We start from the raw sequence: 144,179 nt of genomic DNA, 5'->3' as shown, positions 1-144,179 counted from the left end.
GTGCATGTGTGTGTGTATATGTGTGTGTATATATATGCGTGTGTGTGTATAGATATATGTATATGTATGTGTGTGTGTGTGTGTGTGTGTGTGTGTGTATATATATATATATTGAGATGGAGTCTTGCTCTTGTCGCCCAGGCTGGAGTGTAGTGGCATGATCTCGGCTCAGTGCAACCTCTACCTCCCGGATTCAAGTGATTCTGCTGCCTCAGCCTCCTGAGTAGCTGGGATTACAGGCATCCGCCACCACGCCTAGCTAATGTTTGTACTTTTAGTGGAGATGGGGTTTCGCCATGTTGGCCAGGCTGGTCTCAAACTCCTGACCTCAGGTGATCTGCTCACCTCGGCCTCCCAAAGTGCTGGGACTGCAGGCATGAGCCACTACACCTGGCCTAAAGTTTCTCCAGTTCTAAAGTCATTACTTAATGTTAGCTGAATCCTTGAATTATCAAACATAATTTTTATTGACTTCCACGAATGCCATTAACATTTGGCTTGTTCCTCCCCAGTGCTTCCACACCTAAAAAGAAAAAGAAAATAAGACCGGCAGATATATTAGGATAACAACCCTCCTCGACTCCCAAAATCTCAGTGGCTTGAGAGATAAAAGTACATCTGAAGGAAATTAAAATATTTTACCCCATCTGGATATGATGGCTCCTGCCTGTAATCCCAGCAATTTGGGAGGCTGAGGTAGGAGGATCACTTGAGCCCAGGAGTTCAAGACCAGACTGGGCAACACAGTGAGACCCCTGTCTCTATGAAAATATGTATATATAAGAAAAAATATTTTATGCTCAATTATATTTCTTTTTTTTCTTTTGAGACGAAGTCTCGCTCTTGTCCCCCAGGCTGGAGTGCAATGGCGCGATTTTGGCTCACTGCAACCTCTGCCTCCTGGGTTCAAGCGATTCTCCTGCCTCGGCTCCCCCAAATAGCTGGGATTACAGGCACCTGCCACCACGCCTGGCTAATTTTTGTATTTTTAGTAGAGACGGGGTTTCACCATGTTGGCCAGGCTGGTCTAGAACTCCTGACCTGCGGTGATCCACCTGCCTCGGCCTCCCAAAGTGCTGGTATTACAGGCGTGAGCCACCGTGCCCAGCCGCGCGATTATAGTTCTATGACATATTTTGAAATGGCTGTGGCTTGGCCATCCTGTCAGAAGTGGCCTTGAAAAGCTGTCTTAAGTGGGGACATTTTAAATCTGTATGGAGTCTCCAAGAACGCAGCCAGTCCTCCCCTTCCTATCCCTTTCCCCAGATCCAGAAGAGATTGAGAGTCTGACACCTTTAAAAGTCTAAAAAGAAATCTTTCCCATCTATTCTCTCTGAGGGAGGCTTCATTTACATAACAAGGCCACCTTCACTAGCCAAGCCTCTACTCCCCCTCCTATAAACTTTTTATCAGAACCTAAGCCCTTATTATTTCTGTAATCTCAAAATGGTATATATATTTATGTAACTCATTGCAAACTTGGGTCTTCATTCTGAAGGCTCCTGTGTATACACATTACATACATTTGTATGCCTCTTCTCCTATTAACCAATCCACCTCATATCAGTGATTTTTACCAAACCTTTAGAAGGCCAAGAACCTATGGCCCCACACTTCTCATTTCATCGAAGTCCAAGTGGGATGCCATCACTCAGGTGCTTGTATCCTTCCAGCAGATTCTCTATGCGGAACCAGCCAATAAGGAAGAAAGAGTGAGCATAAAGAAGGCTCTCCTGTACTTAACCAGATGTGACTCAACATTGAAACCACCTGCATAAAAATTATACCAGTGAGAGAATTATGGAAGTGGGGGGGTGCTCTCATTTAGCCAAGCCCCCTCTTGCCTTTAGCCTTCAAGCTGCCCTTAATTATTCCTGGACTTAAGCCAAGCTGACTTTGGGAGACATTTTGTTTATAGTTTAAATGATAATCGCCCTTCCCCAAAACTCAACTTCCTTTGTAAAGCTAATGAGAGACTACCAGGCTAGGAGGATAGAGGAGCTTGAATTCTGCTAAGCTGTAAACATAAATGATTGCTGCTATTATTCCAGAGGTGAAAAGATATGTAACTTCCCCAATTACTCCTGCAAATAACATCATTATTGTAGAGCCTAAGATTGACCTTTTGAGATGTCTTTCCCGGTCCTGGTGCAGTGGCTTACTCCTGTAATCCCAGCACTTTGGGAGGTCGAGGCAGGCGGTTCACAAGGTCTAGAGTTTGAGACTCAGCCTGGCCAACATGGTGGATCCCCCTCTCTACTAAAAATACAAAAATTAGCTGGGTGTGGTGGCATACTTCCGTAGTCCCAGCCACTTGGGAGGCTGAGACAGGAGGCAGAGGTTGCAGTGAGCTGAGACCACACCATTGCACTCCAATCTGGGTGTGAGACTCCGTCTCAAAAAAAGGAAAAAAAAAACAAAACAAATGTATTTTCCGGTTTTTTACATGTCTGACATCGATGGCTCCATCTGGACCTGCCAACCACTCCTGTGGCCCCACCCAGAAGCAACTCAGCACATAGGAGGACAATTTTCCACACCCCAATGATTGGATCCCCAACCAGTCAGCAGCAAGCCCCAGTTGTCTAGCCATCTCCACCCCTTTCCCCAAACCATCTTTGAAAAACCTCTAACCTGGCAGAGAGCCGTGCCTCACACCTGTAATCCCAACACTTTGGGAGGCCGAGGAGGGTGGATCACCTGAGGTAAGGAGTTGAAGACCAGCCTGGCCAACATGGTGAAACCCCGTCTCTACTAAAAATACAAAAATTAGCCGGGCATGATGGCCAGTGCTTGTAATACCAGCTAGTCGGGTGGCTGAGGCGGGAGAATCACTTGAACCTGGGAGGCAGAGGTTGCAGTGAGACGAGATTGCGCCACTGCACTCCAGCCTGGGCAACTGAGCAAAACTCTGTCTCCAAAAAAAAAGAAAAGAAAAACCCCTAACTTCCAAACATTCTAGGAGATTGATTTGAATAATAATAAGACCTTGGTCTCTTGTTCAGCCAGCTCTGCATGAATTAAACTCTTTGTCCATTGCAATTTCCCTGCCTTGATAAATCAGCTCCATCTGGGCAGCGGGCAAGAAGAACCCATTGAGCTGTTACATCATCATTGCAGCTTACATTACACTGTGGGTAGCTACTCTGTGGTCCAAACTTAATGCAAAGGGGCTGGAAAAACATAATCCAGCTGTGTGCTGAAAATGGATTGGTGAAAAGAAAATGGATTGGCAAGCACCTGGTATCTCCCACAGCAAGTGACATTAACTTTGGCAGCTAGTCAGTTTCACATTTGGTTTTTCTCTTCATTTGCACAATATATAATGCAGACATAGCTGGACTGAGCAAGATTGATGTTCGCAGGAGCCAGATAAATCGTCTTCCTCTAGATTGGCAGATATTTGGCAGTTTGCTGTCACTTCTTATTTCCTGACCGTAGCAGTTACAGCTAATTAATCCTGACACTCCTTCCCTATAACTGCAGTCACAGTCACATAATCCTTCTCAGTATAGAGCTATGGACAGTCAGAACCAATGGATCAAAGTCAGCATACAATACAAACCTATTGGCATCTCGATTCTCTTTATCCCTTACATTTTATAGGTGAGGAAACTGAAATCTAAGGAAGTAGAATAATTTGATTATTGACAAAGTTATAGTGAGTTCCTATAAGGGAAGAGACCACCCCTCATATCGTCTTATGCCCAATTTCTGCCTCCAAAGAAAGAAGTAAAAACTAAAAGGCAGAAATGAAATCCACAGGCAGACAGCCCGGTGCCGCACCCTGGGCCTGGTAGTTAAAGATCGACCCCTGACCTAATCGGTTATGTTATCTATAGATTACAGACATTGTATAGAAATGCACTGTGAAAATCCCTATCCTGTTTTGTTCCGATCTAATTACCGGTGCATGCAGCCCCCAGTCACGTACCCCCTGCTTGCTCAATCAATCACGACCCTCTCACACGCACCCCCTTAGAGTTGTGAGCCTTTAAAAGGGACAGGAATTGCTCACTCAGGGAGCTTGGCTCTTGAGACAGGAGTCTTGCCGATGCCCCTGGCTGAATAAACCCCTTCTTTCTTTAACTCGGTGTCTGAGGAGTATTGTCTGTGGCTTATCCTGCTACACCTACTGTACACTAGACACTCTGCTACGCTCAGGCAATGTTACTTTAAACAAGATACACGCTTTCCTTCAGGAAGTTAAGGGAGAAAAGGAAGTCAGATTGTTAGAGTAGGCAGTTAGGCAGATATGAGCAGGGCAGGAGAGTGCCCAGCCCATCAACCTTCACCATCAGATGATGGTGAGGCAGTTGTTAAACTGTTTCTCTAATGTAATAATTAGCTGCAGCCGGTGGCAGGGAACAGCAGTCTCGCAATACATAGAAAACACCTGAAGCTGGTGATCAGCCGCTTCCCCGATAAGATCTCAGGAGCTGGGCGAGTGGGCTCAACTATGTGCACTAAGAGGCAAAAGGGTGGAATTTAACTGGTATATAGCCTTCCTCTAGGAACACTCAACTAGTTAGGAAGAATGCCTCAAGTGAGGAAGTGCACAGCTTCAGTAAATACACTGAGCATGCGGCCCTTCCCAAGTGCTGGCAGGCCACTGTGTATGCAGACAGCCTACCCCCGGGGAAGAATCAGAGAAGAGACACGAGAACCCAGAAGCATGCCAGTATATGAAACCCCAAGTCAAAGGTCAAACCATGGACTTGAATCTCTCAAGTCGCTCACTTGGCCCTCTTCCACATGTACTTCACTTTCTTGTGTTCCTGCTCTAAAATTTTTTAATAAGCTTTCACTCCTGCTCTAAAACTTGCCTCGGTTTCTCCCTCTGCCTTGTGCCCCTCGGTCAAATTTTATCTTCTGAGGTATGGATTTGCCGCTGCTGACAAGATGAGTGGACAGGAAATTACAATACAGCATAACAAGTGGAAAGAAGAGACGAAGGCAAGATGCTATGAGAGAACATTAAAAACGCCTTTGCGAAAATTGTAACGGTGAGAATATTATGACAGTCACAGAGATCTGACCTAATTGACTCCATCTTGCCTCTAGTCTCCAAGCTAGCCTTGTTCATTCCTGGGCATAGGCCAAACTAACTTTGGGAGGAACTTAGTTTATAGTTTAACTCTGAAACAAAGATAACACCCCTTTTCTGAAACAAACCCCCTTCTTGCCTGGGGACCAGACTGCCTTTGCAGGACTAACAAATTAGCCACAAGATTAGAAATTATGGTTTAGGAATTATGCAGCCAGAGGCCACAACATTCCAAACCTCCCTAATTGCTCCCAGGGATAACAGCACTATTGTAAAACCTAAGATCAGTGCTCTAGATACTTTTCAGACCCTGCATTTTGATGCAGCAGATGGCGCCACCCAGACCAGTAAACCGACTCATCTGGCCTTGTGGCCTCTACTCAAAAACTGACTCAGCACAAGAGGACAGCCTCAACTTCCTATGATTTTGTCTCCCACCCAACCAATCAGCACTCCCCACTCCCTGGCTCCCTACCCCCCAAATTATCCTTTAAAATCCCCAGTCTCTGAATTGTCAGGGAGACTGATTTGAGTAATAATAAAACTCTGGTCTCCCATTCAACCAGCTCTGTGTGAATTAAAGTCTTTCTATATTGCAATTCCCGTCTTGATAAATTGTCTGTATCTGGCCGGTGGCAAATTAACCTGTTGGGTGGGTACATGACAGTGGTAAATAAAAAGAATTATTTTGATCCTGATAAGGAACACTTCATTCAAAAGACTACTGTAATGGGGTTTTGTAATAGGGGAGGGAGATTGGGCACAACTCCAAATACGACAAAAAAAAAAAGGGGGGGGGGGGATTTTGGCCAAGAAGCAGGGCAGAGGCATGAATGGATGGGAAATCACTAGGAGGGTAGGCTAATTCTTGCTAAATTAGCCTAACAGGATTCTTGCTAAAGGCAGGCCAGGGTGATCAGATATCAAGGGTGAGGATTCTCTATAAACTTACTGTCTTAGTTGATTTTGTGTTGCTATAACAGAATACCACAGACTGGGTAAGTTATAAAGAAAAGAAATAGCTGGGTGCAGTGGCTCACACTTGTAATCCCAGCACTTTGGGAGGTTGAGGCAGGAGGATTGCTTGAGCCTAAGAGTTCAAGACTAGCCCGGGCAACATAGCAAGACCTTGTCTCTACTAAAAATAAAAAATTAGCCAGGCATTGTGGCACACACCTGTGGTCCCAGCTACTCAGGGGGCTGAGGTAGGAGGAGTGCTTGAGCCCAGGAGGTCAAGGCTGCAGTGAGCCATGATTATCCCACTGTGCTCCAGCCTAGGTGACAGAGCAAGACTCTGTCTCAAAAAAATTTTAAAAAAGGAAAGAAAAGCAATATTTCTTACAGTACTGGAGGCTGGGAAGTCCAAGGTCAAGGGGCCCACATCTGGAAAGGGCCTTGTTGCAGCATCATCCCACGGCAGAAGGTGAAAAGGCAAGAGAAGAGGCTGAGCTCACTTTTTTATTTTTATTTTTTGGAGACGGAGTCTCACTCTGTCACCCAGGCTGGAGTGCAGTGGCGCGATCTCGGCTCACTGCAACCTCCTCCTTCCAGGCTCAAGAAATTAACCTGCTTCAGCCTCCCGAGTAACTGAGACTACAGGCGCACGCTACCATGCCTGGCTAATTTTTGTGTGTGTGTGTATTTTAGTAGAGACCAGGTTTCACCATGTTGCCCAGCTGGGTCTTGAACTCCTGAGCTCAGGCAATCCACCCACCTCAGCCTCCCAAAGTGCTAGGATTACAGGCGTGAGCCACTGCACCCAGCCTGAGCTCACTTTTTAAATACATTCTCATGATAACAAAAGCACTCCTGTGATAACAGCATTAATCCATTCATGAGGGTGGAGCCCTCATGACAAAATCACCTCTTATTAGGCCCCATCTCCCAACACTGCTGCATTGGGGATTAAGTTTCCAACACACGAACTTTTGGGGACACTTTCAAACCACTACACTGACTTAACAAGATTCTTGCCAAAACTGAGTGATGTCAGTCCAACAAGGACGGACGCTGAAGCTCAAGGCCTACAGGATTTAGAGGAGCCTGACTAGAGTTAGGTCCAGAGGGGATCTTTTGCCAGCAGTGACAGCTAACCTAGTCATGATGAGACAGAAGCAAAACTTGCTGGGAGAAGACACATCTATGCCAAATCATGAAACATGAATACACTTTAGCCAAGCAGAGTGTAAAATTGGAAGATAAGAGCATCTCAGCCAGAGGAACCCACCTGTTCAAAGCCCAAAAGGTAAAAATAAGGATGGTACACACAGAAAACAGCAAGAGATGTAGCCTGGCTAGAGCCCAGTGTACAGAGATGGAATTAAGGGAGTACCAATTAGCTATTGCTATATAACAAACCATGGCAAAACTCAGTGGCTTGAAATAATAACAGCATTATTGTTGCTCATGAGTCTATGGGTCAATTGAGCAGTTCTTGTTTCAGTTAGGCTCATTCATGTATTGGCAGTCAGCTGAGAGCTGGGCAGGCTGCTCTCTCTTACATGCCTAGGCATCAGCTAGCTGTAGACTGGTCTAGGATAGCCTTGGCTGTGACGACTGGGCTGTCTTCCAAATCAGCTCCCATTCTCCAGCAGCCTGGCCTGTCCACATGGTGGTGGCAGGGTTCCAAGAGAGAGCAGAAGTACTCCAGACCTCTTGAGACCTAGGCCTAGCATTGACACAGGACCACTTCCAGTGTATTTAAAAAGCCAAAGCAAGTCACATAGCCAGCCTAGAGTCAAGGGGCAGGGAAATAGACTCCACCCCTTGATGAGAGAAGCTGCACAACATTTTTGCAAATCATGTGAACACAAGGAGGGAGATTTTGGTCTTTTTTTTTTTTTTTTTTTTGGCCTCCAAATCAATCTACTGTAGAGAGAGAGGAGTGGCAAGATGTCAACCAAGAGAGAAGGACAGGCCCAAATCATGAAAAGTCTTGTGTGCCAAACTCAGGAGTTGGAGAGGAAATGGGGAGCCGTGGAAGAGTGACATGATCGGATATGAACTCTAGACAGGCGTTGCTTTAACCCAAAAGGTAGTTGACCAGCTTGAACAACATAGTAAGATACCATCTCAACAAAAAATATAAATTTAAAAAAATAGCCAGATGTGGTGGTGTGTACTAGTAATCCCAGCTACTCAGGATGCCAAAGCAAGGTAGGAGGATTGCTTGAGCCCAGGAGTTTGAGGTTGTAGCAAGCTAGACAGTGCCACTGCACTTCAGTTTGGGTGACAGAACAAGACCTTGTCTCTAAAATAAAAAATAAAGACAGTTGATAAAGCCCTGGATAATGGCAGGAGAGATGGAAATCAGTCATTACATTCAAGAGAACCACGGACATACTACCTGCTGCGGGGGTGAAAGGGGGGAAACACCTAAGGTTGCATAGCTGGTGAGTAGCAGAGGGAGAGTAAAGCAAAGCTTAGCCAGGTGTGGTGGCACGTGCCTATAATCCCAGCTACTTGGGAGGCTGAGGCAGGAGAATCGCTTGAACCCGGGAGGTGGAGGTTGCAGTGAGCCAAGATTGTGCCATTGTACTGCAACCTGGGCAACAAGAGTGAAACTCTGTCTCTAAAATAAAATAAAATAAAAAAATAAAGCAAAGTCTTCTATATCCCAATCTGATATCACTGCCATTCCTCTTCTGGGTGCAGTATTTTAAGTTCAGGGATTTTTCCATCCCTCTCCTATCAGTTGCAGTGTTCCCTTGGCCATTTTCTGAGTCTATCACCCGGAAACAGACACACCAAGGCCATTCGAAGACACAAACCTCCTGGAGACATAAAGTCCAGTTTATCACAGCTAACAGTCAGAGACTTAACACCTTTAGAGATAAGGAAATAACAATAAACACTAATAATTGGCATGTCTACCTGGTGTGGCTGGGAGAATCATTAACCATTGTTAGATAAACAAATCTTGGCTGTTACCCACCTAGGTCTATGCTTCTCAGGGTTGTTTATGTGAGAAGCAGCTCAGCTGCAAATCAACACCTGTCCTTAGGAGCATCCATTTTTTGACTTTCAATTTGGGCCTCGTATTTGAAGCCAGTTTGTTCACTCTGCCCACAGCATCTTAATCCTTTGGCACCTCCTCCCAGCCAGCCGGCTGTGCGCCTGGGTTCAATTTCAACTGCTCTATTGAATGACTTCTCCAGAATTCTTCGCAGTGAATCGCATGTATGCCAAATAAATATTGCCTGTATTCTATCTGATCATCGCAAACATACCTTCCAAATCAGATTAAATTCACCTAATTGATTTTACACATCATGACGACAAACAAAAACTATTTGTTTATAGTAGAAATTTGCACCTCCACCTTAATTGCACAGCACTTTTCTGTAAAGTGGCTCAAAACACTCTGTGAATGTTATTTCATTTAATATTACACCTTTGGCGCTAGGCACAAGCCAGATTTCATTACTCTTTTTTATTCAGGTCCAGTGTGTTAACTGATTTGCAAAGCTAGCCTCAATAATTCCACCCAGCCCTAGTATATACACAGGCAGAATCTGTTTCCCCACTTCGTGAATCTGGCTTGGCCTCATCACCTGCTTGAAGCAATAGAATATGGCATAAGTGACACTGGGCAACTCAATAGGCCTTGCAGCTTCTGGTGTGGCTCCTCTGGAGCTGCTGCTGTGTTAATTAATGAGAACCTGCCAGACATCAATAACAGCCTGTCAAGCCGGCCTTCTGGAGGATTAAGTAAGAGTGTGCATGCTAAGCTCCCAGCACATAGTAGGTGTTAGTTTCTTGCCTCACTTTCTATAGCAATCATTTTTATCTAGAGAAGGCCCGAATTAAATTAATAACTTTTGTATATTTTTTTAAAGAGTAAGAGAATAGTTTTTTCCTTTTCTTTGCTCAGAAATGTATTTAGAACCTGGTGTGATGATGGCCAGTTGAAGTGTGTCAAATATGATTACCATCTGAAGGACAGCAGCAGGGTTCTTCAAAAACCCGCTGCCCCTTACTGGGAGAAAGGGTTCACTTTGTAATACATTCGCAAGCAATGAGAACAGAGAGTACTTTGAGTTCTGAATACTAAGTATAGTTCAAAAATCCAACTCATTGGAAAGGAGAAAGGAAAATCACAGGTTTTACAACAAAGTCACTTTTCAGGTTCTCAGAATCACTTGAAAAGACCTATTTTACTGTTTGCCTGCCAAACTCGAGTTTTTTGTCCTATGGCTGCTAACCACATAGGTCTCCATGGGTCACCAGGGCCTCAGAAGCAGAAGGACTGCGTTGCCTTAGCAGGAAAAACCAGTCAAGCTGGTGGAGGGCAGTGCAGCAGGTGGAAACTTGCTCCCTCCTTGGAGTTTTTTGAGGCTTACAAGGAGAAACGGGTGTCATAGGTGGATGGGGTCGTGCAAAGGGTGCGGTGACATTCTCTTGCAAAGACCAGGTGTGTGACAGTAGCAGCAGCAGAGTTGATAGTAGCCAAAAATCTGGATAGCCATTAATAGAAAAAGATATAGTGCCTACTAAAACATCCGGACCACCATCAGCAAATGCAATCATCCAGGCTCGGCAGCCTTTCAAAGGCACCCATCCGAGAGTCTCCTTTGTGTCCTTCCATTCTCTGGGACCCTGCCAGTACATAGGGTACTCTCGGTACTAGAGGCTGGGCGTACAGAGAGAAGGAAGTGAGAAAGTCAGTAACACCCACAATCAGGTGTTTCAGCTAGGGCAGTGGGGTGGGGAAGGTTACTCCTATGCCAGTTTTAGTTGGCATATGACTAGGAGCTTGCTAATACTTGCATTAAAATTTATAAATTGAAGTCTATATGAAAGTTACTTTAATGAGTAGGTGACTCAAGACTTCAGGTTTGAGCAAGGTCATATGCTTTTATTTATTTATTTATTTATTTGAGACAGAGTTTCACTCTTGTCACCCAGGCTGGAGTGCAGTGGCACCATCTCGGCTCACTGCAACCTCCACCTCCCAGGTTCAAGCGATTCTCCTGTCTCTGCCTCCCGAGTAGCTGGGATTATAGGCACAAGCCACCATGCTCAGGTAATTTTTTGTGTTTTTTAGTAGAGACGGGGTTTCACCATGTTGGCCAGGCTGGTCTTGAACTCCTGACCTCAGGTGATCCACCCGCCTTGGCCTCCCAAAGTGCTGGAATGACAGGCATGAGCCACCACGCCCGGCTCTTTTTTTTTTTTTTTTTTTTGAGATGGAGTTTCCCTCTTGTGGCCCAGGCTGGAGTGCAATGGCAGGATCTCGGCTCACCACAACCTCTGCTTCCCAGTTTCAAGCAATTCTCTTGCCTCAGCCTCCCGAATAGCTGGGATTGCAGGCTCCCACCACCATGCCCAGCTAATTTTTGTATTTTTAGTAGAGACGGGGTTTCACCACGTTGGCCAGGCTGGTCACAAACTCCTGACCTCAAGCGATCCACCCACTTCGGCCTCCCAAAGTGCTGGGATTACAGGTGTGAGCCACCATGCCCGGCCCATGTTTTTATTTTTCTAAATCCACCTTATAGCCCCCCACACTGAGGTCAGTGAGAATTGCTAGCATGTCTGTGGCTTCCTCTCAGCATGGGTGCTGATGCAGTCCAGGAGAAATGGAAGCAAGAGTTCTAGTCATCAGTCCCTCACTGTCATTACTATCACCACTGCTCCTTCTTCTTTTTTTTTTTTTTTTTTTTGAGATGGAGTTTCGCTCTTGTCACACAGGCAGGAGTGCAGTGGCGCGATCTCGGCTCACTACAACGTCCATCTCCCTGGTTCAAGCGATTCTTATCACTCAGCCTCCCAAGTAGCTGGGATTACAGGCACCCGCGACCACGCCCGGCTGATATTTGTATTTTTAGTAGAGACAGGGTTTCCCCATGTTGGCCAGGCTGGTCTCGAACTCCCTACCTCAGGTGATCCACCCGCCTCGGCCTCCCAAAGTGCTGGGATTACAGGCTTCAGCCACTGCGCCCGGCCACCACTGCTCCTTCTAACACTCGCACCGCGGTTGAGAGCTGCTCCCTCCATGTCTTGGTGCTGGCTGCTCTGTGTTCTCCTTCAGCCTTCCTCTCCCTAGTTCCTAGGCCGCAGGAGCCGAGACACTTTTCCCAAGTGTGCCATCCACACCACTGCCCTCTAGCCAAGGGCCTGAAATGCTCTGTACAAGAAGCAGCCTATATTTCAGATACCCTACAAAGAAATCCACGATGCCTATCCCTTCCCAGTATCTAGGAAGGGACTTCAACACAACCTTCCTCCTCTCATCTGCAAAATGAAGAAAATTGTTGGCCAAGTGCAGTGGCTCATGTCTGTAATCCCAACACTTTAGGTGGACAAATCACTTGAAGCCAGGAGATGGAGACCAACTTGGCCAATGGTGAAACCCTCTACTAAAAATATAAAAATTAGTCACAGGCATGGTGGCATGCACCTATAATCCCAGCTACTCCGGAGGCTGAGGCACAAGAATCGCTTGAACCCAGGAGGCAGAGGTTGCAATGAGCTGAGATTGTGGCACTGCACTTCAGCCTGGGTGACAGAGCAAAACTCTGTTTCAAAAAATAAAAGAAAAATAAAAGAAAGTCTCACGCCTGTAATCTCAGCACTTTGGGAGGCTGAGGCAGGTGGATCACGAGGTCGGGAGTTCAAGACCAGCCTAACTAACCTGACCATCTCTACTAAAAATACAAAAATTAGCCAGACATGGTGGCATGCGCCTGTTATCCCAGCTACTCGGGAGGCTGAGGCAGGCGAATCGCTTGAACCCGGGAGGCGGAAGTTGCAGTGAGCCAAGATCACACCACTGCACTCCAGCCTGGGTGACAGAGCAAGACTCTGTCTCCAAAAAAAAAAAAAAAAAAACGAAAAGAAAAAGAAAGTTGTCGGCCGGGCGTGGTGGTGGCTCACACCTATAATCCCAGCACTCTGGGAAGCTGAGGCAGGCAGATCACCTGAGGTCAGGAGTTCGAGACCAGCCTGACCAACATGGTGAAACCCCATCTCTACTAAAAATACAAAAATCAGCCGGGCGTGATGGCACATGCCTGTAATCCCAGCTACTCTGGAGGCTGAGGCAGGAGAATCACTTGAACCTGGGATGCAGAGGTTGCACTGCGCTAAGATCGCGCCATTGCACTCCAGCCTGGGCAATAGAGTGAGACTTTGTCTCAAAAAAAAAAAAAACTCAAAACAGTTGTCAATGTGTCATGCACCTATGGAGCAGGGGAACCCAAAACTCAAGGTTGCCTGCCTTTCCTTAGAAATGGAAAATTTACCTATTCATGCCTTGGTCCTGATTCTACCATAATGAGTAAAGCAAAGCATAGGTTAAATAATTATTAATGACAGTCTGCCAGATACAGAAACATGACTGTCTCTCCCTCCTTCCATATATTTGTCTGTTCTCACACCCCTATAACGACATACCCAAGACTGGGTAATTTATAAAGAAGAGAGACTTAATTGGCTCGCAGTTCTGTATGGCTGGGAGGCCTCAGGAAACTTACAGTCAGTACAGAAGGCAAAAGAGAAGCAGGCATCTTCTTCACAAGGCAGCAGGAGGGAGAATGAATGCAGGAGGAACTATTAATACCAAAGTTATAAAACCATCAGATCTCATGAGAATTCACTTGGTATCAGGAGAACAGCATGGGGGAAACTGCCCCCCATGATTCAATTTCCTCCACCTGGTCTCTCCCTAGACACGTGGGGATTATGGAGCTTACAATTCAAGATGAGATTTTAGGTAGGGACACAGCTAAACCATATCATCCCACTTTTGGTAAATAACAGTAAATCTTTGTTGATAGGCATAGAAATGCAAAGTCGCTTACACAAGTTGTTCATGCTTTCTTTGCCCATGCCAATGTGGTCTCTAAAACAGTAAATTCTCAAGGAGTCACCATCAAGTTTACTTTTTCGTATAATTACAATATGATACAAAGCTAGTAACGAGTAACTATCATCATCATCATATTACCATTTATTAAGAGCTTATTTTGTGGTAAGCATTGTATCAAGAGCTGTGCACGTGTTACCTTATTTATTCTCAACAACCCATCGAAGTAGGCATTTTTATCCCTGTTTCCCAGTTGTAGAAATAAAAGTCAGAGAGATTAAATTGCCCAAGATCATTAGCTAATATGTAAAAGAACTGGGGTCAAGAGCATGTTGTCCAGCCAGCACAGTGGCTCACGCCTGTAATCCAAGCACTTTGGGAGGCCAAGGCAGGTGGATCACCTGAGGTCAGGAGTTCGAGACCAGCCTGGCCAACGTGGTGAAACCCCTGTCTCTACTAATAATTACAAAAATTAACCAGGTGTGGTGGCAAAAATTACTAGTAATTACAAAAATCAGCTGAGCATGGTGGCACACACCTGTAATCCCAGCTACTCTGGAGGCTGAGGCAGGAGAATCGCTTGATCCCGGGAGGGGGAGGTGGCAGTGAACCAAGATTGTGCCATTGCACTCCAGCCTGGGTGACAAGAGCGAAATTCCATCTCCAAAAAAAAAAGTCCGATTCCAAATCCCAAGCTTGGAACTTCTATGATACATAACATAGTCTTCCTGCCATATACAGGAGGTATCCAAATGTTCCTTACTAGGACCTCTGGGATCTAGCCCCTCCCTACCTCTCCAGACTATGTACTGTCACACATCATAGTTCAGGTCCATCAAAAAACTTACAATGCCCTGAACATACCCTGCTGTTTTACACCGCAAGAGGCTTAGCATGTAGAGTCCCTCCACCATGATCACCTGCTCCCTACTCCTTTTGCTATGCAAATTATTCCTGTCACATAAATCAGCTGAGCCATGAGCTTCCCTAGGAAAGCTCCCCAATCCTTTCCTCAGGCTGGGTTTGTGTCCTCACTCTGTGGCCCCCTTGCGTTCTTCAGTCATTGTCCTTACGACATTTTACCGTAGCATTATATTTCTTGTTTATTTATCTGTCCTCCTAGACTTTGAGAGCCTTCAAAAACAAAATCTCACACACACACACACATATATATACATATATATATAAAATCTCCAGCCTTTAATACATCAAGTGCATCACTATTACGTGTTGTCTACTCAATAAATACTTGCTAAGTTTCATTACTGATGATGTGAAATACATTTCCAATGCTTATGCTTATCTAAAAATATTATCCACTGCTTTCAAACCATAGGTAAAAATGGTCACCATTTAATTCAACCAATATTTACCATGAAGTCTCTAAAAGAGCAAGAAAGAAACTTAGAGAAAATTTAGTTGAAGTATATGGATGAAAAAATTTGGATTAGGAAGCAAGGATTGGAGTTCAAGTCCCTCTTGGCTACTTTCCAGCTCAGGCAAACCTCTTGGTCTCTCCATGCTTTCTTTGTTTGGTTCATCTGTGAAACAGGGTTAATCATGTCTTTTCCACTACAAATGTTTAGTGTGAAGCTTGATTGAGATGATGTTTATGGATATTCTTTGCATACTGAAAACGCTATAAAATGTTTTTTTTTTCTTTTTGCTTTTCATAGAGCCTGGGATATAGTAAATGTTCAATAATTGCCATTAAAATAAATTTATGATTATACTCTTCATTTCCTGGTTGAGCTATTGGAGAGCTGATTAAGTAACTTGCCTAAGATTCCTTATAACCATAAGACCCTAATTAGCAAGAATTAAAAATTTTTTTTTTTTTAGAGATGGGGGTCTCACTATGTTGGCCAGTTTGGTCTTGAACTCCTGGCCTCAACCCATCATCCCGTCTTGGCCTCCCAAAGTGCTAGGATTACAGGCATGAGCCACCATGCCCAGCCTTAAGCAAAAGCTTTTAATCCCCAGCACCAAACACAATGCCTGGCCCATGGTAGGTGCCCCATGAATGTTCGTGGAAGGAAGAAAGGGATGGAGGGAAGAAAGAATATCATACAGCTGGGAGTGATCGAAAGCCCAGGGTGCTGATTTCCTTGTCACAGGTTTTTCTTATGATCTCTGCACTTGGTGCTATAGGTCAGTCGTTCTCAAAGTATGGTCCTGAACCAGCAGCAGCAGCATCACTTGGAAACTTGTTAGAGATGCAAATTCTAAGGCCTCACTCCAGATCTACTGAATCAGGATCTCTGGGGTGGAGCCCAGCAAGCAATATGTATTTTAATCAGACCCCAGTTGATTCTGATGAATGCAAAAGTTTGACAATTTTGCAGGAGGAGAAACTCTTCATTCTCTGCTTATATTTGATAATAAATGGACAGAAAAAAATGTGAACTTATTAATAGCTTTTAAATAATTTATTACAAAAACCTAAAGTATGTTAATTTTATTGTCATTTCCTGCTAACCCAAAATGTTTATGATACAAGGGGGATACATTTCTGTAAAGATTGCATCAATAATGCAGTATGTTTTTGGTTAAAAAATAATATTTACTGAATTGTTTTGTTTTTTGTTTTGAGACGGAGTCTCGCTCTGTCACCGAGGCTGGAGTGCAGTGGAGCGATCTCGGCTCACTGCAAGCTCCGCCTCCTAGATTCATGCCATTGTCCTGCCTCAGCCTCCTGAGTAGCTGGGCTACTCAGGGCATCCGCCACCACGCCCGGCTAATTTTTTGTATTTTTAGTAGAGACGGGGTTTCCCCATGTTAGCCAGGATGGTCTCCATCTCCTGACCTCGTGATCCGCCCGCCTCAGCCTCCCAAAATGCTGGGATTACAGGTGTGAGCCACTGCACCTGGCCTACTGAATTGTTTTCTAGGGATAGAAGACTACATGTTCATTGCTAATAATATGGATAATACTAGAAATTATAACAACACTTATATTGTGTGTACTATGTGCCAGGCACTATTTTAGCACGTTTCTTGTTTGTTTGTTTGTTTTTAGACTGAGTCTCACTCTATCCTCCAGGCTGGAGTGATGTGGCACAATCTCAGCTCACTGAAACCTCTGCCTCCTGGGTTCAAGCAATTCTTGTGTCTCAGCCTCCCAAGTAGCTGGGATTACAGGTGCCCACCACCTGTCTAATTTTTGTATTTTTAGTAAAGATGGGGTTTCAGCATGTTGCCCAGGCTGGTCTCAAACTCCTTGACCTCAGGTGATCTGCCCGCCTCGGCCTCCCAAAGCACTGGGATTACAGGTATGAGCCACCACACCTGGCCACTTTTTCTGTTTTAACTAACTTATTACTCAAAACAATTCCAGAAGTTACGTACAATTTTTTTTTTTTTTTAAGACAGAATTTCCCTCTTGTTGCCTGGGCTGGAGTGCCATGGCGCTATCTTGGCTCACTGCAACCTCTGCTCCCAAGTTCAAGAGATTCTCCTGCCCCAGCCTCCTGAGTAGCTGGGATTACAGTCATGCACCATCACGCCTGGCTAATTTTGTATTTGCAGTTGAGATGGGATTTCTCCATGTTGGTCAGGCTGGTCTCGAACTCCTGACCTCAGGTGATCTGCCTGCCTCGGCCTCCCAAAGTGCTGGATTACAGGCGAAAACCACTGTGACTGGCCACGGTAGGTACGATTTTTATCATCCCTATTGTGCAGTGAGGAAATTGAGGTATGTAGAGGTTATGAAATTTGAAAAACGTCACAGAGCCAGCAAATGGTAGAACCAAGATTTGTATCCATGCAGGCCAGCTCCAGAGTCCTAAAGATAAACACTGATTACTAATATTTATGGAAAATTTATATTTTCTTTCATGTTGGTAAATATATACATATATAAACTATATACTGGTAAATATATTTATTTATCTGCAATTTATTTATTTTAGGATGGGCGTGGTGCCTCACACCTATAATCCCAGCACTTTGGGAGGTTAAGGCAGGGGGATTGCTTGAGCCCAGGAGTTCAAAACCAGCCTAGGCAACATAGCGAGACCCCCATCTCTAGCCAGCCCCTCAAAAAACACACACACACAATTTATTTATTTTAGTGACAGGGTCTCATTCTGTCACCCAGGCTGGAGTGCAATCGCATGATCATAGCTCACTGCAGCCTCAACTCCTGGGCTTAAACGGTGGTCCTACCTCAGCCTCATGAGTAGCTGGGACTACACCGTCCTGGCCAATATGGTGAAACCGCGTCTCTACTAAAAATACAAAAATTAGCCAGGCATGGTGGCACTCACCTGTAGTCCCAGCTACTCGGGAGGCTGAGGCAGAAGAATTGCTTGAACTCGGGAGGCGTAGGTTGCAGTGAGCCGAGATCGTGCCACCACGCTCCAGCCTGGGTGACAGAGGGAGACTCTGTCTCAAAAAATAAATAAATAAATAAATAAATTGTTAGAAATATGTAAAAATGTAAAACCCATATAAAAATTATTTACATGTGGACCAGGTACTGTGGCTCACGCCTGTAATCATAACGTTCTGGGAGGCTGAGGCTGGAGGATCACTTGAGCCCAGGAGTTTGAAACCAGTTTAGGAAACATAGTGAGACCTCGTTTCTACAAAACATTTAAAAAATTAGCTGGGTCTTGAACTCCTGACCTCATGATCCACCCGTCTGGGCCTCCCAGAGTGCTGGGATTATAGGCGTGAGCCACCACGCCCAGCTATTTATAATTTTAAAAAGGAAATTGAAATCATATGCTGCTGTAAACTAATTCTTCTATTTAATAATATAAGCACCTTCCAATATTATTGCAACTCTAAAATAATTGTAATAGCTGTACTGAATTCTCTTCTAATTTATTTAATCAATTCTCTATTGTATAATCAGATAATCAGATTATATTTAGTGTTTTGCTTGGCAAATGCCACTGTAATGAACATCTCTAAACTTAAAGTGTGATTATTATGCCCTTCATTTTTTTTTTAAATTTTACTTTAAGTTCTAGGATACACGTGCAGAACACGCAGGTTTGGTACATAGGTATACATGTGCCATGATGGTTTGCTGTACCTATCAAGCCGTCATCTAGTTTTCAAGCCCCGCATGCATTAGGTATTTGTCGTAATGCTCTCCCTCCCTTTGCCCCTCACCCACTATGCGCTTCATTTTTTGTTTTTGTTTTTGTTTCTGTTTTCAGACGGAGTTTTGCTCTTCTCACCCAGGCTGGAGTGCAATGGCTCGATCTCGGCTCACTGCAACCTTCACCTCTGGGGTTCAAGCAATTGTCCTGCCTCAGTCTCCGGAGTAGCTGGGATTACAGGCGCCCACCACCATGCCCAGCTAATTTTTTTTGTATATTTAGTAGAGACAGGGTTTCACCATGTTGGCCAGGCTGGTCTCCAAATCCTGACCTCAGGTGATCCACCCACCTCAGCCTCCCAAAGTGCTGGGATTACAGGCCACCACACCCGGCTTCACTTTTTAAACTCTGCATCATTTCTTAATATGGGCCAGCCAGACCCGATGGCTCATGCCTGTAATCCCAGCACTTTAGGAGGCCGAGGCAGGAGGATCACTTGAGGCCAGGAGTTTGAGAACAGCCTGGGCAACACAGGGAGACCCCATCTCTAAAAAAAAGAAATTAAAAATTAGCTGGGTCTGCTGGCATGCACCTGTAGTCCTAGCTACTTCAGAGGCTGAGGCGGGAGGATTGCTCGAGCCTGGAAGGTCAAGACATCAGTGAGCCGTGATTGTGCCCTGAACTCTAGCCTGGGCAACAGAACAAAACCTCATCTAGAAAAAAAATAAAAAAAATAAAAGCCCACACAAGTATTGAAAAATAATTCTTTCCAGATACGACATGCAGGATATAAACTTTCTCACTTTAATACTTTAAGACAACGAAACCAAATTATACCACACCGCCCAAAAGCAGTGCTATCTTGTAATTACACAGGTCATTTAAAAATGCTTTGACAATTTTATTAGCTTCATATTAAGGAAACCACTGGCACTATATTCTCAGAGATTCAGAGATGTAGCAATGGAAGAACTGACTGGCAATAAAATGTCAAAATATTTATGAAGAAAAACAAAAGCTCTCCTTGAATGTAGATTCATCTCATGGGTTAGACAGTATCTAGAACATCGCAAATGTCCTGTGAGCGAATGACTATCCAGGCCCAGATAAACAGATAAAAGATAAACAGGTAAATGACTATTCAGGCCCAGATAAACAGATAAAAATGTGAGGGAAACCAGGGAAAGGGAGAAAAAGGCTCTTTTCTAACTTTGTTGAAAAAGGCTATTCATTCCATTGTGGCAAATAACTTGAATATGATTCACATATTAACTATAGAGAGAAGAAATAGCAGAGCAATTTATTTATATGCTACCACATTCCTGAAGCAGCCTTCCAGGTGCCTTAGCATGTTTGGATCTGGCCTGTGTGTCTCCTAAATACATCTCCTGGAGAACTTAGTGGAAACCAAAATGTTTACACCAACTGGAGGGGCCCATGATGTCCGCAGCAAACTAAAAAGAATAGGATCTTTGTGTCCATACCCATTACACTGGGAAGCAGAGGTGTGACTCTAATACTCCAGACCCAAACAGAGTGTCAGTGCCGGGAAAAATGTTTGAGGGAGGAGATGGGTTGGTGGTGCCAAAAATTTCAAGCAACGCCCTCTTTCTCTGTGTGCTGTGTATATGGGGAATCTGGAAAATGACCCACCCAACAGCTCCCAAAGCCAAAAGACACTACAGTACATAAATGGGGTCTTATATTCTGCATCAATGTTATACATGAAATTGGAGAAGAAAAAAATAATTGTTAAAATAGATGTATACTCCTGGGAGTAAGCAGGTCCTTTTAATGTCAGGATCTAAGGAGAACACTTGCCATAATTATCTCATTGCCTTTCTTGCCAAAAGAAGATTTCGTATTGCAGAGACAGGTTCTTCTGGCGTAACTAATCTTTCTGGATTCTGTAACTAAACTGAAAGGCATTTAAGTTGACTTAAATGCTTGAGAAGCCTAAGGTGCTGAAGCTGAAAGGACTTTATGGCTTAAAAAATTTCATTCTAGTATTTCTCAGTAGAGGAGATTAAGGCCCAAAGAGATGAAGTGATTTTCCAGAATCTCAGAGCAAGTTAGTGGCAAAGCCAGGACAGGGGCCACAGTCTCGGATTCTCACTCCTGTGCCATAAGACCACCCCTCCAGCCATCCCTGTCTAGTGAACGGCACTGCCTAGACCTGCTGTCCCATTTCTGTAGCCTCATCTGCAGTAAAATTGTCTCCTTCAGATATTAGACAACAAATATTATTTTACTTAAATGCTATTTAATTCTTTAATTTAATTTAATTTATTTAGTTTTTATAAAGACGAGGTCTCACTCTATTGCCCAGGTATTGCTGGTATTGCGGGTATATTGCTGGTCTCCAATTCCTGGGCTCAAGGGATGCTCCTGCTCGGCCTCTGAAAGTGCTGAGATTACACGTTTGAGCTACCATGCCCAGCTTTAATTGCTTTCCATTCCTTTACTCAACATGTATTTTACTGGGCACTCTCTACCTGTCAATGTTCTAAACACAGGTAAGAAAGTAATTAGCAAGATAGGTGCTTGCCTTCAGGGAGGAGAGGGTGGAGGTTAGGGGGAGAACAGCCATAAAGCAAGAAACACACATACAAGATAATTTCAAGCAGTACTGGATGCTATGAAGACAATATAACGGCATGATGTAGCCAGGGGTATGTGGGTTTAAGAAGGCCACTTTAAGGAGGGCGGTCAAGAAAGGATTCTCCGGGCAGGTGACATTTGAGGTAAAACTTGAAATATGAGTAGGAGTTTGACAATCAACGATCTATGTGAAAATTATTTCAAGCAGGGAAGAAAATAAGTACAAAATCCCTGAGGCAGCAGTTCCGGTTCCAGGTAAGACCATGTAAGCACATTCCATCCTGTCTCTCCCCGTGAATGTAGATATAAAACCTAGGCAGAAGTCATGGAGCTTTCTTAATTTAAGCACTAGAAGCAGATTGGAGAAGACCATAATCTGAAATACCACTGAACCAGCTGTGAATTTCCCTTTTTGTTGTTGTTCTGATTTCAAGACATCCTGATGCCCAAAGTTGGGCACTGGACACAGAGAAGGCGTGAGGCAGGAGAATCCCTCCAGTTTCGGCTTCAGGAGAGAGAAAGGGAATGCCTAATGCTAAGTAGAATTAAGATTTTTCTTTTCATGGCTGGGCACAGTGGCTGACATCTGTAATCCCAGCACTTTCAAGGCCAAGGCAGGTGGATCACGAAGGCAGGAGTTCAAGACCAGCCTGGCTAACATGGTGAAACCCTGTCTCTACTAAAAATACAAAAATTAGCCAGGCGAGGTGGCACGCACTTGTAATCCCAGCTACTCGGGAGGTTGAGGCAGGAGGATCACTTGAGCCCAGGAGGCATAGGTTGCAGTGAGCTGAGATCATTCCACTGCACTCCAGCCCGGACAATGCAGTGAGACTCTGACTCAAAAAAAAAAAAAAAATTTGTCTTTTCTTTTCTCTGTTCTCTCACATGCCAGCCCAAAGCAATCCAATGGTCACAACAGTTGCAATGATAGCCATGGTAACAGCAGTGGAGGTGCCCAGGGCCTAACCTTCTGAGGAGGTGAACCATCCTCTCCAATCAGAGGTGCTGTAGTCCCAACAACGTGGGGAGAACACCTGCTGTTTTTGTTTCTCTTGCTGTGCTCCCACCACCTGGCCTGCGAGGACAAAAGCACAGTTGCAGGAAGTGCACAGCTGAGTGTTGTTCTAAAGGCCTAAGGACTGAACAGGATGGCAGCAGGGACCTGAGAGGCCTGGAGACCACAGAAAGGAGCAGCCAGGAAAGGCGTCCAACACAGTTGTTAATGATGGACCCCAGTTTGCTGATCATTCACAAAGAAAGAGCTAAATATAGAGAAAAGACCAACTCTATAGCAAAATAGATGAGAGACATGAACACAGGTCATAAAAAAGAGAAATGTGAATGACTTTTAAACACATGAAAAAATCAATCTTGCTCATAAGGAGAGAAATGTGGCGTAAGGCCATGATAAGATACCATTTCTCATCTATTGGATGGGCAAAAAAATCCAAAAGATTGACAACGTATTCTGTGATGGTATTCTGAAAGAGATCTTTTCATTTGTCGATGGCAGGAAGGCAAAAGGGTACAATTCCTATAGAAGAGAATTGGGAAGATGTATAAAAGTTTCCTTTGCGGCTGGGCATGGTGGTTCACACCTGTAACCCAGCACTTTGGGAGGGCAAGGTGGGCAGATCAATTGTGGCCAGGAGTTTGAGACCAGCTTGGCCAACATGATGAAACCCCATTTCTACTAAAAATACAAAAATTAGCTGGACACGGTAAAACCCCATCTCTACTAAAAATAAAATATTTAGCTGGGCATGGTGGCACACGCCTGTAGTCCCAGCTACTCAGGAGGCTGAGGCACAAGAATCTCTTGAACCTGGGAGAGACTCCAGCCTGGAGGACAGAGTGAGACTTTGTCTCAAAAAAAAAAAAAAAAAAAGTTTTTTCCTTCGCATTTTCTTTTTGACCCAGAAACCCGTGTCTGTCCCAAAAATACACTTACAGAAATATGAAAAGCTGCACATATACTATGCCAAGTATAACTGGGCATTAATAAGAATAGCAAACGACTGGAAACTGAATAAACTTGGCTGAATAAATAATAGTACATGCCTGCAATGGAGTTGTAAAAATGCTGTGAAGTGATAGCTAAGGTATAATAATGAATGAGAAAGCAAAGCCGAGAAAAATATTTTTAGTAAGCTACTGTTTAGATGCATATGCACTTGGCCGGGCATGGTGGCTCATGCCCGTAATCCCAGCACTTTGAAAGGCCGAGGTGGGCAGATCACCTGAGGTCTGGAGCTCAAGACTAGCCTGGCCAGCATGGTGAAACCCCATCTCTACTAAAAATACAAAAATTAGGTGAGTATGATGGCATACGTCTGTAATCCCAGTTACTTCAGAGGCTGAGACAGGAGAATCGCTTGAATCCGGAAGGCGGAATTTGCAGTGAGCCAAGATCACATCATTGCACTCTAGCCTGGGCAACAAGAGTGAAACTCTGTCTCAAAAAAAAAAAAAAAAAAAAGACATGTATGCAGATATGTATGCACTTGTATGTATATTACACAAACCTACACACACATATGTATAATATGCTTATATATACTTGAAACAGAGTTTTACTCATTGAGGAAGGGGGAACGGGTAGAGGGGATAAGGTGAGAAACTAGTCTTCTTAATAAAACTTATTTCATAGATTTGACTTTCAACCATATTGTTTAAGTGATTAGCTAATAAAAATAGAAGTACTCCCTTTTATTTCACAAAACTATTAGTTTACAAAAACTAACAGTACTTTGAAAGGAATTATTTCACATGGCTTTAGTAATCTGAATACATATCCCCAGTGGAATATCTCGAAGGAAAGAAAGAACTACAAAAATAATCTTAAACTATTTTCAGTAATTATATTGTTAGTAATAATTTTGCTATTATTATTCTGAAGCTAAATACCACAATCTGGGTATTAGCAGTGCTCATTTCTCATTGTAGGATATGTTATGCTCATTGTAGGATAAAGCAAGTATGTCATTTTTGTTTGTTTGTTTTCTGGGGTTTAAAAAATTTTTTTTGTTCTGTCGTCTAGGCTGGAGTTCAGTGGCTTGATCATAGCTCACTGCAACCTCCACCTCTCAGGCTCAAATGACTTTCCCATCTCAGCCACCCAAGTAGCTGCCACTACAGGTGTGCAACACCATGCCCAGCTAATTTTTGTATTTTTTGTAGAGATGGAGTCTTGTCACGTTGCCCAGGCTGGTCTCGAACTCCTGAGCTCAAGCGATCCTCCCCGTTCAGGCTCCCAAATTGCTGAGATTACAGGTGTGAGCCACTGTGCCCAGCCGTAAGCCATTGTTAATGTTAAGACCCAAGATTTTCAGAATAGGAGAAAAAAATACAAATAAAAAATCGAAGAATTAATACCCCGTAATGATAAATTTTGAATTATTACAAACTCTTGCCTTTCCTTTTAAAAATAAAAAGTATTTCTAAGCTCTGTCAATGAAAAAGTCCTAGAAGTAATACTAAACCCAATAGAAATGAGCACTGCTAGTACCCAGATTGTGGTATTTAGATACCATTTCCTTAGAGAAATGATTGACTCGGCCAGGTGTGGTGGCTCACGCCTGTAATTCCAACACTTTGGGAGGCTGAGGTGGGCGGATCACCTGAGGTCAGTAGTTTGAGATCAGCCTGGTCAACATGGTGAAACCCCCACCAAAAATACAAAAATTAAGGCTGGGCGCGGTGGCTCACGCCTGTAATCCCAGCACTTTGGGAGGCCGAGGCCGGAGGATTACCTGAGGTCAGGAGTTCGAGACCAGCCTGGGCAGCATGGTGAAATACTGTCTCTACTAAAAATGCAAAACTTAGCTAGGCGTGGTGGCAAGTGCCTGTAATCCCAGCTACTTGGGAGGCTGAGGTAAGAGAATTGCTTGAACCTGAGAGGCAGAAGTTGCAGTGAGCAGAGGTTGCAGTGAGCCAAGATGGTGCCACTGCACTCCAGCCCGGGCAACACAGTGAGATTCCATCTCAAAAAAAACAAAAACAAGAACAAAAATTAGCCAGGTGTGGTGATATGCACCTGTAGTCCCAGCTACTCAGGAGGCTGAGGCAGAAGAATCCCTTGAACCCGGGAGGTGGAGATTGCAGTGAGCCGAGATTGCACCATTGCACCATTGCACTCCAGCCTGCACGAAAGAGCAAGAATCTGTCTCAAGAAAAAAAAAAAAGACATGATTGACTAATGTTGGGGTCTGCCAAAATGAAGATGCGCCTGGATATCATGTTGTAATAAAAAGCAAGGAACCCACATATGTATATATATATATATATATATTTTTTTTTTTTTTTTGAGACAGAGTTTCACTCTTGTTGCCCAGGCTGGAGTGCAATGATGAGATCTTGGCTCACTGAAACCTCCGCCTCCCAGGTTCAAGCGATTCTCCCGCTTCAGCCTCCCAAGTAGCTGGGATTATAGGCATGTGCCACCAAGCCCGGCTAATTTTGTATTTTTACTAGAGATGGGGTTTCTCCATGTTGGTCAGGCTGGTCTCGAACTCCCGACCTCAGGTGATCCGCCCGCCTCAGCCTCTCAAAGTGCTGGGATTACAGGCGTGAGCCACCCACACGGCCTAAGGAAGCAATATTAAAGAAGACTGTGTTGTATCAGAAGGACTCAGCAGCTATGGTGGAAAAGCTCCCATGGCCAAAACTGGGATAATGTGAATATCCAAAACAGCAATAACTAATTAATCGAAACAGGTCAAATGTATTAAATGTCATGAGTTCATTAAAAAAAAAAAAACAACAACTACTCACTTTTGAAAGATACTAGGGAACCAACTCATTATTCTGAATACCTGTAAATAAAGAGACAGAATCAAGTATTTATCCTTGTTCTCAGAATTTCTAAATAATTGATGAGGGAAAAAAATCATCTTTAGAAACGAATTCCAGTTAAAAGAAATGAAAAGGAATGACAGAATTAGAGCATGACCGGCCAGGCATAGTGGCTGATGCCTGTGGTCCCAGGAATTTGGGAGGCTGAGGCAGGCCAATCTCTTGAGCCCAGGAGTTTGAGACCAGCCTGGCCAACATGGCAAAACCTCATCTCTATCAAAAATACAAAAAATTAGCCAGGCACCATGGCATGTGCCTGTAGTCCCAGCTACTCTAGAGGCTTAGGTGGAAGAATCGCTTGAGCCCAGAAGGTGGAGGTTGCAGTGAGCCAGGATCACGCCACTGCACTCCAGCTGGGTGACAGAGTGAGACCCGGTCTCAAAAAATGTAAATAATAATAATAACAGAATTAGAACCTGACTACTTTTGCAAACTCCAAATGAGATAATGGATCTAAGAAACAATGATCAATGGCAGCAAATATTACCATAGAAAGAGACATCCCACACTATGTGCCTCCTAATGGACATTTCCATCACCACCTGTACTAGTTTCTAGGGCTGCTGTAACACAGTGCCACAGACTGGGTGGCTTAAACAACAGAAATTCATTTTCTCCAGTTCTGGAGGCTAAAAGTCCAAGATCAAGGCATTGCCAGGGTGGATTTCTTCTGAGGCCTCTGCCCTTGGCTTACACATGGTCATCTTCTCTCTGTGTCTTCATGTGGCCTTCCCTTTGTAACTGTCTGTGTCCAGATTTCCTCTTCTGAAAAGGACACCAGTCATATGGGAGTAGGGCCTATCCTAATGACTACATTTTAATAAAATTACCTCTTAAAAAACCTCATCTTCAAATACAGTCACAGTCCAAGGTACTGGGGGATAGAACATCAACATTTGAATTTTGCAGGGGTACAATTCAGCCCATAACACCACCCACAAAATAGTCTTGTCAAAAACCAGAATGTGAGGCCAGGTGTAGTGGATCATGCCTGTAATCCCAGCACTTTGGGAGGCCGAGGTGGATGGATCAGGAGGTCAGGAGTTTGAGACCAGCCTGGCCAACATGGCGAAACCCCGTCTCTACTAAAAATACAAAAGTTAGCCGAGTGTGGTGGTGGGTACCTGTAATACCAGCTACTCAGGTGGCTGAGGCAGGAGGATCACTTGAACCCGGGAGGTGGAGGTTGCAATGAGCCAAGATCGTGCCATCGCACTCCAGCCTGGACGACAAGAGCAAGCCTCTGTCTCAAAAAAAATAAATAAAATAAAAAACTAGAATGTGAGGCCGGGCACGGTGGCTCATGCCTGTGATCCCAGCACTTTGGGAAGCTGAGGTGGGCAGATCGCCTGAGGTCAGGAGTTCGAGACCAGTATGGCCAACATGGTGAAACCCTGCCTCTACTAAAAATACAAAAATTAGCTGGACTTGGTCATGAATGCATGTAATCCCAGCTACGCTGGAGGCTGAGACAAGAGAATCGCTTGAACCCAGGAGGTGGAGGTTGCAGTGAGCCAAGATGGCACCACTGCACTCCAGCCTAGGTGATGAGGTGAAACTGTAACAACAACAAAAAAAGATAGAAAGAAAAAAGAAAAGAAAAGAGAGAACGGAGGGTGCCTGCAGATCTCCAGAGACTTAAGAACTATGTAAACCAAATGCTAGATGTGGGCCTTGTATGAATCCCAATTAAAACAAATACCTTTTTTTTTTTTTTTGACAGAGTTTCACTCTTGTTGCCCAGGCTGGAGTGCAATGGCGTGATCTCGGCTCACCACAACCTCCTCCTCCCAGGTTCAAGCGTTTCTTCTGCCTCAGCCTCCCAAGTAGCTGGGATTACAGGCATGCGCCACTACACCCAGCTAAGTGTTTTGTTTGTTTGTTTTGTTTGTTTTTTTTTTGAGACGGAGTTTTGCTCTTGTTGCCCAGGCTGAAGTGCAATGGTGCAATCTCGGCTCACTGCAACCTCCGCCTCCTGGGTTCAGGTGATTCTCCTGCCTCAGCCTCCCAAGTAGCTGGGATTACAGGCATGCGCCACCACGCCCGGATAATTCTTTTTTTGTATTTTTAGTAGAGATGGGGTTTCTCCATATTGGTTAGGCTGGTCTCAAACTCCCAACCTCAGGTGATCCGCCTGCCTCGGCCCCCCAAAGTGCTAGGATTACAGGCGTGAGCAACCGCACCTGGCAAAACAAATACTTTTTAAAAAGATACACTATGAGGCAATTGGGAAATCTGAGCATTAACTGATTCTGGATTGTTTTACAATACTAAGGAATTATTGTTATTTTTAGATTGATAATGGCATTGCAGTTATGTTTTTTAAACCAGTCGTCATCTTTTAGAGATATATATTGATACATTTATGTGGATGATTCGATGTCAGGAACATATTTCAAAGTAATCCAGTAGGGAAGGAGATGGCGTATAGGTGAAATAAAAGCAGCAATGAGTTAGTGGTTGTGTCTGGGTGATGGGTACCTCGGGGTCTGTTATACCACTCTCTACTTTTATGTTTATGTAAGGTTTTCCATAATAAAATGTTTATAAGTGAATGAATGAATAAATGAACAGACGGATAGATGGGTGATTATGTCATGCATCCCTTTGGGCAAAGGCAAAACCACTGAGATGAAAATAGGGAAGACTAATGTACTAAAGGAGCAAAATTAGAAATAAAGCATGGCTAACAAGTAATAGAAGTTACCCTTTGTAGAGAACCAGCGAGGTTCCAGGGCAGGCCCTAGGCAACATTATCCATCTATATTTATAGTTAAAAATCTCTATTGCATTTCATTTTTATAACATTCCTGGAGCAGGGGAAAATGGGTCATCCACATTTTACATATAGGGAATCTAAGACTCAGATGCCTAAAACCACAAGCTGGTGAGGACCTGAGATAGACCAGCACCCAGGATTTTGGTCTATAACATGTATGTCCTTCCCTTACCCCTTTCTGCATCTGGAGCCCAAAAAAGAATGAAATAATGGCAGATCCTTGAGTCAAGAGAGAGCCTCAATCTGGAAAAAACCCTTTAGTTTTCTTTCTTTGTTTTAGGAGCTTACTTTGCCTGTCTTCTATTATTGCTTTATTTATTTATTTATTTATTTATTTATTTGAGGCAGGGGTCTCATTCTATCACCCAGGTTGGAGTGGAGTAGTCTGATCTCCACTCACTGCAACCTCTGCCTCCCAGGCTCAAGCGATCCTCCCACCTCAGCCTCCCAACGAGTAGCTGGGTCCACAGGTGTGAGCCTCTCGACTCACTGCAACCTCCACCTCCCAGATTCAAGTGATTCTCGTGCCTCAGCCTCCCAAATAGCTGGGATAATAGGCATGCACCACTGCAACTGGCTAATCTTTTTGGGTATATTTTGTAGAGACCGGGTTTTGTCATGTTGCCCAGGCTTGTCTTGAACTCCTGAGTTCAAGCTATCTGCCCACCTCAACCTCCCAAAGTCCTGGGATTACAGGTGTGAGCCTCGGCCAGTGCTCTTTATTTTTGAAAGACAAAAAACAAAAACAAAAAACAAACAAACAATAAAACCCCACTTAAGAATGGCCCTCAACCAACAGAAGCGCTTATAGTCACATTTATTCTGCAGGTTTGTTTTTATAGCAATGAATACCAAACCTTCTCTATCCTCATGATGACAAATTTTGAGTTATGACACTGACGTGAAAATGTGAAGGAAGCACAGAGCGGGAAAATATGTGTGCATCCTTATCTTCCGCTGTGAGTTTCTAGATGCTTCTCTACGTAAAATGAAACTACTCAGACATGATTCACGTGCACATGGTATCTCAAATAGAATATCAATCGTTTTCATTTGGAGAGTATGCTTTGGTTCTGTTTTTTATTTTCACTATGCTCTTTTTAATAATACAGGGAAGTAGCTCCATTTTAGAAAGATTTCCATCAAAACAGATAAAAATGAAAGGTTAAGCCCAGGAAACTCAAGCTCAGCTCTCCTGCAATATTCTACAACCAGGCATTACTGAAACTACTAGCATGTTAGCATTTCTATCCCTCCAGATTTTTACCTTCCTCATGAATATTAGGAAAAGAGTTTGCCCCTTCCAGAATCATCTTGACACTGCCCCTTAAGCTGCTTATTCTCTGGCCACTCCTCCCTCTGCAAAAGTAGTGTGGACGGGTCTGAGGAGTGGGGCCTCTGATTTCCCTTTATCAATCTGTGTGGAGGGGTACAAAAGAGTTTCGGCCAGAAGCAGTGGCTCATGCCTATAATCCCAGCACTTTGGGAGGTCGAGGTGGGTGGCATGCACATGTAGTCCCAGCTACTCAGGAGGCTGAGGTGGGAGGATCCCTTAAGCCCAGGAGTTCTAGGCTGTGGTGAGCTGTGACTGCACCCCTGAAATCCAGCCTGGGCAACAGAGTGAGACCTTGTCTCAAAAAAAAAAAAAAAAAAAAAAAGAAAGATCTGGCATCTCATTCTTGAAAAGACTAAAAAGTTCCCTTTAAAGTTATTTCCAAACTGGGTGCAGTGGCTCATGCCTGTAATCCCAACACTTTGGGAGGCCGAGAAGGCAAATCACTTGAGGTCAGGAGTTCAAGACCAGCCTGGCTAATATGATGAAACCTCGTCTCTACTAAAAATATGAGAATTAGCTGGGCATGGTGGCGCATACCTGTAACCCCAGCTACTCCGGAGGCTGAGACAGGAGAATTGCTTGAACCCAGGAGGCGGATGTTGTACTGAGCTGAGATTGCGCCACTGCACTCCAGCCTGGGTGACAGAGTGAGACTCCATCTCAAAAATAATAATAATAATAATAATAAATTAAAAATAAATAAATGAATAAAAAATAAAGTTATTTCCAAAAGAGGTTATATACAAAGATAGAAAGGCTGACAGAACTGGAAGATGTTGATGTTTAGCTTTAAGGCTGTATCTAATCCCTGAGCTACAGTGTTCAGAGTAAGCAATTTGTACTGTGTAAATACCCTGCAAATAGCACAGTTTTATTTATTGCTTGTATCTTTTTGTGTTGCAAAGTATTAATTTTCTATATGTATTTTTTTTTTTTTTTTTTTTGAGAGAGAGTCTTGCTCTGTCACCAGGCTGTAGTGCAGTGGTGTGATCTCGGCTTACTGCAACCTCTGCCTCCCAGGTTCAAGCAATTCTCCTGCCTCAGCCTCCTGAGTACCTGGGACTACAGGCACGCGCCACCACGCCCAGATAATTTTTGTATTTTTAGTAGAAACGGGGTTTCCCCATGTTGGCCAGGATGGTCTCAATCTCTTGACCTCGTGATCTGCCCACCTTGGCCTTCCAAAGTGCTGGGATTACAGGCGTGAGCCACTGAGCCTGGCCTATGTAAATGTTTTTAAAGCATACCACAATATTTGAAGTCTTATTTTGTAATTTCCTTATTTTTTCTTACAAGTAGCCTCAAAAAGTGGAAGTGGCCCTGGCTTCTCTCAATATTGGAAAGGCCTTGAGGAAGATACCTGAAGATAGCTCAATATCTGAAAGACCTTCCTGAAGAGGAAGAAGAGGAGAAGGTGGTGTGGTTAACAGCTGCAACAACAGTTAGCACACACTGAGCACTTTTCTGTGCCAGGCACTGGCAAGTGTCCTAACTTAACTCACATTTATTAGCACATTTAACATGCAGTAATTCATTAAATCCTGAAGACAACCCTATTTAGGCAGGAGAATAGGGTCTGGAGGCAGGGAACCTAAGGCCCATTCGAGCTGACTTCCTAGAACTGAATCAAAAGGAAAACTCCACCTTTCTAGTCTCAAGTAACAAAAGGATCAGAGGCTACTCCTTTTGCACTGCCTTGCAGATGAAAAATGGAAAGTACCTCTGACTGGTCCCCTCCTGCAACCAATCAGACTGGTTGCAGGCCTAGTCTTCATTTGCATAGGGGTGTAACTTTGTAACTTCAATTCAGCCTCTGATTGGTCACCTTCCACAAATAATCAGACTGCTCACAGGCCAGTACTTCATTTACATTGGTGTAAACCAAGTAACCAGTGGGAAACCTCTAGAGGGTATTTAAACCCCAGAAAATTCTGTAACCAGTGCTCTTGTACTTTCATTTCAATAAATCTGTGTTTCCATTGCTTCATTCTTTCATTGTATTGTTTGTGCATTTTGTTCAATTCTTTGTTCAAAATGTCAAGAACCTGGATGACAATTTGTAGTCAAGACCCTCCACTGTTAACACTGTGAAGAAGGTATTATCTCCAATTTACAGATAAGGAAGCTAGAAACTGAGGCACAGCTAGTAAGTAGCTGTGTATCACATTTTACTGAGAGGTTGTTGGAGGAAGCTAAGGGGAATTGCAGACTATGGGGAAATACTTTAAAACTATATAGAAAGTATAACTTTACAGGGAAAGCACCTAAAAGTTTAAACCTTTCATAAGGGGAGTTTCCTTTTGGGAGCCCTAACATCTTAACCTTATTTCTTGATCCTCATATTCTTTTATTTATTTATTTATCTTTTCTTTTCTTTCTTTTTTTTTTTTTTTTTTTTTGAGACAGAGTTTCACTCTTATTGCCTAGGCTGAAGTGTAATGGTGTGATCTTGGCTCACTGCAACCTCCGCCTCCCAGGTTCAAGTGATTCTCCTGCCTCAGCCTCCCGAGTAGCTGGGATTAGAGGCATGTGCCACTGACACCCAGCTAATTTTATATTTTTAGTAGAGACAGGGTTTCTTCATGTTGGTCAGGCTGGTCTCGAACTCCCGACCTCAAGTGATTCACCCACCTCAGCCTCCCAAAGTGCTGGGATTACAGGCATGATCCACTGCACCCAGCAATCCTCATATTCTTATATGAGAGCACTGCCTTCCTCTCTGCAAAATTCCACCCGTCTTCACAAGGGATTTTCTTGCCCCAGGCCAGCCCTCTTCCTCCACCAGGTGAAATGTGTTCCCCACAGGGGAAAAATATCCAAGTGTGAGTTAGTCCAGAATAACACTGAGAAAACTGGCGGGGGAATTGTTGGTACTCCAGGTGTCTGGTCGTCTTTGGTGTCTCTCTAACACAGTAGATGACAGTTAAAGATCTTTATTCTATCATGGCCTGTCAATATTTGTTGGGTCATATTTGCATCTCCTAAATATTAACATTAATTGTCAGAGGCAGTTTCATCTTAATCAATCCTCAAGGATGTCAAGAAAGGTCTTTAAATACTTCATAATTTGCAAATGTATCTTCTTCAACAATGGAGTAGGTGCTATGGACTACTACGGTTAGTTTATTTGATTCACTGTCCTCTTCCCCTCAAATTAGGATTCCGTTGGGCAGACCATCTTCCTCCCCATGACTGCCTGGGATGGGAGGAGAGGTGGTCTTCCAGCTCCACCACAATGTGAATAAGGTCATCTGAGATTTTTTTTTTAAAACATACTTTCTCTACATTGTAACTGACCAATAAAAGAAAGACTATGGTTAATATTCTTCCTGGTCACATTGTATCCCAGCACCAAAACTATTTATAGAGAGCTCCCTGAGGGCCTGGTTGTTATTAAATCCTGTATAAATACTTTCTTTGAGCCAAGTATCAGGCTCTGGTCCTTACCCGGGTAAGAGGTGAAAAATCTCATGTTAATGTTTTATTGTGGTAAACATTACTCGGGGCTAGTCCCAGTAAAAGGAATCAATCTGGCATTATAAACAATTCAAAGGCAATTTTTAGAACGAAAGCAAGCAATTCTCTATGAATCCTTTACAATGCCCAGAATAACAAGTTAAGTGTTCCAAACCACTTTTACACCTACTACATTGCTTCAATCTCACAATAACCCACAAAGGTCATTAGACTTGGCATCATTACCTACATTAAATAGACCAGGAAATTGAGACTGGGAGAGTTTCAGTGATTACACAAGGTTACCCAGCTAATTAATCACACAGCAAAGCTTGCTTTTGACATCCTAGTCCAACTCTTGCCAAAGCATTGATGTTTGCCTTCTTTATATCTGTAAAGCATTTTACAATTATTCCCTCTAATGCATAGTTCTATTGACAACTTTTTAAATTCCTTTAATCCCCACAACCACCCTATGGGCAAGTATTATTATTATTTTTTTTTTTTTTTTTTTTTTTTGAGAGGGAGTCTCACTCTTGTTGCCCAGGCTGGAGTGCAACGGCACGATCTCGGCTCACTGCAACCTCTGCCTCCCAGGTTCAAGCAATTCTCCTGTCTCAGCCTCCCAAGTAGCTGAGATTACAGGTGCATGCCACCACGCCCGGCTAATTTTTGTATTTTTAGTAGAGACAGGGTTTTATCATATTGGTCAGGCTGGTCTTGAACTCCCGACCTCAGGTGATCCTCCCACCTCGGCCTCCCAAAGTGCTGGGATTACAGGTGTGAGCCACTGTGCCCAGCCAAGTCTTCTTATTATCCCCATGTTATAAATTAGGAAAGTTTACAAAGTTATTTACCCACACACACTTATCTAATCACACTGGGAGCGCCCTTCCGGCCCCTTAGGGTGTTCATTGTTGTGTTAATCAAGATTACAAATTTGAGATCCTGGAATGATCTCTGAAACAAATGTGCTCAAAGGGAAAGGAGCAAAGGTTCTTGATATAAACCAGGAGCCAGCAAATTTCTAGTCATTATTAACATTAGGAATAACTTCTAAGAGTTACCATCAATTAATTTTTAACCAAGTACCAAAATAATTCATTGGAAAAAGAATAGTCTACTCAACAAATGGTGCAGGAACAACTGGTTATCTACATGCAAAAGAATGGAGTTGGGTCTCTACTTCATAGCATATACAAATATTAGTTCAAAATGGATCAAAGAACTGAATATAAGAACTAAAACTACAAAACTCTTAAAAGAAATGTAGGCCTGGGTGCAGAGGTTCACGCCTGTAATCCTAGTGTGTCCAGAATTGGTGGGTTCTTGGTCTCACTGACTTCAAGAATGAAGCCGTGGGCCCTCGCGGTGAGTGTTACAGCTCTTAAGGCAGTGCGTCTAGAGTTGTTCGTTCCTCCCGTTCGGAGTTGTTCATTCCTCCCTGTGGATTCGTGGTCTCGCTGGCCTCAGGAGTGAAGCTACAGACCTTTGCGGTGAGTGTTACAGCTCACAAAGGCGGTGCGGACCCAAAGAGTGAGCAGCAGCAAGATTTATTACAAAGAGCAAAAGAACAAGGCTCCCATGGTGTGGAAGGGGACCCTGGCAGGTTGCTGCTGCTGGCTTAGGCACCCTGCTTTTATTCCTTTATCTGGCCCCATCCACATCCTGCTGATTGGTCCATTTTACAGAGAGCTGATTGGTCCATTTTATAGAGAGCTGATTGGACAGTTTTACAGAGAGCTGATTGGTCCGTTTTGACAGGGTGCTGATTGGTGCATTTACAATCCCTGAGCTAGACACAGAGAGCTGATTGGTGCATTTACAATCCTCTAGCTAGACATAAAAGTTCTCCAAGTCCCCAGTAGATTAGCTAGACACAGAGCACTGATTGGTGCATTTACAAACCTTGAGCTAGACACAGAGTGCTGATTGGTGCATTTACAATTCTCCAGCTAGACATAAACGTTCTCCAAGACCCCACCCAACTCAGGAGCCCAGCTGGCTTCTCCTAGTGGATCCTGCGCTGGGGCCATGGGCGGAGCTGCCCGCCAGTCCCGTGCCACGCGCCTGCCCTCCTTAGCCTTTGGGTGGTCGATGGTACCGGCCGCTGTGGAGCAGGGGGCAGCACCCATCAGGGAGGCTCAGGCTGCACAGGAGCCCACCGCGGGGCAGCTCAGGCATGGTGAGCTGCAGGTCCCAAGCCCTGCTCTGCGGGGAGGTGGCTGAGGCCCAGCAAGAATTTGAGCGCGGCGCAGGTGGGCTGGTAGTGCTGGGGGACCTGGTGCCCCCTCCACATCTGCTGGCCTGGTTGCTAAGCGCCTCACTGCCCAGGGCTGGCCGGCCGCTCCGAGTGCGGGGCCTGCCAAGCCCACGCCCACCTGGAACTTTTGCTGGCCTGCAACCACCATGCGCAGCCCTGGTTCCCGCCCACGCCTCTCCCTCCACACCTTCCCGCAAGCAGAGGAAGCCAGTTCCGGCCTCAGCCAGCCCAGAGAGGGGCTCCCACAGTGCAGTGGTGGGCTGAAGGGCTCCTTGAGCATGGCTGCCAAGGCCCAGGAGGTGCTGAGAGTGAGTGAGGGCTGCTAACACGTTGTCACCTCTCAATCCCCCCCTGTAAACAGGACACCCCAACTGCTCTTGGGAATTTGGCCGATGACCACTCTAGCTACTGCCTACTGCATAGGGGTGAAGAAGGGGCCCTGCAGTTGTAGTGTCCTCCAGAGGGGAACTCTTTAGGCCAGTGGAAGGGCCAGTGGATCAGTCCAGGAGTCCTTGGTAAAATTGTTAGTTGAACTCATTTGAGGTTCCATTTGTAAGACCATCTGTAGCTTGATGGCCTCAATTCTAGAGGAAACAAATTTAATAAGGAGGTTAAAAATACAGGGTCCAAAGGTGAGTAACAGCAAGATGGCTGCTGCAGGACCTAGAAAGGGGAGAAGACATTTTGCCCAACTCCAGAGGTTGGTGTAAGAATTTGAAAGGTGTTGTCTGATTTCAGAAGCCTTTTCCTGTAAACGCTGGGCAGCATCTTGCATTATCCCTGACTGGTTAGTGTAAAAACAACACTCTTCTCCTAAGAAGGTGCAGAGTCCTCCTTTCTCAGCAGTGAGGAGGTCTAGGCCTTGGCGGTTTTGGAGAGTCACTGCTGCCAACAAGTCTATTTGGGATTGTAGAGTAAGGATAGATTTTGCTACTTCTTGCAAACTGTCTAAAAAATCATTTGAGAGTGTGTGGTAGTAGGATAATGAAGTAGATAAACTGGCTATTCTGGTTCCTGTAACAGTAGCCATTCCTAACCCTATAAGTAGGGGTGTTAGTTGTATGGCTCTGTGCTGACAGACTCAAGCTTTGAGGGGTACTGATAAGGTCTGATTTCCTGGGGCAATGTTAATGTTGGGACTTAGAAATACTAAGGTACAGGTGCCTGTCCAGTTAGTGGGGAGGCAGATATAGGTCGATGTTCCACATAAGAAGAATATGCCTTGGCTGGGTAGACAGAAATTTACCCTGGCTTTTAAAGGAATAGGGTACACTGTTTTTTTCTTTACTACTTCCATCTCTCTTTCGTTCTCTTTGACTTCTTCTTTGTCTCTTCCTCTCTTTCTGACCCTCTCTTTGACTTTCTGTGTCTCTCTCTTTCTCTCTGACTCCATCTTTGTCTCTCTCTTTCTGACTCCCTCTTTGTCTGTCTCTTCCTCTCTTTCTCTTCTTTCTTTGACTTTTTGCCTCTCTGTTTCTGTCTCTCTTCCTCTCTGTCTCCTTCTTTGACTTCCTGTCTCTTTCTCTCTTTCCTTTCTGCTGCCTCTGCCAGCTGCTTATGCTGCTGTTCTCCCATCTCCTTCCCATTTTGATGGCTTTGGCAGTGTAAGACTGCCACCTCCTTGGGTTTTTGCATTGCATGCAATAACTCCATAATTTCCTTGTGGTATTTAATGAGGGTTCCCCCCAGAGGTTAGGAACTCCCTTTCTTTCCATATTGCAGCATGGGCATGTAGGATTGGATAAGCATACTTGCTATCTGTATATGCATTTATTCTTTTTCCCTTTCCCAGTTCTAAGGCTCAGGTAAGTGCCACTAGTTCTGCTAACTGGGCATTGGTCCCTGGGGGAAGAGGCTTACTTTCAAGTACAGTTACATCACTAACTATGGCATAACCTGCCCTTTGTATCCCATTCTCCACAAATGAGCTTTCATCAGTATATAGGTTAAGGTCAGGATTAGCTAAGGGGAGTTCTAACAGATCATCTTGGCAGCATAAGTCTGGACTATAATTTGTTGGCAGTCATGCTTGATTGGTTCCCCATCCTCTGGGAGAAAAGTGGCAGGGTTGAGGGCCACACACGTACATATTTGAAGCACTGGTCCCTCAAGGAGTAGTGCCTGGTATCTAAGTAGGTGGTTTTCTGATTGCCATAAACTTCCTTTGGCACCTAGTATGCCATTTACATCATGAGTAGTCCAGACAATGAGTTCCTTTCCTTGTATTATCTTGATAGCCTCTGACACTAAGACAGCCACCACCACAACTACCCATAAACAGTGAGGCCAGCCTTTTGCTACTACATCACTTTCCTTACTTAGACATGCCACTGGTTGTGGGGTTGTCCCACGAGTCTGAGTAAGGACTCCAACAGCTATCCCTGCTCTCTCTGTGATGTATAAAGAGAATTTTTCTCCTGTGGGAAGGCTTAAATCTGGAGCTAGTACTAGGGCCTGCTTTAAGGTTTTGAAGGCTCTTTCTGCCCCTGGTTCCCATTCTACTAGATGAGTATTTGCACTCTGGGTTTCCTTGATTAGAGTATAGAGGTGCCTGGCTATCTCGCTGTATCCAGGGATCCATAGTCAGCAAAAGCCAGTGATTCCAAGGAACCCCCGCAACTGTGTTAATGTCTTAGGGCAAGGACAAGCCAGTATAGGCTGTGTTCATTCCTTGCTGAGGGCCCTGGTCCCTATGGCTAAGATTAGGCCTAGATATTTGACCTGCTGTAGGCAAAGCTGGGCCTTTGACCTAGACACCTTGTACCCTTGATTAGGAAGAAAATTCAAGAGATCTAGAGTAGCCTGCTGGCATGAGGCTTCCAAACTGGTAGCCAAAAGTAAATCATCCACATACTGAAGGACCAGAGTGCCTGGACTTGAGAAGTGGCCTAGATCTTGGGTCAATGCCTGACCAAACAGGTGAGGGCTATCCCTAAACCCTTGGGGCAAGACCATCCATGTAACTTGGGATGTGTTTTCTGTGGGATCCTCAAAGGCAAAGAGAAACTGGGAGTCAGAGTGCAGGGGAATACAGAAGAAGGCATCCTTGAGTTCCAGAACTGTGAACCATTCTGCTTCCTCTGGTATTTGAGAGAGCAGGGTATAGGGGTTTGGTACAACTGGATATGGAGAAATTACTGCCTCATTGATGAGTCTAAGATCTTGCACTAGTCTCCACTGACTGTTCGGTTTTTGTACTCCTAGAATTGGGGAGTTGCAGGGACTGCTGCATTTCCTTACTAAGCCTTGAGCTTTTAAATGTTTAAAAATATCCTGTAGTCCTTTATGAGCTTCAGGTCTTAAAGGATATTGACTTTGATAAGGAAAAGTGGTGGAATCTTTTAGCCTGATTTGGACTGGGTGGCAATTTTGCCCTTCCAAATTGTCTTTCCAATGCCCAGACTTCAGGGTTGATTCCCTCTTCAAGCAGGGGACAACAAATGAGTAACTTGTTCTCCATATTCGTGTAGATAATAGCTCCAGCCTTGGCTAATATATCCCTCCCTAATAAAGGTGTGGGACTTTCAAGCATAACAAGTAAGGCATGTGAAAAGAGCAAAGTCTCCCAATTACAACTGAGGAGGTGGGAGAAATACCTGGTTACAGGCTGTCCCAGGATTCCTCGGATGGTAACAGACCTTGAGGACAGTCATCCAGGACAGGCGATTAACACTCAGAGGGCCACACTAGTGTCAAGGAGGAAGAAAATTTCCTGGCCCTTAATGGTTAAACGTAGCCGGGGCTCATTGAGGGTGATGACATGAGCTGACACTTGCCCCAGGCACCCTCAGTCCTGTTGTTGGATCATCTGGTTGGGGGCTTCTGACCCAGAGAACATTTGTCCTCTGGGGCAGTGCACCTTCCAGTGATTGCCTCGGCATAGTGGACATGGATGAGGGGGCGGCTTGTTTCTCATTGGACAATCTTTTTTTAAGTGTCCTTGCAAATCACACTGGTAACAAGCCCTACAGGGCAATTGGCCTGCTCCATTTTCTGTCCTCTCTGAACCACCAAAGTTTGATTGTCTGAGGGCCATGACTAAGGCTGTGGCCTTTCTCTGATCTTGCTTTTCCTTTTGGGCCTGTTCCTCTTGGTCCCTATTATAGGACACCGAGGTTGCCAGGTTTAATAATGCCTCCAAATTTTGTTCAGGGCCCAGGGCTTTCTTTTGGAGCTTTCTCCTGATATCTGTGACTGATTGGGTAATAAATTTATCTTTTAGAATCAATTGACCCTTGAATGATTCAGGTGACTGGGCAGTATATTTTCTTAAGACCTCCCACAGCCGCTCAAGGAAGGCAGAAGGATTTTCTTCCTTTTCCTGAGTTATGGTGGACATCATTGACTAATTCATGGGCTTTTTCCTAATTCTCCTTAGTCCTTCTAGAACACAGGTCAACAGATGTTTACAACTCCAGTCCCTGTGATCTGCGTCAAGGTCCCAGTGGGGATCCATACTGGGGATGGCTTGCTGACTGGTAGGGAATTTATCCCTTTCTTTGGCTGTCATTCTATCATTTACTTGACTAACATACCAGGTATCTCCAAACTCTTGGGCTGCAACTAAAGCCGCATTCTTTTCATTAAAGGCCAGGGTTTGATCTAACAGTAGCATGACACCTCTCCAAGCAAGGGCAAAGGTTTGCCCTAGACCCTGTAGGACATCTATGTACCTATCAGGATCATCTGAAAACTTTCCCAGGTCTGCCTTGATCTTCTTTAAATCAGAGAGGGAGAAGGGGACATGTACCCAGGTTGGGCCAAATTCCCCTCCCCTGACAGCTTGAAGGGGACATAACCAATAGTCTGGGGGTTTTTGTGGTCCTTCAGAGATTTCTTTGCTTATTTCTTTCTGGGCAGGAGAGATTAGAGGAGGATTATCATTAATATAAAGGGGAGCTATAGGAAGGCTAGGATAAGGGGGTAAGCTGAGAGGTCCTCCTGTGGGATGTAAATTGCAAGCTTTGTGTAGTTGTGGATTCTCCCTCAATGAAAAGAAGGCTTGGACATAAGGTATTTCACTCCATTTGCCTTTCCTCTTACAGAAAAGGTCAAGCTGCAGGATAGTATTGTAATTTGTACTTCCCTCAGGTGGCCATTTTTCTCCATCAGAGAAAATATTGGGGCCAGGCCGTAGGGCAGAAAAAAATGAGCTGCCTCTTTTTCAGGGTTTGTGGGTCAAATTGGTCCCAATGGCTTAGGATGCATTTCAAGGGTGAGATTGTTGATGCCTGAGTGTTTCCCATCTGACAGACAAAAACCGCCTGTGGTTTTGGTTTGTTTTTTTCTCGCCCTGCCCAAGAACTCGCAATGGTCCCTGGCCCCTGCTGATCAGAATAGTTGTGCTCACTGACACAGCAGCAGAAACAACCCCTGCCCAAGAACCCACAACGGTCCCTGGACCCTGCTGATTGGAATAGGTGTGCTCGCCAATGCAGCAGCAGAAACACTAGTTTTCCTCCCAGACCACAAGGAGGACCGAGGAAGGTCAGATTTAGTGGCCCTTACTGACGCATTCTTGAAAACCTGCACCCTTGCCTGTCCTCCTAGACCACAAAGAGGACTGAGAAAAATCGGATTTAGTGGCCCTTACTGACGCATTCTCGAAAACCTGTTAGAGTCCTAAGCATTCTCCTGTTAGTATTGGGACCTTACCCATGTCCTGTAAAGATGTTATGCCCAGAAAATGAAGTGGAGGGCCATACCCTGAGGGAGGGAAGGGATCTCCAGAGTTGGAAGAGTGATGCCTTTCGTCCTCACTTATATGAATAGGAAGGATAAAATTTCTGAGGTTCCCCATCTCCTAGCTTCAGGAATAGCTTTTGTTCGGCCTGCTCGTCTGAGGAGGGATCCTAAAATTCCAAACAGTACCCCCTACAATGGATCTTTGGCCAAAAATTATGTCTTTCTGATTGGTGAGCCTGGGTGCCTACAGAAGGTAACAGAGTCATGGAGTTTATACTAGAAATCATTCTTATAGAAGAAACTAGAAAAGCACCAGAGACAGGGAGCGATTTTTAGAAGCAGGACTAGCCTCGGAGAAGAGAGGCGAGAGGAAGTTTGTCTGGCAGGCATTAGGACACAGAGGGCAAGGATCAGGATAGATAGGATAGATGGGCAAGTCTTGCTTGGGCGACATGCCTTTGAGAGTTCCACTCATGGCCACAGGCTCAATCAACTTGTTGTCGGGACCCCAGAGCTGAATGGCTTTCCTCTCTGTCGACCCTCAGCTCAGCCCAGAAGTACAGGAAAAGCAGAAGCTGGTTCCAGGCAAACCAACCCTCCCAACTCTGAAGAGTCAGCGGTTTTTAGAGAGAGCCCTTTCCCAGAAAGCCTGACACCCATGTCTTTAGTCCAGCGGCCACACTAGTTGCTTTTAACTGGCCGACAGGTGCCCAGTGTTTAGCCCCTGAATTCTAAGGAAAAGTAGGGCAGAATAGCAAGTGAAAGGGGTCCAATGGTACTCACTGCTTGGCGATAGGTGACAGTCTCACTGCTCAGCCGTAGGCAATGATCTCACTGCTTGGTGATAGGCGATAGTCTCATCTGGGTTGCCAAAATTTGTCTGGAATTGGTGGATTCTTGGTCTCACTGACTTCAAGAGTGAAGCCACGGACCCTGGCGGCGAGTGTTCCAGCTCTTAAGGCAGTGCGTCTGGAGTTGTTCATTCCTCCCATCCAGAGTTGTTCGTTTCTCCCTTCCAGAGTTGTTCATTCCTCCCAGTGGGTTCGTGGTCTCACTGGCCTCAGGAGTGAAGCTGCAGACCTTCGCAGTGAGTGTTACAGCTCATAAAGGCAGTGCGGACCCAAAGAGTGAGCAGCAGCCAGATACATTGCAAAGAGCAAGAGAACAAAGCTTCCACAGTGTGGAAAGGGACCCGGGTGGGTTGCCACTGTTGGCTAGGGCAGCCTGCTTTTATTCCCTTATCTGGCCCCACCCACGTCCTGCTGATTGGTCCATTTTACAGAGAGCTGATTGGTCCGTTTTACAGAGAGCGGATTGGTCCATTTTACAGAGAGCTGATTGGTCCGTTTTGACAGGGTGCTGATTGGTGCATTTACAATCCCTGAGCTAGACACAGAGCACTGATTGGTGCATTTACAACCCTCTAGCTAGACACAGAGTGCTGATTGGTGCATTTACAAACCTTGAGCTACGCACAGAGTGCTGATTGGTGCGTTTACAAACCTGGAGCTAGAAACAGAGTGCTGATTGGTGCATTTACAATCCTCCAGCTAGACATAAAAGTTCTCCAAACCCCACGTGATTCAGGACCCCAGCTGGCTTCGCCTACTGGATTCCGCACTGGGGCCGCAGGCAGAGCTGCCTGTCAGTCCTGTGCCACACGCCTGCACTCCTCAGCCCTTGGGCAGTCGATGGGATCGGGTGCCATGGAGCAGGCGGGGGTGCCCATTGGGGAGGCTCAGGCCGTGTGAGAGCCCACCATGGGGGGGCTCAGGCATGGTGGGCTGCAGGTCCCGAGCCCTGCCCCGCGGGGAGGCGGCTGAGGCCCAGCGAGAATTCGAGCACGGCACAGGTGGGCCAGCAGTGCTGGGGGACCTGGTGCCCCCTCCTCAGCTGCTGGCCCAGGTGCTAAGCCCCTCACTGCCTGGGGCCAGCTGGCCGCTCTGAGTATGGGGCCCGCTGAGCCCATGCCCAACCGGAACTTGCGCTGGCCCTTGAGCATGCCCGCACCTGTCCCTCCACACCTCCCCACAAGCAGAGAGAGGTGGCTCTGGCCTCAGCCAGCCCAGAGAGGGGCTCCCACAGTGCAGTGGTAGGCTGAAAGGCTCCTCAAGCATGGCCAGAGTGGATGCCAAGGCCGAGGAGGCACTGAGAGTGAGCGAGGGCTGTTAACACATTGTCACTTCTCACTAGCACTTTGAGAGACCAAGGCAGATGGATTGCCTGAGCTCATGAGTTTGAGACCAGTCTGGGCAACACGGTGAAACCCTGTCTCTACCAAAACACACAAAAAAAATAGCCAGGTGTGGTGGTGTGTGTGTGTAATCCCAGCTACTTGGGAGGCTGAGGCAGGAGAATCACTTAAACCTGGGAGGTGGAGGTTGCAGTGTGCAGAGGTTGCAATGTGCAGAGATTGCACCACTGCACTCCAGCCTGGGTGACAAAGCAAGACTGTGTCTCAACAAAAAAAAAAGAAATGTAGGGGTAAATCTTCAGGACCTCAGATTAGGCAATATTTTTATTCATTCATTCATTCATTCATTCATTTAAATAGAGATGGGGCCAGGCGCTGTGGCTCATGCCTGTAATCCTAGCACTTTGGGAGGCCAAGGCAGGCAGATTACCTGAGCTCAGGAGTTCGAGACCAGCCTGGCCAACATAGTGAAATGCCATCTTTACTAAAAATACAAAAATTTGCTGGGTGTGGTGGTGTGCATCTGTAGTTCCAGCTACTTGGGAAGCTGAGGCAGAAGAATTGCTTGAACTCAGGAGGCAGAGATTGCAGCAAGCCGATATCTCATCACTGCCCTCCAGCCTGGGCAAAAGAGCAGGACTCTGTCTCATAAATAAATAAATAAATAAATAAATAAATAAGGCAGAGAGCGCAATGGCTCACCCCTGTAATCCCTGCACTTTGGGAGGCGGAGACGGGTGGATTACCTGAGGTTGGGAGTTAGAGACCAACCTGACCAACATGGAGAAATCCTGTCTCTATTAAAAATATAGAATTAGCTGGGCGTGGTGGCAGGCGCCTGTAATCTCAGCTACTCGGGAGGCTGAGGCAGGAGAATCACTCGAACCTGGGAGGCAGAGGTTGCGGTGAGCTGAGATCACACCATTACACTCCAGCCTAGCTAACAACAGCAAAAAAAAAAAAAAAAAAAAAGTACAAATGGCAAATAAGCACATAAAAAGATATTCAACATCACTAACCAACAGGGAAACATAAATCAAAACAACAAAGAGATACTACTTCATACCTACCAATAAAAAAGACAGATGATAGTAAGTGCTCTTTTCTCTTTTTCTTTTTTTTCTTTAACCTCATGATGCAACAGTAGATAATACATCGTAACCAGGATGTGGAGAAATTAAAACCCTCATACATTGCTGGGAGGAATGTAAAATGGTAATGCCGCTTTGTAAATCAGTCTGGAAGCTACTCAAAAACTTAAACATAGACTCCAGAGGCTGAGGTAGGAGGACTGCTTGAACCCAGGAGTTCGAGGCCAGCCTGGACAACATAGCAAACGCTTGTGTCTAAAAAACAAACAAGCAAAAATATAGAGTTACCATGTGACCTATCAGTTCCATTTGTAGGTATATACTCAAGAGAATTGAAAACATTTCTGCAGAAAAGTTTGTACACAAGTGTTCAGAGCAGCATTATTCATAGTAGCCAAAAAGTAGAACCCAAAAGTATATCAATGGCTGCATGGGCTGGGCATGGTGGCTCGTGACTATAATCCCAGAACTTTGGAGGCTGAAGCAAGAGGATTGCTTGAGGTCAGGAGTTCAAGACCAGCTTAGGCAACATAGCCAGAATATTTTTTTAGAGACCTTGTTTCTAAAACAAAATTTTTTTAATTAGCCAGGTGTGGTGGTGGTGTGGGCCTGTAGTCCTAGGAGTACTGGGAAGTTGAGGTGGGAGGATCGCTTGAGTCCAGGATTTTGAAGCTGCAAATGAGCTATGATTGCCCCACTGCACTCCCTCCTGGGTAACAGAGCTAGACCCTGTCTCTAAAAAAATTTTTTTAATGAAATAAAATAAAATCTGAAGCATGGGACAGGGCACAGTGGCTCATGCCTATAATCCCAACACTTTGGGAGGTCAAGGTGGGTGGATCACTTGAGATCAGGAGTTTGAGACCAGGCTGGGCAACATGGTAAAACCCTCTCTCTAATAAAAATACCAAAAAAAAAAAAAAATTAACCAGGCACAATGGCAGAGGTCTGTAGTCCCAGCTACTTGGGAGGCTGAGGCAGGAGAATTGCTTGAACCCAGGAGGTAGAGGCTGCAGTGAGCCGAGACTGCACCACTGCACTGCAGCCTGGGTGATGGAGTGAGACTCCATCTCAAAAAAAAAAAAAAGATTCATGGGCCAGGCACGGTGGCTCACACCTGTAATCCCAGCACTTTGGGAGGCCAAGGCGGGTGGATCACGAGGTCAGGAGATCGAGACCATCCTGGCTAAAACGGTGAAACCCCATCTCTACTAAAAATACAAAGAATTAGCTGGGCGCGGTGGCAGGTGCCTATAGTCCCAGCTATTGGGGAGGCTGAGGCAGGAGAATGGTGTGAACCCGGGAGGCAGAGCTTGCAATGAGCCAAGATGGCGCCACTGCACTCCAGCCTGGGCGACAGAGGGAGACTCCGTCTCAAAAAAAAAAAAAGATTCATGGATTAAACAAAGTACGGATATCATACAATGCAATAATAATCATTCATAAAAGAGAAATGAAGCACTGATATATGCTACAGCATGAATGAATCTTGAAAACATCACTTTTAGTGAAAGAAGCCAGACACAAAATACCACATATTGTATAATTCCATTTATAAAAACTGTCCAGAATAGGCAAATCTATAGACATAGAAAGTATACTAATGGTTGCTAGGTGTTGCGGGGAAAGAGGGAAGGGAGGTAACTGCTAATGGATACTGGTTTTGAAGGGATGGTCATGAGGATTGCTTGAGGTCAGGAGTTAAAGACCAGCCTAAGCAACATTTGCTGGGTGTGGTGCTGTGCATCTGTTCTGGAATTAGATAATGAAATGGTTTCATACCTTGTGAACATACTAAAAAAAATCACTGAATTGTCCCAAGAGTGAATTTTATCATATGTGAATTATATCTCAATTTTCATAAAATTAACTTCTGGCTTCTCATGGGTGCTACATTAAGGAAAACAAATCACTAATTCAGGGTACCTAAGCTCATCCTCACGGACCCAAGTAAGGAAATAACAATGCTCAGCAAACCATCAGGGAGACCAGATTGGTTCTTGAACCTCTAGAAGCATTCTAATATCATCCATGCCAATCTCTAGTGAGTATGCATTTATACGTTATAAAATGACTAGCCCCAAAATGACACTGTGGCTGAAATCTGGCTTCAGGGCCAACCGACTCTTTTCCTCACTAATCTTCCTACTTCAGTCTTTCAGGCATTTCCTCTGTAGCATCAGAAAGAAGAAAGGTCGAGTTTATGATTCATTCACAGATAAGTGAACTTAATTCTGCATATTTTACTATTTTACCGAGCACTTGGGAAGTGCTAGACATTTGCTAGACACTAGGGAATCAGCTGCAATCAGGATGGCCATGCCTTTGCCTTCAAGGAGCTTATATTCTTATTTGAAAGACAGATAAAACTATAGTAGGCTGGGCACGGTGGCTCATGCCTGTAATCCCAGCATTTTGGGAGGCTGAGGCAGGTGGGTCGTTTGAGTCCAGGAGTTCGAGACCAGCCTAGGCAACATGGCAAAACCCAGTCTCTACAAAAACTACAAAAAATTAGCCGGGCATGATGGCACGTGCCTGCAGTCCCAGTTCCTCAGGAGGCTGAGGTGGGAGGATCACTTAACCCTGGGAGTTGAAGGTTGCATAAGGCCCAGCCAGGTATTTGTTTTTCAAAGTCATTAGGTTTTGGGGTGGTCTCTTTCACAACAATAGATAACTGAAACAGGAAGTAATGGTGTCACAAGTGTCTCCACATCCTTGATAATACCCTTAACCCTAATCTTGCCTCCATAAATAGTTCCTTCCCATCATTCTGTTCAATAAAACCCTTTTGAGTTCTGTTTTCTGCTGTGGCCCTGCCTAATATAAGCAAATTAATAAATTCATTAAATAATCACAGATATTTGTCGGTACCAGGATGAAAATACATAGGCTACTGTGACAGGGAATGACAGAGAAAACCAACCTCAGCTAGGGAAGACCTTTCTGACTCACTCTGTCTGAGCCAGTTTACATCTACAGCAAAGAGGCAGATGGAAACACAGTGCTAGAATGGGCAAGGTGGTGGCAATCTCACTGGAGGAACCCGCTTCTGATGTAAGTCATTCTTTTTCGTTTTGGTGTCTCTGCCATGGGCCACTGAACTAGAGTCTGCAACTGCTTTCGGATCTCTGGGTGTATCATTCATTTCATTATTTCTATTAGGCAAAGCATTTGAAGCAGAAGAAAAACAAATAATGGGAATGACCCCTTCCCTGGTTGCCTGCCTTGCATCTCCCAATACACCTAAAAGAGCAGTTTTGACAGGTCTGAGCCGTATTGACCAAGACGAAATAGAACTGAAAAACAAGAGAGATGTTAAAAGGCATTTCTACAGAAGGTATAAAAACACAGGTTTGCCTCAACTATAAACACTTTAAAATCAAAGCAACTTATTTTTATCAATCCAATTGGCAAGCATTCCAAAGAGCAATGGCATCCAGTGCTCGTGAGGATGTGACAAAACAGGCTGTTCAATGTGTTGCTTGGTGAGAGTGAGAACCGCCCTATAACTTCTTTGGTATACAGTCTGCCAACATCCAATTAAATAAACACAAATCTTCCCCTATACCCATGTTTGAGAATCTATTCTAAATACCATATGTAAAGATAAATGTAGAAACATCCCTTTTTGTTTTTGAAATGGAGTCTCACTCTGTCACCCAGGCTGGAGTGTGGTGGCACGATCTCGGTTCACTGCAACCTCCACCTCCCGGGTTCAAGCAAATTCTCCTTCCTGTCTCCCGAAGTAGCTGGGATTACAGGCATGTGGCACCATGCTCAGATAATTTTTGTATTTTTAGTAGAGACAAGGTTTCACCATGTTGCCCAGGTTAGTCTTGAACTCCTGACCTTAGGCAATCCACCCATCTCGGCCTCCCAAAGTGCTGGGATTACAGGCATGAGCCATTGTTACTGGCCAAGAAATATTTATTTTATTGCAACATTATTTACCATAGCAAAGCCAAAAATAGAAATAATCTGACTTGGCCAGGCAAGGGGACTCATACCTGTAATCCCAGCACTTTGGGAGGCCTAGGTGGGCAGATCACTTGAGCCCAGAAATTCGAGACCGACATAGCAAGACTCCATCTCTATTTTTTTTTATTTTTGATAAATAAATACATGATCTAAGGCCGGGTGAAGTTGCTCACGCCTGTAATCCCAGCACTTTGGGAGGCCGAAGCGTGTGGATCACTTGATGTCAGGAGTTCGAGACCAGCTTGGCCAACATGGTGAAACCCCGTCTCTACGAAAAATACAAAAATTAGCCGGGTGAGGTGGTGTGCGCCTGTAGTCCCAGCTACTTGGGAGGCTGAGGCAGGAGAATCACTTGAACTGGGGAGGCAGAGGTTGCAGTGAGCCTAGATTGTACCACTGCACTCCAGCCCGGTGACAGAGTGAGACTCTGTCTCAAAAAAGAAATAAAAATAAAAATAAAAATAAAATGAATACGTGATCTGACTATTCATCAATAGGAGAATTGTTCAATAAATTATGGTACATTCATATTAAGGTATTACACCATTATTGAGATATGAGAAAAAGAATGAGTTACATCTATATTTATCAAAATGGAGGCATATCCATGATAAACTATTGAGTATTTTTTAAAGCAAGCACTATAGCATGATCCCAAAACAAAATTTACATATGTGCATGTATTATTGTTTATATCTGTCTGAGCATGATGGATGGAGTGTGAAAAAAAATACTGAGATTTTAACAAAATTACCATATTAAATTTTTCTTTATACAGCTTTGGACTGTTTTGCTTGTTAAAATGAATGTATATTACTTTTATTTATTTGTTTATTTTTGAGACAGGATTCCACTGTGTTGTTCGGGCTGGTCTCAAACTCCCAGGCACAAGAAATCCTCCTGCCTCAGCCTCCCAAGTAGCTAAGACTATGGGCTCATGCCACTATGCCTGGCTCTACTTTTACTTTTTTTTTTTTTTTTGAGGTGAAGTCTCACTCTGTCACCCAGGCTGGAATGCAGTGGCATGATCTCAGCTCACTGCAACCTCCATCTCCCAGGTTCAAGTGATTCTCCTGCCTTAGCCTCCCAAGTAGCTGGGACTACAGGTGCATGCCACCACGCCCGGCTAATTTTTTGTATTTTTAGTAGAGACAGGGTTTTGCCATGTTGACTAGGCTGGTCTTGAACTCCTGACCTCAGGTGATCTGCCCGCCTAGGCCTCCCCAAGTGCTGGGATTACAGGCGAGAGCCACCGCGCCCAGCCTACTTCTAATTCTCTTGTTCTCACTGCTCCATCTACCTCAGGCAAACGTGGTAATTTTTTTTTTTTTTTTTACCTTGCATTAGTTTTTCCTGTTCTAGAATTGTATATAACTGGAGCCATAACTTTTTGTGTCCAGCTTCTTTTGCTCACTATTTTTTTTTTTTTTTTTTTTTTTTTTTTTTTGAGATGGCGTGTGGCTCTTGTTGCCCAGGCTGGAGTGTAGTGGCTCGATCTCGGCTCATTGCTACCTCCACCTCCCTGGTTCAAGTGATTCTCGTGCCTCAGCCTCCCAAGTAGCTGGGATTACAGGTGTCTGCCACCACACCTGGCTAATTTTTGGTTTTAGTTAGTTTGTTTGTTTTTTGTTGTTGTTGTTGTTTTGAGACAGAGTCTTGCTCTGTCACCAAGGCTGGAGTACAGTGGCACAATCTCAGCTTACTGCAACCTCCGCCTCCCAGGTTTAAGTGATTCTCATGCCTCAGCCTCCCGAGTAGCTGGGGTTCCAGGTGCATGTGCCACAATGCCCAGCTAATTTTTGTATTTTTGTAGAGACGGGGTTTCACCATGTTGACCAGGCTGGTCTCGTACTCCTGACCTCAAGTGATCCACCCACCTCAGCCCCCAAAGTGCTAGGACTACAGAGCCACCATGCTCAGCTTCTTTGCTCACTTTTATCTGTGAGATTCATCCAGATTGTTGTATATATCAGTCATTCATTCCTTTTTGTTGGTGAGTCATACTCTATTCCAATGATATTCCACAATTTGTTTATCCATACCCTGTTGAAGGACATTTGGGTCATTTCTGGTTTTTGGCTATTGTGAAAAAAGCTGCTATGGAATATTCTTACATGAGAATTTTAATATAGCTTTTTATTTCTCTTGGATAAATACCTATGGGTTGAATTGCTGCATCAAAGGGTAGATAGATGAGGATGTATGACCATATTTTACTTTTGCAATTAAAAAAACTAATAAAAACATTTCAAAGAAAAAATTTGAAGAAACGGAATAAATCTGTATTAAAAATGATACTACTACTACTTGCTATCTTACTTTCCACTCCCTCCCCTCCCCATAGGTGTTTGAATCTGTCAGATGTTGGATTTCAATTAGTGACCCACCACTTTTCAGGATGAATCATCAAAAACGGGGAAATTCTCATAAACCTTCCCAAGAGGAACTAGGTTTGAATACCACCCACCAGAGGCCATAAGATGCAAGTGATCCTCCTGGAGAACTGCCAGCACACAGGAAAATCAGTTTCCATGGGCAGACACCACTTGCAAACAAAGCAAAACGAAAGTCATGACACTTGTATTCTCTAATAACAGGGTGTCACCAGAATAGATATGTAGCATTAAAAAGAAGAAAAGAGTGTGTTCTGAAATTAGTCAAATTAACACAGCAAAGAATGAGAATATCAAGAAGTAACCTCACTGCAGGGAGGGCTTGTAAACGAATTGTGAACCAAACCTTGGTGACTTCCAAATCTAAACAGAAAGTCTAAAGTGCTACAAAAATTCAATCAATACCCTGAAGACTGATTCTCAGGAAGGATTGGCTAGAATATAAATATGATGTAAAAGAAGAATGTACAGAATTCCCCTCTTATTCACAGTTTTGCTTTCCACACTTTCAGTTACCGATGCTCAACTGCACTCTGAAAATATTAAATGGGAAATTCCAGAAAGAAACAATACTACATTTTAAATTGCTCAATGTTCTGATCAGCCGTTCTGAGTAGCATGATGAAATCTCATGCCATCCAGCTCCATCCCGCCTGGAATGTGAATCATTCCTTTGGCCAGTGGATCCACGCTGTCTACCACTGCCCGTTAGTCATGGAGAGTTTCTGCTCCTGACATCCAACCATGGATATTGTCATGGCTGGATGATCCAGGATTACCTGAAACAGATACTTCTCCTTCTGATGAATCATCAGAAAGTCAATACTAGCCTAATACTACACCACAAGGCCTATGACATTCACCTAACTTCATTTCATCAAGTAGGCATTGTATTATCTCACATCATCACAAGGAGGGTGAGTATGGTACAACAGGATCTTTTTCTTAATTTTTTTTTAAGAGACAGGGTCTCGGTATGTTGCCCAGGCTGGTCTCAACCTCCTGGGCTCAAGCAATCCTGGGCATTGTCCTCCTAAATTGCTGGGATTACAGACATAAGCCACCATACCCAGCCAACAATAGGATATTTTGAGAGAGAGAGAGAGAGAGAGAGAGAGAAAGAGAGACTACATTTACATAACTTTTATTACAGTATATTTTATAATTGTTCTCTTTTATTATTTAAATTTTTTGAGACATGGTCTCATTCTGTCACCCAGGCTGAAGTGCAGTGGCACAGTCTTGGCTCACTGCAACCTCTGCCTCCCAGTCTTAATCTATTCTCCCACCTCAGCCTCCCAAGTAGCTGGGACTACAGGAATGTGCCACCACACCAGGCTAATTTTTTGTATTTTTTTTGTAGAGACAGGGTTTCACCACATTGCCCAGGCTGGTCTAAAACTCCTAGGCTCAAGCCATCTTCCTACCTCGACCTTCCCAAGTGCTGGGATTACAGGCATGAGCCACCACACCCAGCCAATTGTTCTATTTATTATTATTGTTGTTAATCTCTTACTGCATGTATTAGTCCACTTTCTTTTCTTTTTTTTTTTTTTTTTTTGAGATGGAATTTCGCTCTTGTTGCCCAGGCTGGAGTGCAATGGCACAATCTCGGCTCACCGCAACCTCCACTTCCCAGGTTCAAGCGATTCTCCTGCCTCAGCCTCTCAAGTACCTGGGAATACAAGCATGCACCACCATGCCCATCTAATTTTGTATTTTTAGTAGAGACAGAGTTTCTCCATGTTGGTCAGGCTGGTCTTGAACTCCCTACTGCAGGTGATCTGCTCGCCTCGGCCTCCCAAAGTGCTGGGATTACAGGCGTGAGCCACTGTGCCCAACCAAGTCCATTTTTATACTATGAAGAAGTACCCGAGACTGGGTATTTATAAAGAAAAAGACACGTTTTTTGAGACAGAGTCTCGCTCTGTCACCCAGGCTAGAGTGCAGTGGCGCGATCTTGGCTCACCGCAACCTCTGCCTCCCAGGTTCAAGGTGTTATCATGCCTCAGCCTCCCAAGCAGCTGGGCTTATGGGTGCCCGCCATGACACCTGGATATTTTTTGTATTTTTAGTAGACATGGACTTTCACCATGTTGGTCAGGCTGGTCTTGAACTCCTGACCTCAAGTGATCTGATCTGTCCACCTCAGCCTCCCAAAGTGCTGGGATTACAGGTGTGAGCCATGGTGCCTGGCATGAAAAAGAGGTTTAATGGACTCACAGTTCCACATGGCTGAGAAGCCTCACAATCATGGTGGAAGGCAAAGGAGGAGCAAAGGCATGTCTTACATGGCAGCAGGCAAGGGAGTGTGTGCAGGGGAACTGCCCTTTATAAAACCATCAGATCTCCTGAAACTTATTCACTATCACAAGAACAGCATGGGAAAAATCCACCCCCATGATTCAATTACCTCCCACTGGGTCCCTCTCACAACACATGGGGATTATGGGAGCTACAATTCAGGAAGAGATTTGGGTAGGGACATTGCCAAACTATATCACTGTGTTTAATTTATAAATTAAACTTTATCATAGGTATGTATGTATAGGAAAAAACATAGTATATAGAGGGTTTGGTACTATCTACAGTTTCAAGCATCTCTTGGAATATATCCTCTCAGGATGGGGGGAATACTGTACTGCCACAGTGTCAATGACCAATTTTAGTGGTAACTGCTGAGCCTATGGCCACCATCACCCCTTTTTCTGGGAACTGGCCTTGAGTCCCAATCCACAAGGTATAGACACCTGGTAGATCAAGTTTGGATTCCAAGTGCCATGGGGAGCCATGGAAGTATTTTGTGCAGATAGTAACGTGGTCGAGTTTGTGATTCAAAAGGCTTTTGGAGTCCAGATGTGGTGGCTCACGCCTGTAATCCCAGCACTTTGGGAGGCTGAGGTGGGCAGATCACTTGAGGTCAGGAGTTTGAGACTGGCCTGGACAACATGGCAAAACTCCATTTCTACTAAAAATACAAAAATTAGCCAGGCATGGTGGTGGGTGCCTGTAATCCCAGCTACTTGGGAGGCTGAGACAGGAGAATCACTTGAACCCGGGAGGCAGAGGTTGCAGTGAGCCAGTTGTACGGCTGCACCCCCACCCAGGCGACAGAGTGAGACTCTGTCTCAAAAAAAAAAAAAAAAAAAAGGATTTTTGGAGAGACAAATACAGGTATTTGCAATAGTTCAGTTATCTAGAGAGATGACCGTGGTTGACGCTGGCAGCAAAGGAGAAAAGTAAGCCCTAGAGACCCCACCCTGCCAATATCTAGAAGCTGGGAGAGAAAAAATGAAAGTTTTCCAAGGAGCCTGAAATACAAGAAGAACTAGAAGATTCTGGGGCCATGAAAGCTAAGAGAGGAATTTTGAGAAGGAAGAAGTGGTCAACTGTAGCTTAGGAAGTAATGAAGAGGAGCCTTTTTGTGAAGAGGACAGCCTTCTGTTACAGGGAGCAGAGAAATGGGGCTACAGCTGGGAGAAGATAAAGGGACACGGAAGTGACTATAGCATGTCTGTAGCTTCCTGTTGCACCTAAAATAATCTAAGACGGCTGTGTCCTTAACTTGACATACAATTCCCTCCATGTTGTGACCCCTTATGTTAGTCAGCGTCCCAGCAGGAAACACTGGCATTCTCAGGAGTGTAGCCAAAGACCCCGTAGTGAGTAGACAGTTTACTGCAGTGCCAGCAGGGTGAGGAAGCCAACAGCATTTGGGGAAGCATCCAGGGGTTCGCATCATGGTGAAGACATTGCCACCCAAAGCCTGAAGAGACAAGGGAAGGAAACTCAGAAGGGGAGCTGCCTGACACCAGCAGTGGCCACAGAAGGCCCAATGCCAGAAGCACGTGACAAAGCAGGTGTGCAGGGGAAGAAGTACCATGACTTCTCTTTCTTCCATCTTTGGATCCCCTCACAAAATTGGCAGAACCCTCTGGAAGCCAGAAGCCATGAGAATGCAGGTCATGGAGCTCTTAGAGGTCAGAAGGGCATGGGGCAGGACAGAGGATAGAGAATGGATTGCACAGACAAATAACCAGCAGGTCCACGCTCACCTCCCAGGCTCATCTCTGCCCATCTCCCCAACCCCGCCTCAGGGGCCTTCTTTCAGGTTCCAGAACACACCGAGCTACATCCTCCCCAAGGCCTTGGTGCAGGCTGGTCTGTCTATCTGGAACATTCTTTACCTCATCAACTCAAAATTATCCTTACACTCTCATCTTAAATGTCACTTTCTCAGATAGGCCTTTCCTGGGCCACGCCCCTCCCCAATCTAGATAAAATATCACTGTTATAATCTCTTATAGCACCTTGTTCTTTTCTTCCACAACATTCATCATGGTTTGCGATGATAGATTTATCATGGCATTATTTGTTTGATATCCATCTCCTCTATGAGACTGTAAACTCCATGAGAACAGGAATTATGTCTGTTTTTCACAGAACAATTCTTAGCAATGGGCAAGTGCCCAAACATATATATTTATTGAAATACTTAATGAACCTGCTCTAACACTCTCTCCCACATTGCTGAGATCTCCGGATACAAACAGTTTAGCAGTAATGGATCTTTCTTAGTCCCTGTTACACTCCAGGTGCTATGCTAGAAATTTATGTCATCTCATTCACTCCTCACAACAATCCAATGAGACAGGGACTCTTATTAGCCCCATTTTTCCAGTGAGGGAGCTGAGACCTGAAAGGTTAAGTTATCTGGCCAAGGTCACACAGCTCTGTGGCAGAGCCTGGGTTTGAATCAAAGTCCTGCTGACACCAAAGCTAGTGTTCTGAACTCCTCCCCACACACTGCACTGCCTACTTAAATATCTTACTGTGATTTGGGTTGGCTTATATGTCTATCTTCCATATTAGACTATGTGGGGACCCACGTGGCCCCCCAGAGTTGATATAAAGATTATTTTAAGCTGAAGACATTTGAGATTCAACAGATGCAGAAAGAAGCCTTCTTGGAGCTTCTCTTGTCTGACTCAAGGCAGAAACTCTATGCACATTGCACATATACACATATAAACGAATTCTTCCTTGCTAATTGGTTGTTTGTCTGAGTTGTGAAGACTGCCATAAATTCCTTTTCTGGGGCAGCTTCTACCCTTAGGAGACAGACCAAGAGTAAATCTACCAGAAAGCCCTTCTCTGGGAAGTTTCATGGCCCTAAAGGAGACAGAAAGACTATTCATATCTATATAGGAAAACATGGCCGGACGTGGTGGTTCACGCCTATAATCCCAGCACTTTGAGAGGCTGAGGCAGGAGGATTGCTTGAGCCCAGGAGTTCAAGACCAGCCTGGGCAACACAGTGAGAGCTGAACATACTGAGAACTCATCTCTACAAAAAAAAAAATATATATATATATATATATATTTCCCTCTACATATGTATTTTTATATATATATATGCCTCTACAAAAATATATATATTTGTGCTTAAAGAAAAACATGATCACAAACTTTCTTATCTCCCATTTGTTCTCCAAAAAAAACCTATTTGTCTTCCCTGGGGAAACCTACTTGTTCTTCCCATAGGAATCTTTTCTCCCTGCTCCTCTTCCCCTACTAAATTAGGTATCTAAGCCTCACATTCTAAGCACCCCTTTGAGTTACTCGAGTTACTCATCACTGAGCACTCCCTCTTGTATGCACATTGTACACATAAACAAATTCTTTCCTGGTAATCTGTTGTTTGTCAGTTAAATTCACAGGCCCCGGATACAAACGTCAGAAGGTAGAGGAAAAGTTTTTCCTCCCCTACAACTATAAGTTCCTTGGGTAACAAGTGTTAGTTATCTCTTTAACCCCCATGCACATTGCAAGTGCTCAATAAATGTTAAATATTGACTCTTTCCCACCAGCAGAGTATGGCTATGCTGACTGACCTCCCCACCCCACCCAAGTCTTTAGCCACACGCACTCTGTTTACTAAAGAGCAGTGATCTGTGCATCCATCTCTTCTAAGCTCCATTTTAGTAAGCTCTTTCTCTACAGCACAGTTATTTTCTTACTTATGTATTTTTTAAATATTGTTTTTTCTTTTCTCTTTTTTTTTTGAGATGCAGTCTTGCTCTGTTGCCCAGGCTGGAGTGCAGTGGCATGATCTCAGCTCACTGCAACCTCCGCCTCCCAGGTTCTTGCCATTCTCCTACCTCAGCCTCCTGAAGTAGCTGGGACTACAGGCGCCTGCCACCATGCCTGGATGATTTTTTATATTTTTAGTAGAGACGGGGTTTCACTGTGTTAGCCAGGATGGTCTTGATCTCCTGATCTCATGATCCACCTGCCTCGGCCTCCCAAAGTGCTGGGATTACAGGTGTGAGCCACCATGCCCGGCCTTAAATATTGTTTTTACAAAGAAATTGTTTTTTTGTTTTTGAGACAGGGTCTTACTCTGCCGCCCAGGCTGGAGGGCAGTGGCGCGATCACAGCTCACTGCAGCCTCTACCTTTCCAGACTCAAGAAGTCCTCCTGCTCAGCCCTCCATGTAGCTGGGACTACAGGCATAAGTCCCCAGGCCTGGCTAATTTTTTTTTTTTTTTTAGCCATGTTGCCCAGGTTAGTGTCGAACTCTTGGGCTCAAGTGATCCACCCACCTCAGTCTCTCAAAGTGCTGGGATTACAGGTGTGATCCCCACACCTGGTCTAGAGCACAATTCTTTTTTTTTTTTTTTTTTGAGACAGAGTCTTGCTCTGTTGCCCAGTTGCCCAGGCTGGAGTGCAGTGGTGCAATCTCAGCTTACTGCAAGCTCCGCCTCCTGGGTTCATGCCATTCTCCTGCCTCAGTCTCCCAGAGTAGCTGGGATTACAGGCGCCCGCCACCATGCCCAGCTAATTTCTTTTGTATTTTTTAGTAGAGATAGGGTTTCACTGTGTTAGCCAGGATGGTCTCGATCTCCTGACCTCAAGATCCGCCGGCCTCGGCCTCCCAAAGTGCTGGGATTACATGTGTGAGCCACCGCGCCCGGGCCTACAGCACAATTCTTTTGATGAACTGATAGAGTTCAGGTTCTGTTGGAGCTTCAGTGTGAACTCTGGACACATAGGAGCTTTCTGACCTTGTCCAGAAGGACTCTGCCTCAAAAACCAGCCAGCCCATCCTTTCTGACATCCACCCCACTCACCCCTGACTCTGACTTGACCATGCAGGATAAATTCCCGCAGTCACAAGTGCCCTCATTGCTTCACTGATGGCACTTTGCTGTGAGTGGCATTTTCAGAGGCCTAGACTCTAGGAACAGTACATCCACTCCAGGTTCGCCTGTTTCAGGAGACAGAAGACAGAGCATCCCAGGAGGCAGGGAAATGATTCTAAGAGCATTTCTGCCTCTATCTCTTCTCCTGCTGGAGCTTGCCCATTCTCACAGAAGGAATGCAAATATGTTAGCCCTTTAGAGCACCTATCAAGCTTTCTGAATAGGCCCACCTGAGCCCCACTGACAGCCCTGAAAGGGGACTGAATGTCAGCCAAGAAGAGCCCAACTGTCGGCAGAACAGGAAGGAAGGCATGCCCCACCATCAGTCTACCTGCTGCAGAATGCCAGCAGCGCCACAGCAGCCTCAGACCACTTAACTCCTTCCTTCTGCATTGCTTCCTTTTCTTTTATGCTGCTCCCTATTATAGTTTTTTTCTTTTGTTCTTTCTCTCTTTCTTTCTTTTTTTTTTATTTTTTTGAGACAGAGTCTTACTCTGTTGCTTAGGCTGGAGTGCAATGGCACAATCTCGCCTCACTGCAACCTCCGCCTCCCGGGTTCAAGTGATTCTCTTGCCGCGGTCTCCCAAATAGCTGGGACTACAGGCGTGCGCCACCATGCCCTGCTAATTTTTATATTTTTAGTAGAGACAGGGTTTCACCATGTTGCTCAGGCTGGTCTCAAACTCTTGACCTCAGGCCATCTGCCCGCCTCAGCCTCCCAAAGTGCTGGGATTACAGGCGTGAGGCACCGCGCCGGGCCTCCCCTATGATAGTCTTCTCTGTTTTGCTCTTCCCAACCCAGCTACTTTTGTGGAATTCCAAGAGCTGGGAAGGACTTGTGTCATCTAGCCCAGGGCATCACAAATCCCAGCAAAATCACTTAGAAGCTTTTTTCAAAGTACAATTCCCAGACCCCACCTTACATTTAACAGTTGTAAACAACTCTTGCTTTTGTCTGCCAGGGCATGATTATCTTCAGAGTTCCTTCAGAGAAGTCTTTCTTCTTTCCCCACTCCATGTGGTTCTACTAGGGCTACAAATTCTGTAAGGCAGGCCTCTCTAGAGGTGATAGGACCCAAGATAGGCACATGGTCCAAACTGGGCCAATCAGAGTTATCTTTTGAGATGTCAGAGTCAGTGGATGAAAGACCAAAGTGCCTCTTCTCCCTTGGATGCCTAACAGAAAATGTGGTTACAGCTGGGTGCAGTGGCTCACGCCTGTAATCCCAGCACTTTGGGAGGCCGAGGCAGGTGGACCACCTGAGGTCAGGAGTTCAAGACCAGCCTGGCCAACATGGTGAAACCCTGTCTCTACTAAAAATACAAAAAAAATTGGCCAAGAGCAGTGGCTCACACCTGTAATCCCAGCACTTTGGGAGGCCAAGGCGGGTGGATCACCTGAGGTCAGGAGTTCGAGACCAGCCTGACCAACATGGTGAAACCCTGTCTCTACTAAAGATACAAAAAACTAGTTGGGCTTTGTGGCAGACGCCTGTAATCCCAGCTACTCGGGAGGCTGAGACAGGAGAATCGCTTGAACCCAGGAGGCGGAGGTTGCAGTGAGCCGAGATTGCACTACTTCACTCCAGCTTGGGTGACAGAGCAAGACTCAATCTCAAAAAAAAAAAAAAAAAAGAAACCAATATTCTGACCTCTGGAGATGAGCAGTCAGGTGTGATCAAAAACAAGACTGGTGAGTCCAAATACTGAAACCAAGGTGCAAATGTTCACCTGCTGTGTCAGTTTGGGTACTACAGGAAACAGAAGCCAAGATGGAATTAGAAGTATAAGATATATTAGGGGAAATGCCTATGAAGGAAAAAGGGAAGTGAGAGCAAGAGCAGGTGGGGAGGGTCTGAGACCGCAAGGAAGTTCTGACACCTGTCAAGGAAGAGAAGGAAGGAAGGAAGATTGGGTAGGAAGAGTATCTGATTGCAGCAAGGCTTTGAGGAAATCTGGGCCAAGTCGATGGGAAGCCCAGGTCAATGATTGCCCAGTGAAGGAGTCCAGCACTAGGCAGAAATGGCCTGGCTCCAGCACACCTTTCTCAGTCATTGCTGGGAATAGCCCTACAGAGAGTATGCCATTGGCATAAATGATCCCAGAGGAAGACAGCAGGAAGCTGTCAGTCAACCACACTCCTTGCAACTGGTTCTCTTGAAAGTAGGTCTGGATGGTGCTTTTCCATGGCTGCCATACCCATGTACCATGAATTAAACTCCCCCAAGGAAACTCTAGGGAGGTGACCACATGAGATAAGCAGTCAGTGTCCATTGTCTACACTGCTTCTTACAACACACATCATTAACATAACTGAGTATATGTGTATATATAGATATATTTTGAGATGCGTTTCGTACGCAATCTCAGCTTACTGCATCCTCCACCTCCCGGGTTCAAGTGATTTTCCTGCCTCAGCCCCCTGAGTAGCTGGGATTACAGGCATGCGACACCACGCCCAGCTAATTTTGTATTTTTAGTAGAGACAGGGTTTCTTCCTGTTGGTCAGGCTGGTCTCGAACTCCCGACCTCAGGTGATCCACCTGCCTTGGCCTCCCAGAGTGCTGGGATTACAGGCGTGAGCCACCACATCCGGCCTTTTTTTTTTTTTTTTCCTTCAAAACATGTATTGTTTTGGCCTTACTAAAAGTGTCAGCTCATTTAGTAAAAAATATATGTTTTCCTGAAGAGGAGTGGGCGGAGCATTTTCTCATTTATTTTTCTCCATGAACATATTTGAATTGCCACAAAGAAGTTACTATGGAAACTGCTCTCAAACTTGCAAGATAAAAGGTAAAAATGGAACACTTTGTTGACATGCAAATAGTCTCTGGAGATCACTTTTTAACAAAGTCTCCTGGTCTGATTTTTCTGAGTCCTTTAAAGGCTCTCTTGAATTAGAAGTGGACAGGCAGATTTTTTGGCGTTACATTCCAGATGGCTCCAGCTGACTGTACAAATGTCACAGGTGACAACTCTAGGATGGGTCTAGACATACGCAAACTTGGTTTTGGAATGAGCAAAGAGGCTGACAGTTCCCTGCTGTGAACACCCAAACAGGCCCAGGGGAGGGAAGGTGGTTGTTTTTGGGCCAGGCCCGTTCTGCAGGTGTACTCTGGACTCACTTGTTTGAAAGTTAACTTGCTGAGCTCTTATTTATGCAAAGTAGTTTCTCTTTCTTATCTCCTCTGGCCACATTCCATCTCTGGGATCTTGAGCTGGATAGTCTTTTCAACAAAAAAACACAAACTTCTTATTTAAAAGCCCTATTCCTCTACCCATCTCTGCTCATCTTTACCTGCTTCTCCCCACCCACCTCTCCAACTCACTTCATATCAGCCCAAGTACTCCTATCATTACAAAGCTCTGAGATAACTTTGGATTTCTGCTTGTTGTACTTTTCTGCCTGTCAGTTCCTTCAACCTTGCTTCTTTCTCTTGGGGCCTCAATCCGAAAGCCTTACTGAAACTTTTTTCAAAGCTGCTTTCGGTAATTAAGTGAATGCAACTTGGAGAGGGTTTCCTGTAGTCTCAGCTACTTGAGAGACTGAGGTGGGAGGATTGCTTGAGCCCAGGAGTTTCAGATCAGCTGGGGCAACAGAGTGAGACCTCCAACTCAAAAAAAAAAAAAGAAAAAGAAAAAAAGAAAAGAGGTGGTTTCACTTGAGGGACCCAGGTCAGAAGTTGTTTATTTGGGATTATTGTTACCTAGCTTCATGACTAGCAACCATCAATTTCACTTCTTTGTGAATTGGAGTCTTTATTTGATCCTTTCAATGGATCCTCCCATTTCAACCTCCTAAGTAGCTGGCCTCACAAGTGTGTGCCCCAATGCCTGGCTATTTTTTTTTTGTAAAGACTGGGCGGTGGGAGGGGTCTCTCTTTCTTGCCCAGGCTGGTCTCAAACTCCTGGGCTCAAGTGATCCTCCTGCCTTGGCCTCCCAGCCTCCCAAAATGCTGGGATAACAGGCGTGAGCCACTGTGCCTGGCCTGTAATGAACTATTGTAGAACCTAGAATTGGCCTTTTAAGACGTCTTTTCAGGCTTTTGCATTTCTGACAAACGGATGGCCCCACCCAGACCAGCCACTCCTCTGCTGGCCCTCCATCCAGAAGCCGATTCAGCAAAGCAGAACCATTTTCCATACTCCTCTGATTGCATCCCTAACCAATCAGCAGCACCCATGCCCTAACCCTCTGCCCACCAAACTATCTTCGAAAAACTCTAGCTTCCAAATGTTCAGGAAGATTGATTTGAGTAATAACTCTGTCTCTCAAGTGGCGTGGCCAGCATCATGTCAAACTCTTCACTGCAATGACTTGGTCGCAGTGAATTGACTTTATCTGTAAAGTGGGCAGAAAGAACCCGCTAAGCAATTACACTATATGCAATTATCTTAAATGTTTCCTTGATTATTATATGTTTCTTCCAATTACCTTTGAATTCCAAGAGAGCTGGGTCTTTAACTGTATTCCCCATTTCTGGAACATACAAGATGCTCAATAAATATTTGTAGAATGAAAAGAACTGTAAAATTTCAGCAGATGGATCAAATGAAACTTAAGGTTGCTTGTAGTTTTAACATGAGCATTGATAAAAATGGGTAAGTAGAGAAGGAAGTGATGACAACCATTGCAACAAAGCAATGGAAGCAATGTGCATATTTATCCTTAAAAAACACAAACCTGTCATATATATGTGTGTGTGCGTGTATATATAATGTTGGCTTTTTAGTTTCCCGTGGAGTGTGAACTGAGTTTCTGAGGTTTATAGTAAAGCATTTAACAAGGATTTCAGGTAGTTGTCTAAATATAAAACATTGTATCATAGAATTAGAGCGGAAAAGGATTTAGAATACAAGTTCTTCAATTTTACAGGGGTGGAAACTAAGGCCTAGAGATCTAAGTGTACTTGGGCATTGGGAAATAAATACAGCAATGTGTCTGTCGATGAGGAATGCATATGCCAATCATACTTCTGTATAATCATTACTAATAACATAGCAATACTGCCTTACATTTGAAAAGTGTTTGAGTGTTACTAGATCCTGCACCAGTGGTTCTGAAACTTGAGCGTGATCAGAATCACCTAGAGGATTTGTAAAAGCACAGATCGCTGGGCCCCACCTCCAAAATTTCTGGCTCGGTAGGTCTGGTGCTGGGGACTGGGAAAGCTTAAGAGAAACCATCCCAACTCCTCTCAGCTCTCGCAACTCAACCGGCCCCGCTCGGCACTCAGGGAAAACTACAAGTCCCGGCGTGCCCCGCGCGCAGCGGCGGAAAGTCGGGCACTTCCGCTCCACGCAGCGCCGCTGCTACCGCGTCTCGACGTGTCACCGGCGGCGCCGCTGCTGTGGCAAAGGAAGGAGCCGACTGGGGGAGTTCGAGGAGGCGGGCGGCGGTGACCCCGGCCTGGAACTGCCCCGGTACGGAAGTGTTCCGGGGTCCGTGGGGAGCAGGAGAGGGAGGCGGCGGCCCGTCCCGCGAGGGGCACGATGTTGAACATGTGGAAGGTGCGCGAGCTGGTGGACAAAGCGTGAGTATCGGGGGGCAGTTGTGGCCGAGGCCCACGTGGGGGAGGTGGGAGGGGGAGAAGGAGCTGGCCTTGGGCTAGGGGTTGCCCACGTCACGCCCCCCGGCTCTGCCAGCCCCATCATGGCGGCGGCCCGCTCCTTCCCGGCCCCGGGCCTCAGACCCGCTGGCGAGGCTGGGGAGGACCCTCCCTCGTTTTAAAAAACATCCTCTTGGCCACCCTTCTCTCTTTTCCAGGCCTTCCCGTCCCTTCCCCTGTTCCAACCCCTGGGTGCCGACGCTTTGGTCATAAGGGGCGGGTTGTTTGGCTCTGGGTCACTGCCCTGGCCGGAGGACTGTCTTGGCCCCAGGCTGTGGGCTTTGCCTCCTGGGGAGCAGGGAAGGTTTGGGGGTGGGGGACACTATGCACTGGTTCCCTGTGTCCCTCAAGGTGTAGTACGGAGAGATCTTAGACCTGGTTGGGGTGTGTCTTTTACCTTCCTTGCCTCTTCTTAATTCCTAATGAACCTGAAGTGTTGGAGTGGGTGGTAGTAGTGTAACAAGTGGCTATTGTGGTCAGCCTGAAGTTACTCAAGAAGAGACTCATCCTTTGCTTTTCTAACACTAGTGAAAGTAGATCACTATATGACTTCTTGCGATTTTTTCTTCTGTTTCTTTTTCCACTACACATCATTTTTGGTGTGCTACTTGTTCCATTCGATTAAATTAAGAGGTCATTAAGAAATTTCCTCTAAAGAAAAAAAAACCCAGGTTTATATCCTGTTGATCTGCTTTTAAAAGCAGATAAAACGACCAGTACGTAGTTGATTTCCTTTAAGACTGAAATAACTTTAGTCTCTTACTTGCACAAGGAAAACCTTAACTTTTAAAATGAGTATATCAGATACAACAGTGGTTAAGTAAGGTCTTCTAGGCCAGCAGGAAATAAAGTTTAAGAATTTAAGCAGTCCTCTTCCTTTTGGGTTTTAATGATTATGCAATAAGTGTGCTGAGAAAAACAGTTGATTTGTGCCACCCACCTAACCTAAAATCAGGAAGTATAGATAGCAAACTGTTTTCTTGACACCAGGAAACAAAGTAATTTCCAGTGCTTTGTCTAATACATCAGATAGAACTTAGAGCTTGACCATATTTTTATATTTTCTATGCTACCAAGAAGGCAATAGAGTGCCTAAGGAGCACAGGTTTCGGAACCTGCAAAGCTGGGTTCAAGCTTTGTAACCTTGGGGAAGTTACTTATCCTCACAGTGCCCTAGTTTTCTCTGGTGCAAAATGAAAATGCAACGATACCTACCTTAGAATGTTGTTGTGAGGCTTAAGGGTTAAGGGATTGTATTGCATATAAAGCCCTTAACATAATATGTTTGGATTAGTGTACTTTTGAAACTAGCAAATGTTTTGCATTTAGAGTGAAATAAACCTCTTTAAGAAAGAAGCTTCAAGTTTGAAAAGTGATTTGCTTTAATAATTTTCCTTTATAACAACTCATTTGGCTATTAAGGCTTCAGCTATTTATTTTGGACTATTTATTTTGGACTATTTAGCAAAGAATATATATTCTTTGCTTTTGCTTACCAAAGATGAAATAAACTAGATCTTTTCCAGATCTAGGTTCATTGGCATTTTTTTAGTATATTGTGTAAAGATTAGGATATCAACTTAAATAGTTTTTTAAAGGCCAAAAGAAGACTAAAAGCTACCTTTTTTTTTTTTTTTTTTTTTTTTTTTGACGGGGTCTCATTCTTTTGTGTGATCATAACTCACTGCACCCTCCAACTCCTGGGCTCAAGTGATCCTCCTGCCTCAGCCTCCCAAGTGGCCAGGACTCCAGGCGTGCACCACCGTGCCTGGCACTGCCTCTTTATTTCTCAGTCAGAGGTCAGCAGAATAAAACCATTAAGAAACACCTTGTTCTCTTAGAGGACCAAATTTGTGGTACTCAAAAATTTGAAGAGGCAGTACATTGTTCATAAGACAGAAATCAAGGCAATATTCCTACTATTGTTGTACCTTTCATATTTGCTTATCACACTTGTTACTAATCTTCATGTGCTTTAGGTTAAATTTGCCATCTAAGTAGTTATCTAAAGGAAAAGCTATTGTTGAAAAATATTATCTATCTTTTTACTACCCAATTTAGGATGTAGACTTGAACCAAATTATTCAAGAACATAGAAGAATGTTGTCACCAAAGACTTTTTAAGGCTTTTGTGGGTGTCTGACACATATTAAGATTAGAACATGAGGTTAATTTACTGATGAGTACTCGGGATTTTAATTTTCATCTTTCACTGGCAAGAAGAGAAGAAATTATTCCCCCTAAATGTAAGCATCTTACAGAACCGTGGATCTGTTAGACTGTGCACCTTATAATGCCATAATAGATATGCAGTATATCCATAGAATGGCTGGTCTGATTATCAGAGGTATAAAATGATGAAGGAACTTGCAAATGAAGAAGCAGTGACGTGATTAAGGGCTAGTCAGATAGATGGATCAATAGAATGAGGGCTTATATGAGAGAAAGGTTAGGGGGTTTAACTATCTGGTTCATATTCTGGCATTACCTTTTTAATTAGTTGTATGTATGATTTGAGGCAGAATCACATGAATCTCCAGACTTTGGGTTCCTTATCTGTAAAATGAGGGGACCCAGCTAGAGTAAGACTTTTTCCACCTTTGATGGCTATTGGAGAAATGCATTTCCATCAAGGAAAAATAGTTGGAACTAGTTTTTACAATAGCAGACAAATTTTGGAGCCATTATCCTCTGTAGACAATTTAGGCTGAAAAGGGAAATTTTCTTAAAAAGTGGTAATCAATAAACGTTATACTTAAATATTTTATGCAATAAATAAGACCATGACTCAGGAAGACTAGGACTTTTAGTGTATATTGATACCCAGTGAGGTTTTACTTCAGAAAAAGAAATGTACTCTTTGAAAAATGTGTTTCCTGGAGCCACTCTTAGATTCAGTATGGTAGCGGCTCTTAAGTATGATGATGTATTTCTTTTTTTTTTTTTTTTGAGATGGGGTTTCGCTTTTGTTCCCGGGGCTGAAGTGCAGTGGCGAGATCTCGGCTCACTGCAACCTCCACCTCTGGGGTTCAAGCGATTCTCCTGCCTCATCCTCCCTAGTAGTTGGAATTACAGGTGCCTGCCACCACACCCGGCTAATCTGTGTATTTTTTGTAGACATGGGGTTTCGCCATATTGGCCAGGCTGGTCTCGAGCTCCTGACCTCAGGTGATCCACCCATCTCAGCTACTCAAAGTGATAATGATGTATTTCAAACACTGGCTTTTGAGAAAGACTTTTTCTGGAAGTGGGGGTATATTTTCCACAATCGCTGCACCTCCTGGTGGCAGTAGAGGGATTTGTTTTGCAGAATATTGTGGAACTGAGGGAAGCAGATAAAACCATAGGTCTGCCAGAGCTTGGAATGCCAGTATCTTCCCACTCGTCAAGTTGCATAAAAGGCGGTGTGGCAGGAAAGGATAAGTGGCACCATTCCCACCAACTAGGAGCACTAGTTAACCATTGTCATCCTATGACCTATCTTTACTTGTGACTGTAATAAAATTGGACATGTTTATATTTTGTCATCCTATACATGGTAAAATTGAAAGTTGCTGCAGTTCTATTTTCTCTCCAGATTTGAGGAATGTAATGAAGGTGACACGGTAGTGGTAGATCAAAACTGCTACTTATTTGTTCAAGCTCAGCGAATCCTTCTCTTTCCTTGCAAGGAGTAATATTAGTGGTAAATCTATTTCATCAGTGGCCCGCCCCCCCACCCCCTTTTTTTTTCCCCAGAGACAGTCTCACTCTATCCCCCAGGCTGAAGTGCAGTGGCGTGATTTTGGCCCACTGCAATCTCTACCTCCTGGGTTCAAATGATTCTCCTGCCTCAGCCTCCCGAGTAGCTGGGATTACAGGCATCTACTTCCATGCCTGGCTAATTTTTGTATTTTTAATAGAGATGAGGTTTTGCTATGTTGGCCAGGCTGGTCTCAAACTTGTGACCTCAGGTGATCCACTCACCTCGGCCTCCCAAAGTGCTGGGATTACAGGCATGAGCCACCTTGCCCAGCCTCAGTGGCCCTTTTTATGATAGTGATTCAAACAGCTCTGGCTAAGGTCCTAAGGCAACAGCTATGGGTAGTCCATTTTAAGTTATTCTCCTAAGCATAGCTTGCATTTTCCCTCATAAGTTGATTTTTATTGATGTATATTTGCTTGGTTTTAGTTCCTAAATGTTTAGATAATGTAATAGAGCTGTAGAAACTGCTGTTCTAGTCTCCTGATTCCAGAGGGAGAAACTTTTGCTTTTATAAAGAATAGTACATTCATTTATTTTAACAGGCAATACATTTGTTATTTATTGGATTAGTAGTCTAGTTTCTTTTTATTTTTTATTTTTGAGACAGGGTCACACTCAGTTGTCCAGGCTGGAGCACAGTGACGCAAACATGCACACTGCAGCTGGGACCACAGCTGCGCCTCCATGCGTGGCTAATTTTAAAACTTTTTTTGTGGAGAAGGGTTCTTGCTATGTTGCCCAGGCTGGTCTTGAACTCCTGGGCTCAGGCAGTCTGCCTGCCTCAGCATCCTGAAGCGCAGGAATTACAGGCAAGAGCCTTTGCACCTGGTCTAGTACTGTATTTTCTGAACTTGAAACATACAGTACCTGCCTTCAAGAACCTTGCCACTACAAATATGCTACAACTTGAACGGATTATTTTTCTTTTCTTTTCTTTCAGTCTTCAGATATCATCCCCTTTATTTTCTTTATCTTACCGGTAAATCTCTGTTCAGTTTGCTTCTTGGAATTTGAAAGCAGAGATAGTAAGATAGTTGTTAGCTTTCTAGTCTTCCCATGTCAACTTTTCTTTGAACCAATTGTAAGTAATTGTTATTGCTGAAACAATGAATTATTCTCCTCCTTTTCTAGTAACTGGACACAAGTAGATATTAGGAATTTAATTCCAAAGAAAGATGAGTTTGGTTTATGTCTGCTAGCATTTCTTAGGGGTAATTTTCTGTAGTTTAATCTATTTAGTACTACTGTCAGGGTGCTTTTAAAAAGCACTTAACTGCCTCTTATGTTTTCTTGCACGCTTTAGTATTAGTTTACAAGCAGTTTTTCTTTTTTTTTCCTTTTTTTTTTTTTTGAGACGGAGTCTCGCTCTTGTTGCCCAGGCTAGAGTGCAGTGGCGCGATATCGGCTCACTGCAACCTCTGCCTCCTGGGTTCAAGCAATTCTCTTGCCTCAGCCTCCTGAGTAGCTGGGATTACAGGCACGTGCCACCATGCCCAGCTAATTTTTATAATTTTAGTAGAGACGAGATTTCGTCATGTTGGCCAGGCTGGTCTTGAACTCTTGACCTCAGGTGATCCGCCTGCCTCAGCCTCCCAAAGTGCTGGGATTACAGGCGTGAGCCACCGTGCCTGGCCTACAAGGCAGTTTTTCATCTGTTTACTGATATATCCATTGAAAGTACTTAGCCTTTTTTATTTTGAGTGCCATTTGCTAGTAGTCTAAGGTTTCACAACGTGGCTCCACAGTTGAATCTTTTTCTTTTTCTGGACTTTTTTTTTTTTTTTTTTTTGCTTGAGATGGAGTCTTGCTCTGTCTCCCAGGCTGGAGTGCCATGGTGTGATCTCAACTCACTGCGACTGGCCTCCGCCTCCCGGGTTCCAGCGATTCTCCTGCCTTAGCCACCCAAGTAGCTGGGATTACAGGCATGTGCCACCACGCCCAGCTAATTTTTGTAGAGACGGGGTTTCGTCATGTTGGCCAGGCTGGTCTCGAACTCCTGACTTCATGTGATCCGCCTGCCTTAGCCTCCCAAAGGGCTGGGATTACTGGCATGAGCCATCGCCTCTGGCCTTTTGTATTCTTATATTATTTTCCTACTTGTTTCCAATGTTTGTTTTAGTGAAGATCACTTCACAGATTCAAAGTACATTTTTAGTACTTTTGAAGGTCCTTATATACAGTTAACTTTTTAGTCTCAGCTACCTTTGGTGACAACATATTTTACTGTTTACTCTTCTGGGTTTTTCAGGTTAACACTTCATGTGAGCTTTCCTTGTTTAGCTTAATTATGTGTGTTTGTCCATCTATGTATTTTTATAATAATTTGCTAGCCAAATATACTTTGCCACTATACTTAGGTGCCTCCAGATGGTGTTTAATAAATCTGGGAATAGCCAGTGGTTCAGAGGTGAGAATTGGATTGAAATCTTAGGTCTACTACTAGAAATGGTGATCTTATGTGTTAGAATGGTATCTTCATTTCTCTGTAAAATGGAGATGATATTTTATAGGATTATGAGGATTAAATGTGAAACAGTATAGTACTTGACATACAGTAAACTCTTGAAACATCTATTACTATTATTACTGTTACACACAAAACTGTATAACACTAGAAAAATCAAAGGAATACAGTGTTTGTGAAAATAAAGATATCATTGTCAGACTAGGTTATTTATAAGTATGTAGGAACTATATCTTCATCCATGAAATCATTATTTTCAGTGAGTACTCTCTCTTAAGACTCAGTTTAGCCTACATATAGGACAGCTCATTTAAATACCTCTGTTGTTTGTGCCTTGTATTATTTTTGCTAAATCATAAATGGCTTCTACTTTAATATTGCAAAGCATATTGCAGAAATACCCTTTCAAAAGACATGTTGAGGAATAAAGTCTTTGGAAAGACATATTGCGAATTCCATCTGCCAATTCTTAATATTCTGTTCAGCTTGTTTTGTGTATTCTCAAGATTTTAAAGTAACTGCTAATGTAAAACATTTCTAAAACATAAAAAGATTTACTTTATAAATGCAAATTGAAGCAGACAATTTATTCTTAAGAGACTGAACAATATCAAAAAAAAGAATCCTCTAAAATATGTGATACCAAGTTCATGGTGTTTGACAATGGACAAACAGTATATACAAGGACAGCACATTGGAGAAAGGGCTTTGTGGTTATTCACCCCCTCTTCCAAATTGGCAAGAAATTATTTGGCTTACCAGGGCTCTTTTGCCTGAAAATTAAGTACAGGTAAAGGAACATAATATATTCCTATGTTTGAGCCAATTTATAGCTATTTATTACTTGTGGATAGATTTAGCTAACGAATTATTAAATGTGAGTGATTTTGTTAATGTGCAACAGTGCACATGAATGGTTTATACTTCATTTAAGAAGAGTCTAGTTAGCCAATTTTAGAATATTTCATTTCTGTTTTTTTTGTTTGTTTGTTTTTGTTTTTGAGACAGGGTCTTGCTCTGTCACTCAGGCTGGAGTGTAATGGTGCCATCTCTGCTTCAGCCTCCCGGGTTTAAGCGATCCTCCCAAGTAGCTTAAGCAATCCTCCCAAGTAGCTGGGATGACAGACACATGTTACAACGCCCAGCTAATTTTTGTATTTTTGGTAGAAATGGAGTTTTGCCGCATTTCCCAGGCTGGTCTCGAACTCCTGAGCTCAAGCAATCTACCCACTGTGGCCTCCCAAAATGCTGGAATTGCAGGTGTGAGCCACTGTGCCTGCCCTAGAATATTTGTTTTGTCATGAATTTTATTTAGCTTCTCAATTCTTAGGACAGTATTTAAGTTCTAGATAACTTTAATATAAATAATCTTTTCTAATTTTGCACACACTCATCATTATGTGGTAAACGTACATGCATGCTTTTTCAACAACTGTTGAATGAAATGTTTCATTCAAGAATTCTCATTCAAATAGCCTATATTTTTATAGTAGAAAAAAGATATGCATCGAAAATTCAATTTTGGGGTTGTTTTGTTTGTTTGTTTGCCATTTGTTTTCATGCATTTTTGGTAAATCATTAAAGAACAGTGCGAGGCCAGGTGCCGTGGCTCACACCTGTAATCCCAACACTTTGGGAGGCCGAGAAGGGAAGATCTCTTGAGCCCAGGAGTTCAAGACTAGCCTGGGCAACACAGACCTTGTCTCTATAAAAAAATTAAAAAATTAGCCGGACATGGTGATGCATGCCTATAGTCCCAGCTACATGGGAGGCTGAAATGGGAGGATCACTTGAACCCAGGAGTTGAAAGCTGCAGTGAGCTGTGATTGTGCCACTGCACTCTAGCCTGGGCAACAGAGTGAAACTTTGTCTCTAAAAAAAAAATTTTTAATATTAAAAAAAAGAACAATGCAAATAGGCATACTGAGCCTTTTTCTATTAATTTTTCTCATACTCATTTTTCATTTGTCACTTTTTAAAGTGACTTAGGTTATACAGTTCAAACTACATGTCTTAATTTGTAGTTAAACCCCCATGGTTAAATAATACTTTTTTTTTTTTTTTTTTTGAGATAGGGTCTCACTTGTACCCAGGCTGGAGTGCAGTGGCATGCACGATCTTGACTTACTGCAGCCTTGACCTCCTGGGCTCAATCCATCCTCCCACCTTAGTCCCCCAAGTAAGTGGGACTACAGGTGCTTACCACCATGCCCGGCTAATTTTTTGTAGAGATAGGGTTTCGCCATGCTCCCCAGGCTGGGCTCAAACTCCTGAGCTCAGGCAATCCACCCGCCTCAAGCCTCCCAAAGAGCTAGGATTATAGGCGTGAGCCACTGCGCCCAGCCAGTAATATCCTTAGTTTGATATATTTGGCTTATAAGTTCAGTACTGAATGGGGCTTTGAAGGATGGCCTGTTTCTCATGAAGCACGTAAAATGTTTAGCCCTATTATCTGCTGTCCACTCAGCAGCAAGAGGGATTCTTTAAAAAAACCCATTCTAAGTCAAATGGGTTCAGAACTCTCCAGTGGCTTCTCATTGCTTACTGGCCTGTACAGATCTGGCTCTTTGCTGCCCCCACTCTGATCTCTTCTCCCACCACTGTCCCTCACTTTCTCTCTTCTGTTCAGTGGACCTCCTGTATTACATAGTATGCACTCACACTCGTCACTATTTTTTTTCTGTGCTTGCCTTCCCCTGTTACACATATTCATCTGCTGCCTCTGATACGCAAGTTCCTTGAGGGCAGGAACATTTGTTTTGTTTACTGCTGTATTACTAACTCTTAGAACAATTATGACACATAGTAGGCGCTCAAATATTTTTGAATGAATACATTAAATTTGGTAAGTTGATATTTATTACAGAGGATATCCTTTAAATCCAGATATTTCTAATAATAAAAGCTAATAGTTATTGAGCATTTGCCATGTGCCAAGAACAAAGGTGACAACATTGTTATGTTCAAATTTTCTGATGAGGAAATTGGGCACAGAATGCCAAGAGTGTGCCACAGATAACACATCTAGAAGATAGTCTAGATTTAAATCTAGGTGATATACTTTCAGAATATATATTTAGCAGTTTATGCTAATCTTTTACAAGACATCATGTAAACAAAAAAATTGTTATACAGGCATACCTCAGAGATATTACAGGTTTAGTTCCAAATCACTGCAATAAAGTGAATATTGGAATAAAGCAAGTCATCAAATTTTTAGTTTCCCAGTTCATATAAAAGTTATGTTTCCACTATATGGTAGTCTATCAAATGCACAATGGTATATTTTAAAAAGTACATACCTTAATTTAAAAATATTATATTGCTAAAAAGTACAGCCATCTGAGCTTTCAGCAGATATTTATCATTCTGCTGGTGGAAAATCTTGCCTCCATGTTGATGGCTGCTGACTTATCAGGGTTGTGGGATTGCTGAAGTTTGGGGTGGCTGTGGCAATTTCTTAAAATAACAGTGAAGTTTTCTGCATCATAGATTCTTCCTTTCACAGATGATTTCTCTGTAGCATGCAATGCTGCTCGATAGCATTTTACCTAAAGTAGAACCTCTTTTATAATTGGAGTCAGGCTGGGCGCGGTGGCTCACGCTTGTAAACCCAGCACTTTGGGAGGCCAAGGTGGGCAAATCATTTGAGGTCAGGAGTTCAAGACCAGCCTGGCCAGCATGGCAAAATCCTGTCTCTACTAAAAATACAAAAATTAGGCCAGGCGCAGTAGCTCACACCTGTAATCCCAGCACTTTGGGAGGCCGAGGTGGGTGGATCACTTGAAGTTAGGAGTTCGAGACCAACCTGGCCAACGTGGTGAAACCCCGTCTCTACTAAAAATACAAAAATTAGCTTAGCTGGGCGTGGTGGCGGGTGCCTGTGATCCCTGCTACTCAGGAGGTTTGAGGCAGGAGAATCACTTGAACCCCGGAGGCAGAGGTTGCAGTGAGCCAAGATTGCATCACTGCACTCTAGCCTGGGCAACAGAGCGAGACTACATCTCAAAAACAAAATTAGCCGGCATTCTGGCGCACCGCTGTAGTCCCAGCTACTTGGGAGGTTGAGGCACGAGAATCACTTGAACCCGGGAGGCAGAGGTTGCAGTGAGCCGAAATAGCGCCACTGCACTCCAGCCTGGGGGACAGAGTGAGAGTCCACCTCAAAAAAAAAAAAAATTGGAGTCAGTCCTCTAAAACTCTGCTACTGCTTTATCAGCTAAGTTGCCCACTCCAGCCTGGGCAACAGAGCGAGACTGTGTCTCAATAAAAAAAAAAAAAAAAATTCTTAGGCCAGGTACAGTGGCTCACGCCTGTAATCCCAGCGCTTTGTGAGGGAGAGGCGGGTGGATTGCTTGAGCCTAGGAGTTCAAGACCAGTCTGGCCAATGTGGTGAAACCCCATCTCTACTAAAGATACAAAAATTAGCCAGGGGTAGTGGCGGGCCCCTGTAGTCCCAGCTACTCGGGAGGCTGAGGCAGAATTGCTTGAATCTGGAAAGTGGAGGTTTCAGTGAGCCAAGATAGTGCCACTCCAGCCTGGGCGACAGAACGAGACTCCATCTTAAAAAAAATATATTTTTTTTGGCCAGGTGCAGTGGCTCACACCTGTATCCCAGCACTTTGGGAGTTCAAGGCACGTGGATCACTTGAGCCCAGGAGTTGAAGACCAACCTGAACAATATGGTGAAACCCCATCTCTGCTAAAAATACAAAAATTAGCCAGGTGTGGTGGCAAGTAGTCTCAGCTACTCAAGAGGCTGAGGTAGGAGGATTACTTGAGCTCAGGAGGTCAAGGCTGCAGTGAACAGTGATGGTGCCACTGTACTCTGGCCTGGGCAGTGGAGGGAGACATCGTCTCAAGAAAAACAAAAAAAAATCTTTGTTGTCATTTTAACAATGTTCTTCATTGGCAGTAGAGTCCATCTCAAGAAACCACTTATTTTGCTCATCCAGAAGAAGCAACTCATCATTCAAGCTTTATCATGAGATTGCAGCAATTCAGTCACATCTTCAGGCTCCACTTCTAATTCTAGTTTTCTTGCTGTTTTCACCACATCTGCAGAGACTTCCGTCACTGAAGTCTTGAACCCCTCAAAGTGATCCATGAGGTTTGGAATCAACTTCCAGACTCTTGTAAATATTGATATTTTGACCATGAATCACAATTTTTTTTTTTTTTTTTTGAGACGGAGTCTTGCTCTGTCGCCCAGGCTGGAGTGTAGTGGCACGATCTCAGCTCACTGCAAGCTCTCTGCCTCCTGGGTTCACGCCATTCTCCTGCCTCAGCCTCCCAAGTAGCTGGGACTACAGGCGCCCACCACCATGCCTGGCTAATTTTTAATTTTTAAGTTTTCTGTAGAGACGAGGTTTCGCTATGTTGCTGAGGCTAGCCTTGAACTCCTGAGTTTAAGCAGTCCTCCTGCCTTGGCCTCCCAAAGTGCTAGGATTACAGGTGTGAGCTGTGCCCAGCCACTGATATTCTTAATGGCAAAACTAGTATGGTGAATTCTTTCCAGAACGTTTTCAATTTACTTTTCCCAGATCCATCAGAGGAATCACTAGCTAGGCAGTTACAGCCTTATGGAATGTATTTTCTTAAATAATAAGACTTGAAAGTCAAAATGACTTCTTGATCCATGGGCTACAAAACGAACATTGTGTTAGCAGACATGAAAACACTCATCTCTTTGTACATCTCCATCAGAGCTCCTTGGTGACTCCTTGTCCATGTGAAATAATATTTTGAAAAGAATCTTTTCTTCTGAGCAGTAGATCTCAACAGTGGGCTTAAAATAATCAGTAAACTATGCTGTAAACAGATGCGCCATCATTCAGGCTTTGTTGTTCCATTTCTATAGCACAAGCAGAGTAGATTTAGCATAATTCTTAAGGGCCCCAGGATTTTCATAATGTGCAGTGAGCACTGGCTCACAGCTGCGTTAGCCCATGAGAAGAGATTCAGCCTGTCCTTTGAAGCTTTGAAGCCAGGCACTGACCTCTCTAGCTATGAAAGTCCTAGATGGCATCTTCCACTGGAAGGCCATTTCATCTCCATTGAAGATCTGTTTAGTGTAACCACCTTCATTAGATGATCTTAGCTAGACCTTCTGGATAACTTGCTGTAGCTTCTACATCAGCACTTGTTGTTTCACCTTAAGTTTTTCTCTTACGGAGGCAGCTTCTTTTCTTAAACCTCATAAACCTCTGCTAGCTTCAGCTTCTCTTTTGCAGCTTCCTCACCTCTCTCAGCCTTCATAGAACTGTATAGAGTTAGGGCCTTGCTCTGGATTAGGCTTTGGCTTAAGGGAATGTTGTGGCTAGTTTGATATTCTATTCAAACCACTCAGACTTTCTCCATATCAGCAGTGAAGCTCTGTTTCACTTATCATTCTTGTGTTCACTAGAGTAGCACTTTAAATTTCCTTCAAGAACATTTCCTTTGCATTCACGACCTAACTTTTTGGCACAAGAGACATAGCTTTTAGCCTGTCTCAGCTTTCGACATACCTTCCTAAGCTTAATCATTTCTAGCTTTTGATTGAAAATAGGAGATGTGCAGCTTTTCCTTTCACTTGAACACTTAGAGGTCATTGTAGGGTTATTAATTGACCTAATGTCAATATTGTGTCTAAGGGAATAGAGATGCCAGAGGAGAGGGAGAGCGGCAGGAGTGGGCAGTCAGTGGAGCAGTCAGAACACATTCAGCATATTATCAATTAGCAGCACGGTTCATGCTATCCCCAAACAATTACAATAGTAACATCAAAGATCACTGATCACAGACTGCTATAACAGAAAGAATAATGAAAAAGTTGGAAATATTGTAAGAATTATTAAAATGCGGCCAGGCGTGGTGGCTTACGCCTGTAATCCCAGCACTTTGGGAGGCCGAGGCGGGCGAATCACGAGGTCAGGAGATTGAGACCATCCTGGCTAACATGGTGAAACCCCGTCTCTACTAAAAATACAAAAAAAAAATTAGCGGGGTGTGGTGGCAGGCGCCTGTGGTCCCAGCGACTTGGGAGGCTGAGGCAGGAGAATGGCGTGAACCCGGGAGGCGGAGCTTGCAGTGAGCCAAGATCGCGCCACTGCACTCCAGCCTGGGTGACAGAGCAAGACTCCATCTCAAAAAAAAAAAAAAAAAAAAAAAAAAATTACTAAAATGCTTAATGCAAGGTTGCCACAAACCTTAAATAGGTGTGAAGCACAGTAAAATTAGGTGTGTCCGTATTTCACTATCAGAAAGGTGAATTAGTAGTATATACCTCACACAAATTAAAAATTACTTGGGAAAAATTTATAGTACTTAATTTTTATTTTATTTTATTTTATTGTTAGTATTTTGAGATGGAGGCTTACTCTGCCGCCCAGGCTGGAGTGCAGTGGCACGATCTCGGCTCACTGCAACCTCCGCCTCCCAGGTTCAAGTGATTCTCCTGCCTCAGCCTCCCAAGTAGCTGGGATTACAAGCGTGTGCCACCACGCCAGGCTATTTTTTGTATTTTTAGTAGAGACAGAGTTTGACCATGTTGGCCAGGCTGGTCTTGAACTCCTGACTTCAAGTGATTCGCCTGCCTTGGCCTCCCAAAGTGCTGGGATTACAGGCATGAGCCACCGCACCCAGGCTACAGTACTTAAGATTCTGAACCAAATTCAGTTACAGGGTGTTTTCCACATATGCACCTATCATAGAAGGAATTTTTTCTGACCTCTTGCAATATTCTGAATAATGCCTGTGAGGTCGGTGACCCTTAATGAGAGGGAAGCAAATAGATGTTTCCATAGGTGAAAAAGAAAATCTTCACTGTTGTTATGAAGGTGTTTTCTGTAAGCAGTTGTAAAAAATATTTTTACATTTGTTGAGCTGTATTATGTGCTTCAGAATCAGTGGTCCTCTGTGACCAACTTTTAAAAGTTTTATAATCCTGTGATCTTTATGTTGTGGTCAGTTTGACATGCCTCAGTGTGTGCTATGTCATATGAATCGGATTTATGCTGCACAACTTTTTCCAATTTTTCTTGTGTTCAGTGTGGATAATTTGGAATAATGTTCTTTAGTTGCTTATGTGCCATCTAAGTACTGTATTTCTGGCATAGGGTGTAAACATCTAGACGTTATACAGTAGCTCAAAATACATTATTGATATCCTTACTAATCTTGGCTGACCTTGTAAGGGTCCTTCACTGGGTGCTTATTAAATAGCAGCCACGAGCCCTGTAGAGTACTATAAGACATGTGACAGTTCGTAGGGTTCCAGTAGGCAGCTTACAGTTCTGTAAGGCATGTGCACATGAAAACTGCATGAAAAAGAAATAGAAAATGGCACAAGATGATATATCAGTGAGTACTTTCTTAGAAGCTAGTTCTGTCATAAACGAAAGAAGGTCCATATTATGCCCTAATCAAATAGTGCAGATTAAATAATTTGAAATATAAATGTTTCTTTTTTGAGAACTTGAGGGGAAAATACGTTATAAAGGTCTTCAAAATTTCAGTAGACAGGTTCTAGAAACAGTTTTCCTTCATGTCAGAAAAGTCAAGTCTAGTTTTTGAGATTGGATAATACATCTAAGTTTAATTACTGGTGAAAAATGAAAAAAACTATAGCCTACTTAAACAGAATATCAAGTATTTGAGTTCACAAAGAGATGTTATCTTACCACTGTTGAGATATAGGATTTTTCATTTTATCATTCTGTTAAGGTTTTTTAGAGTTACATACTTTTGATTAGCATCTTATATTTGGCAATACATATGAATTTAATCAAGCAGAAGCAAAATCTATAGATGATATAATCGGACTATACAATACCAAATCTGTGTCTGCAAAGACGTAATTTTCACATATTGTGCCAGTGCAGGATGTCTCATATTATCATTTTCTTAGAAGGATTTTATGCCTTTTTTTAAGGCTAACTGATTTTACTACTTTTTTTAGATGTCCTGAGGAACAAAATAATACATTTCATAAAATTGCCTTAATAGAGTGTTTTAAATGTAGCACCACCTATTTAAAAAGATAACTGGTTGTGAGTGTGCCACAGCTGATCAAATTTCTTTGAGTTTTAGTTTTGTTTTTAAATGAAGAGTGGGAAGGGTAAGTAGAGGAGGGATGTGAGTCAAGATACTTCCTCTACTTCTGCTTTATACAATGAGGATAAAGTCTACCTTCCAGGTCTGTTAAGAGAATTAAATAAGCTAATATGTTGTGAAAACATTTGCCATTGTGTTGTCAGTAAATTATTGTTCTTTACTTTTGTTTTATTTCTTTAGTTTTGTCATTGTGAGGCATTTTCTGAAGTTGTTAAAAAGTTTAAAATTTAGATGAACAAAGGCCATTTTTAGGTTCCAATTAATAGGAATTAAGTTGGGAAATAAATTTTTATAAAATTTAAACCCCTTTAACAGTAAAATTTTTACTCTGAAAATTATTTTAGTGGCTATCTTATCATACCTGTGAAAACTAGAATTGGGATCTAAAATACAAATAAAACCCTTGGGCTCTACTCATTTTTGAGTACCTTGGATATTTGATCTTCTTGTGAAACCAGTCTAACATATGATACCTCTGGCAAGAAAAACACCTCACCGTCCTATCTTTTATAAAACAAAATCGATTAAAGAGCAAATAAGCTGTGCAAGTGGCCTTAAGCAACTGCCAGCAATAGGAAAGAATATTTCACAGTTCAACTTACACACAAAACAATGTGAGTCTGAAGTTGCTGTAAGTACAGAATAGGAGTGTTTTGCTTGTTAAATAGAAATAATATTTCTATACTTTGTTTCTGTAAATGGACCCTAGGAGCTTAAGCTTTTAAAATTTATTGGAAATTGCATTTGAGGAACTTGTACTGGAATAGATAATGTGTACCACAAGATATGCAGTTGGATTTGTAATGGCTAATATTTGCAAAGCAACTTTCAAATAAATATTTTATGGTAAATATTCAACAGAGTTTTTCTAATAAGTGGGGTGGATATTCTAGTGATTTAGAGTCATAAATAGTCTGTTACCATCATATCCAAATATAACATTTTTAAGATTTTTTACTTATAAGTACTTAAGACTGCTTGACATACTAACATGGCTTTGGGATATTGTTGGTAGTGGGTGTCCCAAAAGAATAAGAATGAAGTTTGCATAACTTACACAATAGTGATTGTTCCTTTTACTGTAACTTAACTATAAAATAAGATTTTAATTATCAACATTAGGTAAAAGTATGTGTTTTAACTCTAGTAAAATTTCCTTTACATTAAAACTTACATCTGTATCTAAAAGCTTATAATGTTCATGCTGCATTTTAACTCTTCAGTGAGTTAGTGGAAGAATGATTGCACTTGAGAGCTACTTATTGGCTAGTTCAGCTCTGAAATAAATGTTCTTCAAATTGTAAAATCAAGAAAATGACAGCTCAGCTGGACGTGCTGGCTCATCACTGTAATCCTAGCACTTTTGGAGGCTGAGGAGGAAGGATTTGTTGAGCCCAGAAGTTTGAAACTAGCCAGGGCCACGTAATAAGACCCTGTCTCTACAAAAAATATAAAATTAATGAGGCTCACAGATTATGTGATGATGCACGCCTGTAGTCCCAGCTACTCAGGAGGCTGAGACAGGAGAATTGCTTGAGCTCTGCAGATGGAGGCTTCAGTGAGCCCTGATTGTGCCACTGCACTCCACCTGGACAACAGGACAAGACACACACAAAAAACCCGAAAAAAAATGATGGCTCAGAATGAAAAGGAAATACCAACCAATCCTTTTCTTTTTTCTTTTTTGAGACTGAGTCTCACTCTGTCACCCAGGCTGCAGTGCAGTGGTACATCTTGGCTCACTGCAACCTCTGCCTCCCCAGGTTCAAGCAATTCTTCTGCCTCAGCCTGCTGAGTGGCTGGGACTACAGGCGTGCACTGCCATACCCAGCTAATTTTTGTGTTTTTAGTAGAGATGGGGTTTCACCATGTTGGCCAGGCTGGTCTTGAACTCCTGACCTCAGGTGGTCTGCCCACCTCGGCCTCCCAAAGTGCTGGGATTATAGGTGTGAGCCACCATGCCTGACCTTTTTCTTTTCTTTTTTAAACACAGGCTCTTGCTCTGTCACCCAGGCTGGATTACAGTGGCACCATCATGGCTCACTGCTGCCTCAACCTCCCGGCATCAAGCAGTCCTCCCACCCTAGACTCCCGTGTAGCCGGAACTACAGGCATATGCCACCATGCTGGCTAATTAGTTTTTGTATTTTTTTGTAGAGACGTGGTTTTGCCATGCTGCCCAGGCTGGTCTTGAACTCCTGAGCTCAAGCAGTCTGCCTGCTTTGGCCTTCCAAAGTGCTGGGATTGCATGTGTGAACCACTGCACCTGACCGCAACCAGTCCTTTTCATGAAGTTTGACTTTGTTCCAATTGTATGTTACTTATTGAGGCATATTAAAAAGAAGAAAATATATACACTTTTTTTTTTTTCAAAGAGACGGGGTCTCGCTGTGTTGCTCAGGCTGTTCTTGAACTCCGAACTCCTGGGCTCAAGCAATCCACTTATCCCAGCCTCCCAAAGTGCTAGGATTACAACTGTGAGCCACCATGCCTGCCAAAAATATATTTTTTTATTGAGATAAACGACACATAAAGTTAACAATGAGTAGTAAAGAGAATACATGTATACTTTTTATCCATATTCATCCATTTTTAAGATTTTGCCATCTTTGCTTGTCATTCTCCCTCCCCCACCCCCACCTTTTTCTGTTTACACAAAGGCACACACATACACACACACACTTCCCTCATCCATTTGAAAGTAGGTTATATACATCATGCCCCCTTTGCTTCAATGCTTCAGTGTGCATTTCCTGAGAATAAGGATGATTCTCTTAGATACCCACAGTATAGTTAAAAAATATTCAGAAAATTTGACATTGAAACAATAGTTTTACCTCTTCCATATTCCAGTTTTGTCAGTTGTCCCATTCCAGGATTTCATTTATTTAATTGTCATGATTCTCTAGTCTCTTTTAATGAAGAGTTTCTTAACCTTTCTTTGTCTTTCACGACAGGCATTTTGGAAACTACAAGTCAGTTTTTTGTTTTTTTTTTAAATAGACTATTCCTCAGTTCTTCTCTTTTTTCTTTCTTTCTTTCTTTTTTTTTTTTTTTTTTTTTGAGGCAGTCTCACTCTGTTGCCCAGGCTGGAGTGCAGTGGCGCAATCTCTGCTCACTGCAACCTCTGCCTTGTGGGTTCAAGCTATTCTCCTGCCTCAACCTCCTGAATAGCTGGGACTATAGGCCCATCATGCCCAGCTAATTTTTTTTTGTATTTTTAGTAGAAACAGGGTTTCACCACGTTGCCCAGCCTGGTCTCGAACTGCTGAGCTCAGGCAGTCTGCCCGCCTTGGCCTCCGAAAGTGCTAGGAGTGAGCCATGGTGCCCGACCTCCTCTTTTTTCTTTTGAGCACCCTTAGCTTCTGGTACAAAGATGTTTTAGGCTTATCCTGAAACTTTGACTGCTTCAGCTCTGGAATCAGCCATTTCTCTGAGGACTCCTTGTTTTGGTTCCACTTAGTGGTAAAGCATATTTTTAGAATAGAGATTATACAGTTGATTATATGTACAGATATATATATATATCTGTACATATATATATATATATATATATATATATATATATAGTTGTTGTTGTTGTTGTTGTTGTAATTAGGAGATTACTAGAACTTCTTGGTATGCAAGATCACCTGTAGTCCAGAGTTGGCACGAGACAAAGTTCTGGTTTTTTGTTTTTTTTTAAGACTGAGTCTTGCTCTGTCACCCAGGCTGGAGTGCAGTGCACGATCTCGGCTCACTGCAACCTCCACCTCCCAGGTTCAAGCGATGCTGCCTCAGCCTTTCAAGTAGCTGGGATTACAGGTGCCTGTCTGCCACCACACACAGCTAATTTTTGTATTTTTAGTAGAGATGCGGTTTCACCATGTTGGCCAAGATGGTCTCGAACTCCTGGCTTCAAGTGATCCACTGACCTTGGCCTCCCAAAGTGCTGGGATTACAGGTGTAAGCTCTGCACCTGGCCTGGGACAAAGTTCTTTGGAAGTGTGGTGATGATACTTTTCTTTTGAGTAAAGCTTAAGGTTTTGTTTTCTTTTTTTTTGATTGTTTTGTTTTGAGGCAGGGTCTCCCTTTGTCACCAAGGCTGGAGTGCAGTGGCACGATCATGGCCCACTACAGCCTTGACCTTCTGGGCTCAGGTGATCTCCCACCTCAGCCTCCCTAGTACCTGGGACTACAGGCATACACCACCACATCTGGCCAATTTTTGTACTTTTTGTAGAGGTGGGGTTTCGCCATGTTGCCCAGGAAAATCTCGAACTCCTGGGCTCAAGCAATCTGCCCACCTCCCAAAGTGCTGGGATTATAGGCATGAGCCAGCACACCTGGTCTGTTTTCATATTATTAAATCTAAAGAGAATAAGATTTGTGAAGAGCACTACATTTCTGTTCTATTTTCACTACTACTAGCAATGCTATTTGGTTTTTTAAAATTAGTTAAGTGTGAACAGAAAAAAGCATATGCTACACAAGTGGATGTATTCTAGATAATGGTTGTGATTATGGCAATAACATGCTCCCATAGAATATATTCTTCCTAACAATATTTCTTGTTACAGCCTTTCACCTGTAATTCATAGTTCTGTTATATTGCAACTGCTTTTGGCTTTTGAATTGTTTATATCAGTAGCTGATTACTGAGTAAGAGTCTCAATTATGGCAGCACTATTCTAATTAAACGTTGGCACTTTATTTTGCAAATAGAAGTGTAAACTATCCATGTTTGCAAAATTTGTGGAAAAAAGTATTGAGAATTTATAGATAATCTTAAGATGTACATATTAAGCATGTACTTAGGCTGGCTTTACTCACAGAGTAAATATAATTCATTTGAAATATGAAATCGTTGACTTAGGCTGGATGCTGTGGCTCACACCTGTAATCCCAGCACTTTGGGAGGCCGAGGCAGGTGGATCACTTGACGTCAGGAGTTTGAGACCAGCCTGGCCAATGTGGCAAAACCCAGACTTTACTAAAAATACAAAAATTAGCTGGGCATGGTGGCAGGTGCCTGCAATCCCAGCTATTCGGGAGACTGAGGCAAGAGTATTACTTGAACCTGGGAGGCAGAGGTTGCAGTGAGCCGAGATCGTGCCACTGCACTCCAGCACCTGGGCAACAGAGCAAGACTCCATCTCAAAAAAGAAAAAAAAAAAAAAACCTTGACTTAAATTGGATTATATTGGCCATTTGTTAAAAGTGGCATTTTTCCAGCAATTAAGAAAAAATGTATATAAAGCTGAAAAATTACATAATTTTAAGTAGAACAAATATGTTCTTAATTTGAACATTAAGAGTAAAAGATCTTGGCTGGGCACGGTGGCTTACGCGATGGCTGGCATTACAGGGTGCCTATAATCCCAGCACTTTGGGAGGCCAAGGCGGGTGGATCACGAGGTCAAGAGATTGAGACCATCCTGGCCAACATGGTGAAACCCCGTCTCTACTAAAAACACAAAAGTTAGCAGGGCATGGTGGCATGTACCTGTAGTCCCAGCACTCGGGAGGCTGAGGCAGGAGAATCTCTTGAACCTGGGAGGTGGAGGTTGCAGTGAGCGAAGATCACGCCACTGTGCTCCAGCCTGGGGACAGAATGAGACTCCGTCTCAAAAAAAAAAAAAAAAAAGGTAAAAGAGCTTGAGAAATTTGCTGGCAAGACAACACTGATTTTGAATTTAATGTAAGTAGTATCTTTGTAGCCTTCTTTGGATTTTATAAGGAGTAATTTGAAAACAACAACACATAATTGACATTTCTTTTAGACCGATTGCATTTCTCAAGTATGAGTTTTTAGGATACATGATGATAAACATCTTTTAGTTAATGAGTTACAGTATGTGTGTGTGTATGTGTATATATATACATATATTCCATCCTTCCTTTCCTTCCTTCTTTGGACAGGTTCTCACTCTGCCATCCAGGCTGTAGTGCAGTGGCACAATCTAGCCCACTGCGGCCTTGACCTCAACCTCCCATGTAGCTGAGACCACAGGTGTGGGCCACCATGCCTGGCTAATTTTTTTATTCTTTGTAGAGGCAGCGTCTCTCCATATTGCCCAGGATGGTCTTAAACTCCTGGGCTCAAGCAGTCCTCCTGCCTCAGCCTCCCAAAGTGCTGGGATTACAGCTTCCAGTATATTCTTAATGCTTACATAATCTCTGATAAAGAAGACTCAAATTATAGGTAAGCATCTCATGTCAGATACTCATATCCCAAGGGGAATAAAGTGTTATAACCAGAAGTAACAGGAAGCCACAGGATAACCTGGCTTTTTAATATAATGAGTATTTATTGATCATCTGCAACTCTTGTAGGTACTTGAAAATATACCTGTAAACAAGTTTTGGTAGAGGTAAATAAAAAGAACAAGTAAACAAAATAATTATACATTCTGTGTTACGAAGAAAAGAGGCTGCAGTTAAGAATGATGAGTGGGATTATTTTAGATAGAGTGGCCAGAGGAGGCCTTTCTGAGGATGTGATGTGGCATCTACATTAAGACTGAAAAGCAGAGTGAAGAAAGTCAAAGAAAGTATTCCAGGAGAGGATATTTTAGAATGAGCAAGGTCCTGGATAAAGAAAGAGCTGGTGAGAAAGTGGCAGTGCAGTGTGGCAAGAACATGGAAGAAGAGGAGTAGCTTCAGAGGTTTGTAAGCCACTGTGTGGAGTTTGGGTTTATTCTAAGGGTCATAAGCAGCTGATGAGGAATTTTGATAAGGGAGTGAATGACACCACTATGCTCAGGGCCATGTAACTTACTCTTGGTGCTGAGTTGGATAGTGGATTGGAAGGGAGAACAAGAGTAGAAGGTGATAGTGTCTGAAATCATGATTATAAACAGCAATTAACAGCATGGTCTCTGGACCTTCATCTATGGAATCAGACTGCCTGGGTTCATGTTTTGACAGTTAATGGTTGTGTGACCTCTAGTGAGATACTTAACCTCTTTGTGCCTCAGTTTTCTCATCTGTAAAACGGGGATAGTAATAGTAGCTGCCTCATAGAGTTGTTAGGAGGATTAAATGAATTTTCAGTGGCTTAGGACAATGCCTGGCCCATTAGAGTTGTGTGTATTAAAAACCAATAACCAAACAAATATGGCTGTATTGTGGAAGAGAGTGTGAAGTATGAGAAAAAGCAGTCTTGGCTTTGTACAGTTCTTCTGTGGTAATAGATTGTGCAAAAAAAGGAGAGGGTTCCAGTATGTGAAGTTTCAGTTAACCTGCCAGAAAAGTGAAAATTGTCTATATAAAAGAATTGGTACATCTATAGAAATGGAATTTGTGATGGCTCCCAAATCCATAGTTTACACTCAGCAGGGGTAGGAGAAGTTTTCATGTTTTTGAAGTATGTTTTTTAACCTTAGATTTCATTTAGTTCTTCAAATCTTTCTGTGGGACGCAGAAATCTTGTGCCAAGTTATCTTAACTTTTTAAGTCTTGGCAAGGAGTCATTGAGTTAATTTCAGAGGATATAGTAAATTAATAAATCTTTCTAGTCATGCCCCCAAAAGACGTGGCTTTGTGTGTTTGTTGAGTAGAGGGTGTTTATTTTAGTTCCCTTGTTCATACCTTGGTCTCAGCTCCCCTTTCTTCCTTCCCACCTCTCCCTTCTCTGTTCCCAAGATATCATGGAGTTCACTTACATGTTCATTAGTCAGTTTTTCACAACCCATCTTATGTCAGACATTCATTGTCAGGCACCGAGAGGGAAAGAAAACTGCATGAGATATAGTGTAGTCAGTTCTGGTTATATGAGGTAGCTATGTTTTATAAAGTCGCCTTAAGCAGAACCATTGCTCCTAGGGGAAAACACAGGGGTAGGTTCCTTTGAGCCTCTGGTGACATTTTCTTTAGCCAGTCAGTACATCACTTTGTTTTTTATGTGTGTTTTTATTTAAAGACATCTTTTTTAATATATAAAAAAATTGCTGATTTATTAACATTGAACTCATTGCCAACAGCACTATAACTTATGCCTGAACAAAGCTTATCTCACACGCATTTTTTTCCTGTAAGGCATATCACAATCTTCCTGTGCTTAGGAGCACTACATAGCACTTGAACACTATGCTCAGGGCCATTTTAAACAGCGAAATTGCCAACGTAAAGCATAAAAACATGAAATACGTTGCACCAAATAGATTATAGAAAGGACACTTGTTTGTGGTTTGAGAACTGAAACAAGAAGGCAAAGTGTTACCTTGTTTGACCTCGGATGGGAATGTGTGCTCTGGACAACTCAGGTTTTTTGCTCCTCTGCTTATGTTCATGAACATGAAAGCGCCGTGAATACAGATTTTGAGGTTACATTTTAGTAGTAGTGAGTAGGCAAATTTGCGTATATGGCGTCCATAAATAAAGAGGATCAACTCTATTTGCTTTTTTAAAACTGACTATATATTAAGATAATTAAAATAAATTCATACATAGCCATTGTACAGGCAGAATATAATACATAAGAGTTTAAAAATGTAATGTTGGATTTGATCAAAGGAAGGGGGAAATTATGGGTTGGAAAGAACAGGAAGGCTTCATTTTTGCATCTTTGCTGAAAACTAGGTTTGAAAAGAGGTGGGGATTCTGGAAGCACATAGAGTCACTGAGATAAGAAAGTAAAGGGCATATTGTTAATGCAGTAATGCTAATCAGCTAGTAAAGCAGTGTAATTATCCCATAAAGGAAATGAAACAGAGGGAATGAGAAAAGGCTAGATAGGTAAGTTGAGGCCTGATCATGCAAGTTCTGATTACCAGTTCAATTAGGACTTTTTTTATAGTCCTAAAGAAGCTGTTTAAGAATTTTTGTCCCTTTGTTCTGTTACTCAGAACAGAGTAACAGAACATCTGCTGTCACCAAGACTGATCCAGGAACTGGAGGTTTGTTTTTTTTTTAATCGCTCTGTTGCCCAGGCTGGAGTGCAGTGGCGCAGTGGCGCAGTCTCGGCTTACTGCAACCTCTGCCTCCCGGTTCAAGCAATTCTCCTACCTCAGCCTCCTGAGTAGCTGGGGCTACAGGTGCACACTGCCATGCCTGGCTAATTTTTTTTTTTTTTGTATTTTAGTAAAAATGGGGTTTCACCATGTTGCCCAGGCTGGTCTCGAACTCCTGAACTGAGCTCAGGCAATCCGCTTGCCTTGGCCTCCCAAAGTGCTAGGATTACAGGTATGAGCCTCTGTGCCTGGCCAGAACTGGAGCTCTTTAAGAGAGCAAGATTATTTTGTGTCCCCAGGTGTATGGAATCCAGAGGGGGAGATGGGTAAATAAACAAACATGCCTGTTAACAATACACTGTTTTTGTTTTTGAGGCAGGGTCTCACTCTATCACCCAGGCTGAAGTGCAGTGGCGTGATCACGGCCCACTGCAGCCTTGACCTCCTTGTGTTCAAGTGATCCTCCCACCTTAGCCTCCTGAGTAGCTGGGACTGCAGGTACACACCACCTTGCCTGGATAATTTTTGTATTTTTTTGTAGAGACGAGGATTCACCAGGTTGCCCAGGCTGGTTCGGAACTCCTGAGGCTCAAGTGATCCACCTCAGCCTCCCAAAGTGCTGGGATTGCAGGTGTGAGCTGCCACGCCCTCAAGTGATCCACCTCAGCCTCCCAAAGTGCTGGGATTGCAGGTGTGAGCTGCCACGCCGGTCTAATACACTGGTTTTAGTTGTAATTCTAGGTAGTAGAAAGCAAAGGGTGCTGTGAAGAGCGTGTACACAGACTCCCAACTGTTTTGGGAGTTAAGGGAGGTTTCTTGGAGGAAGTGGCATTCAAGCTAAGACCTGATGATCAGGTGGAGTTAGCTGGAGAGCAGGGACAGAGAGAATAGCCTGTGCAAAAGGCCTATTCTTCAGGTGAGAATGACACATGAATGGGACTGAAGAAGTAAACTGGTATCTCACATGAAGGACCTTTTATATCTTGTTAAGGATTTTGGACTTCCTCCTTTTTTTTTTGAGAAAGAGTTTCTCTCTGTCACCCAGGCTGGAGTGCAGTGGCGTGATCTCGGCTCATGGCAGCCTCCACCTCGCAGGTTCAAGCTATTCTCCTGCCTCAGCTTCCCGAGTAGCTGGGATTACAGGCATGTGCCACCACGCCCGGCTAATTTTTGTATTTTTAGTAGAGACGGGGTTTCACCATGTTGGCCAGGCTGGTCTCGATTTCCTGACTTCAAGTGATCTGCCTGCCTTGGCCTGCCCCAGTGCTGGAATTACAGGAGTGAGCCACTGCGCCTGGCCTGGACTTCTGCTTAAAGGCAGTAAGGAAGCCTTTGCTAGATTTAAAATAGGAGCTCAATTTCAATTAATAAGGATTTGTATTTCATCAAGAGCTCTCTTTGGCCCTAGTCTGGTAGAAGATGAGTCGAAGCAGAGAGACTAGTTACAAAGCTGTTCCCAATAATCCAGGTGAAAAATAGTGGTGACCCTGGATTAAGGTAGTATTGGTGTGGGTAGGGAGAAGTGGACAGTCATATTTGAGAGGTACCTAGGGAATAGAATTGCAAAGACCTGGGAGTAGATCGGATATTCAGTGGGAGGAAGGGAGAGAAGTAATCTCTCAAGTGATGCTCAAGCCATAACCTTGGATGGTACTGTGCACTGATACAGTAGGAGGAAAATGTTTGAGGGAAAGTGGTGATGAATTTGTGGTGCACTAACATGGCCAACACTAAATATTAGAAAGATTAATGTGGTCATGTAGAAGATGAATGAAAAGAAGATACCTCAGAAGTGGAGAGATAATTAAATGGCTTTTGTAGGAATCTCAGCTAGAAGTGTGTATTCTTAGTACAGAACTAACAGGTGTGGGAAAGTAATGAGAAGTAGACACCAAGCAAATAGTTCCCCATAGATGGTATCAAATATCCCAGTGACAGCTTGCAGCCTGCTCAGCTTTATGATATGCCCCTGAGATCATTTTTCAGGACAAAAAGTAGTGAAACTACCTTTATGTTACTTCTCAAATATACATAGAAAGTAATATTTAAAAAAAGCAGCTCTGGCTGGGCGCTGTGGCTCAAACCTATAATCCCAGCACTTTGGGAGGCTGAGGTGGGCATATGACTTGAGGTCAAGAGTTCAAGACCATCCTGGCCAACATGGCAAAACCCCATTTCTACTAAAAATACGAAAATTAGCGTGGCAGCACGTGCCTGTAACCCCAGCTGCTCTGGAGGCTGAGGTACAAGAGTCATTTGAATTTGGGAGGTGGAGACTGCAGTGAGCCGAGATCCTACCACTGCACTCCAGCTTGGGGGACAGTGCGAGACTCTGTCTTAAAAAAAAGTAGCCTGGTGCAGTGGCTCACACCTATAATCCCGGCACTTTGGGAGGCCGAGGCGGGCGGGGGTGGATCATGAGGTCAGGAGATCGAGACCATCCTGACCAACATGGTACAACCCTGTCTCTACTACAAATACAAAAATTAGCTGGGCATGGTGGTGTACGCCTGTGGTCCCAGCTACTCGGGAGACTGAGACAGGAATCGCTTGAACCTGGGAGGTGGAGGTTGCAGTGAGCCAAGATTGTGCCACTGCACTCCAGCCTGGCGACAGAGCGAGACTGTCTTTAAAAAAAAAAAAAAAAAAGAATATTTTCACTGTTGGGACTTGATAAAGCTAGTTTCTTTTGATTATCTCCTATATCCTATACATATTTAATTGGCCCGTATGAACAATGTTACCTCTTTATGAGGGGACCCAAAGAAGTAGCTGCTGGTGTGAGAGTGAGAGATCATCCATCTTTTTTATTGTGCTTTTTGTTGTTTCTTTGTCCTGCTATGTGTTATAAGTAAGGCCGGGCGCAGTGGCTCACGTCTGTAATCCCAGCACTTAAGGAGGCCGAGGCCAGATCCCTGAGGTCAAGAGTTTGAGACCAGCCTAGCCAACATAGTGAAACCTTGTCTTTACTAAAAAATACAAAAAAAATTAGCTGGGCGGGGTGGCATGCGCCTGTAGTCCCAGCTACTCGCAGAGGCTGAGGCAGGAGAATCGCTTGAACCCGGGAGGCGGAGGTTGTGGTGAGCTAAGATCCTGCCACCGCACTCCAGCCTGGGCAACAGAGGGAGACTCCATCTCAAAAAAAAAAAAAGTAAAACACGAAGAAAAAAGAAAACTGTTTAACATAAGGTTATTAAATGAGGGTTATTAAGAAATTAAAACTAAAAGCTAAAAACAGGTGAGAATTTTGAAAGGACTACAATAAAGTTTAAACTTTTTTCTGTTTGTTTGTTTTTTTGAGACAGGGTCTTGTTCTGTCATCTAGTCTGGAGTGTAGTGGCACTATCATGTCTCACTGCAGCCTCAACCTCCCAGGCCCAATCAGTCTTTCCACCTCAGCGCTACCCTCCACCCTCACCTCCAGTAGCTGGGACTACAGGTGTGTCCTACCATGCCTGGCTAATTTTTAAAAATCTTTTGTAGAGATGGAGGTCTCACTCTGTTGCCCAGGCTTAAATGTGTTTATATATATAGAGAGAGAGAGAGAGGGAGAGAGGGAGAGAGGGAGAGAGAGGGAGGGAGGGAGAGGGAGGGAGGGAGGGAGGGAGGGAGTGAGTGGGAGGGGGAGTGTGTGTGTAGAGACAAGGTCTCTCTATGTTGCCTAGGCTGGTCTTGAACACCTGGGCTCAAGCAGTCGCCCCACCTTGGCCTCCCAAAGTGCTGGGATTACAGCCGTGAACCATCTTGCCAGCCCTTAGGTATTTTGTTTAAACCCAACAAAAACTCATGTTTTTGAAGTACAGTACTTTTAAAAAGCAATGTGAAGCATTTACTCTTACGAAAAGAATAAAGCAGATGACGTTGAAAATAAGCAAGGTAGGAAACTAAGATTAACAGTAAAAAAACAAGAGTTTTAAAAAATGAGATTTAAGGCAAAATAAGAGGCTGAAAGCTAGCTAACAAGAATATAAAAACTTAAAAGACTAAAGGAAAACCTATTCATTAGGTAAAAAATAAGAAATAACAGATACCAAAAACAAGAATGGCAAGATGAAAGTATAAACTAAAAATATTTTTGGAAGTTTGAAGAAAAGGACGACTGGTCGCAGTGGCTCATGCCTGTAATCCCAGCACTTTGGAAGGCAGAGGTGAGTGGATCACTTGAACCCAGGAGTTCAAGACCAGCCTAGGCAACATGGCGAAACCCCATCTCTACAAAAAATACAAAAACTAACTGGTGTGGTGGCGTGCACCTGTAGTCCCAGCTACTTGGAAGGCTGATGTGAGAGGATCGCTTGAGCCTGGGAGGTCGAGACTGTAGTCAGGCATCATTGCACTACTGCACTCCAGCCTGGGCGACAGAGCAAGACCCTGTCTCTAAAGAAAGAAGAAAAGGGCAATTTTTTACAATAGCATATACCAAAATGAGTTCCTTGGGATATTAACAAGATGTTCCAGGAAAAGGATAAGTTGTCACAAAAGTTTTAGAAATGTTTAATATTGGTGGGGCACAGTGGCTCACGCCTGTAATCCCAGCACTTTGGGAGGCTGAGGCGGGCAGATCGCTTGAGTCCAGGAGTTTGAGACCAGCCTCGGCAACATGACAAAACCCTGTCTCTACTAAAAATACAAAAAAAATATATATATATATATATAGCTGGGTGTGGTGGCTTGCACCTATAGTCCCAGGTACTCAGGAGGCAGAATCTCCTGAGCCTAGGGAGGTCGAGGCTGCAGTGAGCTGAAAAATCACACCACCGCACTCCAGCCTGGGCAATCGGAACGAGACTCTGTCTCAAAAAAAAAAGTGTATTATCTCTCTTGGAGACTGACAATGCACCATTAAAATAATAGTCTCTGAGAAGTGTTACATGAATAAAGTTGCCTTTGTTTAAACATTTTCCAGACCTTCCCTGGAACCCTTTTTTGACATAGCACCTATTATATCTTCCAGGCAGAGTATTTTTCACAAAACATAATTTAGACTACTGTTTTAAAAAAATTAAAAATGAAAATCTTGGAAGTTTTAAAGAAACATGATAAGAGAAATCAGCTGGAAATAGAAATAGTTTGAGTTGGGGCTGTCATTCCCAGTCTTTCCTGTTGAAGGCACAGTGTTCCACAGCTAGCCTAGGGGCAGAGAGCAACTTGACACCCTTACCTTCTGGCCCTTCCTCCACCCAAAGCTGTCTTTTTAGTGTTTTTTTGTTGTTGTTGTTGTTGTTGTTTTGAGTCTCGCTGCCATGCCCAGGCTGGAGTGCAATGGTGTGATCTCCACTCACTGCAACCTCTGCTTCCTGGGTTCAACCAGTTCTCCTGCCTCAGCCCCCTGAGTAGCTGGGACTGCAGGAGCACGCCACCATGCCCAGCTAATTTTTTTTTTTTTTTTTTTTTTTTTAAGTGGAGACAGAGTTTCACCATATTGGCCAGGCTGGTCTCAAACTCCTGATCTCAAGTGATCCGCCCGCCTCGGCCTCCCAAAGTTCTGGGATTACAGGTGTGAGCCACCATGCCTGGCCCTTTTTAGTTTTTATCTATGCAGGTGGTGCACTGATAGAATACAGACTGCTGAGTCAGGGGAGTTAGGGGTGATCCCCAGCAAAATTAAATCAGCCCAGGGATACTTCCTTAGCAATTTGAGAGAAGTTTTACTACAAGTGCTGTTTTCGTTTTCTTTTAAAAAGTCATTTTTAAAGTTGTATAAATTAAAAATATTTTTAAATTTTTAAACAGATGCTCCCCCTTCAACCCACTCTAGTTATTACCACTCTAACACAGCTGTTTTCATATGTTTTTTTTGGTTCTTCCAGGCTTTGCTCACATGTACATGTGTTTTTGTATAGTTGTTAGTGTTCATATACTTTTGTGTTATGAGGCCTCTTCTTCTATGGCCATGGAAGGAAAGGAATTTTCTAGTGGTGACTGCCTCTGCCTGCTCTGTTGCTTACATGGTTCCAAGTACCATTGCTGCCACATTTTGGAAGGGATTTTTCATCCTACTTCCCTTAACGTCACAATTTGTTTTTCACTTTTGCCAGCCACAAAACAGCCCCTCCTGCAGTCTTACTGCTGCTAGAGTGCCTCTCTGGAAAACAAAAACGCCTTAGCATTGTGGGACCAGCCTGTCTTGAGACAGTTTTTCTGTAAGCCTGTCATCTGCCCAGGTCATAATAGCAGCAGCACCTGTGCTAGAGAGGGAGTAGAAGGGCTTCCATATACAACATAATAAATAATAACAGAAAACTAAATGCTTTACACATGTCATTGCATTTAATCTCCATAATGATAATAATACACAGGTACCTTTCAGATGAGGAAGCAGAGTCACACAGTGGTTGATGTGTCCAGGGATCAGGTAGTATATGCCAGAGACAAAATTCAGGCCCTAATAATCTCTAAAAAATTATTGATCAAGTAATATACAATATTACTTTGCATTTGCCACAAAATAGCCATAAAAGATGAAGCAGTTTATGAAAAATACATAAGTGTGCAATATTTTCCTTTAGCGTGGCCTTGTCTTTTGAAAGTTTCTGGGGTCTAGGTTCATTTTAATATCTGAAAATGGGCAAAATCTGAAAATTTGATATTGGTAACCACTGAAGTTGTAAGGAAGGGGAAATAGTGTCATAGTTTCTTCCTCCCACAGGTCATAATTTCGTTATGGACATCAGGATGTTTTTCTTGGTGTATCGCATTCTTGTAGTTTTCTTTGCACATCTGTTACATAAATTACTAAACTATTTCCTTGAAAAGTTGCCAGTTTAAGTCATGTTTAATAGCGATCAAGAGTTGTTGCTTTTGGGGAAGAAGAACTAAATGACAGACTTTAAGGGGCAGAAATCCCACCACTATCCTGGTTTAAATTTTTTTGGTTTTGGATCAATCCCTATATTTTTTGAGGCATTAAAATAATTATGTGGTTTTGGGTGTTTCCCAAAAGACTTTATGTTGGACTATAAACATTTAATGACCTTTTATATAAAATGAGTTATTTTAGTCCTTGCTTCTATAAGTTCCTATCTTTTCAATTATCCTCTTATATAGACATTTTAGTCTGACAAATTGTTGTTTGAAACTGAACTTGGAGTGTTGACTTTAGTGATTATTCATATTAGGTAATCTTTTCTGACCTTGAATTTTTCATAAAATATTTTCTGTGGCTTGCTTTTGGAAAAAAATTTTAAGATTTATTCTGCTAGTTATATTTTAGGACAAACATATTGGTTGTTAGAAATCTCAGAAATTTTCGATGTGAGTCTGGTTAATTTTGCCCCATCCAAACTATTAATTGAATCAATACTGGAAATTTTCTTGGAATGTTAGGTAAACTCTTCTGTAAGCAAGGTACCATGTATTTCCTAAATGTACAGTTTGTCAGGATTTGGAAACTGGTTTTTAAGATTGAAATTTTTAGATAAAGACTATTTATAATACTGATAATCTGTACTGGATATTTTTAGAGATTAGAAGGGAAAGTATGGTATAAATAGGTTAATGTCAGCTATTCATCAAATTGCTCAGATTAAATTTCTTGCATTACATTTCCTGCTATGAAACCATTCTTTGTGAAATACAATAAATTTTTGATAGATTTTTCTGTACAGAGTTTTGACTTTTTAAAACATCTGGAAGGTTTGACACAGGAAATTTATAATTTTGTTATGATCTCACATGCATGTATGGAAACATGTCACTTGGCTAAACCAGTCCCTGACATCCACCTCACAGCTTAGCTTTGTTCTCCAGCTTTGAGGCTGTGGTACCAAATTATTTCTGTATTAAAAAAAAAAAGAGACTCAAAGCCAGCCTCTTGTGCTGGTAGTTAATGTGATAGAGTCTAAGAAAATGATAATTCATGGACAGAAAATAAATACTTTACATATATTTAGAGAGGAACACATCAACTTTGGCAATAGCTTGGATTGATGACACAGTCAAATCTATGTGGAATCAGTAAATTTATGAAAAGCGTTCTGCTATGCAAAAGTTTACCTGAGAAATAAGACTTTGGTGACGATGTGTATTCATTATCCGGTGGTGAGGATAAGCACAGGATCTTTAATTTATGGATGAATGTGGGAGATTGTTAACAGTCTGTACAGACATTTCCATTTTCATAATTTTGAAGATACACACAAGGGTCTTTAATCTTCCGAGAATGTTAGGAGTTCTTACAGCTTTTTGAATTTTCCTACTTGCAGAGTATTGTTTGGTGTTTCACTTGCTCCCCCTTCCTCCTCTCCCTTCTTCCTCAAACTGAAAAACACTTACATATAAAATAGTTCCATAATATTTATCTATTTTATCTATAAGTAGTACAAATACAGTCTAAAAATTTGAATTAAGGTTACAAGAATATTGAGCCATATCAATCAGCAATGTTCAGTAGTATTAAAACACCAAGAGTGATTACAATTCTGTGGTTCATTTCTCTGCCTTCATGATAATACTGGACTCAACGATTATTGAAATTGAAGGCCAGCATTAGTCAGAATGAAACAAAGAATTTGGAAGTAGAATTGATGTGAGAGTAGGATTGGTTTAAAAAAAGAATACAGTCCTTAATTTTCTGACAACTTAAAACAATTATAATTTTAAAAATAGTTATACCGGTTTCTGTGGTCTTACATCATGTCAGGAGGAAAAAATTGGAAGTGGTGTTTTTGAATATTAAGACAGCATTTTCTGTAATTTTAATCTCATACAAACAGGCAGCTAGAGTTTGGACTTAGGCAGTTTGCCATGTTTTAAAGGTATTTTAGGTCCTCAGTTATAGCAACTAACTTGATCTTTCTTTGAGTATCCAGAATTAAATAGATTTAAAAAGTATTATGGGGCTCCCCTCCTCCTTCAAAGCCTGGTAGTAAGCTGCTTTTTACTCATTTGATCATAATTTTTTTTTTGACTGAGAAAGCTAAAAGATGGGGTATAATATTTTTGTGCAAATTCCTGATGGTTGTTTTTAAAAGCAAAGTTTTGTGTTTCAGCATTTAGGAATTTAGAGTTCCCTCTTGAAAAGTAAAGAGGAAAACAGAAGATGCGTAATCCAGCATAGTCATTTGTGTACATAGTTGAAGCCATAAATAATATGCATCCCATATGCATATGATATCATTAGATTGAATAGGTTATATGTTTTAAGTATTAATAACTAGGTTACTCTTTTCTGAAATCTTGTTATTGCAGAATGGGTAAGAGAGCTTCAGATTTTAGATGTCTCTGATTTCAGTTTTTCCCTAATCAAACTGGTATTTTCTTTACTTTTAAGAGTACATGTTTAAGAGGAGACACATCGGTTTCTTCCCTTTCAATTAGATGGTTTGTATTTAATATTTACTAAAACCAAAGAACATGTAATTTCCATGACTGAGAATATATCTTTTTAAATATTAACTTGGCATATAGCTCTTCTGTAGCATAATTTGTGATGCTACATTTGATATCATCTTAGACCAGATTATATTCTATGATTTTAGGACAATGTGACATAATAGAAAATGGGCTTTGGAATTAAAAGACCTAATAGTTTTTAGATCTGCCATTTACTAGTTGTGGGATTTGGAGTGAGTTTCTTTAGAGGAAGCGTCCAGGATTGTGATATTTGTTTCTTCTGTACTTTTCCAAACTTTATTTTATTGGAATTCTTGCAATATGGAGGGAGTACTATGGTTTATTATTGCTTTAACAGTATGGCTATTTTATAACATGTTTACTATAGCAAAATTATCTCTTCTACTGCGCTGTGTTGTCGCTTGTGTTAAGACTTTTTCATTGCATTGTATTTCATTTTCATTTTCAGATCAATGAGAGACTTTTTTTTTTGATGGGTGGTGAATATCCCACCATGTGGACAAATGAGTTTTTCCACCTCCCCACATCATTTCTATAGAGCCCCAGATATTTCGTTAACAATGAAAGTAATCTACCTGTTGAATTTAGGAATAGTAGACTTCTTGGCCGTTGACAGTCACAGGACTGTTCACAGGACTGTAATGAGATATAACTTGATATTAAAATATGAGTATTGAACCTATAAAATGTTCAACTTGCAAACAAGGGTAATGTGGTGGAGGCTATCACCTGATAAAAAATGAATATCACAAGGTTCATTATCTAGCTTCTAGAGTTATTCTTAAAACTATTTCTCTAATGTTATGGATGGAAACATAAAAAGAAAGAGCAAATGTTTCTGGTTTAAGACTTTTGTTACCTGAGGAAACTGTCTTCTGCAGCAGTGGTCTCTAACCTTTTTGGCACCAGGGATCAGTTTTGTGGAAGACAATTTTTCCACAGACCAGGGATTGGGGAGGATAGTTTCCGGATGAAACTGTTCCATCTCAGACCATCAGGCATTAGATTCTCATAAAGAGCACACAACCTAGGTCCCTCACATGCACAGTTGACAACAGGGTTCACGCTCCTGTGAGAATCTAAGGCCACCGCTGATCTGACAGGAGGCAGAGCTCAGGCAGTGATGCTCACTCACTGCTGCTCACGTCCTGCTGTGCTGCCCCATTCCCAACAGGCCGGTCCGCAACTCTGGGGGTTGGGTACCCCTGTTCTACAATGTTAATTTTATGGGTGTTTTATGGTTAAAAAAATTATTAAGATTTATACTTAATAAGAGCATAACTGGTTCTACAACACTTAGTTTATAAAAGTATCTTTTCTGAAACCTTTGTGGCATTGAGGATAAAAGTTGACTTTTAAATACAGGTTTTGATGTCAGGAATTATTCATCCCTAATACAGTTTTAAAAAATCATATTAATTCCAAAATTGGGTACTTAAATTGTTCTCTGTGGTTTTGCATACATAGCACTTGGTGTACATATTTTAGTCTGTATGTATATATTTTAGTTACTGTTTGCTGCACTTATTAACCTGATAAAACAAGATATTAGAAGTACAGATAATATTCATGTGGTCTACCATGATGTTTACTTGCCTATAAATAGTTAAAATGTAGCTAATGATGATATAGTACTTATATTTTTAATGGCCTTTAGTAGTTTAACCTTGGTTACAATATAATACTTTGAAAAAATTTGGAAAATACAGGAAAGTATTAATATAAAGAAAAAAACCATTATTTATAACTGTTGCTTGGAACTAAGTTATATTTATTTCTGTCTCCAGATGTTTCTGTCTTTTAAATTATCTCAGTATGGGTGTGTGCATGCATGCATACGTCAAAACACATTTAGAGGTCTCAAATAAAAGACTGCCTGATCTCAGGATGAGTGAAATCTTGACAATAAGCTTAAAACAAAGAGAAATCATGTAAAAAATATAGGTTCATTTGACTTCAGTTTTTTTAAAAGGAATAAAATTTAAAAGGCAAACTGGGAAAAATACTTCTCAATCTGTTTCAGTTTCCTCCTTATTCCTTTGTTAGCAGTTAGTACCACATTATACCTATACTTTATCTTTTCTCTTGGTGTATAGTTTTGTTTTAGCAAAGCATATTCTTGAACTTTTAAGAGGAAAAAATGCCAATAAGGACTGCTCAAGTTTTTTTTATTAATTATTTTACTGATGATTCTTAATGTAGATAAGAAGTATTGACTGTCTGTAAGTAAAAGCCTCATTTTAGCTTTTAACCAATTCTACCTCTGAAAACTGGACTGAAACTTACCAAGTAAAATAATTTGATATTATCTGAATGTCAAGTAGTCAAATAAGCAGAAAATGGAGAATAAAGAGGAGGGCTACAATGAACACTAATAATTTACAAACTGAATAGTTGATCCTTGACTAACTGAATATTGGCTGTGTTTACATAGCTCTAGAAGCATGTGTTAGTCCATTTTCATGCTGCTGATAAAGGCATACCCAAGACTGGGAAGAAAAAGAGGTTTAATTGGACTTACAGTTCCACATGGCTGGGGAGGCCCCAGAATCATGGCGGGAGGTGAAAGGCACTTTTTACATGGCAGCAGCAAGGGAAAATGAGGAAGAGGCAAAAGCGGAAACCCCTGATAAGACCATGAGATCTCGGGAGGGATAGCATTAGATATACCTCAGTAAATGACGAGTTAACGGGTGCAGCACACCAACATGGCACGTGTATACACCTGCACGTTGTGCACATGCACCCTAGAACTTAAAGTATAAAAAAACAAAGACCATCAGATCTCGTGAGACTTATTCACTACCACGAGAACAGCATGAGGGAAACCACCCTCATGATTCAACTTATCTCCCACCGGGTCCCTCCCACAACACGTGGGAATTATGAGAGTACAATTCAAGATGAGATTTGGGTGGGGACACAGAGCCAAACCATATCAAAGCATGTGTGCAAAACTTGAGGACGGTAACTTCTCACAGTTGGCACTAAAGATCTAGTGAGTCAGTGTTGCTGAGTTGTGCAGAGTTAAGTTGCTGGAGTGTTCTGAGAAGCAAATGTGAAAATGAGTAAAAGCACTGTGGAAACAACAAACAGTTTCATAAATATAAACAATAATGATTGTGTCTATGGATTTTATTCTTGTATTCTTCATTCTTTGGTGATTCCTTCCATCTTTCATTCCCTCTCTTAACTTTCTTTTTGGCCTAATATTAGAGTCCGTTAAGATTTGGTATTGGTTAGCCAGTTATACTGCTGAACTACCCAGTAGTTGTAACTGTTAAATTTAAACAGTGTGATCCTAATAATTACGTATCTTTATCAGGACAGAGAAACCTACTCTTCAAGTCACTCATTTTCAAGACTCTTGTTTTAAGCAAAGAGAAAGTTAATATGTTGAGTAAGCCTAGATAGAACACATGTGAGAAGGGCTCATTTTGTGCTTTCTGGTGACTATTAGATTGTTCTCAAAATTACAGATACTATTTAAACTAGTGAAGAAATGTAAAAATTACAGCAACATTTTTTTTCCTGGTTTATGTTCTCTTGTGAAACAGCAGCATTTCTTAAAGTTATTTTTCTTCTTTTACTTTCCCTCCATTATTACATTCTCATGTCTATGTTTGCAGAAATTAAATACAGATAAAAATCTGGAAATAAAAGGTAGTTATTGATGTCGACAGCAGAAATGTTAAAAATCATTAGATATTTTGTGGGTCAAGTTTTCTTTTGATATTACTGTCAGACTGGTTTAAAATAATATACAGAAAAATTTTTTGGTGTTATCAAAGTATTCTTGGTTACTTTCTTAAGTGTTATAATGATAATTACATGAAAGGAAATGTTAAGTAGAAAAGCCTATATCCAAAGACTTTCAGCCTTCAGCAGAAGGTCATAATAATGATTGCCTGTACTTTAAAAAAACAACTAAGTGTAAAGAGATAACTTTTTAAAATTTCAAGTTAGGAATCTCAATTTAGGATTGGTGAAAGTCCCTAAGTCACTTGTTTGACTGTAGTGTTAGTTTAAATGGTATGAAATTTATTGGGGAGGGGCGGTGTCTTTTTCTGTAATTTTGTTTGCAGATCAAATTCTAGACCTTTGTCTGGATTGTTGCGTGTGTGTTTAATAAACCGTTGAGAGTGCCCCCTCTAGCGTCTGTGATATATTCTTAAAACATTTGTGTCAGAAGTTTTCAGAATTAAACTAGCCGTTTTTTTCCTTTAAAATCTGGACATAATTTTTATTTTTATTTTTAACATGGAGGGATTGTTTTCCTTTTTTAAAAAGGTCACTGGAATTATGGGTAGGGCATAGATTGAGGGCAGTAGAAAACATGAGAAAGGAAGGATCAAAATGCCATTTCTACCTTTTTAGAAATAGTTATTTTTAAATGACCTGGAATAAGGCCAAACCATACAGTGTTGTTTTTAGTTTACATTTGTTTCTGAATTAATTGAAGCTTAAAATACTTTGTCTTGGAATTCTTTATGCCATCAAATCTCATCTTGCGGGGGTTCTTTGCAGTTTCTGAAAGCAACAGCTTCATTGGAAAATAGCTTTTTTGTGGGGAGGGGAGTGGGAGACAGGGTCTTGTTCTCTGTAGCCTCAACCTCCTGGGCTTATGCAGTCCTCCCGCCTCAGCATCCTGAGAAGCTGGGACCACAGGTACACACTACCACGCCCGGCAAATTTTTGTATTTTTTGTAGTGACGGAGTTTTGCCATGTTGGCCAGGCTGATATCGAACTTCTAGGCTCAAGCAATCCACCTGCCTCATCCTCCCAAAGTGCTGGGGATTACAGGTAGGAGCCACTGCACCTGGCCTGGAAAATAACTTTTAATAGATCTGGATTCTTTGTGTAAGCGTTCTGTTATTTTTTTGTTTTATGTTTGCCATATCCTGTGGATATACTTAATAACTATATTGTGAGTATGTTCTGATGGCTTCCATTGTTGTTCAACCAAAGAAATGAGGAGATTCTTAGATTATTGGCTCTTTGCCACCTCTCCCTCTAAACACAGCACTCACACAGGCCTTCAGCTAAGAATCTTGTGAAGGGTTACGGAAACAGAACCTTTCTTATTTGACCCCATGGGCCTTTGTCGCTTGAACAAGGAAAGCAGTGTTCTGAAAGCTACAGCATTTATGAAGGCTCTGGTAAAAATATTTCATGTACATGGACTGGAGATTAACTTCTTTCATCTTGTTCTCCAACAAATTAAACAATGCAAAGAGATTTCAAGTGCATTCTTGGTAATGAAATGCTTGGGTGAATTATAATCCTAATTGCTATTGTTCATCTTCACAGCTGCATTCTGACACTTTTAACTGCCTAAGCCACGCATTCTTCAGCCACCAGGATAAACAAAAGCATTCTGAAATTCATCATTTTGTGACATCTTAAATTGTGAATCTGTTATTGGCTGCCTTAGTTTTATTTTGGTTCCATGGTTGATAAAATTAGGAGGAAAATTATTCTTCTACATTTATACATAAAACTGTTGTAATAGAACCATTACTGGATTTTAACGAAAATGTATTCCTTAGTGTTCTTAACATTTCTAAGGGGGGGTGGGCAGTGGAGATTGTGGATTTATTTTAGTCCTGGGGAAGGAATTTATATTTATTTTATCACATTGATTGATATCTTAGAAGGCAGCTTTCTCCAAGATTTGAAAGAAAATAATAGGATTTTGCTTTTCTTCCATAGTAGAACAGTGTTCTGAATTTAAATCTGAAAGCCAGATTGATTCAGTTTTTTGGCAAGACACACTTAAATGCATAATTGTTCCTTTAAAATTTGACCCAAACCTGTTTGTTGGTTTGTTCTTTAAACATGAAGAAATTGAAGTGTTTGTAATAAATTTGAAATTTATATTTAAGAGATTTGAGTGCCAATTTCAACCAAACCTTCCTTATTTTAAAAATATAACTTTTTGATGACTGAAAAACCATATAGCAAAAGTGGGGTATATGCATGTAATAGTTAACCAAATTCTGATTTTTCACTATTTCTAAGACTTAATGCTAAGTGGAAGAATTGAATTGCCATATTCACAGACACCTGTTATAACAATTATTTGGTAATAATTGGAGCTTTCGATGTCAAACGAATACTACTATAGGATGTCACATTTTTGCAGTATTTCTTTATTCTCAAAATGTCTTTGAATTCTTAAATTCATATAAGCATGAGAAATTCCATTTTAACCAAATATTTTGCCATCTCATGTCTTAATCTGATTTTTTCCAAAGTGAATTCTTTCATATAAAAATATTATATAATGTTTTGAAATACTCCTAATAGATGGTTATTTTATATATATTTCCTTTTGTTTTTTGGAGACAGGGTCTTGCTCTGTTGCCCAGGCTGGAGTACAGTTAGGCGATCATGGCTCCCTGAAGCCTTGACCTACTGGGATCAAGCAATCTTCCCACCTCAGCCTCCCTAGTAGCTGGGACTACAGGTGCACGCCAACATGTCTGGCTAATTTTTAATTTTTTTTTTTTTTTTTTAGAGACCACGTCTCACTGTGTTGCCCAGTCTGGTGTTGGTTATTATATTTAATAGTAATAATAGCTAACATATATTGAGTACTTTCTATATGTCAGACACTGTGCTAAATAAACACCATTTGCTGTGCTAGGCTTTGAGGTAGTATTCTTATTTATTGGTTGAGGAAACTGAGATTAAGATAATTAAAATAATTTTGCCAGAGGTCACATAGTAAGTGATTGGAATCAGATCTTTCTGACTCCTGAGGCCCATGTTCTTGATCATTGCCGAAGACCTAAGGGAAAGTTAAGTGTCCATCATACAGTCTCCTGATGGAATATTATGCAGCCAGTAAAAGTGAGGGTTACAGTGAATATATGACATAGAAGTGCATATGATAGAGTAAATGAAAAAAGACTCAAGGATTACAGTTCAGTGTTTATAGTGGTTCTAAACATCTCTAGATATCTTTGATTTATTCTTTTAAAAATATGATATAGATACTGTTCAGCTGTTACATAATTTTGCCTAATTTATAGGATTTCTATAAGCAGGAAACATAAGACTACATTGCATGTAAACCAGATCTGGCCAAGAAACTGACAACTTAGTTTTATAATAGACTCCAGCATGTTCAGTTTTTTTTTTTTTTTTTTAATTTGACCCTCAGCCATTTTTTACTGGACTTAGGCCAGCTCTAATGTAATCTCTCATCTGTATTCTTGAAGGCTAATGGAATAGTAAAATCTGCTTAGAGATAACTCAAGTGTGTTACATAGTGTCCTTGGGATAGCTTGTGCACAAAAGATGTTTTCTCTCCCATCCTGTAGAGGTAGCTCATTAAGACACCCAGTAGTGTCATTATTAAGTTTTCATGTGTTTCTCAGTTTTGATGCTAATCTTTGTGCGTGTGTGCGTGCATTTTTTTCCTCTACAGCACCAATGTGGTTATGAATTATTCAGAGATCGAGTCTAAGGTTCGAGAGGCAACGAACGATGATCCTTGGGGACCTTCTGGGCAACTCATGGGAGAGATTGCCAAGTAAGTGATAATTTGACTCAGCAGTGCAGAAAAAAATCAAAGTATCTTAACACAGAAATATGAAATTTGCTTTCAGATTTAAACTGTTTGGCTGCCAAAATATAAATTTTTCATAATCATTCAGATAGTAATGTAGAAAGTTTCAGATACTAATGTGGGAAGTTTTATGCAATCCATTCCCCTTAAAAATTTGGCTCAAAAAAGAAACTCACAATGTATCTTTTTTAATGAAGTTTTGAGATACGCTGTATCTCACCATGTAAAATTTTGACAAATGCATATAAAATAACTTGAAGTGAAAGTTACAAAAAAATTTTTTCTGTGAACATCTGGGCCATTGTACCAGTGAATGAAGAGCTTGCAAAGTATATTAATTAATTTAATTAATTATCAATTGCAAAGTATTAAATTAATTATTAATTGCAAAGTATTGATTAATTAGTGGGGCTTACATATGTGCCAGGTAGTGTATAAAACATAGGGAAAACATTTTCAAGGAAGTACATATCTTCTAAATTTTTTGAATTAAGTTTATTTTTAAAAACTCTTCGGGGAAACACCAAATTAGAACAAGTCTGCCATCTACTGTCAAAATTAATATATTGCAGACTCTTAAAGAAAATGATTCTTTTTTCAGGGCTACATTTATGTATGAACAATTTCCAGAACTTATGAACATGCTTTGGTCACGAATGTTAAAAGACAACAAAAAGAATTGGAGAAGAGTTTATAAGGTATGGACACAAGTCTGCTTTAATTACTTGACATGTTGAAAACAAATGCTGGAAATTTAAGGTATATATATATATAGGTGATTTTGAAGTATATTAAATCCTAGAATAGAATAATCGAAAACACATGAAGTAGATTTGTTATTTGTGTTCTATTTTCTAGTCATCATGAACAATTGTTCTGAATGAGAAATTCTTAATAATACTTCTAAACGTTGATTATTTCTTAAAATTTTTCCTACCAAAATGTTTGTGCATATCAAAAATAATGAATCTATAGTAGAGTAGTGTGCATGTTTAGTGTATGAGCAGTTAAGATGAATACCACAGTCTGATATGGTTTGTCATCGACATAGAAATTTACCTAATTTTTGATAGTGTTCTCACAGTATTCTGTATCAAAAATGTTCAAAATATAATTCTAATTTTAAATTTATGAATATGAACTTTTATCAGATTCCTTTTGTTCTGATCTCATATAATGCAGAATTCTATAATAATATAGTCATCTATGCTTCTATAACCTACCATATTTTCTTGCTTCTTCAGAATGTTTTTCTTTGCTATCCAAAATGACATAGTTTGGCTTTTAGGATTGAAAACCTATGTGTTAGTTTCTTTTTTTTTTTTTTTTTTTTTTTTGTTATTTCTTTCTGAAACATTCAGTGTCATTTCCTCAGGTTGTGTATGGTAGGTGTGATGAAATAATTGAAATTTCTGTACATTAAATTTGCTTTTAGATTTTTGGTATTTTAAAAATTCTTGGGTAAACTCCTTTTTTAAAGTCATATATACCACATAAGGACATTTTAGTCAATGATGGTCTGCTTTATGACAGTGGTCCCATTGGATTATAATACTCTATTTTTTCTGTACCTTTTCTATGTTTAGATATAAAAATATTCAGCATTGTGTTACAGCTGCCTATAGTAGTCATTATAGTAACAATGCTGCACAGGTTTGTAGCCAAGGAGCAATAGGTTGTCCCATAGATTGTCAGTGTGTAGCAGGCCATACCATCTAGGTTTGTGTAAGTACACTCTATGATATTACTACAATGACGAAATTGCCTAATGGCACATTACGCAGAACATATCCCCATCATTAAGTGACACATGGCTGTAAATTACTGGTAGAAGGAGGTTTTGTGTCCCTCAGTTTTATCAACCTAACTAGATTTTTTTTGTTTTTGCCGCCCCTCCTCTCCGCCTAACTAGATTTTCATATACCTGATCAAGTGAGGTTTGTTCCAAGCATTAAGTTCAAAATGTACAATTTATTATATAGTATATTCACAAAGTTTTGTAGGAGTAACTACTGTCTAATTCCAGAACATTTTTATCACCCTGTAAAGAAACCCTATACCCATTAGCAGTCATTCTAAATTTACATTTTAACAAAATTTAGTTTGGGGGTGGGGGTTGGTTGTTGTTTGTTTTTGAGACAGTCTGGCTTTGTCACCTAACCCAGAATGCAGTGGCGTGCCCTTGGCTCACTGCAGTCTTGACCTCCTGGGCTCAAGAGATCCTCCTGCCTCAACCTCTTAAGTAGCTAGGACTACAGGTGTGCGCCACAATACCCAGCTATTTTTGTGTGTGTGTGTGTGTGAAGATGTCTCTCTATTTTGTAAAATTTTCTACTTTCAGGTTTTTTTAATTATTATTTTTTGGTAACAATCTTTTTTTTTTTTTTGAGACAGAGTTTCTCTGTCGCCGAGGCTGGAGTGCAGTGTTGTGGGCTCAGCTCACTGCAACCTCCACCTTCTGGGTTCGAGTGATTCTTGTGCTTCAGCCACCTCAGTAGCTGAGATTACAGGCGTGAGCCACCATGCCCAGCTAATTTTTGTATTTTTAGTAGAGACGGGGTTTCACCGTGTTGCCCAACCTTGTTTCAAATTCTTGACCTCAAGTGATCTGCCCACCTCGGCCTCCCAGGAAGTGCTGGGGTTACAGGCATGAGCCACTGAGCCTGGCCACAACCTTTTAAAACAAAAGCCACATAATTAGCCTCAAAATTAAATTTTATCTGGGGAAAATACTGTAGGATTGTTTAATTACCAAATAATTTCTGGCAATTCACAGTTCCATAATGCTCAGATAAAAAGTAAAAACTAAGTCAGCTTTCTAAAACCTTATTGTCTGTTTATATCATACATTCTGATATTTTGAACATCAGAGTTATTTTTTTAAGTCTTTGACAGATAGTATCCAGTAGATGATTTATAATTATTTATTATGCTTAATATAAGAGGAACTTCAAATTGATTATGTAAGTTCTAGATTATGTGTTTAAAGTCTAATGTAAAGAAACCTCACCACCAGCATGAAGATTCTTTATTTGCTAATGTTAGAATTATTTTTTTTTAACTATTTACCAAAGCTCTACTGGAATTTATTTCATTAAATCATTTATTGCTTTGTATTTTTACAGTCGTTGCTGCTCCTAGCTTACCTCATAAGGAATGGATCAGAGCGTGTTGTTACAAGTGCCAGAGAACACATTTATGATTTACGATCCCTGGAAAATTACCACTTTGTAGGTGAGCAATAGAAAAACCTTATAAGCAAATTAAAACAGTAGTTGGAGTTGTCAGTCACCTGAACCAGCTTAGAAGCTTCTCTGCTCTAATTAGAATGTGACTGTTGCTGGTTGTGTGACGAGTGCAGAATCCAAGACGTGGGGCCCTAGAGTATTAATTAGTGAAGACAAGAACTTGCAGAAAAGACTGGCTAATAACAACAGAACCAACACAACATGAGTGTTCGGGTTTATATTAAAATATGCACTGGAGACTGGTCCCCTGTGGTGTCCATAAAGGAATAGCTTTAATCATATGGGAAGAAAAGGTTAGAGCTCCAAAACACACACATCTGTTTGAAGCTGGGTTTTTTTTCCCTCCCACCAAATAATATTTACTGTGCAAAGGCAGCAAGGCCATAGTGTGTTTTGAATGTGAAAGAGGCTAGAGAATGAAGCACATTTCATTTTGTAGCATACCCCCGTTGTAAGCACTTTAAAAATTCAGTTTTTGAGCTATGCTAAAACCTCATAATTAGTGTTCCAGACTTGTACTGGAGAAACCAAGACATTTGTATGCTTTTCAGTTATTAACATGCTAAAGTGGTTCTTCTTTTGATTTGTTTTCTTAAAATATGATAGAAAAACACAGTAGCACTTATGGATATGTCTATTTTGTGTGGTCATCATCAGTAATCCTTTTTAGTGAATCTTTAATTGACTTGCATAGTACCATTATCTGTGGTCCTTTTTAGTTCATCTTTACATGCTCTTATAAGCCAAAATTCCATTTTAGAACTTAGAATTTGCTGAAGAGGAAACAACAAAGTTAAATAGCACAACTTGCCTCTTTCTATTGTTTTTTAAATATTGAAGTTAGTTTCTTATGTTGAAGTTTTTGTGTCTTTTTTTAATCTTAAAGAGCTTGATACATATTAAGTGAATTCTTAGGTTTTGCTTATCTCTTACCATCCTCATAGATGAGCATGGCAAGGATCAAGGTATAAATATTCGACAGAAGGTAAAGGAATTGGTTGAATTTGCCCAGGATGACGACAGGCTTCGTGAAGAGCGAAAGAAAGCAAAGAAGAACAAAGACAAGTATGTTGGGGTTTCCTCAGACAGTGTTGGAGGATTCAGATACAGTGAGTATCAAAGACAAGCTGACACCTAAGCATCAGCTTAGCTTCTTGAGTATATTTTAAGAATCAGTGAAATACCAAAGACCAAAATGCTAATTTTCTTTTCTAGGAATACATAGAATACTAAAATACACGCAGTACCAATTTTGGCTTCTACTATCACATGAATCTTCCTATTTTTAACTTGTGGGTTCGGCAATAGGATTTTAACCATTAATAGCTAATTAAACGGCTGCATACTTTGAGGTGTCATACACAGATTAAAACAGATGTATGCCCTTCCCTCTTAGGATTGCCATTTTAAAAAGAAGGGGGAAGAAAGTTTCTATAACTCGAGAGTTTAGAGTATAAAAATAAAAAGTTTGATCAGGAGATTCATCTTTCTAATTTGAAACCAATTTAGCTGTATTTTTGGCCCAAACCAGATAAGCTTCCTGACAGTCATTCCAGCCTCAGTCTCTCTTTCTTTCTTTAAGCATTGCATAATTTGACATATAAAAGATGACTGACGATACTCTCAGTTTTTCATCTAGGCCTATTGCTTTGTTTATTCTTCCCAGTACAGTTAAGGGCAGCTAGAACATTCATCTTTCATGTTTATTTTTAATGTAATAATATAGTTTCTCTAAAATAGGGCATAGGTGCTTGAAGCAAAATAAGAACTATCTTTCACAGCATGTCCCTTTGGACTTGTTCTGTCTTCTGTGAGCTCTGACAATCTCTTGGTCATTTTGCATATATGCAGACTGGCCAGTACTGTGTATCTTAGCAGCTGTTCATTGAGGCTCGCCAGCTTCCCCCACCCATATATGTTTATATTTGGACTATATTGAGCTCTCATATCTCCTTCAATGGAACCATGTAAAAATCTTAACATATAAAATATCCTTACTCATTTGTTCCTCTGCTTTCCCACTCTCAAAGAAAAAATACTGCGTTTAGTTAGCTGTTTAAGGATGTTTCTAACAGCAGAAAAATTCTTGAAGCATCATATACAAGTCAGTTTTTTTCTTTTCTTTTTTTTTTTAATAGGGCTAACTCATAGGCAGTGCAACCAGAGTCAGCCACAAGTTAGTTTTTGAATTGGGCAAAAATATTTCTCCTAAAACATATAAATAATGTTTTGGAGTTTCTATTTGGGGAAGTCCAAATTTTTTGGATTATTTACCCAAGTAGTAACTTTATTCTTTAGCTTTTTCAAAGTAGTTATAGCAGCTTAATGTGTTTTTAATAGAAATTGCTATTTGAAACTTATTTCCACACTATTCTTGCTTGTATCTTTCTTTTTGCCAGCATGATATATAATTATATCAGCTGAACTTAGAAAATTGAATACGTTTTCAAACTCAGTCACAATGCACTAACTGCAGCATCCGTATTAAGATAGAGTTGGATATCCTGTGTGTTTGCATCACATTCTTTTGCTAAGTTATTATTCATGGTTTATGTTATTCAGACTTAACTAATCACTGTTAGCAGTTTTGTGTGTTTTCTTTTTCTTTCTTTCTTTCTTTTTTTTTTTTTTTTTTTTTTGAGGAGTCTCGCTCTGTCATCCACGCTGGAGTGCAGTGTTGCCATCTCAGCTCACTGCAACCTCCACCTCCCGGGTTCAAGTGATTCTCCTGCCTCATCCTCCCAAGAAGCTGGGACCACAGGCATGAGCCACCATGCCTCGCCAGTTTTTGTATTTTTAGGGTTTCGTCGTGTTAGCCAGGCTGACCTTCAACTCCTGACCTCAAGTAATCCACCCACCTTGGCCTCCCAAAGTGCTGAGATTACAGGCATGAGCCACCGCGCCCGGCCAGTTTTGTGTTTTTTCATTCTGACATTAGATAATGTCTTGCCAATATCCAGTATCTTTAGCAGTAATTCAGTATGATGTTCACCATGCCATGCTAATCAGTTTGGTTTTCATCCACTTCCATTTTTTGTGTAAATTTGTTTCTTTCCGAAGTCTAGTTCATCACACTGTTGTTGAAATGTACATACACATTGTTGGAAAATCACTTATTTTTTTAAAAACCATCCTGGTTTAAATTTTGTCTAGAAAACTTCATTTTGTTATGTTTTCTTTAAGTTGATGGTCACTTCCAGATTCAGTAAATATGTTAAAATCCTTAAACATGTAACAGAAAATTTTAGCCTTGCAATTTTAGCAGGCAATTCAGCAAAATGGTTTTGTTCAATCTCCAAAGGCTATGTATCCTTTTAGATCCTATAAACAAAAGTTCAAAACAAAAGCTCCATTAGCCACTTTTTAGTTATTTTGTTGTTTCTCATTGTCCTTTTCGTTTTCTTCCAACCTGCCTTAATTTTTAATGTTTTCTTTTTAAAAAAATACCTCACGTGCTCTCTGTACCTTCTACTGTTGCTTCTTAAGTTGGATTTGGACATGGAAATGGAAGGGTTTCATTTTGTGTCCGTAATTCCTATGTCTCCTTTGGGTCCCTAGGGGCAAGGACTAAAACAAATCTTGACATTTTGGGTTTTTTGTTTGCTGCCACTATCTATTCTCTGCATTCCCAAATTCACACAGAGGCTCTAGGTTTCGCCAGTCTCTGCATATGTTTGGAATGAGTGTTTGAATTGGTTGACACTGTTCTGAACTACTGTTTGAGCATACTTCCTGATTCTAGTGTGTGTAGTTTTTGGTAGTTAGAGTAATCCTTTCTTTGTACAGTAATTACGGAATGCTTTCCCATCCCCTGAAAATTCATTGAATTATTTTTTTAGTTTGATACTGAGGAGTGACAGTTATTGAGACTTTTTAGCTTATTGGGACATGTAGCATTCAGAGTGGAGTTCCTTCAGTTTGTATTTTTTAAGATACTGTTGCTATCCAATGCTTTTCTGAAAATTGGGAAACCATTAAGGGACAGGAATAAAATATATTAAGTGTCTTTTGTGAAAACAGAAAGATTTTCGTTTATCTTTTGCTTATATAGCTTGTGTTGGTTTTGTGTTTTCCACTACTCCTTTCAGTAGCCTTTAAGAACTTCCTGATATGCTGTGCTGTGCATTAAGGTTGTGTAAGTATTCATAAACAAAAGCTTTTGAATCTGCATTCCTGCCACTTAATGACTGGCATTACATGCTATGCCTTGCTGTAATTGTGTTGATTCAGCACTGTGGGAGCTTTCTGTTTTCCTTTGAAAATGATTTTATTATGAGGAAAAGCCTGAGAAATAAGGACTTGTAGATACCTTTTGAATTTAATGTCCTTAGAATTGCTCCTTTTTTTAATGCTCTATCTAGGTGAAAGATATGATCCTGAGCCCAAATCAAAATGGGATGAGGAGTGGGATAAAAACAAGAGTGCTTTTCCATTCAGTGATAAATTAGGTGAGCTGAGCGATAAAATTGGAAGCACGATTGATGACACCATCAGCAAGTTCCGGAGGAAAGATAGAGAAGACTCTCCAGAAAGATGCAGGTATTTTACCACTTTGTCTCCCGGGTCTCTTAGAAAGAGCCCTAAATTTATGCCACTGGGTTTTTGGTTTTTTGTTGGTTTTGTTTGGGGTATTAACATTATCTGAAATTGGGCCTTTTTTTTTTTTTTAATAGATTTCATTTGTTTTTAGAGCAATTTAAGCTCACAGAAAAATTGTGCATAAAGTACAGAGTTGCCATATACCCATTTCCCCTTCATAACAGGTTCTGTGAACATCTTGCATTACTATGGTGCATTTGTTAACAGTTGAAAAGCCAATATTGATACACTTATTAACTAAAGTCTGTAGTTTACGTTGGGGTTTCCTATATTGTACACTTCTATGGGTTTCGACAAATGCATAATATTCCTCATTACTGTATCATATAGAATAGTTTCACTGCCCTAAATATGCCCTGTGCAGAAATGTGGAACAAGTCTTAAATGTGCAAGTCATCCTTGCACAGGGGGCATGCTAATCTTCCCTGTATTGTTCTGGTTTTAGTACATGTGCTGCCGAAGCAAGCACTGTGCAACTATTTTTAAGATACTAGGTTATACACTACTTGCAATTAGTATTGACATACTTTCCATGTTGCCTCTGTCTACTTATTTTTGAAGTTGATCCTGTGTATTTTTATTCAAGCTAGTAGTCTTTCCTTGGATTTTTTTCCCCAGTAAAAACTTGTATAGATTATTTTGCATTTGGACCTTAGATGATCCAGGGACCTAAGATATTGAGGGGTAATGAAGTTTATGTATTAAGTTTAATTAAACGTAAGTCAAAGGATTTGAAATTTAATGCGTCCTTGACATTTCATTATGATTCTGTGCCAGTGTGTACCAGAAAAACAATCCGAATGGATTTTGAACCAGTTTTTGAGAATAGAGCTGTATTTTTATAAACTACATTTTCTGATGGTAGGGCGTTAGTATTTAGTTTTACATAGAACAATACTTTGAGCTTTGCAGCAGTCACTTTTGTTCTTACTTACCAATATTATTATAAACCAATTTTTCTGACAATGTAAAGGGTAATGCATATAGCACTTAATTTACAGAGCAAATTTTACTTTGTAAATTTGACCTTTATCATTTGTGCCTCACAATATCTCTACTAGAGTAGAATAAGAATTTTGCCTTTATTGTTTATAAGTAAAACCTAAAACCCAGTCACACTGTGTGGACTTGCCTAAATAACACAGTTAGTGATGGAACCAAGCCTTCAAGTGAGTTCTCATAACTAAATACCATCTCTTTTTCTTTACCCTGCGCCAAAAATCCTAATAGTTCAGAATTAGGGATCATTAAAAAGAGGTCCAAACAAAAACACAATCTAATTAGTGTATTTTTAGGATGTTTTCATATCTTTTAAATCCCTAGAATGCCTGTTCAGGAAATACCAACAGAATAATGGCCATAATTTCAATAATGTTTTCCAAACCAAGCCAAAACTTACACAGGCCACAAAAACATTAATGAGGGAAACAGCTCCGTATGTTTGAAATAGGCACCATTTCCCTCCCAATGTTTAGTATTTATAATTATCATATGCATCCTTTTTCAGTATAAAAAAGCTAGATATATACTTGTAAAATAGATTTATTCAGAGTGCTAAAAATAAGTTCTAGCTCTTCAAAGATCACATTCCAGTTTTTCAAACAGTCTTGAAAAGAGACATTTCAGGGCAGGCTCAGTTCCACCACTAGCTGTGTTACTTTAGGCAGATCCACACAGTCTGGTTGGGTCTTAGGTTTTACTTATAAACAATAAGGCTCTGTAGGCTGGTTAGATATCTGTGTGTGTTCTGTATTGTTACTTTCTCTCCTTTGCTCTTCTATCCTTAGTTTTTCGTTTCTTTGTCTCTCTACTCTTCTTTTATTTCTGTTTCTCCCATGATTTTTATTTTTTATATTGCCTCTAAGACAGGATCTCCTAGAGTTTCTAAATCTTTAAAGAGTATTTAGGTTTAAAAGAGTGAAAATGCAGCGAACATGATTTATCGTGATAATGATAGGGCACACCAGGAACTTTTTATCTTAAAGTATTTGTGAAAGAAGAGTAGATTTTTTGACAGAGTTGCATGTGACCTCCATCTCGATGGCATGTTACCTGAATTTCATACTTATTAGTTCACTATTACATTCAGGAATTCTTGAACATTGATCAGATATGGAGCTTCCATTTCATCGTGTGCTAGTCAGATTTATATTTTCAACTTGTAAATAAATTATTTTGCGCTGAAATAAAATTGGACACCAAAAAAGTAAGAAATTTCAGTTTTGCTTGTAGGACTAATGGGAATCTTCAGGTCATTTGTTGTTGAAAAATTAGTAAGGGCTTTTGAATGCATATCAGAACTTGTAGGTTCCTTCAAATGTTTATATATAAAAATATATTTAACCCCTTTGCTCTGTGTGGGAAGTCATTCTTTTTGATCTTTGATTTATACAAGTTCCAGATTGGTTTATATTTAAGTACAAGTTGCTATAGTTCAGTCTGAGGTAAATTGCATCAGCAGTAGTCATAGTTTAAAGGAGAATTTTAAACATTATATTCCAGAATATTTATAAATTAAACTACCTACTCTAAAGTAATACAGGTAATGGAACATGTTTCAAGTAATATTTCTCTCTCTCTCTTTCTCTCTCTGTCTCTGTCTCTGTCTCCTACTTACATCAGAAAAAAACCCAATGACTTGTTACTAGAGAACAGACTAGGGCTGATATTTTCATTCCTAGCATATGAAAAACCCAGGTTTTTACTGTTTAGTTTTTAAAATCTTTTTCACTGTTAAAGAAAAAGGAAAGAAAAAATTGTTGAATGTGGCTGAAGGAGAATTATCTTTAAAAGATTTTAAATATAGTTGTTTTCTAGAAAGCATTTTCTATAGTTATGTAAAAGTTTGATCTCCTGATACTATAGTAAAATAGCACAGTTGTAAAGGGCATTCCCTTATATTTTCATGCATTTACAGATGAGGGTTTAATTATTCGAATTAAGATGTATGATTTTTTTAGCATCCATTGAACTTTTAATATTTTATTATGTACACACATTAGTCTTTGAGAGTTGATGCAGAATTGTGTTGTAAAAGTGGAACTATAGCTATTTGCATACAATCCGTGTCAAGAAAATAATCATCAAATGCAAGTGTTTGAACTCTCAGGGTCTTATCGTGGATTCTGATATCAAATCCTGCTATTTTATTTTTAAATTAAGCTTAAATCTGTAATAAACAAAAACTTGAGTTATTTTGACATTTTTTATTTATACACATTTATGTAAATACTTTTTTGCAGCAGTATTTTAGACTTATATAGGATATTCTCTGTGTTTCCACTTCCGCTCCCCAGCGCACACATATCATTATTCAGACAGCTTAGATAACATTCTGTTGATCCCTGTCAAGTAGTCAAAGTATGAAATTTTGGAGTTACTGCATTTGAAATTCTTTAGCTCAAATCACTGAGGGACCCATTTTAAAATAATCCCGTCTTATTATTTTGCTTCATTTTTAATATCTTTTAGCGACAGCGATGAGGAAAAGAAAGCGAGAAGAGGCAGATCTCCCAAAGGTGAATTCAAAGATGAAGAGGAGACTGTGACGACAAAGCATATTCATATCACACAGGCCACAGAGACCACCACAACCAGACACAAGCGCACAGCAAATCCTTCCAAAACCATTGATCTTGGAGCAGCAGCACATTACACAGGGGACAAAGCAAGTCCAGATCAGAATGCTTCAACCCACACACCTCAGTCTTCAGTTAAGGTGGGAATGGCAGTAGTTTACACATTATACATGGTTTTATTTTTATAAACCGCTCTTAGAATTCCTGCATTAGTAGGCTTGGGCATTTCTAGGCAATCGTATTAATTATAGATCATCTGGCATGTATTACCCAGAGACATTAATAATAAGAAATCTCTTTGAGGGGAGAAACCTGTCCAATTGCTGAATGATTGGGTACTTTCTATGAAAGTAGAAATGACACTTTTGGTTCATTTGGGGAAGGTTGTGAATCAGAACGTAGTGCCTCTGTTCCCTTCTAGGCAATACTGGTTACCAACCACAAGTAGATTCACTAAAGAAAACATTGGAAGTATTTGAAAGTTTTAAGAAATGACAAACGAGGGAGTAAGAAGAGATATATAGGGGCAAGTTATCTCATGTGATGTAGAAACATTGCCTATAAAGGGAGGCGTGTTTGCCTCACAGTCATTACTGATGAGTATCAGAAGAAGCAGCACTGCCTCTTGTACCATCTTCGTTTGTTTTTATTTACCATAGACATGAAATCCACCTGCTAGGTACCTGGCCAAACCCTAGTCTTTTCAACAGAAATCTGCCAAATAGGGAGATTTGCCTCAAAAGACTAAATTATTGTTTTTGTCACTTTCCCCAACTACTGTTTCCCCAGTTTGTGTCTTTGCAAGAGAAATAGCTAAAAGCTGGGAAAAACAGTTTTCTAATGTATCCAGCAGATTGTAGGTGACTCTGAAAATAAAACCAGGCCTGCTTAGTTGCAATAACAAATACCATGTCAGCTTTTGCCAAATATCTGTATAATTTTTTTAATAATAGATTGAGACTTATCACGTATCTTAAAGGATTTTAAATAACAGTTTGTAGTATAGCCTGAATATATGACACTCTGCAATAAATATTTTATATTTGTAGTACAAGCTTTTTCCTTTTCTTTTTTTTTTTTTTTTTGGAGACCGAGTTTCGCTCTTGTTGCCCAGGCTAGAGTGCAATGGTGCAATCTTGGCTCGGCGCACTCTTGGCTCACCGCAACCTCCGCTTCCCAAGTTCAAGCGATTCTCCTGCCTCAGCCTCCCAAGTAGCTGAGGTTACAGGCATGCGCCACCATGCCCGGCTAATTTTTTTTGTATTTTTAGTAGAGATGGGCTTTTTCCATGTTGGTCAGGCTGGTCTTGAACTCCCGACCTCAAGTGATCCGCCTGCTTCGGCCTCCCAAAGTGTTGGGATTACAGGCGTGAGCCACCGCGCCCGGCAGTACAAGCTTTTTCTTTTTTGTTTTCATTTACCCTCCTCCCCTTAAAAAAAATGTCTAGAAGGTTGAAGTTCTTAGAAAGTTACCCAACTCATTTGGATCTCTTTTTAAAGGTGTTTTGGAATCACAGTATATAGTATTTTAGTCTTCAGAGTTCAAATCAACATGCCTAGGATCTTAGTGTTTCCCCATTGCCTAATAATTGAGTTCTAATTTAGCATGTATATATTGAACATATAGGACATAGGTATTTAGGTATCAGGGTTCTTAGCTCTGTGGAGAAGATAAAAATAGGCCTCAGTTTAGTTTGGGAACTAAATATGAAACATCAGAATATTATCAAATAACACAGAATTATACTAACTTGTGTGATGTACAAACAATAAGTATTGCTAAGGTTCATAGAAATTTAGAGCTGTTTAGCATCTTGACCTCTAATCCAGTGGATCTCAAGCCTTGGAATTATTTAGGGAGCTTTCTTGTAAGACTTTAACAGGCCAACGTCTTGGCCTTTTTATACCTGGGCAGTTATGACTCAGTATATTGTATGGGACTGGTACATATGCTAGGGTTTTTTTGTTTGTTTGTTTGTTTTTAATGAACTAATACTTAGCATTAAGATTTGAGTGGAATCTGGCAGTTACATTTTCCAGAGTGAAATGCAGTCAGAAAAGTGAGGTAGGAAAAAAAGTGTCAATGTTAAGAGACTTTTACACTGCTGTGAATGGAGGTACTTAAAAGTGCTTGCTGCCTCTCCATAAGGATTCAAGGTCAGTACTCTTCTTCCAGAAAACCCTACCCTTATTAAGCTAATTACAGGTATTTATGTCTAAATTGAGAATTAGAGATGGATAGAGCTGATTTTTAGAAAAACAAACTTTTCTAAGCTCCTGAGTTATGTGTGTGTTTTCAGACTTCAGTGCCTAGCAGCAAGTCATCTGGTGACCTTGTTGATCTGTTTGATGGCACCAGCCAGTCAACAGGTAAGCTTCTACATTGGCCTTTTCTTTTTGGTAACCTTGGTTTGAGAGTCATTTTTTAAAATGCCAAATAAAAGATAGATTGAAAAATAAAATTACTTATTTGCATTGGGTTCATTTTTTATGTGAAATTAGTGAGTCTTGAGCATTATTTGGAATCATTGTGTTATTTTTGCTTATCTTTTTATATGTACACCCATTTCTCTATCCCTATTTTATACCTTTTTCTGACCCACCCTCAGACTAGCAAAACTTTGTTTGTGGTCAGTACTTATTGGTGGTTAATAATAGTATCCTCAAATCATTATCATACTTAGATTTTAATGACTCCTCATACCTGATGTACTGTGTCTTCCCTAATTAATAATAAATAGTGTTTCAAGGCATCATGTACTTTCTGAAATTTTTCATCATAGATTTTGGAATCTATAGTTTCCATTTTTAATTTTTTAAGATTAACTTGGAGAAACAAAAAATTGCATTTAAACTGTTGCCTTTACTTTCTTTATAAGCAAAAGGTACTGTTCTGCACATTTTACCGTCTTTCCCTAAATTTTAATTGCAGCTGTCACCTTGGGCATGCCTAGAGATCATTTAACTTTTTATTCTTTTAATTGAACAAATATTTATTGAACCAGACACTGATCTGGGTGCTTGTAAAAAACAGAGTTGTTGTCCTCATGCAAAGGTCAAGTGGAGAAAATAATCATTAATCAGAATCACAAATGGTTATCTAGTGATAAACAATGGCAAGTGCTTCAGTCAGAGGAATGACATTTTCTGAAAGTATGTAACTACCAAACATTTAAAGAGGGCGGCTGGGCGTGGTGGCTGACCCCTGTAATCCCAGCACTTTGGGAGGCCAAGGCAGGTGGATCACCTGAGATCAGGAGTTTGAGACCAGCTGGCCAACATGGTGATACCCTGTCTGTACTAAAAATACAAAAATTAACCGGGCATGGTGGCAGGTACCTGTAATCCCAGCTACTCGGGAGGCTGAGGCAGGAGAATCGCTTGAACCTGGGAGGCAGAGGTTGCAGTGAGCGGAGATCGCGCCATTGCACTCCAGCCTGGGCAACAACAGCGAAAAACTCCATCTCGAAAAAAAAAAAGAGGGCTACAGCAAAAGAACTGTTTACCTTGAATTTCTCATAGATGAGATTGATGATTTCTTCCGTTTGATTTCCAGTATGTGCTAGATTTTGAGTAATTTCTGATCAATTGTTTTAAAGAAAATTGATATTTTTAGGGTTGCATTTGATGATTATGGAGTTTTAATTATTGCGTGACGTGTCAAAATAGCTTAACAAATACAACTTCTGTTTAAAGACAGTCTTTCCAAGCCTAAGTTCATTTCACATTAAAATGTAGACAGTAAGATGGGGGTATGACTAATGTGCAAAGTAAATTTATTATTCCCAGTTGTGTGTAATGATTTTTCAAAATCAAATTGCGGCTGTGCGCAGTGGCTCACACCTATAATCCCAGCACTTTGGGAGGCTGAGGCAGGTGGATCACCTGAGGTCAGGAGTTCGAGACCAGCATGGCCAACATGGTGAAACCCTGTCTCTACTAAAACTACAAAAATTAGCTTGGCGTGGTGATGGGCACCTGTAATCCCTGCTACTCAGGAGACTAAGGCAGGAGAATTGCTTGAACCCAGGAGGTGGAGTTTGCAGTGAGCTGAGATGATGCCACTACACTCCAGCTGGGGTGACAGAGCAAGACTCTTGTCTCAAAAAAAAAAAACTTTAAATTAACATTTAAGTGTTAAGTCTGTGATGCAAATTACTTTTCATTGATAGTTTAGTATAATTAATATAATATAAAGCCCCCTGTTATTTCCTCCTCCTTACCTACTATGTTAAAATTCTTGGATTAGGCATGAACTTTATTCAAGCAATTCTCTTGCCTAAGCTTCTCGAGTAGCTGGGATTACAGTCACCTGCCACCATGCCTGGCTAATTTTTGTATATTTAGTAGAGACAGAGTTTCACTGTGTTGGCCAGGTTGGTCTCGAACTCCTGACCTCAGGTGATCTGCCTGCCTCAGCCTCCCGAAGTGCTGAGATGACAGGCGTGAGCCACTGCACCCGGCCCAGACATCTGGTTTGACCTACTTTCTTTCTTTCTTTTCTTTTTTTTTTTTGAGACAGAGTTTTGCCCTTGTCGCCCAGGCTGGAGTGCAGTACACAATCTTGGCCCACTGCAACCTCTGCCTCCCGGGTTCAAGCGATTCTCCTGCCTCAGTCTCCTGAGTAGCTGGAATTTCAGGCATGCGCCACCACGCCCGGCTGATTTTTGTATTTTTAGTAGAGACAGGGTTTCTCCATGTTGGCCAGCTTGGTCTCAAACTCCTGACCTCAGGTGATCCACCTGTTTGGGCCTCCCAAAGTACTGGGATTACAGGCGTGAGCCACCACACCCGGCCGGCCTACTTCTGAAATTCTTCAATTCCCTTTCCCTTTTTTCTGTAACTGCAAACTGTTCCTAAAATTATTCTTTAAACTTGATTGGACTGTAATGCCCAAGGTTACAGATAGCTACATTAGTTGTGTAACAATTTATGTGATATATTTTTATATGTTTAAGATTTGAACTGTAGAATTAACTGGTAGTTAGCATGTAGTCATATAATACAGATATAGTGTCACAGAATATCAACTATTTTGGACTTCCTGGCATGAAATATTTAAAGGGCCCCTTTCATGCATCTGTGGAAAGTTTTAATGGAGCAATCAGAGAAGAATTAACTAGGAAGGTCAGATGGGTGGATGTAACTTTTCCTCCGTGACATCAAGATTGCTTTGAACAGAGAGAATTATTAAATACCAACATGCTTCCTTTACTGGGCAAGGAACCTTTGAGTGGTTTGTCTTCTTCAGTGCAAACAGTAGTTTGACTAATTAAATAGAAGTAGCAATTGATATTAATATAGTAACTGAGAAAGTTTGAATGAAATCTAGGAGGTTTCTTGCCTTAAAGTTTATTTTATCTTAATAAAAAGCAACTAATAGATATTGATATTAGAAGGATTTTTTAAAATTAAAGTTATCTCCTATTTGAAACCGTATGTTTAACCAGTTTGTGCAGCTCCCTCTTCAATCAGTACATAAATTTAGTTACTCCCAATCTCTATTTAAATATTTTAATAATATCTTTTAAATTGAATTCAGCAGTGAAAGGAAATTGGACATTAAATCTTTAGCACTTACACATGAGAAGGTGTAAGAATCTACCATATTAACATGCTATTTGGTATGTCATTTGGGTGTCATTTACCAGATGTGCCTATATTTATAATAGTACCATCATGCAAGTAATGTGGGCACAAACTGTAAAGCTAAGCAGATATGGCATCTGTACCACTCACCAGCTAAATATATCCTCTGAGAAAATGTTCAGATTTTTGTGTGTGCGTGATTACATGTTCTTAGCATTCTCAAAGGTATATATGGTAAAGTCATTGTAGAATATCTTACCAAGTTTAAAAATATATATGTAAAACCTAACAAGATTTACTTGAGATTATCTTATATCTTAATAAATGTCCCATTGTGGTGATACTCTTTTAAAACTTGTACTCACATGGTGTTTCAGTTGCTTTTACATAAAGTACATTTCTGAGTAAACATTTTAAGAAATGAAAAATAATTTAAAGTACAGTCATGGACTGCATAGTATGTGACCATGGTCCCATATACAATACTATATTTCTACCGTACCTCTTATGTTTAGATATACAAACACTTTCTGTTGTGTTACAGTTGCCTACAGTGTCCAGTATAGTGATATGATGTACAGATTTAAAGTCAAGGAGTAATATGCTATACCTTATAGCCTAGGTGTGTAGTAGGCTAACTAGGTTTGTGTAAGTACACTCTATGATGTTTGCACAATGACAAAATTGCCTAACGCCCCAATGCATTCTGTCATTGAGAAATGTGTGACTATATTTAGAAAATAAGCCAATTAGAAATAGAATGCCAAAAACTGTCCCATTTCTTTTTTTAGTTTATCTCACCTCTTTAAAAAGAAGTCCAACTTGTCTCCTTTGTCCCTTTGTAATTAAGAAATTTAGGTCTTGATTAACATACTGTTACACTAGATATTTCTAGTACAATAAATGAGGTTGAGAAAATTCATCATAATCAATACAGATAGAACTTCAATGACTTGCAATATATTTTGAATGTTTTTAAGTTAAAAAGAAACATTTAAAAGGATTAAGGTTTATCAAATCCGAAATGTGTATTACATTTACATTTGAACCTGCTGCTTTGTACCCAGTAATCGCTAGTTAGTTGAAGACATTTACATGAACATGTAAATACTCACCTTGTTCCAGTCTTAGTACACTAACTTATCATTTGGGTAGGGGTTGTCTCTAGTTTTAAACTAAGTTTACTGAAAATAAAATTTCAGTATATTCTCTTTTTCACTGATTATTAAAAGTAATGCATGCTCAATTTGGTGGAAAACAAGTGATTTACCATAATTTAGACACATAAAGTATTAATCTGGTGAATATCTTTTTTAAATACATTTTCTACATATTCCATTAATGTAGTTATTTAAGCATTTATTATGTGGCAAATCTTTTTCAGGCTTTTAGATATGACTTTTCATTTGTTGGGTTTTTCTGGGTTTTAGTCATTTATTTGTACATTTTGATAAACTGCTTTTCACCTAAGATCTCATGACCATTTTCTTATGATAGTTGGTATTCTTTTATAATACTTTTCATTGCTTTATAATCTTACATTGGGTGGCTATATTATCATTTAGCCAGTTAATCCCTTGTTTTCTAGACATTAGTTTTTTTATTTTTCCAAAATTTTGTAGTACAATAGCACCTTTTAAAGCTTTTTCAGTTTGATAAAGAGAAAATAATATTTCATTTTATTTTGCATTGATGATTGAGTTTGAACACTTCATATTTTTATAGGCCAGTTGTTACTATCTATTCATGTTCTTTATTTATTAGGAGTATTCATCCTTATTGATATTCTAAAACTTGTATATTATAGATAATAATTCTTTGTCATGTATTTACATTTTTTTTGCACTTTGCCATTGCTTTAATGTAGTATAAGAATTCTTCATGCAAAAGTTTGTCTTAATGTAATCTAGATTAAATTTTTTTGTCAAAGAAAATTTCCATTTGTCATTTAAGTACTGTCTAGTTTAGCTGTATTTTCTTGTTCACAATATTGCTTTGGGAAATACATGTTCCCAGCTGGTGACTAAATAACCTCCTTGCTGCCCTGAAAAGGCAGATGGAAATGGTTCATTTATAATGACAGTTCTCACGTGGGAATCTTGAAGGATAGCACTTGTTGTGAAAATTAGCAGTCTTCCACATGCAGCAATTTTTGGTAGACTCTTTTATTTATATTCCTTTAGAATGTAAATGTAGATAGAAGTTATCTGGGAAAATGTTTAAGTATAGAAAATGAATGTGGAATTTGGTATGAATATCATACATACAGATATGGATAGTCCTAGGAGAGAGAAACATTTTCTAAATAAAGAGATTTTTAATTTTTGAGACAGTTTTCAAAGTTGAAGATCACATTTCTTAAAGTACCAGTAAAAGCATAGTATGTGGCACTTTAAAAGATTAGAGAGAAAAAACATTTTCAGAGAAAAACAACTTCTATTTGTAAAATAGTTACATACATCTTTCCATTTTTTGCTCCCAATATTCTTAAGCTACTCATGTTGAAATCAAAATCCCTGTAATATAGATGGAGAGGAATACTATTTGCTATAGATAAGTTATGAACATCATATAATTTCTGTTTTGGTGATAGAAGGTAGGTAATTATCTGAAATACTAAATACAGGATATGTCAGAAATAAAATTTCTTACCAGTTTGAAGTTGTGATCTACAGCTTTTATCCTCAACATGTATTTTCTTTGTATCCTAGACTGAATAAGATTTGAAAATCCCTAACTCCACCAGGGGCGGTGGCTGAAACCTGTAATCCCAGCACTTTGGGAGGCTGAGGCAGGTAGATCACTTGAGGTCGGGAGTTCGAGACCAGCCTGGCCAACATGGCAAAACCCCGTCTTTACTAAAAATAAAAAAATTAGCTGGGCGTGGTGGCAGGCACCTGTAATCCCAGCTCCTTGGGAGGCAGAAGGTGGAGAATCACTTGAACCTGGCAGGCGGAGGTTGCAGTGAGCTGAGAGTGCACCATTGCACTCTAGCCTGGGTGACGAGTGGAACTCTGTCTCAAAAACTTAAAATAATCTTTAATTTTTAAATCCCTTAATGTTATATTAATTAACTATCATTCTGTTACCCAACAGTATACTTGACCAATGTTTTTAACATAAAGGAACTTTACAGAAAACAAACTTATGAATATTAAGCAGCAACTGTTTGAAGCATTCATTTACTTGCTAGGTTTTATTAATATGTGTGCTTGTTTAAATGGTTTCAACATATATAACTCATTGAACTTTTGTGTTCCTTGTCACATTTTATCATGATGTATGTACCTTTAAGGAAGAGAAAACCAGATCACTGTGATATTCTCTTTAAGATGAAGTAAAAATTAGAATAAGCTGTAGTGTAGATAGAATTGAAGCACCTTCACTTTGGTTGGCATTAGTCAACTGGTGAATGAGGAGATATATATGCATATATATGTATGAGCATGTGCATCTGTGGTGAAGAAATGAGGAATTAGTTATGCCTGCTGCTAGTTGACTACAGTAAATGTGCATTAAAAAGAAATACCAAGTACACACATATCAGAAACTGATTTGTTCCTTTTATTACTGTTGGCCATATATTAAGAAGGGGAGATGGTTCTAGTTTAATTAACCCAGTTGAGTGTAGCAGATGGGGCAGAATGTCTTGCAGCGATAAGACAATTCAGAAACGGCACCAGATGTTGGAAGCTGTCCCTGGTGGTGTTTGAGTGCAGCCCAGATGTTCCAGTCCCACCTGGCTAGTTTCTAAGCACTGCGGGCTAAGCAGCTGTGATGTAACCTATATAATGTTCACATAACACTAAAAGCACCATCATTGAACTGCTGTAGACTTCTAAGGTTGTGACTGTTAAGAGGTGAAATCTTTAAGGACAGACAAAAATAAGGACAACTATTTAAAGTTTCAGATATTGGTCTGTTTCACTAAAGTTGAGAAAAAAAGGAATATTACAACTTGAAATAATGTTATAATCGAAATTATAGGTAAAAGTAAATATTCTTACCATGTATTTACAAATAAAATTTTATGTCAGAATGTAATGTTATGCACACAGAGATTGATTTGCAGACTTATAATTTGGGTCTTACCCTTTTAAAAACACCTATCTAGAAGTAGCAAAAAAGCTATTTTTTTTCCATGCATTAAAAATACAAAATACAAGTATTTACTCTTTTATGGAGTAAACACTACGGGGGAAAACGTCCACCAAAACTATTGTATTGATATTTCTCCCTCTCTCTGCTTAAAATAATTTTTTTGTTTTGTTTTGTTGTTTGTTGCTTTTTGAGACAGCGTCTCACTGTGTCGCCCAATCTGGAGTGCAGCAATCTTGGCTCACTGCAACCTCTGCCTCCTGGGCTCAAGCAGTCCTCCCACCTCAGCCTCCCGAGTAGCTGGGGCTACAGCCGCATGCCACCATGCTCAGTTTAATATTTTAAGGTTTTGTAGAGACGAGGTCTCACTATATTGCCCAGGCTGATCTCTCAACTCCTGGGCTCAAGCGATCCTGCCACCTCATCCTCCCAAAGTGCTGGGATTTACAGGCATTAGCCACCACACCAGACTCTAAAATGATTTTATGCAAGTGGACTTCATCTTTTCCCTTTTTATTTTTAAAAATTACAAACGTACAGGAAATTTGCCCCATTTTCTTTATCTCTCTCTCTCTAGTTCTTTTTTATTTGTTTGTTGTTTACTGTTTGTTCATCTGTATCATTTGAGAGGAAGTTGCAATCATGACATTTTGCCCCTATAATACTTCAGCCTATATCTCTTTACGAGGACATTCTCCTTTACGATTGTGGTATAATCATACTTGGGATTTAACATTAAAACAGTATTAATGTTAATATACAGACCACATTCAGATTTCCCCAGTGTCTCAATTCTGTCATTTCAGGATAGCAATGAAAAAAAAGCTGGGGTCCAATCAAGGATCCTGCATTTTATTTACTTGTCTTGTGAATATCTTATTCCCCAGCAGCATTTTACTCAGGTTTTAGAATCCATTGAAGACTCCTTATAAAGAGCATAATTGGCTAGATAAGTTGTATTCTTTCCACATTATGCTCGTGAAATATTAGTGAGAATTTTAACAACAGATACAGTGTCATTTATCTTACTAGATATAGGACTGAGGAAGGGAAAAGAGTCTATGGTAGCTCATGGGGAACATAGTGACATGAAAATCTAAGTCAACAGACTAGCTTTAGCTTTTATGAGGCATCTGGGCCTCTAATACTAGGTACTTTTTGTGTGGCACTAAAATGGCCTCCAGAAATTATTTACAATTTTTCTCTAGTTCTAACAGTTTTAACTTTTTCTTAACTTCTAGGAGGATCAGCTGATTTATTCGGAGGATTTGCTGACTTTGGCTCAGCTGCTGCATCAGGCAGTTTCCCTTCCCAAGGTATGATTCAATTTGATTGGCCAGAAGTCTAGGGTGGTAAAAAGGTTATTAAAAACAACTCCCATTCCCCCCAAGTCAGCTTCTTTCTGTCATTTTTCTCCTTGTAGTATTCATAATTCATAATTCCTAAAGAATTTATTCACAAGGTATTTTATTGGGCAGATGCCTTAAATGTGCCAAATGAATTATTTTGGTCACAGACTACTCAGGTACATCTAAAGAAAATTGCCCGTATTCATAGGTGACTCTTGTTTAGCTTTTTTGAAAGGGAAAGGAGGATGTATCTCTGTATCTCATTTTATTTAAAAGCAGCAAGAATATTATAGTTTGTGTTTAGTTTAGCTTATGATTTTCATGAATGAAAGTTAGGAACATTGGGATCAGGCCAACTATCTTACTAAAATGCATTCCTTCCTTAATTTAGATATCTTAAAAGCATTTATGTGAAAAATAACCGAACTTCATTTTGACATATCCTAAAATGAGCAGTTGAACCTCAGGCAAAACTTTCTCATTCTTTATTAGAATAGAATTTTAAAACAAAAAAACAGCATTCAAACAGAATATGGGCTTAAACATCAAGGATTGAGGTGAAAGGCCTATTTCTTTTTTTAATTAATATTTTTATCTTATTACCCCTGCCATATGGTAGCTGTTTAACTTTATGAAAACCTCTGAGCCTTCAACTTTCTAAAACTGGGAACAGTGTTGCTTGTCATGGTTCTTTTTGAGGATAGTGTCTATAGAGGTATGTATTAGGTGCAGTTGTCCCAGTTACTCTTGCACCAACCTAATAGAATAGGGGCTACATGCATTATTAAGTGTCTTTTTTATTTTTTTTTAAGGTTGTGAAGAGGTTGTGGTATTTGTTTTATAAAATCTGGTCAGTCTGAAGTTTGAGAGAATATTTTTAAAATTTAGCTATGAGAATCTTAAACATGAGGTGAGGCAGGGAGAAAAGATGTAATTTAACTGAGTTAGTGTTGTTACTTATCACAAGTCACATAATCTATTGCTATTATATTAAACTGGATTAAAATTTATATTTAGTAATATTTGGTTAGGTTTGTGAAGAGTTAGGAAAAAAGATACATAGCTTGTAAAATGGTTTGGGGTTATTTTGACTACTTATTTTTGTAAATTCCAAGTATTTTCCAGAAACTAGAATTGTTGAGTAATTTTCTGCTTCATTTTGAAAGTAAGATTATGTCATCTAAGGGTTGATACCTTACTTTAGGCAAACCAAAGTGGAAGGTAAACATTACCCTTATTTTACAGCTTTCCTGTCTAATCTCAAAGTTTTTATGTATATAAAGTTGCCTACTATGCAAATAATTTGAATATGTTAATGTTGCCTAAGTGATACATCTCTTCATCTGTATGGATGTGATTAATATAACCTGACCACCATTACGCAGGGGGCTGAAACCATTGCAACAATGATTAATCATTTCTGAATAATATATGCCCCACTAGAAATCTTTTCCTCCCATGATTAATCATTTCAGATATGAAGTTTTCAGGTGGGGCAACACATTTTGCCCCAGTTTCCATTCATATTCTGCATTATAGATCAAGCAAATAGAAAATCAGCATAAAAGTTTACATTGATCCAGCAGCCTTACTTAGTTTAAATTGTTTGATATCTAGAACTAACTGTAAAACTCTTAATGCAGTCACTTAAAAAAAAAAAAAAAGATCAAAGACATGTATTAGTAAAACCCTGAGGTAAAGAAATTAGCCCAATTTTTATATTAAATTGTTAGTAGAACTTGGAGTTTCTAAGTGAATTATTTTCTCTTTCAAGGGTGCTTACATTTTAATATGGTAATAGAAGAATGTAATTTTAAAGACTTCACCTTATTATTATTCTCTTTTGATATTTAGCATAATGAGACATGGTATTGTAGTGGTTGGTCACTTTTTAGGCTAGACAAAATGTATTTCCAAGTTGTAAATGAACATGGAATGCAAAGAGATGGTGTTAATTAACTTGGAAGGTACATACTTACTATTTGCTTTCAGATGACGGTTTTTATGTAGCTCTTTCTTCACATTTTGCTTTTTCAACTTCCATTTATTCATATTTATTTGTTCCTTTCAGTATAAAAATTGATTAGAGGTTAATTGATAAGACTGTAGTGATTAAGAGTATGGATTTTATGCATTCAACCTTAAACTTGCAAAGTATAATGATAGGGTTTTGCTTGTTTCTGGCTTGGTTGTGTTTTTTAATATTACATGAGTTTTCCTCCTCTCTTTGATTGTAAATAAATGGTCCCAGTTTGAGCAGGCAATGTGCTAAGGTTATATCCCTTGTATTGTCAGTGGAAGTATGGCCAAATAAGTGAGAAATTCTTTTTTTTTAGACAGAGTCTTGCTCTGTCACCCAGGCTGGAGTGCAGTGGCACAATCTCAGCTCACTGCAACCTCTGCCTCCCAGGTTCAAGCGATTCTTGTGCCTGAGCCTCCCAAGTAGCTGGGACTACAGGTGTGTGTCACAACATCCAGCTAATTTTTTTGTATTTTTAGTAGAGACGAGGTTTCACCATGCTAGCCAGGATGGTCTCAATCTCCTGACCTTGTGATCCACCTGCCTTGGCTTCCCAAAGTCCTGGGATTACAGGCGTGAGCCACCATGCCTGGCCATTTTTTTATGGTAAATTCAATGTGTCACCTACAGAGCTGCCAAGAGATGGATTTTACTTTATATTTGGGAGGTTTGTTTTTTCTTTGCCACCTTGTTAACTCTCGTGTAATGTTCATGAGAAAGAATACTGTCCAGATGGAGATGGTACCTGCAGACGTTAATCTGGGTGGACTCAGATCAGCTCTAATTTGTTTCAGTTCATAGATTGTTATATTTGTGCATTTCATGAAGTTTCTTACCCTTAGAGTTATTTCTGTCTTAGTAACAGCAACAAGTGGGAATGGAGACTTTGGTGACTGGAGTGCCTTCAACCAAGCCCCATCAGGCCCTGTTGCTTCCAGTGGCGAGTTCTTTGGCAGTGCCTCACAGCCAGCGGTAGAACTTGTTAGTGGCTCACAATCAGCTCTAGGCCCACCTCCTGCTGCCTCGAATTCTTCAGACCTGTTTGATCTTATGGGCTCGTCCCAGGCAACCATGACATCTTCCCAGAGTATGAATTTCTCTATGATGAGCACTAACACTGTGGGACTTGGTTTGCCTATGTCAAGATCACAGGTAAGTTTTCTGGTTCCCTTGGAATTTGTTATTTATAATCTTTGAGATGCTCTAACTCATCTAATGATAGATTAGTATAAAACAGAAAAATAAGTCCTTTTTATGTGTATGAATATGTGTCTGTGTGTGTATATATACGCATTTGCACATTTCATTTACCTTATACTCTCCCCTAGCCTAGTCATTTGCATTCTGGAAGGCAAGACCTTCTCCCCCATCTTGTAGTCACTGTAAAGCCAAGCATGGTGCCTTTGTACAGAGGAGGAACATGGCAAAAATTTATTGTTACAACAAATTGGTATTTGATAGTTTTTTTAAATTGTCTTTAAGAAAAAGAAATAGGCCAGGCACAGTGGCTCACCCCTGTAATCCCAGCACTTTGGGAGGCTGAGGTGGGTGGATCATGAGGTCAGGTGATCGAGACCATCCTGGCTAACACGGTGAAACCCAGTCTGTACTAAAAATACAAAAAATTAGCCAGGCATGGTGGTGGGCACCTGTAGTCCCTGCTACTTGGGAGGCTGAGTCAGGAGAAAGGCGTGAACCCAGGAGGTGGAGCTTGCAGTGAGCTGAGATTGTGCCACTGCACTCCAGCCTGGGCAACAGAGTGAGACTCCGTCTCAAAAAAAAAAAAAAAGGAAAAGAAAAAGAAATAGAGATATTGTTTCACTCATGGCAAGTATCCACTTAGTAAAATTTCTGGTCATGTGCCTAAAGAAATATCACTCATTGGTTGTAAATAATTATTGCTAATATGGAAGATCATTCTCTCGAATGGTGAATGTTCTTCCCAATTCTGGACCTGCTCTACATTATATGAATGTTTTATAGGCTCATCTTTCGACTTTCATTTTCATAAAGAAAACCAACCAAAATGGGAGCTTCTTAATTCACTATTTTATAGTTAAATCCGAATTACCTAGTACTAGCTTAGAATTCAAACAAGTGCAGGCTTGGAAAATATGTGTCTGAATGGTACCAGGAACTTGCTATTTTTGACTCAAACTATTGAGAATATGTGTTTATGATGCTAATTACTCATTTTAATGTGTAGATTCTCGTCTTTGGGGTATTAGGATGAAGGAAAAGAAGAAAGAAGCAGAAAGGTGACTGCTCTGTATAATAGAAATAAGACCTAATGTATGAGTTAAGCATAAAGTCAGTCTACTTTATTTGCAGTCTTAATTGTAACTGTCATAATTCTTTGCATTGGTACATTTTTCATTATTCTTCCTCTTCCTGTTCCTTTTTTCTGTCCTTTTCACAGTTATCCTCAATAACCACTAGGAACCTCTGCTTCTTTCTCCTGAATTTCTTCTTTCTCCTACATTGGTCTATATACTAATCAGTTCAGTTAGTGTTGCTTACTTCAGGTAGTAAAAGTATACACAGAACAGCGAAATGTCAGTCAGCATATGTGAAATATAAATTGCTTTTTGACAGTTTTCCCTTATATCCTTGTATAATGTGAGACATCATATCCTGAATTCTCTGTTTTGTTTTGTTGTTTTGAAACAGAGTCTCACTCTGTCTCCCAGGCTGGAGTGCAGTGGCACGATCTCTGCTTACTGCAACCTCCACCTCCTTGGTTAAAAGCGATTCTCCTGCCTTAGCCTCCCAAATAGCTGGGACTACAGGCGTGTGCCACCATGCCTGGCTAATTTTGTATTTTTAGTAGAGATGGGGTTTCATCCTGTTGGCCAGGCTGGTCTTGAACTTCTGACCTCAGGTGATCTGCCCACCTCAGCCTCCCAAAGTGCTGGGATTACAGGCATAAGTCACTGCGCCTGGCCTCTGAATTGTTTTGAAAGAATAAATTTCCACTTGTGTATCTCCTTAAAGCTATACTAACCTAAAGTTGGTAGTTCCCCCTGGGCATTTGCCAGGGATGGTAGCTTCTAGACTTTGAGTGATGGGAGAATAATTGTTAGTGTAGGTAAGTTGTTGGTTTTATCCACCTCAAACCTGATTGGGACTTCAGAGGAACCTCTTTGGGAAGCTAATGATTCAGGGTATTGAAGACATTAGCATAGAATATTAGTGGTTCTTTTTGTTTCAGAAGTTCATTGTTGTGATTAAATTGCCATCTGATAATTTTTATAGAACAGATGCTTAATTTTTAGAGCATTTTTCTATTTTCCAGCCTTTGCAAAATGTTAGCACAGTGCTGCAGAAGCCTAATCCTCTCTATAATCAGAATACAGATATGGTCCAGAAATCAGTCAGCAAAACCTTGCCCTCTACTTGGTCTGACCCCAGTGTAAACATCAGCCTAGACAACTTACTACCTGGTATGCAGCCTTCCAAACCCCAGCAGCCATCACTGAATACAATGATTCAGCAACAGAGTAAGTTACCTTAAGACGTCCCACTTCTTTGTGTACTTGCAGTCTTTTGCCTTAATGCCAGGACTACTTCAAATTATAAATAAAAATATATCACATAAATTGTAACAGTTAACCAAATGCCTGTCCACTTAAGATATTTTCACATAATATTTACTGGATATTCCTCCTGGCACATTGAATTACTTTATATTCTGTTCTTGGCCTGGTAACATTTATTGTATTGTGGAGAGTTTTAAGGACCTGATCACTAAAATAAAAATTTGCTATACAGATTTTTTTTTAAATATAGGCAAATATGATGGACAAACAAAAATCATCTGATTCTGCCGTTGAGGGGTAATTGCCATTAATACATATTTCTATGTTGTTTTTTTTTTTTTTTTTTTTTTTTTTTTGAGATGGAGTCTTGCTCTGTCGCCCAGGCTAGAGTGCAGTGGCGCAATCTCAGCTCACTGCAGCCTCCACCTCCCAATTTTAAGCAATTCCTTGCCTCAGCCTTCCAAGTAGCCGGGACTACAGGCGTGCACCGCCACACCTGGCTAATTTTTATATTTTTAGTAGAGACAGAGTTTCACCATGTTGTCCAGGCTGGTCTTGAACTCCTGACCTCAAGTGATCCACTCGCCTCGGCCTCCCAAAATGCTGGGATTACAGGCGTGAGGCACCGCGCCTGGCCGTTTTCCATCTTTTCTAAGCATATTTTTAATACTTGGGGTCATTCTCTCTATATTATTTCTTATTCAACATTAAGTTATCATTTTCCCTGTGTTGAATAATATTCTTAGGAAAATAATTGTTAGCTCTTGATAGTTATATTAGTGTATGATTTCCCTTGCTAATTATTTCAATTGTTTCCAGCTATTTGTTATTACAAATCAAGATTTTGTATAAATCTTCATACTTCTGTTTTTTTCCTAATAGAATGTTCTAAAAATAAGTCAAAGGATATAAACTTTTTAAAGATTTTTGTATAAATCTTCATACTTCTGATTTTTTTAATCGAATGTTCTAAAAATAGAATAAGTCAAAGGATGTAAACTTTTTAAAGATTTTTTATACACACTAGCTCTTGACAACTTGTTAAGTAGGATTTAACAATAGGTTTTGTAGGAATGTTTTTAAGTTGGCTGTTTTCCCTCAGTCTACTCTTACTGTTTCTACATCTCCGGGGAACCAGAGCCAATAGTCACTGAATATATTTCTCAAGAGGAACCAGTGCAGAGTAATTGATTTCTAATAAAATCACTGTAAAGGAATTTTATTGGGGCTAAAGAAGTATAGATGGTCAAGAAGTTATTAGTTCTCTGTTCTATGAACCTAAGAATTTATTGTGGTAAAGTTCTTCTGTCTGTTTTCTTCTGGTAGATATGCAGCAGCCTATGAATGTGATGACTCAAAGTTTTGGAGCTGTGAACCTCAGTTCTCCATCGAACATGCTTCCTGTCCGGCCCCAAACTAATGCTTTGATAGGGGGACCCATGCCTATGAGCATGCCCAATGTGATGACTGGCACCATGGGAATGGCCCCTCTTGGAAATACTCCAATGATGAACCAGAGCATGATGGGCATGAACATGAACATAGGGATGTCCGCTGCTGGGATGGGCTTGACAGGCACAATGGGAATGGGCATGCCCAACATAGCCATGACTTCTGGAACTGTGCAACCCAAGCAAGATGCCTTTGCAAATTTCGCCAATTTTAGCAAATAAGAGATTGTAAAAGAAGCAGATTGAATGAAGAATTTTTAGCTGTGCAGATAGGTGATGTTGGGATGGAAAATGCTAATCAACTACCCTTTCTTTTATCAAGTAATTAAAATAAATCTACATAAAGAACCAAAAAGGCTGTTTTATAAAAGTGAAATATCCAGTATTTCAGAGGGCCAGGCAAGAGCGCTTCAGATGAGGCAGTCAGAATCATTTTTTCCAGTGAGGATAGACCACAAGTGGGTGGTGAGACCATTGAAAGCCTTTATCAACTAAAGAGCCCATTTAACAGCATAATTTGTGGGAAGACTGGAATAGGGCTGAATAAATGTGTTTGAATCTCTAATTTTATACTTTCTTTTCCTGAGGAACTTGATTTTTCTGTCCCTGGATCGCCTTGTCATAATTGGGTCTGTTCCTTTTACTACCACTCTTGAGTCCATATATGAAATCATTAAAGTTGGATGATCAGTTTTTTATAAAAATATATATTTTTGTCCAAAAAAAGCATACATATGTGATTATGGCTAAATCAAAGGTAACTGGAATGTATATACTTTTGCTAATGTTCCAGCAACACTGCTATTATACTATCCAAATTTTTATTGTAACAAAACCTCTTTAAGCAGTTGGTGATCGCTATGGGACTTTTCCCATGTCTTCTGCTGTAATTATCCTGTGCAGAACTAGGAAAAAATTGTTTTCAGGACTGCTCTATGGTTTCCTTTAAAAGAAAAAAACTTCTGTTTGTTTTTAGCAGTCATTATTTACAATTTGCAGTGATTAACTTGGCAAGGCTTCCTTCCGTGTTTATCTCTGTAGCCATCATTTAAATGAAAAATATTTATTTTTTTTTTTTTTGGGTGTCTGCAAAGATAAAAATCCATTAAAACCTTAAATATAAATGTTACAACTCAATGTTTGCTTTTAGATTTTATACAGTATTTGTTTTGTTTTGGTTTTGAGTGTATATAATGCAGCATTAGCAATATGGTTCCAATAGAGGAGTTAAATATATATTATTAAAGGAGACCTGTAGCAGTCAAAGATTTTATTGATTTAATGACAAAGGAAATTAATTAAAATGTTTTTGTTTTTCTGCTGTAATTCTGCATTAAGCTCACATGAAAATCATGATTCTAGAGTTTGGAATGCAAAATTAATTGTTTTACCCTCAAGCTGGGAATATTTTTCAAAATAAATGCTATAATATAGATATCAAATTATTACCTCCCCATGTTATGTTGAAAATTTTTTTATTAAATTGATAAAACTTTATTTCCATTATATTCATAATGTTCTGTTATACATAACATTAAAATGTTCATTAAAATCAATGTTGAACTGCTTTTTCTTTCATTCTGTTAGACATTTGAGACCATTTGGGGAAAAAATAATTATAGTTTGGGCAAAGTAATTTTTATAAATAATTTAAAATTATTTAATGACTTCTCTATTCTTTCCTATCAGACTCTACTGTTAGGAATTAAAAATGAAGCAGCAAAGATATCCTGACCTGCTCCATTCTTGCTAATGTTCCATCTACAACATTTCTAATTAGGCAGAAATTCATGTACTTCAGCTAAGTGGTAATGAAAAGTGATTCATTTGCTGAATAAGAGATGAGAGTGAGTGTAATTAGCTGACTGCGGTTTTTAATCTTTCAACAATTCAATGTGTTTAACTTAGTTTCAAAGAATAGGAGCTTTCAAGTGTCGTTACATCAGAGCAATCAAGCCAACCTCTGGTGGCAGCATAGTAGAATATGGTCCCTGATATTTAAAACCTATAATCTTAAGTAAATTTTTTCTTTAAGAAGTATATCTTCACTTTCTCAAATATGTATGGTTCTTAGATGAAGTAAATGTTTATCTGAACCTTTGTGTTTTAATTCTTTCTCTAATCAGATTGACCTCTAAAGCATTTTCTGTATCATGCCCTCCTACATTATATCTTCTTTTTTTTTTTAACTTCAACTTATAGTTTCTTATCAGTATTTTTCTTTCAGAGCCCATGAAAGAGAAAAACAACAGTTGTCTCACTGAATGTCTGTCCAGTTTAATGATTTGTCTCCGAAGGGGTTACTAAGTTGTACTTGAAGAAAGGCACAAATACCCCCAAATCATTTGGAGTTGGGAAGAAAATACTCTTTCCTTTCTTTCATTATTGGGTTTCCTTCAGCCCATCCTGTACCCCTTTCCTTCTTCAACCAAAGTTTTTCTGCTTGTATCAATTTTTTATTCTGCCTAATAGTGTGAGGGGAAAGTTGATACTGTTCCAGCAATTTATGTATGGTGAGTCTACATGGCCACTCCAGATTCATTTTTGTTTCCTTCCCTCTGGAGTTTTGTTTTTTTTTTTTCCACTTCTCTGATGTCTTCAAGAACCATATACACTGTTTTTAAATAGTACTTTGGTTAGATGTTTCCTTTTTTTTTTAATTGCCTGAATGATAACCATAATACTATTGGTTTGAGGGTAATCACTAGCAAGTTGAGGCCATAGTTACATTTGGAGGGAAGGGTTAGTACTTTTTTTCTCTCAAATATTTATGAAACAGTTTTCCTTTTTGGCAGATGAATTAAAGAATTTGCCATCTTTCTGAACTTTGCAGTGTCTTATTTTGAAGATAAAGCACGGTGGTATAGTTTCCTAGCTGAGACATTAGGAAATACAGCTAAATCTATACTAAGCATGGAGCAACCTTATATTAAATGGATTTCTGAGGTAAATGCTGTGTGTTTCAGCTCTCCTGAAGACAGCCCTGACTGCATTGTGGAAAGACCATGTGCTGGGAAGCCCATTTCAATCACCCACCATCTGCATGACCTTGAGAATTTACCTGACCTCTCTGGGCCCTTGTTTTTTCCAAAATGAACTTAAGTCTTGAAATGTTGGATAATTAAATAAATGATGAGTGAGGTCCACCAGCACTGACATATGTGCAGTGCATGTTTTTCTGCCTCCCATTCTTTATGTAAATGCTTACATATCAGCAACTTTCTTTGTGCTAAATAAACACTTCACATGTCAATTTACACAGCAAATTCAAAAGTTCGTATTCCTGTTTTACTCCTAAAAGCAGAGTATAGTAAAGAAAGCCTGAGAGACTTGTAAGTTGGTTTCTCATTAAGGGGTTTTACTAGCTGCATGAATTTAACTCCACTTTTTTTTTTTAACTGTCAAGGAAATCGTAAATGAATTGTTCTGTGAATGTATTGAGTCATTTCTTACCACATTAGTTTAGATGTGAGGCAGAGAGCTATTAAAGTGAGCTCTTGGTATAAGATTTGCCACACAATTCTCATTAGAATGTTCTCCACTTTTACAAGCTATAGAGATCAGTTTTTTAATTGATTGACTTGCAGTTTTGTTGACTGATCTTGCTAATCTTCTAATACCCAGATGAGCAATCAGATATAAAGACTAAATGAAATCCATAAAAGGATTTTTTAACTCACTGTGACCTTAATTCCTTTTTTTGTTGTTGTTGAAATAGGGTCTTGCTCTGTCACCCAGGCTGGAGTGCAGTGGCACAATCACCGCTCATCGCAGCCCCAACTTCCCAGGCACAAGCAATCCTTACGCATGAGCCTCCCAAGTAGCTGGGACTACCGGTGTGTGCCACACACCTGGCTAAATTTTTAATTTTAGTAGACAGGATCTCCCTATTTTGCCCAGGCTGTCCTTGAACGTGCGGGCTCAAGCAGTTAGTCTGCCTCAGCCTCCCGAAGTGCTGGGATAGTTGTGAGCCATCCTGCCCAGCCTATGACCTTAATTCTTGTGTGTCTTCCTTTATTAAATGGCAGCGTTGCCTAATACATTGTTCCCGTGGAGCCATGAGTAGCTACCGCAGCCCTTTCCTCTGGGCTTCCTTACTCCCTCAATGGGTGGCAAATCAGCACATGGCCAATTGAAGGTTTACCTTCCCAGGGATTTGAAGCCCTGAAGGGCAAAAGTGGGTTTTGTTTCCAGTTCTTTAAATGTCATTTTAAATAACTGAATTATGAACTATTAAATCCTACTTTTCCTTTCCATTTGATTTTTCTTCTTTTCTTTCTTTCTTAATAGAAACAAGGTCCTACCAGGTTGCCCAGGCTGGTCTCGAACTCCTGACCTCAAGTTATCCTGCCATGCCACCTTGGCCTCCCAAAGTGTTAGGATTACAAGCATGAGCCACCACACCTGGCCTGATTTTTCTTAACTGTACATCCTGCAGTTGTGGTCTTTAAATGCTCCAAGCACACTTTTTTCTACTTTGTAATGAAGTAAGAGTGCTTACAGTTGGTCTACGGAGCATTTTGTCTCAGATCCCTCTTTACACCCTTAAAAACTGAGGACTTCAAGGAGCTGTTATTTACATGGGTTCCATCTATCAATATTTACCATATTTGAAATATAAAGTGCAAAGCTTTAAAATTATTAATTGGTTTCACAATAACCCGTCATTACGTGTTAACAAACTGCAACTTTATAAGCTATATTTTCCAAAATAAAAATTTCTGAGAACAGCAGCATTGTTTTACATTATTGCGAATCTCTTTCATACCTGACATAATACCAGGTTGGTGCAAAAGTAATTGTGGTTTTTGGCATTTCAGTGGGAAAACTGCAGATACTTTTGCACCAACATAATAGAATGTAGCTGGGCTCTTACTTGTTTCTGCATTCAATCTGCTGTGATATGTTATTTTGGAGGAAGTTTATGAAACAAGTCTGGTCTCAGGGGTAGGTGGTTGGAAAAGGTCAGAACTTGGAACTTCTGGGAATGGTCTCAGGGCCCCTCAGTGGTCCCCATCCTGGCTTGGCAACTGCAGCTATGGAGAATTATCAGATAAGATGATTCCCTAGTATACTATGTATCCATTTACTTGATTTTTTCTGGTTATAAGATGACCTGCTTGAGGTACAAAGAATTTAGCTTTGCCTTTCACCAGTCATCAGCAAAATGCCTGTCACATGAGATTTGCCCCCCTGGATTCTGAATATGAAAAATTGGTGACATCATAGCATTTGCTCAGTTTTCGAGATGATTTCTTCTGGTACACAGTGCATGTCTACTGATTTTATAGTTTTATAGTTGTGTTACATATTTTGCTAACTGGAACAGAACTAACTTGTAAGATCACATGGAAGTGTGGACAGGTGTTAAGTGTTCTGAAGGAGCTAGTCATGGTGCTGTTAGAAAAGAATAGGAGCGGAGGCCTAATTTAGGTGGGATCACTCCAGATGCCCCTTCTGAGAAGGGAGCTTTTACACACAGATCTGAAGAATGATGAGAAGGGGACAACCATGCTAGGCCAGAGAGAGTGTTGTTCGGCCACAGAGAACTCCATGTGTGAGGACTCCTTGTGGAGAAAGAGCTGCCACAGAAGCTCATAGGTGTAGCTGGAGCTCTGCATAAAAGGAGTGGAATCGGGGAGATAGGCAAGGACCATGTTAGTAACGCGTTCGGCGTGCTGAGATAAATAATTACTTTATTCTCCTCAAAAGTTCTCCAGAGGGGGCTATCACCACCAGAAATGGAATGTTCTGAAGGCCCCTTTTGCTTTCCTGCCATACTTGTCATATAGAATAGGGCTCACTCTACTTGGGCTTTAAGAAACTTGAATGGAAAATTGGTAATATTGATTTGATATATTCACTATTTAACCTGAAATGCATTAATAGTTCATTTATATGTGAAATATATGAATTGTTTGTATCTAAGGGACCATTTTTATATGCAAATTGAGTATTTCAAATAGTGATAACTTGCATTTGCATATTACAGCTTACAGAGTGGATTCACACTCTTCTTGCCTGATTTTCACAATAACTCTAAGCCAAAAAGTTAAGACACTTATTATTTCCTTGTGATAGACGATAGACAAGGAAACTGAGACTGACTGAGAGAGCAAGGTAGTTATGAAAGCCACATTTCCTAGGACAGGTCCCCGGAATCCAAGTTCAGTGTTACTGCACTGTCCTCATTCCCCTCTATTAATATTTCAGATCTTTGAATTTAGAGATTGTACATGCCACACAAATAAATTGTCAGCTTCTTGCATATCCCTGCGCTCTGACCACATTGTCCCCAGATGCCATGTAATGTTCCACACATGCTAGACAGCTAGTAAAGGGTTGTTAACTAATATGTTTTTAAAATAAGCCCTGAAATGTTTATGTAATCTATTTGCATTTTCGGAAGATCAACAGCAGGAGATGGGCCACAGAGCAAATAAAAACTGATCTCTTCTGAAGGGTAAATCTTTTGTCTTGTAGAAATGGTGATATAACTTAGCATAATACCTTAGCCAAATCCGAGAGCAGAAAAATCCAGCAGATTTGGAGTAGTAATATAACACAAAGGCACCTCAAGGGATCAAAAGATATGTTAAGAGTAAGCTGCAGGCTAAAGGTGGATGGCACGGAATTGCTTGGCTGAGGAATCCATTTCAAAAAGTGCACTCAAGAATTGGAAATATTGTGTGCTCTCGGCCATTTTACATCTGCTGCTGTGATTCTTGCACTTGAGAAATAGAATTGAGATGTCCAGCTACCAAATAAAAGTAGAAATGGAATTTCTAGATTTAAGTTCTTCAGGGAATATTTGAATTGACATCTTTAGAGTAGGGTTTTAAAGAGCATTTAGAAATACCTGGTGGTTTGAAAACCCTACTTGGATTGCCAATAGCTGAACTACCTTATTTTTGATGGAGGAAAAAAATACTCTGTTTAATGGTAAATATAAAATGAGGTTTGAGGCATGGGTTACACAAAGAATCATTTTTCAAGTCCTCTTTTACAGGAAAGTAATAAAGTTAGATAAAAAATATTATTAAAGTATTTTAATTTTAACTAATTTACTAGGTTTATCAGTGTTATCCCTTAGACCTAATTCCTGTGATGAATCAAGGAAAAGAATTTGTCAGTTGTTAAGAACTTTGCACATGCCTTTTGTTTACACATACAGTATCTATCTCTATATAAAATACATAATAAAGATGGGCTCTTAAATACTGTCTCTTCACCAAAAATTTTAGATGTCCAAAGAGTTATCAGATTTGAATGATAAAAAGGGTGGCATAAGGTACCGCTTTAGTAATTAACTGGTTCTTTAATAAGGCCTCAATTACTTTGTTTCATGATAAGGAAAAAAAAAAATATGTTCCAAGACAGAGTTACATTCGACATCTGGGAACCTCCTAACAGCTGGCTACCTAATGAATATGCATCTGCTTAAGAGGCTGTAGACCATTAATAAACCAATAGATGTAAAGCAGAAACAATCTTTGTCAGCTTCAAATGAGATTGAATGCAATGTGCTGTGAAGTGTCACTGTCACACTGAATTGAGTTTGGGAGGTTAACAATCAACTCTTAGCTCCTCATGTCTTTGTATCTCTACGCTCGTGCTGACACTCTTCCCAAACTGGTGGCCGTGTTTCTGATGTACAACTTATTTTTCCTGAGAGCCTGATTTGAGGCTTACATACAACGTCTGTGTCTCAAAAACGTCTTCCATTTTGTTCCACTAAACCACATGTTCACCAAGACTTCTTAAAACAAAGGAGTCATCTCCAGATGGGAAAGGCAGGAAATGTCAGCATCAAATTGGTGCGAGACTGACTTTCAGTGAATTTGAAAATTCTTAAGATGAAATCTGCAGTTAAGTTGGAAACATCATTTGTTGGGTCCTTCAGAAGAAATTCCTTACTCCCTGTGCAGACAGCGATTCTGGTGTTAACTGTTCTAAATGCGCCCTTAGAGTGAGTAGTGCTACCCCAACTGTGGTGTGGTGATGGGCACACTTCCCCAGTTTCTTGGTTGAGATGTCTTGAGGGACACTATATCCACAGAAGCCTTGTTTGAGATTATATCCTGTATGAGGGGAAATTAGACCTAGGTGAGCCTACACTTTCACAGCCAAACATGTACCCATCACTGTTCTCATCCAAGTGCTCACAGATATGTTTTAGGAGAATATTATGGCTAAGGAAGAAAACTGGAAATTCAAGCCCTCGGTAGTTCTTCTAACCACGTTCTATATGCCATTTGGCTTATCTTTTCAAATTGTGATAGAATATACATACCATATGTGTAGAATGTGGTAAGTGTATAATGTGATAAATATATAGGTGTATAAATAACGTAAAACACATGAAATTTTACCATTTTAACCATTTCTAAGTACAGTTCAGTGGCTTACGTTCACATTATTGTGCAATGATCACCACCCTCCATCTCTAGATCTTCTCATCTTCCCAAACTGAAACTCTGTACCCATTAAACACCAACGCCCCAGCCCTCTCTCCTCCACCCCCCACCAACCACCTCTCTACTTTCTGTCTGTATGAATTTGACTACCCTAAGTAGCTATATAAGTAGAATCATACCGTATTTGTCCTTTTGTGACTGGCTTATTTCTCTTAGCATAGTGTCCTCAAGGTTCATCCATGCTGTATCATGTTCTAGAATTTCATTTCTTTTTTTGAGACAGTCTTCCTCGGTTGCCCAGGCTGGAGTGCAGTGGTGCAATCTCGGCTCACTGCAACCTCTGCCTACCGGGTTCAAGCAATTCTCCTGTCTCAGCCTCCTAAGGAGCTGGGACTACAGGCGCCTGCCACCACACCTGGCTAGTTTCTTTTTTTTTTTTTTTTGAGACAGAGTCTGGCTCTTGTTGCCCAGGCTGGAGTGTAGTGGCGTTATCTCAGCTCACTGCAAGCTCCACCTCCTGGGTTCAAGCAATTCCCCTGCCTCAGCCTCCCAAGTAGCTGGGACTACAGGCGTGTGCTACCATGCCTGGCTAATTTTTTATTTCTTTATTTTATTTTAGTAGAGATGGGGTTTCACCATGTTGACCAGGATGGTCTCGATCTCCTGACCTCGTCATCCATCCACCTTGGCCTCCCAAAGTGCTGGAATTACGGGCGTGAGCCACCGCGCTTGGCCAATTTTTTGTATTTTTTTTTTTAGCAGAGAC

General features: G+C 40.9%; 1 protein-coding gene and 1 non-coding gene across 5 annotated transcripts; one reads left to right on the top strand and one right to left on the bottom strand.

The window, feature by feature from the left end:
* Nucleotides 1–64,014: 64,014 nt before the first annotated feature.
* Nucleotides 64,015–136,552, top strand: CLINT1 (clathrin interactor 1). Of its 4 annotated transcripts, none has more exons than XM_054488083.2 (12): nt 64,015–64,282; nt 105,386–105,490; nt 106,128–106,224; nt 108,652–108,760; nt 109,719–109,883; nt 113,136–113,313; nt 116,845–117,091; nt 119,251–119,320; nt 127,879–127,953; nt 130,866–131,158; nt 133,302–133,506; nt 134,872–136,552. In XM_054488083.2, exons 1-12 carry the CDS (start codon nt 64,242–64,244, stop codon nt 135,216–135,218), a joined length of 1,932 nt encoding a protein of 643 aa, XP_054344058.1. In that variant the 5' UTR covers nt 64,015–64,241; the 3' UTR covers nt 135,219–136,552. The 4 variants fall into 4 exon arrangements, with proteins under 4 accessions (XP_054344058.1, XP_054344059.1, XP_063521389.1 ...); XM_054488084.1 differs by having other exon boundaries at nt 64,017–64,282; nt 133,356–133,506; XM_063665319.1 differs by having other exon boundaries at nt 64,050–64,282; nt 130,872–131,158; nt 133,356–133,506.
* Nucleotides 113,736–113,842, bottom strand: LOC129037625 (U6 spliceosomal RNA). Its single transcript, XR_008502868.1, has one exon. It is a non-coding gene; the product is annotated as a U6 spliceosomal RNA (small nuclear RNA).
* Nucleotides 136,553–144,179: the final 7,627 nt, after the last annotated feature.

The sequence above is a fragment of the Pongo pygmaeus genome, chromosome 4 (genome assembly GCF_028885625.2).
Source record: "Pongo pygmaeus isolate AG05252 chromosome 4, NHGRI_mPonPyg2-v2.0_pri, whole genome shotgun sequence".
NCBI classification, from domain to species: Eukaryota; Metazoa; Chordata; class Mammalia; order Primates; family Hominidae; genus Pongo; species Pongo pygmaeus.
This window is presented reverse-complemented; position numbering and strand designations above follow the sequence as displayed.

What these genes read in the sequence shown, in the direction of transcription:
- CLINT1 (XM_054488083.2), top strand. Translation starts at nt 64,242, where the DNA reads ATGTTGAACATGTGGAAGGTGCGCGAGCTGGTGGACAAAGC. An exon ending in ATTGGAGAAGAGTTTATAAG is followed by an intron (nt 106,225 to 108,651) that starts GTATGGACACAA and finishes GTATTTTTACAG; the next exon opens with TCGTTGCTGCTCCTAGCTTA. An exon ending in TGTTGGAGGATTCAGATACA is followed by an intron (nt 109,884 to 113,135) that starts GTGAGTATCAAA and finishes TGCTCTATCTAG; the next exon opens with GTGAAAGATATGATCCTGAG.